General features: G+C 42.1%; 1 protein-coding gene across 1 annotated transcript; it reads right to left on the bottom strand.

Moving 5' to 3' along the window:
- Positions 1 to 21683: 21683 nt before the first annotated feature.
- Positions 21684 to 76027, bottom strand: KIT (KIT proto-oncogene, receptor tyrosine kinase). Its single transcript, XM_030492708.1, has 21 exons — positions 75900 to 76027; positions 57179 to 57418; positions 53550 to 53828; positions 50001 to 50137; positions 47246 to 47405; positions 44258 to 44447; positions 43472 to 43587; positions 39302 to 39416; positions 37910 to 38097; positions 36731 to 36837; positions 36512 to 36638; positions 36147 to 36251; positions 35950 to 36060; positions 34137 to 34287; positions 32266 to 32354; positions 31791 to 31918; positions 28471 to 28593; positions 25941 to 26052; positions 25744 to 25843; positions 24991 to 25096; positions 21684 to 23883 (listed from the first exon to the last, which is right to left on the bottom strand). The coding sequence occupies exons 1-21, from the start codon at positions 75967 to 75969 to the stop codon at positions 23758 to 23760; spliced, it is 2880 nt and encodes a 959-aa protein (XP_030348568.1). The 5' UTR covers positions 75970 to 76027; the 3' UTR covers positions 21684 to 23757.
- Positions 76028 to 143139: the final 67112 nt, after the last annotated feature.

Genomic DNA, 143139 nt, shown 5'->3' with positions numbered 1-143139 from the left:
GGTGGTGCATGTGAATCACCAGTTCACACTGCCAGAGAATCTGTGGAGGAGCCATATAAAAGTGGGATGCATTTGGGAAGCTGTGGGTCAAAGTGGCAGGCAGGGTAAGTTCAGCAAGAGTGGACGGAGAAGTGAGCTGTGCCAGGCTGGGTGGGACACAGGGAGGCTGGCAGAGGAGCCAGGCTCCTTTTCAGAAACAACTCAGGTGCAGGTCTTGTGGGGCAAAACAACCGCTTTCTTAGTGCAAAGTGAGGGTCATGGGGAGGGTGGCAGGGGAGTGAGCTTCAGGGGAGTTCACCCAGATTTGTGTCCTCTTTCGCCCCTGTCCACTGCTTTCACTTAGAGACCTGGAAAATGTTTGGCAGTGCTGTGTTCACCCTCGCCCAGCTCACCTGGAGAAGCCCAGGCAGCACAACCAAAATGCCTTCTGTAAATCCTCCCTAGCACCCTCCATGCCCATGCTTACTGCTTGGCGCTGCTCAGGCTGCCCGGGTGGCTTGCATGGTGGCTGGACCTTACCCAGGACGGTCAATCGCAGAGCAACTGGAGCCTGCCAGCCCTGCAGCAGTGGCTGCTGAGCTGGTGTAGCTGCAGTTAACAAAGACTGAACTCAGGAGCAAAAAGCATGTTTTCCAAGGAAATTCTATGGCAGTTAGTGGCTTGCCTTCCAGATGACAGTGTTAGTCATCGTAGCAGGGACTGTGTGTTAGCTGGCTTCAGGAAGAAGGTTCATCTTGCAGATAAAACCAGAAAAGGTGATCAGAAAGAAAGACTCTTCAAAACTTGTGTCTGGCTTGATGAACAAGCAGGTTTTTCTCTAGTAGTAGGCAATTATTCTGTGGAGTATAGGTGAGTTCAGGCTTTCCCTGGAAACAGCCCTCCGGGTCTTTATCCAGCCCAAATCCAGGCTGAGAAAGCACCCACATTAATCCATTTAAGAGGGTAGATCACAGCAAACACGTCATGACGGCAACTGACCTTACAAGAATGCCTCCCTCACCATGGCAGATTTCTCATAGGTGCCTGAACATGAAAAGTATTTGTTATTTTGAACTGCTGTGCTAGGACAAGAGTTCACAACATCCTTGGGATCCTCAAGCCTTGTTCTCTAAATGCTCTTCAATTCAATCTATTCAGAAGAATTCAAGTAAACGTTTTGCAGTATTCATTTTCAAATATGTGAGCCAACTTGGAAAAAGCAGGATCTTTTAAGCTCCACAGTAGTCATTTCTCGATGACAACAGAAGGGAATTACTTTTAAGGAAAAGAAATAATTGTTTTCAGCTGGTTAATAGTGAAAAGAAATTGCATGCAGGAGTTTGTGTTGTTAGATCCTTCTATTAGATATAAAGTGAGAAGGGTTGCAGAGCGTGACTCCAGGTTGGGACAGTGATACAGCGTTATCCCTGTTCCCCCTCTATTACAGCTTTAAAAATAATCTGCAAACTGCACCTCAAGACAGCTCAAGACAAAGGGTCTCATGGAGCCAGAGATAAGCACCATGTTTTATCACTGCAAATTTGTTCCGTCTCCTGCCTGACTCAAATAGATGTAATCTAGACAGGAGGCCTAATGTTCATGTAGCTTCTGATGTCTTTCTGTCTGTGTAAAGGGACCACAAATGGAGCATAAGTGTAATTTATACATGCTATAACCTCACTTTTTATTGCCCCAGTGGAAACTTGCTAACTGTGAGACTCAGGCCCAGAAAGTTCACATTAATTCAGGCATTTGTTGTTTCTTCAAAGTGTAAAATGGCAGTTGTACAGCTGAAGATCCCAGTGGCAACACCAAATCTTCACAAGAGGGGACAAATAAAGCCCTCAGTGTTCAGAAAACACCACAAGCGCCAGTCTCGATGAATCTGCTGATCTCCCCAACATCCATCAAGCAAAGTCTTCTCAGAAAAAAAGCATCTGTGTTTAAGAGTTCTCATACATGTGACAGCTCAGGAGGTGACTCACATGCTGGGGAGGGGGGGCTGGTGTAGTCAAGCTGGCCAACTGTGGCCAAAACCGGCTCAAAAACAGCAGAGAGACAAGGGGGAAGAAAAAGAAATGGCCCCATTGTTAACAGCCATGCCATGTGACCCAAGTCACACCGCTTGCTTTGCCTCCCTGCAGAAAACCTGGGCTTTGAGATGTTTTGACTTTCCTGACTGCGGAGCAGGCAGTGCCTTTGGGCTGCACAAACCTCTCAGTCCACACTACCAAGGAGGGATAAGTGCTGGGCAAAGGCAGGTGGTGGCTGCTTACACCCCACAAGCACTGTGCCAGGCAATGCTTTAGGGATCATGGCACTTGGTGATTTGGTGTCAGTAGAGCTATGATCTGTTTGCATTTGCTGTCCTCCAACCTGCGCTACCAGGAGCAGGGAGGAGGAGCTCCATGAGGAAGGGAGACCCCTGCGGTCAGCACAGAGTAAAGGAGCCTTCTGGGGACTGATACTGCTCCGCTTAAAGCATCCATCTCACACACCTTAGTCTTCTGCACCAAAAATGTTGTTCACAATTAAAAGTGGTTCTTAAAGGCATGCAGACTAACCCTGCTGTTTAACAATATATAGTAGCAATGCATAGATAACTTCTGTTTATTTTCTTAATCTTACATTAAGCTAAAAATGTGTGTTTACATTTAGGATTTTTAAGTATCATGCTTCTCATGTGTGCTTGATTCTTAATGATCTCCTGAATAATTCATTCTAAAAGCCTCTTTATTTTCTTTTCTCCAGTTTAATTAACCTCTTGGTGCAGTCAGTGAGATTTTACCATAAAAGCATAATATATTTTGTATTAGAGTGTAACTCATGCTGGAATAATCTGGGTCCAGCCACTAAAGAGTTAATAGCAGGTTCTGACTTCATGCCATTTTATTAAGGATGATGAATAGTAGCAAAATATTTTCCTTATGTGCCTGAGTGCTACCTTAGGATACTCAGGAAGGAGTACTCATCCTGTCCAGTGCCCCTGGCCAGATCTTGGCACATGGCTGCCACCTCACTCTAAGGCAAGGGCAGTATCCTGTGTTAGTTTTCTATGGAGTTCTCCCTACCCTTCCCAAAAGGCTAAAGAAGGCTCCCAAATCTATGCTGATCATCTGCCAGAACATCAGGTGACAAATGATATGTGACTGCAATGTCAGAAGGCTCTTGACTGATAAGTGGTTTTGGGTTCCCAGTAGAGCCCTTTTGGATTCCTACCAATGGACCCAATTGACCATCCCATCCAAAGACTTGGACTTCATCAGCAGAAAAGAGTATTTCTCTGCTAGAAGTTGGCAGTGATTATCAATAACTGTGAACTAAAGCTCTTTGTTCAAGGAGCTAGACTGCTTTCTGCAATGAGAAATACTTCTTTGTTTTGCAAATGGAAGTTGCTGTATGGTAGTGGACAAGTCTTTATGAATGCCTGTGTATAAGGCATCTTCTAATTTCCAACATATCTTCTGTTCCAGGGTTTCTAACTGCCCTGTGACTGCCTGCAAACTCACCTGCCTAATTTCACAAAGTCTGGGGATATTACTCGTTCTAATAGGAGATCTTAAGAGATTTCAAAGTTTAGGAAATGGTGATACAAAGAAGTTAAGAAATTCATCCTCAGTCCTGTCACCTGGGTGGGGACAGCAAAAGGAATCTTTGCTTGCTCACCCCACCATGGTGCTTTAACTACAAAGCTAGCTTTGCTGCAACACATCCCCTGTGCTCATACACACTCTTGGCTGGTGTAGGGACAGCTCACATCTGTAGCTGCTTCAGAGGCAGAAGACTCCTGATGCCTTCTGCCATTTATTCTGTCTCTGGGTAAGTTTCCATAGCTCTTTCTTGGTAGAGAGTTGTATATGACCAAGTCATGCTTGGGTCCCCTTAGTGCAATATATTCACAGCGGACCAGCAAGCATCACTTTGGTCCTGTGGTGAGGCCACATCAGGCTGTGCTAAGCCACGACCCAGAAGATGTGCAAGAGGTTGCAACAGCAAGGAGCCATGTTTTTCCCTGAGCTCATGAAAGATAACCCACCATTAGATAAAAGCCCATCCCCAAAGACTAGAGAATGAATCCTTAAATAGTCAAATGATTAAGCCTCAGCTGTTTTGGTCTGGACTAATTATGGCCAAGTCTTTGGCTGGGAAAAGAGACATGGGATTTAAATCAGCAGTGCACCGTTTCAGGAAACAGATTCTCTCGTGTTGTTTTATTTCCCCCATAACTATTGTCCAGGTTCAGCTTGTCAAAACACGCAGTGGCAGTTATTCGCTGTTAATTATTTGATCCTTTCCTAAGATCTTCTTGTGCAACCACTTCGTTATGCAATTAAACAGCGGCAGGTTGCCACACACCAGGCAGGGGACGAGGAAGCCAGCCGTACCTTAGATAAGCGGCGGGGGTTGACCCGGTGGCAGGGGCCGGGGCTCGGGGCTCGGGGAACGCAGGGAGGGCAGTGCTTCCTATGCACAAGCCACACCAGTGCCTCGGCTTCCTGAGCATCTGTGGCTCACGGGACGAGCAGGCCTCACAGCTTTCCCTGTAAAGGCCTTTTGCTTCCTTTCTGCTGAGACGAAAATATCATAAACCACTTACATTTTGCAACAAGGCTAAACTGAAACTGCCTGGGTCAAGCATTTGTCTTCTCCCTCTCTCCTCGTGTACACACGCGTGTAGGCACACAAATCCACTCTAAAGAGTGTAGGGTAGTGGTGCTTTTCTCAGTGGCAGTATATAATTGTGAGAAGAGATGGTTCAGTTACTATGTTATTTTTCACAGGATTCCCAGTTTGAAATCTTTTGTCATTTTCTTTACCAGACCTTTTAGACATTTATTCTTTCGTCTGTGTACAATGCAGCTTGAGCGTTAGTCAGAGAAGCAACAACTGTCTCCATGAGAGAAGCAATGACTGAATTATTTTGCTCCCAGTGGTTTCTGAAGACATTTCATAACAGCATGGAATCATAGAATGGTTTGGCTTAGAAAGGACCTTAAGATCATCCAGTTCCAACGCCCTGCCATGGGAGTTGGAAACCTGTCCTTTCCACAGGTTGCTCAAAGCCGCATCCAACCTGGCCTTGAACACTGGCAGGGATGGAGCATTCATGACTTCCTTGGGCAGCGTGCTCCTGATAGCAAAGAATTTCTTCCTTATATTTAACCTAAATTCCCCATTCAAGTTTGAACCTGTTACCCCTTTTCCTGTCACTACAGTCCCTGAGGAAGAGTCCTTCTCCGGCATCCTTGTAGGCCCCCTTCAGATACTGGAAGGCTGCTATGAGGTCTCCACACAGCTTCTCTTCTCCAGGCTGAGCAGCCCCAATTTTCTCAGCCTGTCATTATATGGCAGGTTTGAGTGGTTTGCATCCCAGCTTTCTCAAAACATGGATGAAAAGCCAACACTTTTGGAGTCTTTGTTATTGAAGACTGCAAAGTATCCCCTGCATGACCACTGGCGCTCAGAAAGGGACAGAAATGGCACTTGAGCAGCTCCATCTCTGTGATTTGAGGTTGCTCAGAGAGGGGACTACAGAAGCCAGGGCTGGGCTGCCTTTTGCTGCTCAGGCTCTCGACCTGAAGGGTCTTTCACCTTGCCCTGGGCAGCAGCTGTCAGCGGTACCACAGCTGGAGATGGGGAAAGCCTCACTGCTTTCTGTCATGTGCTCTCTTCTGGCATGTAAAGCCTGGTTTGCAGCTTATTTAAGGAGAAATTTGAAGGATGGGTTTTATCTGTCAAACCTGAAGTAATGCGGTCCCTAGGCACCAGTGCCTGTCTTGCTCCTCATAGGACACCATGGCCAGCCCAGGCACACCTGCTGGGAGCCACGTGTTTCACAGGGAGCATGCTGGAAGGTGGCATCTCCAATAGTCCTTAGCACCTGCTCATCATGAGAATCTGCCCTAGACTGAATTTGCGGCTCTCAGCCCCTATTTTTGTGGCTCTCTCCCTGGGGAGATAGGAGATCCCAGCATGCAGAGGGTTGTTTCTAGGCACGGGCATTTGTCCAAGTGTATAATGCCAAGGTTTAGTTTATTAGGCTGTATAAAAAGGCATTTTATTTTTAAGTATTTTAATACATACCTAAATGCTTCCAGCTCCTAAAATTTTTCTGAAGACTAGTTTAAAACTTTTTTTGCATTTTACATGAAGACCATCATACTGTTGCACAGAAGAGAACAAACTCACAAGGATGTTACAATAAGCTGTCTCTTGATGTTTCTCTTCAGCAATTTTTGGTAAGACCTTTTCTAATAATACACATAACTTCAAAAAATTAGTATCCTGTACCTGGAGCTTCAAAATTAAGAAAGCATTCAAAGACTGTTTGTCTCTGAGGGCTTCAGACTGGTCCCACGAAATAGCTCTCAGAGAAAGGAAACCATCAGTTCCTATTTTTAACATTTGAAATAATTTTAAAATTTAAGGAAGTTCAAAATTTAAGGGATAAACTTGTTTACTTAGATCGTTAAAAGCTGAAGTGTGTGTAGAAAAGGTTGGGGTTTTTTTAACACCCCCCCCCCCTTTGTAATCAAGTAAAGGTTATGCAGCCATAATTCAGGCTGTTTGTGGTTTTGTCTTGTAGTAAGATGCTATTTTTTTCCACAACATCCTATCATAACAAACGTGTTGCTTAAATTCTGGCTAATTTAGATTTTTTGATCTTGTTTGTTCCAAAGCTTCATTCTTAGTCAAGAACTAGATTTCTGTGTATTAGCAGATTATTATTATAATCTAGAATTATTTGCACTGAACGAAAACATATAGGAAATGCAGATAGCTTGTAGGCTTTACAGATCGCTACGCAGGAAATTCCTTCAACATATAATCTGTCTGTCCAGCTGTAACTTGCTATGTGCTGAAACCTTTATATACTAAACATATGGCATATGGTTTAAGTCTCCTTATGCACTGGACAGCACATCTTTGAAGGCATGACTTTAAAACGTTCGTTTGCTTGGGAGACCTACAAGCTGTAGGTGCAGCTTGCATTCTTTCCTTGGACACACTGAGCTGCCAGTCACTGAGTTTTTACCAACAAATGAGCTTTGGCGGTGACAGGCTCAAGCCCTGCGTTATCATGGTTTATGTGCTGCAGGGAAAGCCCTCTAGCCCCAGCAAGGATTGTTTCACAGAAAACCTCAAAAGCTGAGCAGAACTGGTGTTTACATACCAAAAGTGTGATTTTTCAATGGAAAAAAGGACACTCAGAAAGTTTCTGTTGCAGAAGAACAGATTTTCCTTACCAAGGCATATGCACCAGCACATAAAATGGTTTTCTAAATCATCCCAACATGAACCTGCTTGCTGAGTTTTCTAGCTGGGGATCAACTTTCCAAAATCTCTAACTACCCATACACCTCTTTATGAGATGATAGCATTGGGATGTTACAAGAAATGTCATCTAAAGAGCATAGCGTAATCGTCCACCATAAATTATGTTAGTCAGTCTTCTGGAAAGCTCAATTGCCAAGGGCAAAACACCACCTCTCTGTGTCTGTCAAACTGGGGTAACAATAATACTTACTTATATCACTAGGCTGCATTTAGGATTAATCACCCCTCTTCATGCCAAGGATAAATTTATCCCATGGTGTTTGGTACTGCCACCCATTAGTGCTAATTTGTATAATTATTGTGAGACCTGCCTGCCAGTATTTTCACACACACACACACGCACACACACTCTACATTAACTTCTTCCTAGCAGACTTTCTGGCACTAGCGGAAGTTTTGAGCAGACTTCTCCCAGCTAGGTCTTCCTCATGTTTTCTTTATCTTTAAAGCAATCTTTGACTGATGAGCCCCCAAGCAGTCTGGGCTATTTGTCCATAACTCACAAGTATTCCCTGATGGCATTTTCGGTACATTTTCAACCATTTTTTAGTAAAGGAAGCAGAGTAGGACCCAGAGAGATCCTGCCACAAAACCAGGCTATGAACCTTTCTTCCAACTGGTGGCATTAGATTATGGCATGCAGCTCAACGAGACGACTGTAGAGCTCAGTCACATCAAGGCTAAGGTAACACTTCCCAAAATTAATTGGAAACCTAGTTTCCATTTCCAGAAGTAATTTACAAACTGACCGAAACTGTTAATGATTAAAGGATTTACCTCCTATAGCTTCAGCAGTATAAATGTCAGCTTTGTAGGCTTGAGTGATTCATCCTGTCCCACGATAAGCATCCAAGATAGGTGAAACAGTCTCTCTGGTCCCTGCAAAAATAAACTGGGAGGGAGCTTGGCCAGGATGCCTGGCTTTCAGACAGCCAAAATTAACCTAAACTAATTCAACTGGAAGATACCTTTGAAGGTGGGAATTAGTTTGTAAAGTCACTGCAGTCCAGAACATCAAAGGTCGGTGAGCACCTTACTTGGGCTCTTTTCCCAGTTCTGAAAATGTTCTCTCCATGTCACATGAAACTCCGGTGCTCAGTGAAAAAGGCTTGCCCGGTTGTATATCTGAACTTGTGAATACAATGTCCTGTATATAGCACAGTGTACTATACTGTTTGCATTCATTAAATCCTTTTCCACTGGAAAGTTGGCTCTCTGTCTTGGGATATGCATGACACATAGGAAGGATGTCTGTAATCACTTACTTACACAAACGTCCATATCCTTCTGTTCTTCCTGCTCCCTCCTTACTGTCTCTCATGCTGAACCAAACTGCATCTTGAACTGGGAAATGACAAGCCATGAAGTATTTTCGATCAGTTAGAATTACATTTGGGTCTCAAGTATCGTAAAAGCCAGAAAAAATGCATTTACTAAAACCTTTTTCTCTGAAAATGTATTAATAATGTATGATCATACTTGTAGATGATGCAATAATTGCTTGCTTGATTATGTAGCCAAAATAATCATTTTCAGAGATGTTTCATTTTTGCCTGGTGACTACATTTTGTATCATTTTCAGGGCAACAGATGCTCATCTATTTGTTCTGGTTCAAAAAACAGCTCTAAATTGAAAGTGAATTACTGTAAACGTTCCACAGGCATCTAATTTTCCTTTAAAAATACATGCAGCCTAAATGGTCTTATACTCAGGAGGGGAAAATCCACACACAAAGTCCATGTTCAGACAATTCAGCACACTGCAGTTAGCATCACACCCTGCCAAAACAGACAGGTTACGCACCCAGAGAATACACATTCACACACACACATGCACAGAAACATGTGCTGACTTTCAAATCTGTTTTTTAAATGTTGATTCCACTTCTTTGCCCTGGCATGACAGTCTCTTATGTAAGTTTTTGAAGTGCATGCCTATTTCACAAAATAAATGCAAGTAAATAAATAAAAAAATGGAATAAGCAAATAAAAGAATAAATAAAGGTAAGTAAATAAATATAAGTTATAAATATAAGTAAATAAATTACTGTTTCCACCTAGTTCGGTACCAACATGACCACAGCTTGCTGAAAGCCCCAGTTTACAACCTTGTCCAGACCAGCTTAAGTACATAGGTGTGTTTTCACTGCTCAAATTCAAGGGCTAATCTCTTTGCAGCAGAGGCTTTCCCACCCCTGGTTTGATGTTGTGTAGCAAGAACACCATGGAGACCATGATGTCGGTGGGCAAAGCCCACTTGAAGAGGACATCCATCCTCAACTCAAGAGCTGGCATGACCGGTATGTCACCTGGTGAAGCTGAGCCTCCCACTATGGATATTTCTGCCCCAGGGAGGAGGCTGTTTGGAAGTAAAACTGCACCATACACTGTTGATTTTTTATCGAATTCTGCTTGGTTTTGCCAGCTAGGTTTTGGGGTTTGGTTTTTAACAACAGGTCAAAGTGCTTTATTTCTTGCATGGATATGCATACATTATTTTCTAGTTGTCTTCTCCCTTATTCAAGTGTATTTTCACCATGGCGTGAGGCAATTCAGGGCTTGGGAAGAGAGTTGTGGCCAGATGTAGCTGCAAGTGTAAATGGTCTCCCTTCTACTCAACCCCTTTTATTAGATCCTCAATCAGGGTGTTGCAATTAGATGAAGTAATGTCTGAGACTAAAAAGGGAGAGTGACCTTGTTCTAGAATTTTTTTTGTAACTAAAATATTGAAATGAAATCAAGGCAATGTTGCACTGGAGAGGAAAATGCAAGAAAGAAGTGGCCAATCTGGTTAGTGAGAGGCTACTTAGAATCTGTTTCTAAACAGGAACTTGGGGTCGAAAAGGAGAAGGAAACATCCCAAAAGGTATGGTTGGTCATGGCGTGCAGACAAAAGATAAGAGCATCAAAAAGAGAATCTGTGCACAGCAGGTGGAAGAGGTTGGTGCTCAGAAACGACCCCATACTTGGGTGGGAGGCAATGAGGATGCCCTGCTCCTGTGGGCATCTCTCCCAGCCTGACTGCACTGCGGTGCCTCCTCTTTGTGCTGCCTCTGCCAGGTCCCCTGAGACCGTGGAAAAGACTTCAATCAAAATGCTAGCTCCTGGGAGATAAGCTTAAAAATAAAAAAGAAAAAAAATAGAGTCAATCTGTGCAGTTATTAACCACCTGATATAAGCGGTGATTTTTGCAGTCATCACCTACCTGATTTCAAATTTTAGAATAAAATGAAATATGGTTAAAAAGATTCCTCAAATGATCCAGTCACAGCCACAGGTTGCTGAACAACAGGCAAACGTAGGTTAGGATACGAAGTGGGAGCCAAGAGCTACTTCTTGATTTCAGATGGTTCTTCATACCACACAACACAAAATCCTACCTGCTAAAGAACCAGATGCTAGTTTGTGTTGTGTCTAAGCAGGAATTGAAACCTTTAAACAAAATGTAATAGGAACTACCTCTGTTTCAATAAGGCCCTTAATGGAATGGTGCAGGCATCAGTATTAGGCCTGTTTTTATTTTATATATTTCATTATTCATGACCTAGAATTTTACAAAGGAGTCAATTAATTACAGTTGCAGAAAAAACAAAACTGGAAGGTACATTACTATGCTGTTGCCAGTAGTTAAAGTCAAGTCTTTCTTCTCCAGGAAGATTTTTTTCCTCCCAGTCAAAATTACCAGTGCAATTAACCCAAATTGCTCTGTCTCCTTGTCTGAGAGCAACTTCTTCAGGTGGTTGATCTGAGTGCTGTTGACCGTGCAGCGTGCCTCCCAAGGGGGTTGTATGTCTGATGGCGATGCCTGTGCCAGGTGGTCTCAGGAGCTGTGTGACTATTCCTTCAGCTTGCTTGTTCATTCTGTGCAGACAGAATAGTATAGAATCCATGCCTTCCAAGCCCTCAGCACATCTAACCTATCTACTTTTATCCTTTCTATATATACTTCTTCCCACATACTTCTGGGGCAGGCATGCAGGAGAAGGGGAGCAGATGCACAAGGGCTACAGGTGTGTGCTGGAGAGCACTGGTGGGGACGTAATGGAAAAGATGCTTTGGCAGGAGCTATCCTAGTAACAGTGAACATCCTCAGAGGTAACCTCTTAGTTTATTTAGCAAGTCGCATCTGCAAGTAGTTGGTAAAACAATTCTTTTGGCGGACTTCTCAAAAATAATCATGTTTTTTTCATGACAAAAGGCCTCTGGGCAGCAGGATGTAAAATGCTGCACAAAGGCTTTGTGGAAGAATAATGTGATTTCTGAAGTATTTCTTCTTCTTCTAAAGTCTCCACAGTAAGTCATGCATAGTCATGTCATACTATGCATAAGTCATGATGCATAAACTTAGAGCTGGCTGTCATAGCAGCCCTATACAGCCCAGCTTCTACACTTGGGGTAAAATGTTAAAATCTATTGCGAATGAATTATATGGAGTGTATCTGCTTGGAAGTGATAGACTTTCCAAAGCTGTACTGATGTTCAGGAATGGTCTTTTCAAGTTTAGCATGTACTTAGCTGGGAAAGAGGACTTGGACATTATTAGACAAAATGAACCATATTCATATGATGTTTATAAAATACATTTGGTTGTTATTTCCTACTGCAGCAGATGGTACCCAAAATAAGAAATGACCTGGAACCTCATTACCGACTGCATCAAGTCTGCACAAAACTGCTCAGGGAAGTAGGAAAATATTTGACTCGTTTTCTTGTGAAGAAGGCTTTGCCTACTTTCAGACTCTTGGAAAGGAAATTTCACAGAAGTTATTCATGACAACTACCCACTGTGACACTGGTCAGGATGGAAAACTTAGAAGGAATATCCATCCTCATGCTGCAGGATACCAACCGTCAGTCAATGCCTAGAGTTAAGAAAACACAACCCTGCCACAAGGCAAGTATTCCCAAGGTGCGTGTGATGGGTGACTTGTTTCCAGCCTCCCCCAAAGCAGCTGATGGGGCTGTTGCCCAAGACTGCAACACTAAATGCCAGCATTCATTTTCCAGGGAACCGGCTGTAGTCTCAGATGTCGCTAGAAAAGCATCCTGGTGTCATATGATGTGACCACCCCTCCTTCCCACCCACGAGGGCTCTTGAGGGATGCAGATAGGGGTAATTATCCAAAGATCTAACACTCAAGAGGGTGTCCATCTCTAACGCTTTCGTATTTTTGGTAGATTGCTGGAGTCAGCAGCCAAATGTGCAATCTCCCATTTGCATTAGTTTCTGCCACTGTCATGAGTTACAGAGGACAATCACGAAGCACAGGACTGCTGTGATGCCAAACCCAGTGCTAAGAGCAGTAGGATGCAGCCAGGGAAGGAACCTGAGCCCTTTCAGCAGCTCTCAAATCTGAAGCTCCTACTAACCATCTGCAGCTATGTTTGCCCATACAAATGTGGATCACAGCCTTGTCTGGTTTTGCTTCATTTGCTCTTGCTGTTTGACTCTTCATGGTGACCGCCCTGAAGGACATCAGCTGTGGTTGGTAGGTGTCAGTAGCACCCACGGCACAGGAGCCCTGACCTTCTCCCACATGCTGGGAAAGCCTTTACCCTTTCCTCCAAGTTTGCTCTTCCTCCTGTGATCGCTGTGATCTTCCTGTATAGATGACAAGCTTTGAGGCTGGATCTCCCCATGTTTTGAGTCTTTATTGGGTGTCTGACACCACAGACCATGCTCTCAGAATGGCTCTTAAAACCCAGCCTGATTGCAGCGTTCCTTCACTCATGCAAACCACTGCTGTGTTTGATTCCCTTTCCATGTGAGGTTACAAAAAGTCTGCCCCTACCTCCCCAGCTGGGTGGGAATGACTCAGCTACACTGAATTTCACGGGAGGCACAACCACCCCAGCACTGGCTGCTTGTCTGGCTGGCCAGCTGTCTGCATCTCAGCCCAGCCTAGCCGGTTGCCCCGATGTTGCCAAGTTTGTCTTTCCTCCCTCCTCTTCTTCCCACTTCTTGATGCGTTGCGCGATTTCGTATCTTGATACTAATTTGAGCCTAGACACATGTGTGCCAGTGTGTAATTCAAGTTTAATCTGCCTCGAGAAAAACTACTTTTTTCACTTTAAAATAACCATCTATCTGATGGTCAAGCTTTTTAGCAGTTATAACCGGAGAAAGAGCCATCCCAGAGAATAATAACACTTCAGTGTAGGAAAGCTCTTTTCAGCCTGTTTTCTAAGACTTCCACTGAGCCCAGAGGCTGGTTTTTTGTCACAGAGGAGAAACAGTTTTTTCTCGAGTTCCTTATGTAAAGGAGCAGAGATATTTCCTTCTCCAGCTGATATGTTGCAGATCAGCTTTAACCATATTTGCAGGTATTGTTGTGGTTAGGCTTGTATGTAACCACAGATTACAATTTGGGTGCCAAACAATCTAGACAGCTTGTCAGAGTACTGTAACGATCTCATGGCGCAACGCAAGTGAGGTCCATGTTTTTCTGTACCATCTTCTTCACTTTTGCACTGGCCACACGCAAGTATAAAACTGCAACTTCCTCCTCTCTGCTCTTCATTTGTAAGGAGAAGGCTTGGGTGGGCAAGCAAGGTACACTGATACTCGTCCACGGTCCTAATCTGTGCGTATCTGTGGACTCAGGTGAAAATTAGGCTCTGCTCTGGAGAGGCTTTTGGTATCAGAAGAAGAAATCCTGAAAAGATGATGAATCTGCATACACTCTCTGGGCTGGGTTTCTCTACAGGTCTTGCAGGCATCAGGCCAGAAAATACCTTTCATGATACTGTGATGTTATTTCTGAAGATATTTCTCTCGTAATATAAGTGGCTTAAGATATTTCTCATGTAATATAAGTGGCTCCTTGGACTGTCCAGATAATAGATGGTAAATGAATAGGTTGAAATTCTTACTTTCCAACTGGTTAAAAGGTATTTTCTTCATAATTTGTAATTAAATTACTAACTGCACTGTACAATGCAAAATACTTTGACCTTCTATCAGGACCCTAATTTTTCTCTCCCCAACTCTGAACTAAGGGTAAAGTGTGAGAAAGCAGGTGTGACGGATTTAGTCCTCACTAATTTTCTGCCATGAAAAAACATGACAAAACATGGTTCTTCTTCACCTTTCTCTCTCCCTTCCCTACCCTTCCCTTCAGGAACCGATGTTTTAAATGTTCTTTGCTTTGAATGGATGACAAGAGCAGGTCCAAAACACTGCTGCATGGTCATTTGCACAGCTGATAGCGCCAGTCTGATCCCAAGGAGGTAGATCCATCTTTTACATGTGATTAGAAAAGTGCTGGGGTGGTGATCGGCACACATGACCATCACATGGCCTGGGGGTCCTACGTAATTGCAACAATAGCTAAGGAAGAATATTAAAAGGAGGTTTGTTCCTAAAGTCATTTAAAGAGGAGGCCAGAGGGGCTTGTGTCAAACTGTGCTGCCCGCTGCAGCAGTGTGTTTGCCTGCAGGACAGTGCTTTCTGCAGCTGCCCTACGCTAACAAACACACACACATACACAACCCAAGGAGGGAGCCAGAGCCTCCCTGTTACTGGAAAAACACCTTGAGCAGTTTGCCTAAAACCAGGATCTTACCCAAAGTTGTACTGCTAGGCATTCATAGAAAAAACAAAAATGTTAAACACAGCAAGAGCCAAGGCTGGTGAAGCAACTTTAGTAAGTAGCAACATAAAAAAAGTTAAAAACCAAAGAAGCATTGAAGATCATAGAATATTTATTTTATTCCCAGCTGTTTGGGACAGAGGATGTAAGGAAGCAGGTAATATGGTTCCTGCTGGGATTAACTGGCAGAGTAACAGAGGCCACCTGGAGGCAAATCCTCTTGGTTAACTCCTACCACTCCTAGAGAAATTCCTGTCCCTTCTCAAGCGCTGGTGGCTTCTCTGCAAGGGACCAGTGAGATATAGTGCAGATGTTCTCTTTGACCCTTGACATGGTGTCTGTGGCCCCAAAGAAAAGTTGGCTGGTGAGCACAGGGCCAGCACTGCTGGGGATGCTCATCCCTGTGCTGAGATCCCATTATCCCGGCTGCCCTGGGTCCTGCTATGCATCCCTGCAAGGGCTGGGCAGCGGGGCGCAGGCAGTGCAGTTGCTGGAGGGATCTTGCAATAATGTTTTTATGAAAATAATATTGTTTTGATTTTCTGCTTGAGTGGCCAAAATCAGCTTGGCTCTTTTTGCTTCACAAGTGAAACCCAAACAACTGCTGCCATTCAAAGGAGCCTGAGAAATCCTAGGAAGTCTCTAATGAGCTGACAGTTGGTGGCCAGAGGAGATGCAGAAAGGCACCAGTCAGCTGTGCCTTGTGGGCTGCTGCTGGAGCTGTATCCCCGTAACCCAGGGCTCTACCTTAGCTCAGCAGCTCCCTGTTGCCAGGCTAAGGCACACCCTGGTAATGCTCCAGGCCTCTCAAATCCCCAGGGGCTTGACTATGAGCTTTTGCAAAGTAATTATAATTCTGAGATACTATTAATTTCCTTGGGGGGGGGGGGTTGGAGTGGGGGGAAGGTACCAGTACTCCTCATATTTTTATATTTTCTCCATGCCCCAAAATGCCAGAAGTTCTAAAAGAAGAGAATAAAACTTCCAAAATTAGATAACTAATTGTAGTGAAGCGATTCGACTTTATACTACTTACTTCGTTTCATCAAGATAGTTCATAGGATGCTGACAAATATGCTCTTCAAGCATTTACTTTCATTATTAAAAGAGAAGGTATTCTAAAACATCATTTCCCCCCCCCCCTTTTTAGTGTCTTAGTTATCTCAGAATGAATAGCTAAAATGTATTACATCAGAAGTTTCCCTCCCTTCCCTCAAAACAAAGCCACTTGCAAACTGGGATGAGCGAGGGCACCTTTGCAGGCCTGAGTTATGGAGGGATAAAGCTAATGTTTCTTCCTCCACTGCTGCCGGGCTTGACCACGTGCTCGTACCCAGCCTGAGAGGCTCATTGCGTTTCTGCTGCTCTTCTCAATGCAGGAACTCAAGGCTATCCTCAGGTCGGCTGGGGGCTGCTCTTGGTGGAGCAATTGCCACTTTTGATCTGTGGGCTCAGATGGACTTAGATTGGCAACATAAGGGTGAATTATTTTTAGCCTGGTGGGCCCATGACACCTCAGGCCATCAAGGCAGAGATGCAACATATAGATGGGCTCGTGATTGAGGGGTGGACTTCACAATGGACACTATTGCCCAGGTTATTCACGAATGTGAAACATGTGCTGCAATTAAGCAAGCCAAATGGTTAAAGCCTCTCTGGTATGGAGGATGATGGCTGAAGTACAAGTATGGGGAGGCCTGGCAGATTGACTATATCACACTCCCACCAACCCGCCAAGGCAAGCGCTATGTGCTTACCATGGTGGAAGCAACCACCGGCTGGCTGGAAACATACGCTGTGTCCCACGCCACTGCCCGGAACACTATCCTGGGCCTTGAGAAACAAGTTTTGTGGCGACACGGCACCCCAGAGAGAATTGAGTCAGACAATGGGACTCATTTCCGGAACAACCTTATAGACACTTGGGCTAAAGAGCATGGCATTGAGTGGGTATATCACATCCCCTACCATGCACCAGCCTCTGGGAAAATCGAACGGTACAATGGGCTGTTAAAAACTTGGGACTTTCAAACACTGGGATACACGTTTACCAAAAGCCACCTGGTTGGTCAACAGTAGGGGATCTGCCAACAGGGCTGGCCCAGCCCAATCAGAACTTTTACGTACTGTAGAGGGGGATAAAGTTCCTGTGGTGCACATAAAGAATTTGTTGGGGAAGACAGTCTGGGTTATTCCTGCTTCAGGTAAAGGCAAACCCACTTGTGGGGTTGCTTTTGCTCAGGGATCTGGATATACTTGGTGGGTAATGCGGGAAGATGGGGAAGTTCGATGTGTACCTCAAGGGGATTTAATTTTGGGGGAAAACAGCCAATGAACTCAATCGTATGCTGTTGCCTGCTCTATAACACTTTTATAGCCCACCAGCTAAATATCTTCAGGTCACCAGCAACCAACCCTGACTTCCCTCCGATCATCACCCCAACAAAGAATGAATTTTGAGGAAACCAGACGAGCTCAGCAATGACCAGATGAGTTTGGCGGTGTCATCAGCAGGCAACAACCCAACACTACACATCGTCCTTCCTGCCCTGAAAGACTATTACAAGAGATGGAGCCTGACATCATGGACTGGATGAATTCAGCTATTTTATAGGGATTGGTCCATGGACTAGGGAATGATATCTTTCTCTTTGTGTGTGGGTGTGGGTGTATATATACGTGTATATATGGGACAGGATCGATGGTGTGTTGAGAGATGTGGGATCTGAGCATGACGTGAATGGTATGGAATAAGGGGTGGATACTGTCCTGGGTTCAGCTATAGCAGTCATTTTTCTCCTTCTTAGTAGTTGGTGCAGTGCTGTGTTTTTTAACTTTCAGCCTGGGAACAACGCTGATAACACCGATGTTTTTAGTTGTTGCTAAGTAATGTTTACTCCGACCAAAGACTTTGTCAGTCTCATGCTTTGCCAGAGAGGAGGGGAAGCCGGGAGGAAGCAGAGACAGGACACCTGACCCAAACTAGCCAAAGGGGTATTCCATACCACAGCACATCATGCCCAGTGTATAAACTGGAGGGAATTACCCGGAAGATCCAGATCACTGCTCGGGTCGGGCTGGGTATCGGTCGGCGGGTGGTGAGCAATTGTATTCTCTCCTCTTGTTATTTCACTAATCATTATCATCATTGGTGGTAGCAGTAGTGGTTTTGTATTATACCTTAGTTGCGGGACTGCTCTTATCTCAACCCGTGGGAGTTGTTACATTCTTTTGATTCTCCTCCCCGTCCCTCCGGGAGCAGGGGGAGGAAGAAGGGGGAGAGTGAGCGAGCAGCTGCGTGGTTCTGAGTTACCAGCTGGGCTCAAACCACGACACTAGTCCAAGGAGAAGTCTTCCATTTGGTGCTTTAGTTCAGAGACATCCTGTCTACCAGGGTGAGTTGAAACCCAAAACGTTGCACAAAAACTCGGGAAATTTCCAAATAATACTAATTTCTAAAACAACATGACTAGCTAATATTTGGTCCCAGCAAAAGAATAAAAACTCAAATAGCTTTTAAATGAAAAATGACTGAAAGTGAACATAAAAAAATGTTTTCATCTCATACATGAGTTTGAATTGTTTTGCCATTTTAACTCAAAAGAGGAAATGCCACAAACAGCATCTGGGAGGTTGCTGTTGCCCTTTCAAAATTTTCTTTTAATGTACTGAATGGACCAGAGCCTTGAGGAATGCTTTTCACTGCTTTCATCCCCAACCCACCAGGCAGCTGCCCTGCTCAGCAGCCCTCCTCCCACCCCGAGCTGGCAAGTCAAATGTCACATTTATTTCAGTCGCCAAAAGTGAGTGCTCAGCTGTGCCACTAAGCGAACTTCTTTTTGCTGACCACACCAACCTTCCCCACAAACATATGTTAAGAGGAAGGGCCTCAGTCCAATAGTGATACTTGGACCAGTGAAAAGCACATGCACTAGAATTCATGGAAGTGCAACGAGCCACTGGTGCTGGTACTTGTCAAAATATGCAAGTCTGGGGGAAGCCAAGGCTGATTTTGCACTTTCTGCAGCTAGAGAAAGGACTTGTACTACACACTGATCTGTACTGATCTACAGGCAAGCTACAGACTGTGCCTTCCTACGTGGTGACCTAATGGTTGGATAGCGTTAAAACTGACACACAAACCCCTTATTAGTTGCTCCTCACAATGTTTAATGAGGAGCACATGCTTAAAGCCCAATGGGCCCTTTAGGGTCAGCTGTTTTCTACTGCCTGTTACAACCTAGCTAAAATGATTTCCAGGACATGGATGGAAAAATCAAGTCACTGGAGCTACCGCTGCTGGTAAATAATCTCTGGTACCTGGCTGGCAGCTGAGAGATAATAGTTCTCATGAAAAAGAGTGACTGATAATCAATTTATGAAATATGGACAATATTTCAGAAAACATAGCCTCAGAGCATTTTTTGGGCATAAACTTACTAGTTACGGCAGAATCTTTTAAGAAATTAGTGCTCAGGAAACATGGCAATTTAAGGTTATCTGTAACCATTATTCATAGTTACAGAAGTTTCTGGAAACCACGACAGAACTGTAGAGTAGGTTTGCGTATTTTTGTTACAACTTCAGTTCAAAACCAGGGGCTAAAATGTCTATGCAACTGCTCCTTGTCCTCTGTTGAGACTCAGACCTCCCCACAGGACGAGTAGGAATTTTCCTAATCCAGGTACAGGAAGGGGGAAATGTTTCATTCTCTCGGTTTCAGCCTACATCACAGTAGAAATAAGGATGCTGTTGTCCAACCTTTTCAGCGATCGCTGCAAACATTTTGGTCTAGGGTGTGACTGGTCACTCCATGGTGACTTGGCCACGAGCATCATGTCTCCATTGCATCTTTATGGCATACAGACAAGAACCAGAAACAAAAGATTCTGGTGGTGGTGATACGTATGATACCGGTCACTACCTCCATGTATACTGTAGTGTTTCCACAGTCTTTCTTTCCTATAGAGCTTACAAGTATTTTCTTCTCTAGCTAGTAAAGACAATGGAGGAAGAATCACTCTCCAGTGTCCAGTATAAGGGTGGGATTTTCTTTTCTGCTTCTTGCTAAATGAATGTTACAGCTGAGGTTCTCTGAAGTGCCCTTGCTGATCACAGAATTACAGAAGGGTTGAGATAGGCAGGCACCCCTGGAGGTCATCTGGTTCACCCTCCCTGCTTAAGCAGGGCACCTACAGCCAATTGCCCAGAACAATATCCAGATGACCTTTGAGTATCTCCAAGGATGGAGACTCCGCAACCTCTCTGGACAACCTGTGACAGTGTTCAGTCACCCTCACAGGAAAAAAATAGTGTTTCCTGATGTTCAGAGGGAACATCCCATGTTTCTGTTTGTGCTCACTGCCTCTGGTCCTGTCACTGGCCACTGCTGAAAAGAGCGCCCTGGATCAGTCTTCTTTGCAACCTCCCTTAGAATATTTGGTCCATGATGGTCCATGATGGTCTGTGGTCCTGATGGTCCATGCTGGTAGCATGGTGCTGTTTCTCTTTATATCTGGGTACAATAATGCTTTGAAAGGCAAACAAAATATGTACTAAATGCTTTCCTAATGTGCTTTTCCATGTAATCTGTTGCTTAGAAGTGGCTCAAGAAAATAATTCAGGGGGAAATGGTCTGTGTGAACATGAGCAGGGACGGAGGCAGTAATCACTGTGAGCCTTGAAGCAAGAAAATAGGAGTAAGATTTTTTCAGAAAGCAGAGAAGTCATATTCTAGCTTGCTTCAGAAGGGGAAACATTTCAGGAAAATAAAATTAATGATGTGATAACTGAATAAATGCATAGAATAGCTCCTTTGGTTATGCTAAGTAAGAATTCACTAATTATTTGTACCACTTCAGCTACTGGGATACCTCAGTATGAAGTCTACTTTGTTTGACTTGGGGGGGTGGATGAGACAGGAGAAAATATGGTTCAAAATCAGCCACAGTCTTGGTATCTTCTGAAGCCTTACTAGGAAACAATGACAGTGCTAATTGTCACAAAGCTGGCACCTCCTGGCTCCTGAGAAAATTAGTTTTTAATTTTCTTAATTAGTTTTAACAAACAGAGCCAAGACCTGGGTGGGAAAAAAAAAACCCAAGAAGCTGTTCTAAAAAGAAAACTCTGAAGGAGGGGAGCTCTTCAAAGAGGTTTGCTGACAGAACAGAAATGTTCAAGGACCAAACAGTTGAGGTCTGTCTCTCATATGAGTTTGTAGGGGGTTTTGGTAGGCTAGTTCTAGGAAATTTTGCTTATATGCTCTGTACCTACTATTAAACTACATACCAACTATGCCGATGCTAACCCTTACGCAGCAGAGGAGTAAGTGTGAGCAGGTAAATCACAGATTTCAAATCTGGAGCAATTAAAACAGTCTCCCAGTGAGATGCAGGATACCTGCTCAGCAAAGGAAGCATTACATTTTCTCTTTACGATTCCCCCAACTCAAGCAGCATGAAGTATCTCATCCTGCCTCCCTTCATCCTGACATATAGACTCCATCAAAAGTCTACAGGACCAACCTTTAGTTGAAATTTTTTCCAGAATAAAGCTGCATCCAAGTTTGAAAGCATTTGTCCTATATATTCACAGGTAAAGAACTTTCATTATAATTAACATTAAGGTTTTCTGTCACACAGTTGCAAAAATGTTTCAGAATGCCAAACTTGACCTGTGTGTGGCCAGACACTAAGATTTTGCTTCAACTCAAAAATTTATTGACTTACATGAAAATATTCCATCTTAACATAGTACACATTGGTAGCATTTGAATATGTATTTACAGATTTATTTGAACTTTTCTGAACTGCAATTCTACAACCGAGCAACATATCCATAAGTGTTTCATAAACTTTCAAACACTTACATGTTTATACATATAGTTTTTGCATATATATATATAAAAAAATATTTTTGAGACTCAAGGACTGAGAATAGTCAAAAGGACATTATTGCTACATTTCCATATTTACAAAAACAATGCATAAACCCATTCAAAACACCAAGCCATTGCAAAATAAGATTCAAAAATCCCCAAATTATAAAAATATAAATTTCAAGAACGAAAAACCCAAACCTCTTTCAGCTAAGTGTCTGTAAAGTACCGAGACATCTATAATTATAAGAACTAGCTTGTCTACAGTAGCTCTCAAAGCCAACACGTTACAAAAGAGCTTTTATAGCATTAAACTGAAAATGCTCAACAACAAGTATGCATAAGAGTGCCTCCAAACAACTGGCTAACTTTGGAAAGGTGCAACAGCCTAAGTATGTTCAGTGCAAATGGCTGATTTTTGATGTAACTCTGAAAGACAGCTTCCTGTAACAACAAACCAAATGCACAGTCATTGAAGGAGTGTGGTATTCAACTTAACCCAAAATATACTACCAGTGTGTGTATTTACAATTACCTTGCATTTGGGCAGTTAGTTACAGATTTAAATTGCATGTAAACTCAACCAAAATCCTGGTAAAGTATAAGTTACAGAGTGCTTAAGTGCATTGTAAATAAATAGGTACTCAACTAGGACTTTGTCTCTGAAAAATGCTTCTTTCAATGCGTTTACTAATTTCTAGGGGACGGAAACAAAAGAAGACAGTAACTAGCCCAATCCTAGGCTGAACTGATACTGATCCAAAGTCTCATGTCTGCCAAAAAAGACTGAAGGGATACTTTCTTTTATCCCTTCACAGCTAGGCTCTTCTTCATTATGATCTCTGGACTACAATAGAAAGACGAAACAACTCGGGATGGGGGGAAATAGCTCTTTCTAGTTAGCACTATCCAAGCCTGCCTGTGGGAAAGATTCACCTGGGTAGGACAAGATAAAGAAAGGGCCCCCAGGAGACACATTTTTGCCTCTGCTCTTGCTTAGATAAGATGACTCGTTAAACGGCCTTTCCTCCAGACACACAGTTTAATGGAAGCAGCCCTCCTCCTCTATTTTGACGAACTTGGCAGGGCCCACCTATTTTTGGTGAACACTTTTGGACATAAATATTAGCAAAACAAGCATCCAAGCCCTTGGGCTCCCAAGGCAGGGAGGTGTGGGAACAGTTCAGGCTCCGTGGTGGAGTGACACCCTGTGATGGGCAGCTCTGTCTACCCCTGGTGGGGAATGGGCCAGTAGGAAGTAGTGCATATATCCACAGAAACCTTGAGACCAGCCTGCAAGGCTGACAGTGTGGGTGGGAAATAAAGATGAAGATCCACGTTCTTCTGCCCTCCTCTAGTTCAAACCCCAGAGCTCCCAGGAGGGTTTGCTGCTGTGCAGACCAACTTTGGAAGGGTCTCGGTCCCTTCTTGTCTCTTGCCCAGACATATATACAGCACCCTTGCTGCCTCCAATCAATGATACTTGCCTGGGAAAGCTTCTCAGGCTTGGCTGGATGTGGAAAGGGGTTTGCAAAGCCATCAGCTTGATATTAGTTTATTTCTTAAATTTGCAAAACAAGATTAACTAGAAAATGACTGTAGGCCTTCCAGGCACAGATCAAGAGAAGGATCACTGCAGATTTGGTTTGATCTGCCATCATCTTGTTCCACACCCTGGCTCAGGATTTCTTTTGTTGGTTGGTTTTTTTTTCTTCAGATCTGGCTCTCTACTGCAAATACACACAATATAGCAAAATATATACAGCTTCAGTTAACATTGCAATGATGCGTGTAACCGTGCTCGGCAGATTAAGTTCATGTGTAACAGTGTGGTAAAGGACAGTATTACAACATTTCAGCTACACAGTGGTAGTAGTGAGTAAAAGTAAGAGAAATTATTGAAGTTGTCCCTCTCTGACCCCCTGCACAATACAGCTAATACATCTGAGCTCCTCTTCTTCCAGATGTCACTTAAACATCTTCGCGTACCAGGAGAGGCTGAGTAGATGAAGCACTACTACCCACCGAGTTAATCCTCACTGAGTGATCTGAAGCGTTTTCTTGACTGGAAGGTGGAGTTGAGAAGTTTGCATAAACCTGCAGACACCAAAGACCAGTGTCAATACTCTTCACGCATACTTGGAGAGCATTCCTTTGCCAGCCTTTACTCACTGTGTACTACACACGGCTGTGGAAAGGTTCCAGCTCAGGTGTTTCTTTGTAAATCTAAAGAGATTTTCAAAAGGTCTTGTGCTTAACTGCTCTTTAAAACAATCAAGAACCTCAATCTCAGTTATTAACAACACTATAGCTTTTAACTGCATGTCAAATTTCAACTAAGCTTGAAAAACACAGCTCAGGTCCTCAGAAACCTCACTAATACTTCCTTCACATTCTTGTTTTTGTTTTAGTAATGCCTGCACCTGCCAAAAATATGCTACAGGATGCAATTGAACACCAGCAGCTTTCAGTTTCCTCTTTTCTCAAATTGTCAGGAAGCCATGTATTCTGTGCCCAAACAAGGCATCCAGAAGGTAAAAAGAAACTTTATTTTTAAACCAGGTTTTAAACCTACTTTTTTAAACCCCAACAGCACACAATGTTATTGCAAGAAAAAAATCCAAGTTTCTGATGTGCCTCCAATTTTTCTTTGGACTGTTTTGTCCAGTTACCCTCCCACAAAAAGCTTTTACTAGGGAATGGTGGAAAAAGCAGTGAATACAGTTTGTCATGACATATCTCCAAGGTTATAAAAACAAAGCCAGGGGAAACAAGTGAGAAGAGGCAGAAGAGCACGGAAAGCTCAACCCCTCAGTCCACAAAGATTTCTAAAAAAAAAAAAAAATGCTAAGTATACTTCATTTCCGAGATGTTTCCCAGATCAATAACATTTTTCATAGTTTAAGACAAATTTACACAGTAAATCAAAACTGTTGTGCCAGGTCTATTTTGAGTGAGAAACAACCATACTAACAGTCTACACTGCTGGTACGTTTTAGGTACGGGCTTAGAAAGCTACTGTCTAGCAGCACAATTAAGCAGCAGTGAGTAGCTCAGATATCATTCCTACCACCCAAACTAACAGTGCAAAGCTACTTAAATAATACTGGAAAATTAATGAAGCGCCCACTCTTTTTGCTCCTCTCGAGTAAAGTCTTGCTTGAAACTGCTTTGACTCCTGAAATCTGATGATCCATAACTTACCCGGGGGGCATTATCTGAAAGCTGCTGCTCTATCAGCTGTACGATTTGTTTGAATGTGGGTCTCTGTAAAGGATCAGCATCCCAGCAACTCTTCATTATGTCATACCTGCAAAGATAACGAAATTAAGTACCTCTCATGAGGAAGTCTGTAAAGCTCCTATGTCATTTCCATCACTATTTCAAAGAAAAGTGTGACCCAGTCCCACCTTCTTTCAATGACTCTTAAGAATAGAAATAGTGCTGGTAACACCTGAGCTTGTGACAACAAAGGACTCAATATTCACTGGAGCCTCTGGACAGAGCTTTCTTTGACAGCTTGCTAAGTGCCAACCATTTACAAAACAGGGGATTAGGGATGGCTCATAAAGAAGATCAGTAGCCAGTCCTCTCACTGTCAGGAAGTACAGCACAAATGCAGATGACGTACACTCTGGTAATACATCTCTATCACTACTTTATCTGAACTAAGAATGTTTAATTATGTTCTGTGATCTGTCAATAATTCATTGACATGGAGCAGATGCCATGACAAAGTGATCAGATGGCACAAGGCATGAGTGTATTTCATTGCTTGTAACAACACAGGCATGTATTCTGCTACTTAGAGTACATGAATTATTTAAAACTTGAAAAGAACTTTAAAAAAAAAAGACAATGAGGCAGTGCAATGAGCTTTAAGGCAAGAATGGAAGCTTCCCTTCCTTTGTGCCACTGCTTATGTTTGGTGATTAGAAGTGCTGGTTTCTCACTTACATTTCAGGTGGTGCACACTCAGGGCTGAACATCCTGTATCCCTCCTTGATCATTTTATAGAACTTGGAGTCCACGGGCATCCCTGGATATGGGCTGCTTCCTGTTGAGAGAGCACATGAGCAACATGATTTCTGCATCTGCAGTAAACCGAAGAATAAACAGAAATCCCCTGAAGTACAGATCTTGATGGAGCTTACCTAAAGAAAAGAGCTCCCAAAGCAATATCCCATAAGACCAGACATCACTCTCAAACGTGTAGACACAATTGAAAATACTTTCAGGTGCCATCCACTTCACAGGAAGACGGGCCTTTCCAGGGAAAAGGGAATAAATTAAGACAATCGACATAAGGAATACAAAATTTACAATATAAAATTAAGCTTTTCTACTTCTTATGTGCTTTAAATGATCATTAAATCAAGAAATCCAACCAATCTCCAGTATCCAACCAAAAATTGAAATCTCAGCATTTTAGAGTCTCTAAGTGCTGCATGGTTATTGATCCATCTTTCTGTGGATCTACCAAACTTGTGCAGTTCCTTGCACTCTGATTTTCTGTATACTGTGTGATTCCTCCTGTCTTGATTATAAAAGATGGCAGGAAGCCAGAGCAAAATAATATATATGACCATAGCATGGTTCCTTATGCAAACATGGAAGTCTACTTCCATGGACTGGTTATCATAGGCACACAGATAAGATTAACATAGTCAAGATGCTTCAAGGCTTTAATCAACAGTTAAGACACCTGCTTTAGATCCTCAGTGTATCAGAATACCACAATAAATAAATATATATTGACATATATTTTGGGTGGGAGTGTTGATCTGCTAGAGGGAAGGAAAGTTCTCCAGAGACAGGACAGGCTGATCAATGGACCGAGGCCAATTGTATAAGGTTCAACAAGGCAAAGGGCTGGGTCCTGCACTTGGGTCACAACAACCCCATGCAATGCTACAGGCTTGGGAAAGAGTGGCTGAAAGCTGCTCGGTGGAAAAGGACCTGGGGGTGTTGGTCAACAGCTGCTGAACATGAGCCAGCTTGTGCCCAGGCAGCCAAGAAGGCCAGCGGCATCCTGGCCTGTATCAGCAATAGCGTGGCCAGCAGGGCCAGGGCAGTGATCATCCCCCTGTACTGGGCACTGGTGGGGCTGCACCTCAAATCCTGTGTTCAGTTCTGGTCCCCTCAGTGCAAGAGAGACATTGAGGTGCTGAAGCGGGTTCAGAAAAGGGCAACAGAGATGGTGAAAGGTCTGGAGCATAAGTCTGATGAGGAACGGCTGAGGGAATTGGGGGGGATTAGCTTGGGGAAAAGGAGGCTCAGAGAGGGCCTTATCACTCTCTACAACTACCTGAAAGAGGCTGTAGTGAGTGGGGGTCAGTCTCTTCTCCCAAGTAACAAGAGATACGACAGGAGGAAATGGCCTCAAGTTGTGCCCGGGGAGGTTTGGATTGGATATTAGGAAACATTTCTTTACTGACAAAAGGGTTGTCAAGCATTGGAACAGGCTGCCCTGGGAACTGGTGGAGTCACCGTCCCTGGAGGTGTTTAAAAGATGTGTAGATGTGGCACTTAGGTTAACGATTGGACTCAGTGATCTTAAAGATCTTTTCTAACCTAAAAAAATTTACGATTCTATGATTTTTCATAAGTTTGTGTGGGGACAGACATCCCTTGGGAATGCTAACTGGAGCAGAGGAAAGGGTGCGGAAAGCCTTTGGATTTGCTTTCACCTTCCTCTCCCTGCTTTGCCCTTTCCTTGTCTGACTGTAGGAACCAGTCAGGCTTCTGTCTTAAGCATTTGTCCTACTGTGGAAGAAACCTTTTAAGTGGTCTTGCAACAATGTGTCAAAAGTTATATTTCAGCCATACTATAGAGAAGCATTTGCCATGGGCTGGCTCACTAGAGAGACAACCAGAGTTGTTTATTTCCTGAACCACACAGACAGCAAACACTCTTCCTGGGCAAGCCCCCAGCTGCTGTCATCAGCACTGCTTCCCAGCAGTATCCACAGCCAGCAATGCCCCAGCACTCCTGATCTGCTTTAAGATCAGGCCAGATGCAACTAGATGCCTCCTGTAGCCACTGCTTCCTCTCTCCCTCGCCAGGCAGCTGCAGCCTATCCTCCTCTGACCCTTTCAGGCTATGAAATCAAAGAAAACCATGGCTTTTTGCCTCCCACTATGCCCTAATCAATAAATTCACACTTCAGAATCCAGTTTCCATTGTCTGAGTGATGCATTACAGCAAAGAAGAGGATGCAAGCCCCAGATTACATCGGTATTTTAAAAATAAACTATTTCAGTAACGCACAAATACAGCAATGCCAAGAGAAAACAAGTTTCAAAATATTTATATTTAAGATTGGGCTACCAGCATATTCCAATGTCAAAACTTGCAATTATTCACAGAGCTATAACTTTGAGTACATTCAGATGTAACAGAAAGACTTGGCATTATATTGGTGCAGCAAAACCATCTCCTCCACTACAACACACATTTAGACGCCAGCATGGTTTTTTTCCAGTAGAACAACACATATATACCAAGAGTTTTGTCAGCACACACATCTACATCAGGAATTGCCCCCCTAACGTTTCTGACCAGCATGGATATATACCAGAATTGGGAAATCTAGATTTCTGTCCAAGACTTTTCTTTGCATGTCAAGACAACAGGAACTCCCCAAACTTAAAACAGGTGGATAAAGTATCATATATACTTACGTTTCCTTTGACCACATAATTGGAGTCATTCCTTATGTCTCTTGCCAGGCCAAAGTCACAGATTTTTGTTATTCGACCATGAGTTAGAAGAATATTTCTTGCAGCCAGATCCCTGTGAATGCACTAAATAACAAACAGACAAACAAACAAAGCTACTTTATAATAATCTCAACAGGCTGTTGCTTGGTTACATGTATACTCAGCTATATAACTTACTGCATTATGCATTTTATGGCAAGCTGAAAGTCATAATGAAGCCATGTGTTAATAAGCTTACTCAGATGATTAAACATTCTAGTGTAGTATCTTTACTATCATGACATTGATTCACATAGCTAAGTTTGTCTACGCATTTATTTTAGAAAAGAGCATTTGCAGTCACTTTCAATTTTCTACTGTTTCACATTTGCAGCTAAAGTTTCATATACTTCTCTGACATTTTATCAAAAAAATCACTGCCTTGTTTCCTAACACAGGACAAATAAGGGTTTGTTTCTAAAATAATTCCAATCTTCCATTAATAACTATTGTAGTTGAGGGAAAAGTGCTGAAAAGCTGAAAATAGGGAAAATTATGGTAACAACTCAAAGCCAACAGCTTGGAAACTGAATCCCAGTTCAGAAATACTCCTCTGGAAGACCTGAGTTATTAAGTACCTATGAGATTTTTATAAGTAGACCTAAGTATTTGAAAATCCTATAAATTTTCACATGCCAGTATCTTTCAGTGTACAGTCACGCATTCAGTGACCTAGCTAGCTTATATTCCAATTTTCTGGAATACATTTCCCAAGCTCCAGATGGGTGCTTGAGTTTTCCATGAGTTGTGTTCCTCTGTATGCAGCTGTGGAAACCACGTGCATTTGTTAAGAGAACAGAGGCAGTTCCCTAACAAAATTATCTCTTTTTCCATCTAGAAAGGAGAGTGTTAAGCTCCTGCTTTACTGATGGTATATAGTGTGCAGGCCAAAGCTGTCTAAAGATGGTTCAATTTTTCTTTTTTCCTTGAAATATGAAACTTTAGGAATTCCCTACAAAAAAAAATACTTAAAATATCAAGAGTTAAGCAAATCAAACTCAGAAAATAACTGCAGGTTGCATAAGCACCTTAATCTCTGTCCCTTCTGCATGCTTACATGAGGAACTATTTTTAATGACAATTACTGTCTCAGGGGACTCTCATTCACCTCCCAGGCCAACACATTCTGCACTTTGCATTTGCAAAGGTGAGAGCATAACTGCACTGAAGCAGTAAAGTGAAGGAATGGTAAAGCATCCAGCATGTCTCTGCCTTGTTCCTCCAGAATCAGTGCAGTTTGCACTGAATAAAGACTTTGTCCATTGGAGGAAGCCCTGTCTTGTGATTAAGTCACCACATGTTTAATAAGGGAATTATTCTCCCAGGACAGACTCCTATCTTGACTCCTGCACAGAGGCACTTTTATGTGTCTGAGCCTTGATACACAAGCAAGTTGCAGAAAAGCAGCTGGGTACTCTGCAGTACTGACCTGCATGCACCCTCCTTCCCTGAGGGTGTGAGGCAATCTCAGGCATCTTATCTATCCAGCCACACTACTCTGCATTTACTAGCTGGAGCTACGAGCGCATATGTACGCTATGACTGAAGAGGTCCAAGCACAACAGTGTGTCAGCGCAGTGCAACTTAATTCTGTGATAAAGCTGTTTATTCTGCACTGCCAAAGTAATACTGCACATTACTTCCCAACCTCACGTTCAGGTGGTTTTACATTCATTATTGCCTTTGCTACTCAATGCCACAGTGTCTGTGTGTATCAATGGGAAAACCATAAAGAAAACAGTCCCCAGGAATGATGCATAGTGAATTCTGGGGCTACCCTATAGGAAGATAAGAAGAAATAAAGAATATGTGTGCTAAGCAGTAGATGTCCTGAATATTGAAGGATAGAGGAGCCTGATGAAAATCGTTAAAATCTGTAATACGTGTTTGCCCATAGGCCTGTTTTGAAGCTTTTGATAGATGAAAATTAAACTAAAGGGTTTGGAAGGAGGAACAGTGGGGAAAAAAACAAGTCCAAAAGCAAGTTTTAATATGGACTTCCTCTGGAGCAGAATTAGACCCACATTTTCCACTGTTAACACAGGATCCTAGAATTACATTATTTCTGTCAAACTGCATGTTTGGTTTTGGTTTTTATTGAAGGTGCACCTGTACTATCCTGTGTCTCTATTACTTACAATGTTTACACGCTGAAAGGCATTTTTCCAATATAATGTAAGAACCACCATAGGAATATCACAATTATGCTGTGCTTAAGACTTCTACTATAAATCCCTTTCTGTTATGCAATACCTCCCCTATGAAACCCAAAGAAATGCCTGTTATGCTCAGGGTAGCCTGCAAAGATTTTTTGCGGGTCTCTAGGCTGGTTTTATCCTTCCAGAAATTAAAAACCAAGATATATCCTGTGCATTTCACCATACTGCTAAAAAACCCCCAAAAAGCACACAGTGTGATACCTCTCCTGTTTAAGGAAGTATTCTGCATGAGAGAAGTAGCAAGTGCAGCGTTGTTTAGAACTAATGCAAATAGACAGTTGCAAAACTGTCTTCATAGCGTTGTTTATTTTGTAAATTCTCCAGCAGTGCCACAGAGAATGAATCTTAAACTCTCAAGATTTAATTGTTTTTCTGAAGGAGTCCACATGTTGGGTTTCCATTTTTATCCTGAATTCCCTTTAATTCCCATACACCAGAGAAGACTGAAGAAATAACTCCTCAAGGTTTCCATTCACTGCCTCCAAAACCATCAGGAGTTCTTTGTGCTCCAGGAAACAAGGAAGGACTGGAGATCAAACCCGTAAGAGGCACCAACCAAGCTCAGCAGGGTTCAGCTGTACCTGCCATCTCCCAGCACATGACATCATTAATCAGTGGAGCCTCAGGGTGCAGCAAACATACTTCGCTGCAATTCCTCCCTTCTGTCTTTTCTCCTGACATTTCCATGACTAGTTTCTGTTCATGAGCAAGGCCACTGATTGTACCAGCCTGAACTGTGGATGTGCAATAGGACTGCTTGATGTTGACTACTGTGCACCCTGTATTCTGTTTCATGGGATATACACGTCCACTTTTGGCCAATGAGCACAGTACAGAACTCCAACATTAGCCAAAGCTCCAGGTACAAGAAAGAGCATGTCAGTTTGCAGTGCTTGTTGAAAAGAACACAGAAATATTCAGCATTTAAACATACAGATCACATTAAAACACTGGAAGTGATGCTAGAGGACATCAGAAATCTACTGATTCAGTCCAGCTCCAAAAAATTCTTAACTTACTTACATTTTTGGAGGCAAGAAAGCTCATGCCCTTTGCCACCTGGTAAGAAAAGCTTAGTAAATCTTCAACATCTAGAGCAAGTTCATCATCTTCTGACACAGAGAGAGTAACATCCTGATCGGTGTAGGATCCTACACAATATAAACAACAGCTTTTGAGTGGAGCAAGTGTAATAATTTAGACACAGAGTTGTCTTAATGTTAAAATAAAACAGTGATCTAAATAAGTACCAGACTAGAGTCACATAAATAGCCCATCACCAAAAAGCAGAAAATAATCCTGATACTCCACTTAAGTGTGGAGAAATACAAGACACTGTAATTCAGCATACTGTTCTTTCTAAAGCCTTCTCATATCAATTAATGAGCTTCAATTGTCCCCATCCATGACAGAAAAGTATGATAAAACTGAAAAAATCCATGAAGCCCCTCTCTCTGCATTCCCAGAGGCAAACAGAATTCCTTATCAGCGTACTCACCAGACTTCACTGGTCTTTTTTTATCAGGTTTTGGTGGGACTGCATATGACACTCCTGGTTTCATGTCCATGTACTCATTGGCAACATCACTGTAGATGCAGTGGATGAAACGAAACAAAGTTTAGTGAAAAAGGTCTCAAAAGCCATCCAAACAAAAAGCCAAGGTTACTCCAACCTTCTGAATATAATGCTTTACAAATCATCAGTAGATTGGAAACGCATGGGTGTGTAAAAAGATGAGGAAAAGCCTGTATAGTTTGTCAGTACAGCTAATGATACATCTCAAAGTTTGGAGTTTGCCTCAGGTGAGCAAACAAAACCTTTCGTACGTACACTGTTTATACAGACTTCACTCTCTATAAATTAACATCCAGATGTTTTACAGGATTTGCTAGTGCTTCCTTCTTCTGCTTAGGCCAACTTCTACCAGAATATTTCAGCAACTCAAGTGGCAATTGAAATGCAGAAGATAAATGGTAAAAAATGTTAAATTCAGAGATTCCCAAGTACCATAGAGGATTCATATGTATTTCGAAGAATCAGCCAACGCTTGGGACAGCCATCTGCTACATTTTTTAAGTTGAAGTTTTCTTATTGCTATATATAATTCAAATGTACAGATTTTCATCCTATATGGTTTATAAATACACAGTTGGGCACCTTTAGAAATTATGGATGTACTCTGGCATTTTTCACTTCATTGCCATTAGAACTCATACACATAGCCCTTCCTTAGCCTGAAATATCTGTTTAGTTTATGAACAATAAATGCAGCCACAGAGCTACTATGGAAAAGAGTAATGAGATCACCAATAGCTTCAGTCACCATCAGAAACACATCTGATGCGTTTAGCAGCTGCAACTTTACAGTAAATACTAATATGAGAATTTGGTAAATACTCTGCCATTTATACTTCAACTTGCAAATTGTGCTCAGTGAGATTCCTTCACTGAAAAGAGGACACACTTCCAATTGGCAAATCACAGCTTTATATTCATCACCTCAATAGTCCCAACCTCTCTGGGCCATTACCAACCATCCACGGCACAAACAGCTCCACCAGTACTACAGCTTGATGGGACAAAGGACTCTACCACCTCCGAAGGGTCTGCCTGGTTCTTTTGTGTCTGCCAACACAAAGTAATGGTCCCACTGGGGCAATAAACAGACTAAAAATAAAAATGGGCAGGTACTGTAATAGCCCCTTGGTTTTGGCAAATTATGTCTCCCCTCACTTTGCAAAGGGAAGGAGAGAGCAGGAAATCTGCTTAGAAATGTACTTGGAAAGAGCTCTGGGCTGGTATCTAAAACAGAGTGTTAAAAATACACAGATGAAGTAAATGGAAAAAAAACCGAAGTACAAGAGCAATCTCGGAATTACAACACAGGCCGTGTCATCACAAAATCTAGCGAGCTGTATTGGTGGCAGCTTGCCTCTAATACTGTAATGCACTGGCTTGATTTTGTAAGCAGCCATTTCTGAAGGCAGGAACTTAGGAGAACTCAGAGTATTAACACCCCAACACTGGGGGAATTGTCATTCAAGCTGCTAAATGAGTGCTGCCAATGTTTAAAAGGAACGATAAACACAAATACGTACAAAGATTGGAGCCAAGGAGTTGCATGAAATAACTACAGGAAATTTGATAAAGTAAAACAGAGAGTGGGTACAATCAATCGCGCTCTGTTAGAATAAACCACCCACTGTAAAAATAGTCTCTTTAATTAAATTGTTTCCTTGCCCAGCAAAGACTCTTCAAAGCCAGCTGCATGGAAGGTTTCTCCACATCTCTTACCCCTAATAAACTTTGGTATCTCCTCCTTCCCAATCTTCTAAAAACCCAAGGACATTTCAGCAGATCATACTTACGCTGCAGGCTCTGCCTGATGCAAAAGGTTCTCGTAAACTGCTGTTTCTGCATGTTCTTCATGTTTTGGACAAATAAATGAATCTCGTTTCCGTCTCAGAAAATTTAAAAGATCGCCATAGCAGCAATATTCTGTGATGACTAGAGTGGGACCTGTAGATAGCAGGTGAGTATTGTTTTTAAATCAGAAAGCCTTACATAAAGATAGCATTCAGCCAAGCATGCAAGCTGGACTATTAAAAATCACACTGCCTAGCATTGTCTAGACTTGAAAAGTTATAGAAAAGTAACACAGCATCTTCTTCTTTCACAGATCGGCAACTATGGTCCAGCTAAAGCTGTGTTGCCCCCAATTAATTTCCTTCCACCCCCCTCAATAGCATTGCATTGTACAAAAATTAAACAAATAACGTCTTTTTCTCTTTCTTCATGTGATAATGTTTCTGGCCAGACACATCTGTTTGATTTTGCTCACTTCCTGAAGGAAGTTATTTGTTCCAAATGTTAGAGTAATTCAAGCTTCAAACATTAATCCTTTTGATTCACTTCTGTTTACAGTAGAGCTTCACACTCCTTCAGTAATGTTTTGGAAATGATGTAGAGTGTTATATTCTGCAGTATAATAGGAAAAATCATTCAAACAGAACAGCCTGCTGCAACAGAAAGCTACATTGCACAAGGTCTTAGAATATTAAAATGAAATCAGAAAGCAGAATCAAGTCATCTCCAGCACGGATGTTTATAGATCAAATATACGTTTTCTGAGTGAATGACTCCAGCTATGGCCCTTGAATGTCTAATGGCACTGCTTGTTATTTCATCTGTAAGGTTGTTCTGTACCACCGTTTCCTCACCTCACTAGTTTATTTCCATTTTTCTGCAGTTAAAAATTACAGCTTTCATAGTAGCAAAAGCAGTGTTTGTGATGGGATTTTCTTACAGACGCCACGTATTTTCATCTGAGACAGACGCACACTCAGGCCAGTGAGCCTCCTTTGTCGCCTGCTTAAACAAAATTGTTTCATCCTATTTTTAAATCATTAAATGTGAAAGTGAGAAATGTTTTGCCTCCGTCTAAATCTGTGAATTTTTACAAGCTCCTCTTCTTTGAAAAATGAAGCAAAAACTTAAAAAGCAAATATTTGTGTAAGAAGCAACACCATCTTTCATATTAAAATGCACATAAATTAAAAATACAGGACTGTATCACTCTGTATTGACACTTCAGCTGTTTTGTAGCTTTTACTATGTATGAAAACAAACTTTTAAAGTTAACGTTAAATGTGAAACCTTTGTGTTGTGCAATAGTTTCTTTGGAAAAGTCTCTTTCTCAACTTTCTGCTGCTTAAAATTTGTAATTTCAGTGGTGCCTTAACAGACACATTTACGGTTCAAACAGGAGGCTGGAAGACTATACAAGACAGGCCTGCTGACTTCACGTTGGATACCAACAAGAACCAGTTAACATATCTTTTCTCATCTGTGAGAAAAAGTGTGGTTGAGGAAAAAACTTATGCCATGCATTTTTGCATTTTCTTCTCTGAAGAAGAAAGCACACAGTGGCTCAAACGAAAGAGAATAACAGCAATCTTCCCATTTAGCTGCAGCTACAGTGGTCTCATTACTGCTTTTAGGATGAGCCTAAGATGTAGATTCACCAGTTCACAGGTGATAGTCATGATCTGCAACCTGCCTAAACAAGCAATGTATTTAAGATTTCTATACTTGGCAGCACTGGATTCTTCTTCACAGGGTTCCTCCTTCTGGTAACAAAAAAAGAAACAGAAATAATCAATAATCTGCTGATAACCCCACCTCCAATAGTGCAAGCTCCAAGCAGATTCACGATATTAATGTGGTTTCCAAGGTAACTCAGCACTTTAAGCTCTGACATCAAGGCTTCTCTTTCTGTTAAATGGGCACTTGCTGCAAGGCAAAGCATAATGTTCAGTATGTAACACACTGACTGGAAGGAAGTGAGAAAAACTGTACAGTATATTAAAGCAACTTACTTTTCAACATCTTTACTGCTACTGTCATAGCAGCATCAGATTTAAATAGACCATAAGCAGTGGCTTCCACAACTTTTCCAAAAGCTCCAGCACCAAGGGTTTTACCTAATAAAGAAAAAAACCCAAACAAACAGCTGTAACAACTTGGAGCACTTCTTCCTAAAGGGTTCGATATTTCATTTTGATATCAGTGAAGCTATTGTAGATATGCCTGCTTGCTTTCTGTCCCAAGGTAAGTATGAGCAATTATCACTATCTCCATTATTGCACGTCTTTTTGACAACACCCTCCTGTGTTTGACCAAAGTCTCATATGAAACCTGAAGGTTTCACCTTGCAGATGAAGTTAAATAAATCTAAACTAACCAAAACTCAATCGGTTTCTAGGAAATTCCCATTTGTGATCATAAGGAAGTTGCGTTGGGTCTATGTAAACATAGTTGTTTCCATTTATTTCTTCAACAACTTTCCACTGAACTTCATATTTAGGTTTCTGCAAAAGAAGGAGAACAGCTGTCACTCCCGAAGCCTCCACAGGCAGCTCGCACACTTTCCTAACTCAGGCAGAGGGGCTTCTGGTCTTACCTGTAAATATACGTACACCAGAATCATGACTATGATGCACATCAGTCCTGCAGCAACTCCAAATGCAATTAGCAAAGGGGTGAAAAGGGTATGGGTACGGATTTGTTCTGGAAAGAAAAAGAAAATTCTGCTTCAGTACTGAAAAACTGTATTAAAAAGATGCAGGTGAAAACCTTTCCTTGGTTCTTCCTTGTGAAACATGACTTGGGGTTTTGACTTTCCTGGATGTGCTCCAGATACACCAGAATAGCTTTCCTGAATGAGCTGTGGGGGACAGAGATCACACAGAAACCATCCGGTTAGTTGCCTAAGGAGTCTCAGCTTCATCAATCAGGAGGCATGATACAAAGATCAATTAACGCAACAGGCTTGCATGATCTCAGTCAAGTTAGGTTAAAGAAAGCTTTTTTCTGAAGTCCTAATTTCTTCTCTTTTGTCTCTCCCAAGTATGATCTCTACAGCACAGTCTTTGCAAGTAGAGGTTGTGACAAGTAGCGAAGGAATACCATTCCAGTAAAACCCATCTGCCCCAAATCTGGCTTATTTGTTTGTATGTTATATCTGGGTGTAACAGAGAAAAAAGAAGCAGAAGAACATTTGATTCTGCAAGGAACACAGATTTACAAGCACATTTCAAGTCATCTATGTTCTAGCGCTTTTTTTTTCCCCCACAAACCCACAAATGCTTCTACAAAACTCATAAGCCCTTTTGCAGTATGTTGTTACTTCTACGCAGCAGGGCTGTTCGGCTCCAGGGAAGTTCAGGACCACATTTTTCCTGAGACATTGTAAAAACATTAAAAAATCTGGTCTTCCTTGGAACAGAAGTCACGGCCTAAACAGTCAAAACAGACTACAACAGGAAGAGAGAGGGAAAGAGGGAAAGGCAATGTAATGCTGTAGGTGGTTTGTCCCTGTGCTGCACAGATAGAAGACAACCAGCTACCTACCGTGCTACATATCTGGAGCCGTAAAAAGATGACACCACAATATTCATTGAAAAACTTCAATTGAAAAAATAAATGCTTTGACAGGCAGAACATGCAGTGTAATACATCATCATATGCTCAGATATAGTACCATAAACTTCTTTATGGCAAAGGTAAAGAACTTAAAATCCTCTTACAGAAAGGGCTGAATGGCACTCATGTCTATGGTCTCATTCACTCCAGCCGTTACCTTTAATAGCAAAGTTGAAAAAAGCAGAGCTCTTGTCTCCATTGCTGGAGGCCTCGCAGCACACAGTGCCAGTGCTCCTGAACATGCTGGCGTTAACAGTGCTTTCAACCAGGATTCGTTCAAATGATGGCACTGATGAATTTGTATAACTGACATTCATGGGGGATATTGCTGGTGAATCAAAACACCTAGGAGAAACAATACGGACAGTTACCTGCCACGGAATGGATGACAGATCCTGCTGTTGAGGCTCTACAGTGCTCTACAAAGGGGTTCAGCTGACCATCTTACCTTCAAAACAGCCTACTCATGATGTCTCACTGTCTTCTATGTAGGTGACATACCCACAGGTGGGTGAAATGGATACATACATCAAGCCTGACCCAATTGACACCATGAGGTCTTTTGTGTTTGCTTTCGGCTAGATACCTACGGGTCTGTGAGTCCACTAACAGTTATGTACCATTCAACCTGCACATCTCCAACTTCAGCTCCAAGCAGTTGTGGTCTACTACCTACTCTTGAAAACTTTCCCCAAACATAATTTTATTACAGCACACAAAAAATATTCCATAACGTACATACAATACCATCAGGCTTATATGCAGCCAGAAAATAACCAGTTCTGTTCTCTCAAGATTTTGCCTCTCCTTCATATGTCACATACTTACTACATGCGCACACAGTTAAGACCAAAAAAAAAAAAAAAAGTACTATTTAAAAAAAAATCAAGGAAATAACTATTATTTTGGGCACAAATCTAATTACACAGGTGGGACTGTGCACTTGACTTGCTAGTACATCTACATCCACAGTGGAATTCAACCAAAACCTTAAAATGTGCTTCAGAAATGGTCACTTCACAATGAAACTCTACAGTCTTTTTAGAAGTGTGGTATCTAGACATCAGGTTATATTCATAATAACTCCACTCTTGTTTACTTGTCATATACTTCATGTGAATAGAAATCTAATTACTTTATGCCTTGAAAAATTATATCATTACACAATAAACAGAAGATAACAGCCATATTCACAAGTGATTCTTTGACTGTCATTCTGTGAAACCGCATACAGAACATGTGTCATCTGGGGCCAAACTGATGCAAATCTTAGCTAGCTTGCAACAGAGAGAAAGTTTGGCTTTTACTTTTCTGCAGCAGAAAATGTTGGTTATTCCCCTTTCAAGGATGGAATGCAAAGGAGAATAATGAAATGCACCCCTGTCTTCTCTCAAACGACTGCAAATAATACAATGCCAAAATGATGAAAAAAGTGATGTAACATTTGAACACAAGTGTTACCAAGTCATTTTATGTTCTTAATTTTTAATTTTAAATGGGTGAGTTGGATCTAGAATAACCTTTGGAGACTCTGCTTTACTTAACTCACCTTTGCTCAGTTCCTGGGCAAAAATACCAGTATATGGTCGGGGCTGGGAATCCAGCTGCTACGCACTGGAGAATACCATTGCTAAGCATATCCAGAGTGAGAATCTCAGGTTTTGCTGCAATAAACAAAAATGGGGGTCACACATTGGGGGTACACAGCACCTGCATTGCCATTTACATTTCACCCCAGCAACTTGTGTGCATCATTATCAATGGAATTACTTAGGTGAACAGAGCTTCAAATGTTCAAGTGTGTCCAGGTCTGAACCGGTGCCCTGGAAGCACTGACCATCCGTGAAAATATCAGATCTTACACTGAATGCTTGGGCTGGATTTTGGAAGAATACCTAACTCTACTGAGTGTTTGGTTTGATGAAAGATTCTAGACCAGCAAAGCCCAGAGCTTAAACAACCCAAAGAACAACAGTGCAGTTCCCATTCCTGCACACCATGACCTTACCCGCTTGTAAAAAAGACAGTTTCTTCACAGTTATAAGCATACTAAATCTGCCAAACCACATCTCTCTTACATCTGCCCTGTGAATTAAATATTACACCGCAACCAGAAAAGGAACTTCAGTGCAAGGCAACCAGTGCAGACCTTACAGTCCCCACAGAGGACATATGTCCCTCTAAGATACCGCTACCAAAGTGGCCGACTGCCTGACTCTCTGAAACACTGCACGCAGAGCAAGCTAATATTTGGCTGAACATATTAGCTTTACAAATGATAATTCAAGATTACTTTGGTAGTTTAGAAAGCAATCCAGCCAGCCAATGCTTCCTGCCACATCCTGCACCAGACCTAGTCCTGCACTTGGTTCAGAAGCTGCTGTTTCAAGTATGGCGGGAAACTAGAATGATCAAATGGACTTCAGAGTCATTAGTCCAATGTCATAGGCTTCAGCCAAGGGCACTATCAACACAGCAAGCTGTTTTTCTTGGTGAAACTTGAATTAAAAGCCTTATTTCCCACAGTATTACCTCAGCTTCCTTGCGAAATCACCCAAAAAGAAATTAATGGAGAAACCAGACTATATTGCAATGACACTGCTCACTTGACAGGTATAAGGTTACAAGTCCATTACCAGTTAATACAACTTTACAGGAATGTAGGATGAACTTCTAATATTCTAGAAAATAGTGAAGCTGTACAGACTACAGCGGGAAAACATGGGTTTATTTCTGATAAAATCCACGTACAAAGACTGCACGGCATTAGTTCTAATGAGTATTCTACTTGCTGATTAAATTAGAGGTAATAAAGCACACATATATTCTCAATCACATAGCATATCCTCATGAGTCATGTTACAGGAACCAAATGTTCTTTCATTTCTAAATCTGCACGTTGTGTTTTATGCAAACCACCAAGAACCAAACATTGTTGCAAAATGTTGAGACGGATTTTCAGCGTTACCCATTTGGTGAGGAACTTTCTGAGAGTGCACAGCATTTCACGCAGTCTCAGTGCTCTTGGAATACACATAATTCACATTTCTGAAACTCCTATCGAACTGGTTGGATTGTGAAATTGTAATTACATCATCTACTGCCCACATTCAATTTGTTTAGGGATATGCTATATTTTAGGCAATGCTGTAACACAATGTAACTCAAGAAACAAGAGAAATTAGAAGTCAAATATAAGAGGAATATGAACATTAAGCCCCGGAAAAAATACCGTGTGAGAGCTGGGCTCCCGCCTTCTGCCAGAGATCTACCAGCTTCTGACTTTGAGTGAGAGAAACAAAAATGCCCACGTTAGTCAGGCTTTTTCTGGTGTAAAAACCTAGTGCAATAAAAGCCGGTCTATGTGCCCATTAGTCCACGTGGACTTATTCTGCAGCAGCGGAGGGGGACGAGAAGCCATAAAGGGATAATGCCTCTGGCAGCCCAGGCAGAGCGGTCCAGCCCTGCAGGAGCCTGGTGAGAACAGCAGACCCAAGAGCAGCACTACAAGTGATGTGCCTGGTGAAACGCTGTCATGTGGTGATTAGCGTGATCAGTCTCTCCCCACCAGCACGGAGGTCTCCCAAGCTTCCCTGGCACAGAGAAATTAAGGGATGCACTGCACTCTTGGCAGCAAAGGGCACCTGCAGCCAGTACCCAAGGGGACTGAGGCAGCTGCTACTGCCGACCCCCTGGGCTGTGCCATTTGCCACCTCAGGCCACACACGTCACTGCACCTGCATCCCTTTCTGGCAGCCAGACCATCTTCCTCACCCACCAGCGTAGGTGCTCCAGGGGATGCTGGAGCAAAGATGGACTGGCTTTTGCAAACAGATGCCAAGCTGTCACCAAGCATCTTCTTTTTAAAAGAGATTTTACTGTGCTAGATTTTATGACTTTCACTGCCTCATTAACCCTGTATCAGACAGGCTCTTAATGACTAGACTTTGCTTACTGTTTTGGCTTTAACCCTTTAAACATTTAATGTTTCATTACATTGCTCGGTATATATTGCCATCCATAATCAGTCATTAGATGTCTTAAAACTTCTAATTTTACCAAGTTTATTAAGTGCTTTTCAGCTTTTATTAATGATTCTGAATGTATCAAACTTAACCTATAAAAGGCCACTCCTACTTTAATTCAGTGCTCTGTATGATAACGTTGTGCATTTAATTGCTTTCTATTACCAATTTCCTTTTCTTCATTGTTAACAAAGTGAATGGCTAAGAAGTAACACTGAATAGGTATTGTCTGTCACCACAGCCAAAGAGACAGGGCATTCCCCCTGCAGGTACATTTTCTGGATGGGAACAAATCTTTTTATATCATGGTGACTCCTTACTTGTTCAGTGCATAGCCCAGTGACAGGAAAAACCACTTAGCTTGGTTTCACATTATCTGTAACACCAGTTTTCTCTTTGCAGCATGAGCAACTGCATAGATAATATTTTGTTGACTATAATTAAGCCCAGATATTATTTTGCACTAAACTCAGATACTAGTTGGAAGATTCTTCTACCAATTGGTAGATGCACTGTACTTTGCCACTCTAGAGATATCTACAAATTCTTAATTGTAACTCCGTTCAGCATGCTGCTTGTCAAGCTGTAATTTTCCATTTGGCTCCTAATTTCAGAGCTCCTTCCTTCCTTACTTTATGTTACATTTACTACAAATTTCTAGACCCAAACTATGGCATTGCTAACAGTGACACTACAAGTGATGACCTTCAGAGATAAATGAGAAGAATTCAGAAACTAATATCTAGGATTTTGTGTGCTTGTGGAAGCTTCAACAGTCCTCTGCATAAACTTATGCCTGCAGAAGGACACATGGCTGCTAAAGCATACCAGCAACACAGAACTGTATTTGTTGCACATTCACTCACTTTCTACACAGTTCCTCATGCTGGGCTTGAAGGCATCATTGCCTACCTCGCCATAGTTTCTCCAGTTTGCATGCAGTCCCCTCCTGGTTTAATTTTCCTTAAGCCTGGCCTTTAGCAGCTGCCAATATCAGTCTGCTGAGAGCATTAAATGCTCTAACAGGATGGCTCTGCTAAGGACAGTGTTTCCTGAAGGTTTGATTGAATTAATTTTGATGTTTAGCTTCTGTCTTGAAGAACACTGTTTGGAACCGAGACCGATGCTCTTTTTTAACAAGCATGTCCCAAAGATGACAGCACACGCATTTGTAAAGTTATGCAGATTCTTCTAAAACAATGGTGATCTATATTATTACACAAAACTATTTAGGTGCCAAAAGGCACAAGCGAATAATTCTTTTGACAAGCATTCAAACTCTGCATCCAACTCAAGCAAATTAAAGACGAATAATAGCTTAACTGTGCTGCCAAAAATGCAAATTATAATCCCTGTATATCTTGCTCCACCTTAAATTATCAAAGGTTTATGATACATGCTTATTTTTGAGATCCTGTTTTCAGGTGCTGAAGTTTTTTTCCTGTATCTAGCTGCTCTCTTGTAACCTCTGGAATACGTTTGCTAGAATGTAAGGTCATGCTGGATAGTAGGTGGATTTGTGTAAGTACTCCGCACTTTTATATCTTGACATTTAAATAGTTTTCCAGCATGTGCTTCACTTCAGAAAGCCTTTCATATGCTGAACCACACTGTGACATCTTGTGCATACATTATGTTGTGTAAAATACAATGACTATGATAATGAAATATTTCAGACTGTTCACTTTACTTACTTTTCACATAGACATTAAATGTTACAGAGGAGCTGGCATCAGAATTGGACACCAAAAATGTGTAAATGCCTCCTTCTGTTCCCTTTAATCGGGTAAGGTGAAGTTCACTTGTATAACTGTGAAGAAAAAAACTAAGCATTACTGATGCTCACAACTTGCAGTGAACAGGCAATTGCTACACGGAAGCTGAGAAGTGAATCACTAGCACACAGTCTTCTGCAGACACTTTCCATGCAGACATTCTTACCTTGCATTACGACAGCTCTTGCACTACAGTGTCCAGAAGTTTTGCCACTCATAACACCCAGATTTGTACCTGGGTGACAGCTCAGCATCAGGCTCAGACCCCATGCACCCACCACAGCCTCCTCCTTTTCTCATTGAGGGGGGAACCCAGGTACACAACCCAGGCCATAGGTGCTAGGTGCTTCACTGGATTTTTGGAGGACCATGGCTCAGAAGACTACAGTGCCCAGCAGAATTAAAAGTATAAGCTTTTGTCTAGAGCACTGGGTTCTGCTGTGGTAGTGGACAAACAACTTTAAATTCTTGGTTTTGTTTATTGGGCAGGATGGCATCTTGTGGGTCCTCACATGGTGTGGTTAGCTCAATGCTATTCCAAGTCTAAGTTAGCAGACTTTGAACCAGTTACTGTGGTAAGTCATGCATACTACAACATTTTTATAATCACAATTTTCTCACTATCTCCACTTTCCTCTTTCCAGAGCAGACTCTAGGTTGCTGTTCTAAAGTGAAATCTATAGCACTTACAGTCACTCATGTTACCTGTTACTGCCCACAGTCTTGAACTTGACATAATGGTCTGATGAATTCTGTAATGTTTCATTCATGTACATCCAGAGTTCTTCCTTCGGTTTTGGATATGCCTCATATTCAACTGTTAAATTTCCATTTTGTCCTGCATTTATATCTATTGTGGTATTCATTGTTGCAAACAAACGGACAAATCCTTTAACTGATGGCCATAAGAAGAGAAGAAAAACATTTTTAGGACCGTTAGAGGATTGTCAGTACTCTAACAACACAGACTACTTCAAGATCAGAGATCAAACATCCAGATAACTGTGAAAGAGGAAACTTTATCTACAAAGCAGAACTTGAACCCTCACCTGCCCAAACCAAGGCCACTAGCTTTATATAGCAATGAGACACAGGACTTAAAGCAGTCTTGAGTGCCTTAACAGAAATAATTCCATCTTCTGGTGACAAATACCCCCTATTTGCTTCTGGAAAAAGGCAAGCACATGTTTGACTACTCAAATATTTATATTTTTCAAAAACTCAGAGTTGCTAACTGTCTGATATGAAAGAACCCTAAGAAAACAAGATAAATTGATCATTTATGACAATATACTAGAGTATTTAAGGTTTCTTTGTCAAGTGTAATTAAGAATGACATTAGAATGAAACTATTAAAAACTGTAATTAGACAAAAATGTGCTAAATCCACAGGCCTGGATGCAAATTGTCTTAAACTAAAGCATTTCTGTTCATCTACTGCTGGGTCTTAATCTCTTATTTGGCAGATATCATTTATCATTATGCAGTTCTGTTCCATAATATCATGTGGAACAGCATCCCTACTGCAGTGGTTTTAATTTCATTAATAAACTCATAAACTTCAGGATTATTCACTTTGAAAAGACACATTTTTCAGTCCCATTACACAAATTCATAAAGGAATTACCAGTTTGACAGGCAGACCGCAATTACAAGAAAATACATTTACTGAGAGAGCTTGAATTTAGATCAAAAGTCAATCTCAGATCGCTGCTTCTTCCCACTTTCTAGTAATCAAACTGCTGTGGCCAGCTGGGCACCTGAGCTCAGGAAAACCAGAGCCAGGGGGGCTTGGTGAAAGCATATGGAGCTGCCAGAGCACTTGACAGATGCTTTGGAGAAGAAACGATGAAGTAAACTCACAGCAGGCAGGTATGCTCTAAAACGCTCCCCATCATTAGGAAAAAGATTTATATCTGGAAACTGAAGATTTTTAGTTCATTCATTCAGTTTTCTTCTATTTTCTGTATAAACCTAGATTCTAAATTGCTAATAAAGTAAGTTTTATGATTGTGCTATCAGTCCCTGAAACAGGATTCTAGAAACTGTTTACAGTTAGGTAAATTAACTATTAAAAAAAGTAATTAGGAAATTTACCAAAAATATCCATTATTTCCTGTAAACCTTCTGGCAAATGTTAAAGCCACAGTGATTTAGGATCTGATACAATCTCAGGATCTCTCCAGAACATGCCATATACTTCCCAGAACCCTGGGAGCTGGCACAGTTCAGGTAAATACAGTCAGTTTGACAATAAATGGTGAAAAGCATCCAGGAGGTAGAGTTTATTTTATTTTAAGTCAAATTTGAGAGGGTGGGGAGAGAAAAGTACCTTGAAAAGGAAAGATTCCAGCTTTTCTCTGGCATTTTTTATTAAATACAAACTTTGCATTTTACTAAGTACCAACTTGTTTCTTTATTTTCTACTTTTATAATGCCGTACTTTATTTTAGTCCCCAGACCTTAAGTCAACCCTTTTTAAAGCCACATTTGCACACGCAGTCGTAGTCCTAATAATTTCTGTAGTGAAGAACTTCCCTCCTCTTATAATAAAAGCTTTCATATTGTTCCCCTTGGGGAAAAGATTTTGTTTCATACTTCATACTGTTTTCCTCTGTTACATACGAATTTAGTCTCTCCTGTGAAAAAATGAGGAAACATCCTCAACATTGAGCCTTACCCCCTTGAACGGCAGATCAAGGTTAAGGGCACTCAAACCACTGCTGCTCTGACACGCACAGGTCAAACACTTCTGTTTTCTTTAATTTACCAGGGAAAGCAAACCAAGCAACGCTGCACAAGTATCTGTGCAACGAAAAAACAGATTTGAAAAGGAAAAAGGATCCAAGACTTCCCTCAGTTACTACACCCTTGAATAGTAAGGAACTGAAACAGTTGTAGCCAAGTATGCAGACTTCTTCAGAATGATCTTATTAACTACACCAACATGTTCTTAATTATCCTTAATTTATCAAATAAATATGTTTTAGCAGCTTTAAAATCCAAAAGGCACTGCGTGTCACCGAAGTTAATATACAGCAGACTCTAACCGAGCCTGTTATTAAACAGGAGGAGAGAGGGAGTTTGCTCAGTGTTAAGGGACATGATCCAAAACCTGTGGAAATGATGGATAGTGGGTATGCTACAGGGGTGAGCACCGGAACAATTTCATGCTGCCTATGCACACTGCAACGTTCCTTACGGCATTATTTTAAATAGAAGTACATATAAAGCTTCTATGTAAAAAACAGTGACATGCTGATGTCAGTGAGATTTCCTGTGCTTGGAAGGCAGGTATTAAAGATACGCTTCATGCCTGCATTGCCAAATTACTTAAGTGTAGGGATAGCACAAGGCAAAGGTAAATGACTTGCTTCGTTAAGACTGGATTCAATTTAAAACTAAAGGAGGAAGAATGAGACAAACCAGAGAGATGGAAACACTGTTGGATGGTTGTTCTAATATCACATTCTAATAACATGCAAAGGGTTATAGAAATTAAAGTAGTCATCCACGCCACAACAATTCCTAAGCCATCCCATATGGTACCAGTTGGCAATAACCTTTTAATAAAGCAACTTTACTCATTGAGATTTGGAGGCAAGGAGAGAGATGGAAGGGATGGCTTCCCAATGTTCTCACTTTCCACCTCCTGCTCTCAGAAATGTAAAGATTTCTGCAAGAACTATTTACCTAGTGCTTTCAAGGTTACTGTGGCATTGGTTTTTCCGAACGGGTTTTCTGCTTGGCATGTGAATTCTCCAGAATCATTAACTCCCACTGAACGGATGTTCAATGTTAATTTCCTTTCGTATCCATAATCACCCAAATTTCTGCTTTTGCTTGTAACAATCTGTCGGTAAAAAACAATTAACATCTAAAACACTGTGTATGCAGCATCTTTCCTAGATAAATTAAAAATAGAAGTAATTATAACTTTGCTATATTAATATTCATAACTTTAAACTGGAATAATAAGCCAGCACGGCAAACCTGTCACTAGAATCTCTCCATGCAAAACAAGTGTGTGATCAGCTGTCTTTGGGAGATAATGTCCTCTCCTAAGTCCTATCCCTTCCCCTTATTCCTAATTTTTTTCCTACTCAAGCTCCAGTGTAAGGCAAGAACGTGTGTGCGTGTGTGCATGTGTGTGTGTGTAGAAAAGGGTGTTGTGCCCAAAGTCAGACCCAGCTCACTCAGTCTACATTTCTAATGCTGATGATGGTGAGGAACTGACAGGTTTTATTTGCACTAACAACGATTCTAGCTGTTGCAAAATGGCCACTGGCTCTTGACTTTCCTAATGCTCAGAAGCTGCAGCTATTGTAAAAAGTCACTGCAACTCTGAAGTGTGGTTTACCACTCAAGTTGTACCTAAAAATCAGTGAACTCTCCAATGGTTGCAATGCTTCTCAGTGAATTACAAGAGAGAATTTAAGGTGCTGGAGCTTCATTTTAAACTGGGTTGCTCTATGGCCTGAGGCCGCAGCGCCTCGTGGTCACAGACATACTGCAGAGAGACCTGCTGGCATCAAGCTTTACACACCATCCTTCCTCTGGTACCCACTCCGATTCTTGGTCCATAGCAATCTAAATTTCTTAATCTTACAGGCAAGTGGAAACTTCATTCTCTTTTCAAAGCATTAAGTATATCACGACTCTATGCTTATGTATGCATAGGAAAAAAGAAATGTCTTTAAGTCTTGACTTTAGTTTTCGTGAGAATGCTTGGTGTGGTTGGAAAGACTGATACATTTACATTGAACAATCCAAATTCAGACCTGGATTTGTTACAATTTTCTAATAGAATTATTTCAGTTCTTGAGGTTCCAAAAGCTTCTAGATAAATTTAATCTTCTCAACACAATTTTGATTCCTCCTGAGCTATAATACTCACAAATAAAGTTTGTTTTGTATGAATGTGTTTGCTTACAAGTCTCCTAATTTTCAGAAGTGGTGATAACTTCAGTCATACAAGGAAGAAGTGGTTTGGATTTTCCCACCTATTGAGGAGCAAATGTAGTTCTGCATCTATTTAAGCATGAATTTAATGTATTCTGTTTTAGTACAAAATTTTATTTGAAAGTCAATATTTAAAAGATAGCATCCCCTACTATTTACTAGAAAGGACAGAAAGGTCAAACTTATTTGGTCAAAAATATTTTCCTCATAGCTCTTACTCACAAAATGAAAAGTGAGAAAGCACAAAAACTTAAGAGAAGGCCCCAGTTTCATTGCAGCATAACAAAGAAAAGGGAGGGGAGTAAGGGAACAAATTAAGTTCTCAAATGAAGGACTTGCAGTTGACCCTGGCAAAGAACCAAAAGCCCCATCTGCATGTCCCATGACACCTTCATTTAGACCTCCCCAACCTTCAGAGCTGCGTGGTGGGATTTCTGGAGCAACAAGCACTTAGCGAGAGCAGTTTTGCCAGAGGCAGTGGATTAGCTAAGCATGGCATACCCAGCCCCAGGGAACAGGCCTCCTGTTCACTATCTGCCCGAGGAGATGTGATTTATCCAAACATCACAGCATCACTGAAGTCTTTTCTTCCATACACACATACACATGTGGACTGTGAATTACATATTCTGGTCACCACCATTAGCAGTTAAAGACCAGCCAATTAGCATGGGATCATGTATGGCAGCAGTCACTAACAGGTCTTCACTAGGGCTTTTAATTTATAGAAATTTCAGGGTATACCCAGAAGACCAAGAAGCGTCCTTAGAAACAACGCAGTGCCTGCTGCTCCTTTCAAAGGCAGAGCTGGCAGCACACTGGCTGACCAGGGGAGGGGATCTCTCTGTCCCTCGTCTGCAGAATAGCTATGCTGCCAGTAATCAACTCTCCTGGAGCACTTAGCCTGCCAATAATTCAATTTGGTGATGCAGGCAGTAACTTCATCTATCACTACAGACAGAAGCCAGTTCACTGGTTCATTTTTCAGAACTTCCCCAGTTAGTAAGGCACACCATGTAATTTAAATGAATTAATCATTCCTGCAAATGCATACTACTATTCCTGTCACACACAGTTCCATGCTAATTAGCACGTATTTCACTGTTAATGATAACGACTAGAATATGTAATTTGCAGTCCATGTGTTGATATTTGCAGCTCCCATTGATTGCAATGTGATGTGTAGGTACTCCATGCTTCCGTATTTAGGCAGCCCAACAGAGGTCACCTAAACTTTACATTGAAGTGCTTAATTTTAATTTCTGCTTGGGGGGAAAAGCCCGTGCAGATGCTTTTCCTCCCAGCCACCTGCATGGGCACAGGGCAGTTGTTGCTGGCCCTTCATCAGTCTGTGGGATGTGGGACCTTTGGAAATGCAACAAATCCAAACTGATACAGCATCAGGTATCCAAGACAAGTATGTGAATATCTACAGAGAGTTTGCGAACTGTGCTGAGGCATACATGATATAATTAAAGGAACTCACCGCACTTCTGTGAGAAATCCAGCTAGCTTGTACACTGCTATCCACATCCGTGATTATGCATGTAACTTCAAATTCTTCTCCTTCTTTGAGAAGCTCATGGCTTTTGGATAAGGTAATGACAGGAAGAGTTTTGTGAACTGGAAAACATTTTAGAAGTGTACATTTCATTAGCTTCAGAGCTTCCAAGGGGGGGGACAAAAACCAACAGTCATTAACTTTCCAATAGAATTTCAGGCCTCCGAGAAGCATCCAAATTTATTTAACATATTACACAGTTGTTCACTTACAACAAGCACATTTCTGCTTCAGTCCCCCTTCAATTACATTTGAAGTTAAATAATATGCAAAAACATAGCAACTTGCATGAAGAAACTCAAATGATGTTGAACCATCAACAAGATGATTCATTCCATGACAGTGATTAAAATGTTGCACTCTGGAACTGAAAACATGGTGAGGATTAGCCACTGAAGAACCGCAGGCTAGCATGAGCTGCAACTCTGAATTAGAAAATGCTACAGACAAAAAGTACTGTCTGACAGGTGCCTGAAAGCCCCTGATGGGACAGGCTAGGAACGACAGGTACAGCTCAAAGACGACAGCACACCCACCCCTGAAAGCACCACAACCTCTGCTCACAGTGATAGTTCAATGTGGCTGGAGACAAGGCTGCGGACAAGTTTGTCACCCAAGAGTAGGTGACATGGGCTAGCTGTACCCCTGTTCTGCTTCAAGGTGTCTTTTGTCAACAGTTAAAGTATATCTGAGGACTATGTGTCTCTTATCTCCACAAAGTTCTTCAGCTTTTCCTCTGCTCCCTCTGCAGTTTGTTTTTCTGTTTCCTTCAACCTTTTCTTCAAATTTTCCTCCTTTATGAGACTCCAGTGAACTTCCCACTAAGGGCTTTTATGCAGGAAGACTCACTCTCAAACTGTGAATACAACATGTACCAGATAAGGTCTTCCAGACTCTCTTCCTGCCTCTGACACAGGCTTTGTAGTTGTCTTAGGTAAATTATATGAAACCGAGGAAAACGCCACGCTTTTCTGCCATTCATACTTTAACAATAATGTTTTCCTCATGTTGCTGTAAGCAGCTACAGAAGAGAACAAAGAAACATGTTTGCTCTCTTCAGATATAAAGGCTGACATAAAAATCTCCTCCAGCATTCAGCAGTACCCAAGAGACAGGAGGAAGCCGGTGCAGAAGGCGTGCTGTGTTCTCACCCACCAGAAACATCTATAAACAACAACAAAAAAAAAGCCTTTAAGTCCATAAAGCCCCTCACTGTTTTGAGAAAGGCTGGACATAAATGCTCCCTGTGCTATTGTAGCAGGGCTGGCGTACGTCAGTACGCGTGTACAGCTCTCTCTTTCATGGATGCCTCTTCCGCCTTTCTGTGCCAGAAGCCTGGGGGTCTGAGTGCCAGTTAGGATTACAAAAACAACGCTCACCAAAGGGTCTCCAATGCATTTAAACCCTCACCCAAGCAGAAAGTGCGAGTTTTACCTGGTGAACTCAGTGAGGACTGAACACTACAGCAGCATAATTACGACACTGAGGATGGCAATGCTGTTCTGCTGCTGATGGCCTTCAACAGATGCTTCCACTTACTTCGTGCTTCCCCCCAAACAGAGAACACAGGCATAGTGCCCAGGTCCCACTGGCCACCTACGGCCCACCACCAGTGGGTGGCTGGCAATGGATGCCAGGTCAGCACCCCCCATCTGAAGTGACCGCTGTATTGAGCAGGTACAGATTTTATCCCATAAAAAATTGAAATATTTCAGTAGTACAACTTGCATTTTCGTATTTCAGAGAAACACTAACTGCTTGATTTCTTTGGCCATCACTGAAAAAAAACCCAGTTGAAAGAAAACCTTGTTACAGAACAAACAAGACAGACAGCAAGAACAGACTTGATTTTTGTCTCCAAAGGAGAATGCCAGAGATGGCTGTACTGACTCAACTTTTGTTCTTTTCTCATTAATTGAAATTTAGTATTCATTAAAATTCACTGCACCAGAGTTCCCAAATCACCAGGAAAAAGACTTCAATTTGCCACAGCAAATTCCACACTTGGGATGACCCCCGCTGCCCATCCCCTGCCCCACCACTGAGGAGCATGGCAGCACCAAGCTGGCCACACAGCTCCCCACTACGGAGCAAACACCAATGAGTGCTTCATTACACAATAGGGCAGCCCTCCTCCACCAGCACACACAGAGATGCTGGTGATTGCCTGGCCTCAGCACAGAGCAGGCAGTAGGGGAAGCACACCAGCCCAGTGGCCCAGTCGTGCACCCCATCCTCCAGCAGCAGCCCTGGCAGCACCACTGGGTCAGCATCGCTGATGCCTGGATGCCTCTGAAAGCACAAACCACCAACACAGCCCCTGCCCCTGCCCCACTGCTTTCAGCAACAGAAACCCAACGGGACACCTTGGCTGTGTGAACACAAGTGCCCTTGCAGCCAACAGAAGCTTCCAGTGCACAAACTACATGTGTGCACGGTCAGGGAATGCTCCCTCCCCAGACCTCACCTTAGCGGGCACATGCTCTTAGCTGCTCCCAGGGGTTACTTCATTCAAAAGCCCCAGAGCTACGTGGAGAACAACCTCATTTACTTGCCCCTGAGGAAATGCCGAGCCAGCCCGGCTTGCTGAACCGCTCCCTACACTTCCCTCCTGGGTATTTATACAGTGGATTAATGACACACGGGGTAACCGTAGGCTCCACACTGTCCAGACAAAACCGGCCTGTAACACTCTGCACAACCGGGCACTGGGCTTCTCCTTCCCAACCCACTTAACCAGCCAACCCTATGGCACAAGTATGTGTGAAGGTCAAAGGTACACCATCAGTTAAGTGTTGCATATGGCAGCTCAGCCACAACACACTCCTCATCAGGATCTGGGCACATGATTGCTGTTGTGACCATCCTCACAAAGATGGAGACAAGCAAGGGGCCTCTGCTCCTCCAAGCTCTGCCTCTCCACTGAATCATTCTTCTTCAGTGCCATCAATCAGTTCCTCTTGGTGTCACTTGTGGGCAACAGACATGTGAGTCAGGCATGTGATTCAGATCCAAATCTCCACATTGCCTGCAGAAACCTGTCCAAACCTCAGGGTTTCTGCTCAAAACAGCACAACCCAAATTACTTAGAATGGTGAAATAAACCACCTGGAAATCACCAGGAACAGAAAACAAACATGATGATGGCCAAAGCTGCTTAGCACAGCCACAAGCCAAGTGTCACACGATCAATCTGTACCCCAACACGACTTGCCCAGAACAAGCTTTCTAAGCCCCCACTTTCCTTTGGACAGCCGTCAGCAGCCACAGACATCAGAGTAATCCCCTGGTGCGCAAGCATCTCTGGCTTTGAGTAGGAGAAGGCTCCAAAAGCCCCCTACAGGAGACCACCACCTCCAGCCTCCCCATGACAAGGTCAGGACAAAGGCAAGGCTTCACAGCACTTCCTATCAGCTCCTGGAAAGCAAAGAGTAAAATCAGGTGCTCTACAAGAAGGCAACATTTTTGTGTTACCTGGCCTCACGTTCAGAAAAATGTGCTCGGATATCTTCTCAACTCCATTGTGCTTGGCCAAGCACTGGTAGCAGCCCTTAAACGACCTCTGCACGTTCTTTATAATGATGCCTTCCTGGGGATTGGGAATGAATGTCATATTTTTGGGAAGACGTCTGCCATCACATTTTCTCAGTGTGAAATTTGAAACATCTGGATCTGTTAGTGGGCACACTAGCAGGATGTCACTGTCTTCTTTCCCGTAGATGAGAGAATCAACAAGGAAGAGCACATTTGGATCTGTGAACAAACACAAGACCTGTCAGAGCAGCTGACATTGCATAGGGAACTTCTGATGACCCTAACTCTGCAGTTGGGCACTTATATCAAAGAAAGTTTTATATTCAGCCAGTAAAAACAACTATTACCCAATTCATGTTTACCAAGAGACATTAAATTTTGTCCTAGAAGAGCAGCACAACAGGAAATGTGCAGTAGCATTCAAGACACACTAAAGAATCATGTGCACTAAAAATAATCTTACTGCTTTTTTATTCAGAGATGGGAGATTTTTTTTTTTTGCTTTGTTTAGCTCCAAAACCTCCACCCTCCACCTCCAATAACAGTAAACAGATTTTCACAGACCATTAACAGTAATTTGCTTTTAGCTAGTGGCCGGGCTGTAAGGTTTCATGCCCACAGGAGGATCTTGAAGAAATTTACGAGCAAATGGAAGTTGAAAAGCATCTAAATTATGGTTTTCACTTCTGTAAAATACATAATCTAAAAGAACACACACTGCTACCAGAGGAAGCACCAAAGAACTTCTCTCTCTTTTTCCCCTCCCTGAAAACAGGGGTTATTTTTAGCCTCCTTAATAAAAATATATAAATAAAAAAAGGCATATAAACAGCATATCTGATTGAAAAATCATCATGTAATCTTCACAGGGTAACTTCTCTAAAGCATTTCATCAGCCAACTCCAGCACACAAACATACAGTACTTTAAATACTTTTACAACTAAAGTTAAAGCCCAAGATACATGATGACCTTGAAATGCTAAGAACCCGGCCAGAAATAAAAGATGGTGTGGTGACACTCTGTAAAAGCTTATTTCAGCTCCCATCTGCCCTCCCTACAGAGTACCATGAATTAGAAATACAGAAACAGAGGGAAAAGTTTTATTTTTTTTGCAAATTGGCTTCATACAACTTGAGTGATTAGAGATCAACAAACCATGACTTAACAAGGAAGACTGAGAGAATTTGGAAAAGAATATGGACAACATGCATTTGGTTTAAGACAAGCACTAGTCTGAAAATGAAGCACAGGACATTTGCAGAAGTAATTAGGAAATACTAAGTCAAAGGGTGCTCATCACTAAACAGAGAAGTTATTGGCTGGTTTCTAGCTTAGAGTGAGGGTGCAGTTTTAACCTCATTTGATACTGGCACCCAAGATACGCCCACAAACTAAAAGCTTTGAAGCATCAGTCTGGAACTAGAGGATGGAGACTACTAATAAATGAAATAAGTAGATGAAATAAATGAAATAGTAAAGAAGTAGAAATAATAAATGAAAAAGTAAAGCGTATCTGAACAGAACCAAAGTGTGACGTTTTGCACACGGAGATACTTAGAGAAATACCACAAATAGCTGTCACTCTTGGGGTGAGAGAGAATGGACTGGAAAAGCTCCTAAGTGTCTATCCCTGCTGATAGAGACTAAGTTGATTGGTTTCCTCTCAGTCCACTTTTTCTCCAATATGGACAGAGCCAAGATATCTTCACTATGAAGAAAGTATGGCTTCCCAAGGGAAAAAAGACCTGAGATCAAGATCAAAATCAAGAGATTTTTCTTGTATATGTAGATGTCCTTAACTAGCTTGATCTTCACTAAATCTGCTTGAATAGGGACACAAACTGCTTCTATAGATGCAACACCAACACTTTCTGCCAAAGCAGAGAGCTGAGAGAGGTATACACCTACTGTCTGTCAATACTGTGTCATCCTTGGTCACAGAAGCATGGAAAATTTGTTCTTAGTAGATCCAGATGGGCGTAAGGGATAAAGAGCTGCTATCACTTTATGTGCCACTTGGGACTAGCAGGATCAAGGTTCTTGGTTCTGTTCTCCATGCCCAGCTTTACAAGCAAAAAGTGTATGGGGTACTTGTGGCAGCATCACAAGCAGCTGAGCTCATGGTAGCATCTTCAGGGTGATGTAAGATGACATTACGCCAAAGACAATTGCAAAATGATGGCCAACCTCACAAACATACTTCATTTTCTTCCAGGAACTTGTCAAAGTGAAGGCTGCACATTTTTCACACAATTAAGACAAAGAAATTAACAACACATTGCATAAGGGCCACACAACTCTGATGCTTTGGTAATCATGCTCAGTGGGAGGGCTGCCTGTTATCCTGAGGTGAAGGAGTCATGTGATGGAAGGCACAAACACATCTATGATCACAGCTGTCTGGGATAATTACCATGACCTTCAGGAAAACAGTCATAGTAGATAAAGTCAACAATGTCACATTTAGGTAGAATACATGCCAGATTTCCTTTAGCCATAGTCTCAGAGAAACACAGGTGGTCAAAAAAACTCATCCATGGTAGCTGCCTGGCTATTTGGACAACTCCGGAGCAGTTAAAGGAGCATTCTTTAAACTGTGTGGTTATTATGTCAGATATCTTCCCTTGGGAAAATACCCTTCATTGTGCTGTGCTGGTATTTCCCTGTCTTGGAAAATAATCTTGCAGTTAAGTCTCAAAGGATTGGCAGGGCTCAGAGGAGGCTCTTTGAGACAACCACTGTTGGACAAAGACTGCTGTCTGCAAAAAGGTGGATGTTGTAGGACTTTTTTCCATCAACAGGGAAGAAAGATTACCAGAGCTATGTGAAAAGCAGGAAAATAACTTCCTTGGAAAGGAAAAGAGAATGCTAGGATTGGTACACTGTCAGCTTGAGGGCAGCTGACAAAGCCACAGACCAGGAGCCAACAAAAGATGAGAAAAAATCTGAAGACAACACTGAACAAAGAAACAGGGTAATAAAGGACTGCAAAAATGTGTCAGAGCAGAGGCACTCTTTTCCCAAGTGGGACACTTCTGATCAGTCACAAGGTAGATCAGAAGCTGGAGGCAGAGGAATCATTGCTGCCTGCTGGCTTAAGCCCTTAGCGCGCAGCCTCAAAAAGCCAAATCCTTTAGCTAACCATCTCAATAAATCAAGTGCTTGGGGCCAAACCTTACATGACTCCATACTAGTGAATAGCATGGAATTAGAAAAACATTTATATGTGCTGCTTGCTTCCTCACAGTACAACTGACTTGTACAACTGACTCATACAACTGAGCCAGGTCACTTGGCTACCTTCTAGAAAGGCAGCTCAGGTATATTTCACCACAAGAAACATGGATGTAAAGAGAAACTCATCCAGAACATTGCTCTCATGACAAAGGCCATGGCAAGCAAAGCTGTGAGTTTTCTTTCTACTGGCCAGGGAAGATGATTCCTTATATCAGACTCTGTTCTCCCTTTGTTCGTCAAATTCATTCCCTCCTCCAGCATTTACTGTCCTATTATTTTGAAAGTGGGAAAGAGAGGGAAAGCAAAAATAATGCCTTAATTGATATTTACCTTTAACAAAAACATAAAAAGAGTTGACAATACTCCCTTTGCTTTTGCACGTGTATCTCCCCGTGTCTCTGACTGTTGCATTTTTGGTGTACCACTCTTTCTCATTGGAACTCCTTGCTTTTGCCGATGGGTCCGAGTTCTGGAAATTCCAAGTCACAGGTCCATTCTCGTTGCACCTCAACCTTAATTCTTCCCCTTTATTCACAACCAGTGAAGCTTCTTCATAGGGCAGTGAACCACCTGGGGGAAAAAAAAAAGGCACAAAATACAATGCCTTTCAATACAACACTCCCCTTTTTTCTGCAGCAAAATTGTTATTTAGAGTTGTATATGTGCAGTGAATATTTTGGGAGTTATTTCTTTAAAACACTAAGCTGCAATGGCACTGTGCAATTCTACTGACACCTTATGGCTTGTAAGACTTTTGGCACAAACAGCAAGTAACCACTGAAGATAGAAACTGGCCTTTAAAAAACCATTTGAAACTCATTTCAGATGCACCCATTTCTGCAATGGTTTGGCTTTTGAATGGGAACAGACCCAAGCTATTTAAAAATTAAATTCAAGAACATATGAGCCTGATTCTACATGGCAGCACTTTTAATCATTCTTTGTCATTTACTCAATATGTTGCCAAGAACTAAAGTTTCCTTGCTTAACAGTTACCTTTTTTTAACTGTTCTCTCATGTATTCAGAAACTCCACTCACAGTCTTAGATTAGAAGTGTCCAGTTTAATGAAGGCATCCGTATATTCTTCCATACTTCCTTATTTCTTTAGTTGAAGTGCCAGTTCATCATTTCTTACCTCCCAATTTCATGCAAAATATTCTTCAAGCTTCCATCCAACTCTATCAAATTAGTTTCACCAAGACACCAATCTCGCAGTCACCAAAGCCGCTCTAAACAACCTCTTAGCTTCTTTTTCACTGACCATGTAATAACACAACTTCTAAAAAATTCTCAGAGAATAAAGCTGTATAAAATTAGCAGCTTCAATTCACAATTCCCAACTTATACTCGATACTTGGAGAAAGAAGCACATTCAGACTTCTCTGGCTCCACAAATAAGGTAAAAGTCAAACAGGGGATTGCCGAGTTAGCATAACCCTGATGTAAAGTCTTAGTGAACCTACAAAATGGAGCTCATAGCTGAAAATGCAGATAAATTCTTACTACTATGGACCTACTTGAACATCAGAAAAACATACGCAAATAGTGGGGTGGTCTTGCAGAAACAAATAATTCCCTTTTCAGAGTAGCTCTTCAGTCCTACAAGTAATCCTTAGCTTACAATAACAGTGCTGTTAGCCAATGTCCCTTTCATGCGAAGCCTAGTTGTACAAGATTGTACAACAGCCACATGTAGTAGTAGAGTCATGCCACTGAAAATACTACTTGCATTCAAAACTACACTGTGTCTCCATTCAGAGGCTGAATTTCCCTACTCACACAGATAACAACAGACGTTCAAGCAAAACAATCGGATAATTAGTTGGGATGAGGTTATATACTCCAGACTTAATTCATTCATCTCACAGCTTTAGTAGTTCTTAAGGTATATACTGGATTAAGACCAGGTTAGGTAACTGCTCCTCTTCCTCACAAATCCACCACAGAGCAGGAAGCAACAGACACTCAGACCACCTGCAGAGTCCAATTACTTGGTTTGTGTTCTGGGTTTTGGGGGGAGCCCTTGTTCTCTCCCCATGTCCCTCGGATGAACATTTATTTATCAGTGCTAAACCAAACAGGCAATCATTTTTCTAGCGCTATCAGAAATTTTTCATATGAGGTCCACTAACCCTGCATATACACTTCCATGACTGAACGCATAAACAACCATCCTAGAAATAATAATTGCCAGAAAAAGGCAGGAAAAGCCCCACTTTTAATTTCAAATCTGCTACCTCAAAGTGCAGGTGTGAACCTGAGCTATTATACAGCAGCTCAAACATGGAGAATTAAAGTCCTAGGTCTCAGGAGCACAGGTCCCAGCCAGCAGTGGCTCAGCAGGCAGAAGAGCTGGAAAAACCCTTTGCCCTGGACACAGAAGTGCCTCATGGCAAGTTAGAGGCAAGGAGACCTCTGATTCACAAACCCCTTGGATCAGAGCCAGCAACTTTTGGCACAGGAGAAGACAAAGACATCTGAGGTGGTCTCTTGGGAATGTCTTTGGCAGACTTGACTGCTGTTTCCCACAGACCACAGGGTACTTCAGTGACACATTACATGAGTGGCATAATACAGCAAGAGCGCAGTGTGGTATACCCACTCTGGCACTCGGTTCTCAGATGAGTCAGGGAAGGCTGCAAAAGGAGAAGATCAGGACATTCTTCTCTGGCAGCAAGTTCTCAGCCTGCGCCCTGCCAGGGAAGGTACTGTGTAGCCAGGCTGGGATGGACCCTGAAGCCCACCTTGTGCCACCACCAAGGAGCATGGCACCGGGTAGGTCACATAATCCCTACCATAGAGCAAACACCAGTGAGTGTTTCATTACACAATAGGGCAGCCCTCCTCCACCAGCACACACAGAGATGCTGGTGATGGCCTGGCCTCAGCACAGAGCAGGCAGTAGGGGAAGCACACCAGCCCAGTGGCCCAGTCGTGCACCCCATCCTCCAGCAGCAGCCCTGGCAGCACCACTGGGTCAGCATCGCTGATGCCTGGATGCCTCTGAAAGCACAAACCACCAACACAGCCCCTGCCCCTGCCCCACTGCTTTCAGCAACAGAAACCCAACGGGACACCTTGGCTGTGTGAACACAAGTGCCCTTGCAGCCAACAGAAGCTTCCAGTGCACAAACTACATGTGTGCACGGTCAGGGAATGCTCCCTCCCCAGACCTCACTGCAGCCTTTGTCTCACACACACACCTCAGCAGGGACATGCTCTTAGCTGCTCCCAGGGGTTACTTCATTCAAAAGCCCCAGAGCTACGTGGAGAACAACCTCATTTACTTGCCCCTGAGGAAATGCCGAGCCAGCCCGGCTTGCTGAACCGCTCCCTACGCTTCCCTCCTGGGTATTTATACAGTGGATTAATGACACACGGGGTAACTGTAGGCTCCAAACTGCCCAGACAAAACCGGCCTGTAACGCTCTGCGCAGCCGGGCACTGGGCTTCTCCTTCCCAACCCATTTAACCAGCCAACCCTATGGCACAAGGGTGTGTGAAGGTCAGAGGTAGGGCATCAGCAATAGGTTTGCAGAGGAAGGGGACACATTGGAGGTTCCAGAGCATAGATTAGTGTCGTAGTCAACCTACTAAATGAGTGTGGATCTGTCAAACTATCCATATCATTTTGATGTGTGCAAATACGGACAGGTGCTGCAGCAACAAACCCTTCCCCTTCTGAAGTCTGGCTCTTTAGTCCTACAAATAACCATCATCCATTCCCCTCTTATTCAGAGCATAGTATTGCACAGTTGGACTGGATGGATAATAGCAATGCCTGAGCCAGGGAAGGGGATATTTCTCAAAAGCCAACATCACTTGCATTCAAAAACACACTCTATGTCTCCATTCAGAGGCTGAATTTCCCTACTCACACAGATAACAACAGACGTTCAAGCAAAACAATCGGATAATTAGTTGGGATGAGGTTATATACTCCAGACTTAATTCATTCATCTCACAGCTTTAGTTGTTCTTAAGGTATATACTGGATTAAGACCAGGTTAGGTAACTGCTCCTCTTCCTGACAAATCCACCACAGAGCAGGAAGCAACAGACACTCAGACCACCTGCAGAGTCCAATTACTTGGTTTGTGTTCTGGGTTTTGGAGGGAGCCCTTGTTCTCTCCCCATGTCCCTTGGATGAACATCTATTTATCAGTACTAAACCAAAGAGGCAGTCCACCAGCATCTGCTTCTTCCAGCGTCACTGGATATTTTCCACATGAGGTCCACTAATCCTCTACACAAACTCATGTGACAACATATAAACAAGCATCCCGGAAATAATAATTGCTAGAGAGATTACGAAAAACATGATTTCACATTTTTTGCAATGTCTGTGACTTTCACCTGCTCTTTCCACTAGCACTTATTCAGGTTAGGAGCACAAAATTTTGCACCACTTACTATAAGTACTACCTAGCAAGTTCTTAGAAAGTCTTTAAAGGTGGTAAACAACACAGCAGAGCATGACTCCATCCATAGGCACAAGAAATATGCTACGTACCAGAGCAAAGAAAGGCAAAGGGAACAAGCACAGTGGCACTCTACAACAGAAGGCACAACACTCCAGTTGAAACCATACTCAGATTTCAAGACAATCTTGCTATGGTTCCTTTTATGCAGCCTACAAATTCTCAGCAAAACAATTTACAAACTGAACTGATGCCTTGTGCAAAGAATTCCCACAATGTAGAGGGTTGTTTGGTTGGGTTTGGTTTTTTTTTGCCTTCTGAAAATAATGTATCTTCAAGAAAAGTATGGCGGTACAAGGACAACAGGTTGTAAAAGCAAGGACTAACAGATGTGCGTGGTATTATGCACCTGAATATTGCTGCCTTTAAAAGTGAATTAAAATGGTGCCTAGAAAGATGGGAATGACTTTGTATTTTCCTTTTGAAGGAATAATTAACAGAAATCTGCGAGTTTAACCAACAACTTGTAATCCAGTGTACTAATCCCCATAGCATATGTCCATCTGCTATCTCTTGATCCTTCCTCAGAGAGCTAACGCCTCGCATCCGAGACTGCTCCATGCCTGAGGCATGATGGGGCTCTTCCAGGCCCACTGTTGGTCCTGTGCACTCCAGGAACACCAATCATAAGCACATAACCATAATCATGACACTAACACTAATAATTTGGGAATTGGTTCTGTTGGCAGGACGTATGCCAGGGATTGTAAGAGATACCCAAGTGCCAAACCCCACAGGATATGCCATCTGCTGTCTCCTCCCAGGGCTCCATGTTCACCTCAGGCAGGACTAGACTTTACCAGTCATCAATGGGATTGTAAATTCTCTGAGCCACAGGATGGAGGAACCTATTGTCACACCTCCACTGACGGTTTCCAGGTGTGAGTGTGCATCCTTACTCTGTTATCTGGGCATGCCCCACCCTCTACCTCCTTATACCTTGGAAAAGGAGGTGGACCTCAGTGAAGCCCACCCGACCACAGAGACCCCACAGGACAAGGGGAAGAGAGGAAACCCATCCTCTGCCACTGTGGCTCCTGCAGGCTAGTGGGGGCAGATGATCCCACTGTTGGTCACATGCTGTGGATCCCACTGCCAGTCAACACTCCCCATACACTGCGTAGACAGAGTACCACACTGGGGTTCTGGATGATCCTCTAGAGTTGACCGCTAGGGCAACTAGCAGGTACTTATATGCTAACAAAATATGTTGATAACGAAAAATACTTTATAATTAAAAATATTAAAAAAAACCCCAAACAAGCAAAATACCAACAACAACAACAAAAAACCCCAAACATTTGCAAAGTTCAGAGTTGGACAGCCCAAGATCCATTTTGGATGTCCGAAAAGAGTCACTTCCACTACCCTAGCTTCTCTCTGCAAGATAACAAATCTGAGCTAAAAACTACAATGCCAGGATCACTCGTGAACAAGACTAGGTAACTGAAAAAAAAAAAGAAGCAGAATGTATGAATATATTACAAGCAGCTTCCTAAGCCCTAAAAATGAAGGGAGATGGAGGAAAGAGGGGGAGCACAGCAGTTGTGACTTTTGCATGCAGCAGGAACATCTGGAAAACCAGGCTGGAGGAATTAGAAAATGAAACAGCTCTAGATAATACTGATAGGAAATGCAGGTCAAATTGCAGGGATATGATTAAGGACAGCAGAATGTTCCTGTAACAATTAAGGGATGTGCAAACAAAAAAAGCTTTGGCTAAGGAGTGCACTGTCCTGGGAAAAAAAATACAGTTTATGCTGGACCTTCTCAGCCTCAGCTACAACGCTGCTGTAGCACGGAAAAGCACATCAGGTGCAAGTCCACATCATGCTCACAAGCAACTGGAAACCATCTCCAGCTGCCAAGCAAACAAAGGATGTGGGACTGCCATGGAATAAGATGAAGAGTCAAGCTCTGTGGATTTTATTCCCAGCTCTGCCACAGATTTCCTGCACAACCATAGGCCAACAGGTTAGTCCCTCTGCGGTTGCTTCCTCTTTCAACTCTTATCTAAACATTAAAAGCAGCAAGAAGTTTGTGGCAGCTTTGAAACACAACAGATTGCTTTCTCTGCTTTCAGAGAAAAACACAGAACCCCTGCGTCTTATCCACACCCTTCTACACAAAACTTATCTCAAACATGGCCCAGGACAGAGGCACAGCACAGCTCCGAAGTGCAGCCACACCCTGCCCACATCTAGCACCAGCCTTTCTGCCCAGCCCAAGAGAGTGGCAGCCACCTAACAGCAGGTTCATTGCTACCCAGCAAGAGCAATCCCTCTCCCTGGCTCTCCCAGGGCCGGGACACACTGTAAGGGCATGGCAGGCTCTTCTCATCTTCTGCCTCCTCCCACTGTGGTTGTCCATAACCTTCATAGTCATCAGCAGTCCCCATGTAAGCTGTACAAACTGCACAATGAAAACAATGACCTGACTGTGACCTGATCCTGACCATGACTTCTAAACCAGTTAACGTCTTTCTGTGACAAATGCACCAAGAAGCTAAACTACAAGGGACAAAATGTCCACGACTTTCATTTAGATTGCGGTGATTGGATACAATTAGATTGCTTTCTTTTCAGAGCCTGTTCATTCTGGGCACTGGGATCATTTCAAGTGCTATCATGCAGACCTTGGTCACCGCATTTTTCAGTTTCTCATCTACAACAACATGAGAGAACAGAAACAAGAGATATGCTTTATCAGTTAAAGTAGTGGCACTGTTGTAGATGCAATGGTCTGGGGATATCTGCAAGACATGGCTTGCAGGGAGGTAATATCCTCTTTCAGCATACCCAATGCTGCTGGAAAAATGAACATGTTTTCAGACACACAAATCTCCCACAAGTCTGAAAGGAAAGCAGAAGCAAAACCGTCTCTTTCACACCAGTGCTAAAGTCCTAGCCAGAAGCCTGCCAGGTCTTCTTTACAGTATTAGTTGCTCTAATTGAAAGGTATTGCCCTTCCAACTCTGTCTCTTACTTGTTAAATCCACTATGACACTTGACATATGCTATGATGGAGATTAATTTCAGACCTTTTCAATTATATTTTCTTTGTCCTGACATTTCATGCCCTAAGGAAACAAATAAAGTGTCAAACTTTCATGTTAATCACACTGAAATTACTTTCATTTACTCTGATGAATAAAATCTCCCAGATTTTTCAAAGATGCTATCACATGCTTACTTGTTCTGTTCCACTTCACTAGCAGACACTCTCCCTTACACTAGATGAAAAGTTCTGCAATAGCAAATGTCAATTTTAAGTGATTCGATCCGAAAGCTACATCATATCCCATTTCAGCTAGGCTGCAGGGGAAAAGGCGGCCTGCAGTATAGCCTCTTACTTCACAAAAGAAACTAACCATTCCAACACCCATGCTAGTGTCTTCCTCAAAGAAATAGACCAAAAAAGAAAAAGGACGTGATTGTCCCTTGCAGCGCCACAGAGTCTTGTCATATGTAAATGCCACAAATCCTTGCTGAGAGGAAATACTGACCAGCTCCTTTGCCCCAACTTCATCTTGGCGACTGAAAAGTAACTTAACTGTCACTGGGCATGTATTACAGGGTCTAGACTGATTAGGCTTCCCTGCAGAACTAAGTGGTTTTTTTCTAACCCATCTAACAGAGTCAGTGCTATCTGCTAACCAACAAACTCTTTAAACACTGCATGTTTCCCAAGCAGAAATGCAGAGCTCCTGTGCTCGTGCTTGCTCTGAAGTTTTGGGTCCTCAAAGGCTGTGTGTTACTAAGCAGAAAACTAAGCAGGGAAGAGGATTTGTGGGGACTTTGACATTTACCCAGCTGCATGAGGGCAGCCACTGTCTTCTCGCCCAGCCTTCCCCTGACTTCCATACACTCTTCACCCTGAACGGGAAAGGGGCAGAGGAAGGGCACTGTGAAGGGCAAGAGGAGGGAGCTCACCAGCACAGCACTCAAAGGCACAGCCAAGCCAACTCCATCTGCAAGCAGCGTGAAGGAGAAACAGGCATCCCCCAATACAAAGAGCAAGTATGGAGCCAGCCAGCCAATTCCCATCCATGGCAAACTCAAGAGAGGAAGTGGAAGGAGACTGAAACAAAGGTTGTCTTTATCCTCTGTGGAGGCATGACTATGGGGAACCACACAGGCAGCTGGACAGTGGCTGTGGCTGAGACGCCCCTCTTTGCAGTGACACCCCATGGGAAGCTTTCAGCTCCATGGTTTGGGATTGCTCCACATGGACATACATCACTAAACACTCACGCCCTGGAACGGCACTCCACAGGACAAGTAAAAGGCACTTGTTGCTTACCCCTTGCAGGGAAAACAGGTCAGGTGTCTGAGGAGACAGCCAGCTACACCTAAAGAATGGTTATGCACCCCTCTGAAGGAGATGTGGTTAATCAGAAACAGCCAGCATCAGAAGCAGGTGGCAAGAAGACAAATCCAGCCAGCTTCCGGCCCCCGCACATCCCACTCTCCAAGAGAGACATTCACAGGATCTTCAGGCAGGACAAGCATGATCACCTGGGCTGATCCCCTGCCTGTGGGTGGAAGCCAGCAGATCCTCCTGCAGAGGGTATGAGCGCAGCAATTAGCAATGTAGCTAATTGTACTTCCTTATTTCAGAAAGAGGCTTAGCAGAGCAGATTCTGCTCCTGACTTCCAAAACAAACATGTGAGAGCTGCCCTACACATACCAGTGCAACCCTCCTTTAAGACAGGGGGCTAGGGGAAGTAACTGCACCTTCCAGAGACACAGACACTCCTTCCTCTTCCCCCAGCCACTCTGTTTTCCCTTGCTGGGGCAAGGAAACTCCAGCCATGCAAAGCCAAGCAGCTTGCCCTTTCTGACTGGCTACCTCACTCTGCAGCTAATAGAGGCATGTGTCAAAGGCAGACATGTAACAATATAATTCTAGTTTAGCACACGTGCTAAATGACCACAGCAAGATCAAACACCGTACTTCTTTCCATGGCTGGGTATGGTATCTTTCTGAATCCTCTTTTTCTGTCAAGTCACGGCTTCAGGGCTTTTTCTCTTCTTTTGGAGTTTCTTTTTTGAAGGAGCACTATATGGACTATAGCCTTCAAGACACTTATCTTGAAACAGTATGAGAAACAACCTGTTCTAGATGATTAATTCATTTTATTACAGCATGTTGACACACTATGGTCTCTTATACCCGAACTTCCCACCACAGAAGGAATTTACAAGCAATGTAAATTGCTTGTAAAACGAAACCAAACCCAAAGCATCACTGACCTATCAAAGTTTTTTTAAACTTAGAATGGTCTAAGCTTAAAACAACTACCTGCTAACTCTTACCAAAAAAAAAAAATACAGAGGACAGACAACTATATATGTACGTATACACACACAAATAGGATTTGCATAAAGATTGAAACTGTTTGCCACAACACTTGTCAGCACTGAGATTTATATATTTAGACTGATCCTTACGCCTACTGAATTATTGCCTTCTTCCCTCTAATTTCAAAAATTACTTATTAACCAGCTGTTCCCACAGTTAGTTTTATCAGCTCTTAGACACATAAATAAACAAATTATGAAGTAAGTATGGAGAATGATTAGCAGGAATGAAAAAGCACATTAATGCACAGTGTATTCAAATTCAGCTGTCATGCATCCAGTCTATTCCTTTAATGGCTTTTTCTCCTCACTTCTCTGCTGACATTTACATTAAAGGTGCAGTATCTTTCAACTTCCATTTTGAATGAATGTTCCTTGTAATGAGCAACATGGGCTTGAAAGTGTGTTTTCTGAAATGCAGCGAAAAGGTAGTTTTAATGAAGAGAAATGAGAAAACTACAGAACAGTGAATCGTTTTGCAATCTGAATTAATGCCTATTTGGAAAAGGCTCAACTGAGAAAGGAGATGTAAGACTTTTGGCAATGCGAATTCTAATTATTTCAAGTCTTGGCAGTAATTTTATCAAATAGTAGCAATTTCATTAAAAGGTGCACTGGTAATCATCTGCATAAGGTCTCCAGAGGGGAAAATATACCGATAATTGCATAATTATGTTATCATTGCTCTTATGATGGACCACATTAAATACCACAAAGAGAAGTGCTGGTTTTCACTTTCTCCAGATATTTAGTTCAGTATTTTTTCCTAGAAGATTACAGCAATAAACCAGATTTTCAGATTAATAAACATGGTCATCAAATTTTGCAGAAAAGACACAGCTATCTTTTATGTCCATACCACTTTGTATTCTCTTTTCCTTCACTGGAAGAACTGACAGACTCATGAGAAAAATGCTGGGTTTAGTAAAAAGATAGCTAAAGCATTTCTATAGCTCTGTTACTGAAATACAATTCATTGCATCCCATGTCATGCATCCACATGGCACACGGATCCATTTAAGAAGCAGTTTTGGGAATATTTCCATATTTGTCCATATAATGAACCCCATCTATTCAGTGATTTTCAATAAACCTGCAGTAAGTTAGATTTCCCTTGTCTAACTAGCTCACAAACTTTGCTACGAAGATGTTGGTAAAAAATTATTGTAAAAGCATGGCTTTACAGACAATACCAAATCTAATAAACATATTTTTAATGGGGGTGGGGGGCAGTATATACTTTGCACATGCCTTCTGAATCTATAACTAGGATAACTTCTGGAGGATTCATCAGCATGTTCTTTAGAACCTCCTTGGGTGAACAAATCTCACCTCAGGTAATTACACTAACACCTTGCAAGATCTGTCACTGATATTGTCTTGTAAGTGCCTTAAATACAGATATTCTGATGTATTTTTGAAAATCCAGTTTAATTTCCTCAGTCTTCTCACAAGGAGATACATAATTCAGCCACTGTACTTAATCTCCAACATCAGCAGAAGTCACAATTGTACATTTTGCTTGAAAATTGTAGTTTATTTCCTAGTTTATTAATAAGCCCTGTCACAAACTGCGTATACATGGCATACATACAGGTAGATGCTTATTGAAAAAGTGGTCTTTATTCCTACCCCTGAAGAGATATACAAGAGGGCATGGTGCTGTGAGCACAGCTTGCGTACCTGCCTAAGCATGGAATGCCATTTCGGCATCCCTTCTGATAGTATCTAGTTTATGTATGGAGACCAGACACAGAGGGTTTTCTTCTGCTTCTTCCATTTGACCTCTTTTATTGTGCTGCATACCTCAAATCCTAGGTATGATGATAATTAGCATTACTGCAGAGTCAGCAATTTTATGTATAATACCTGGAAGTCAGACGTGCTATGAAATAGGAAACTTCAACAGCTTGTGTTACAATGAACACTACTGGGAGGAAGCTTTTATTTTGTTGAAGATCACATAATTTCTTTTCAAAGTTAAAAAGTTATGTTCATTCAGGCATAGAAAGCACTTCTATGACATATAAAGCAAACAAAGAAGCAGCAAAAGTAAAGAAAAGAATCAGGCAGTCACTGAGCCGCAGAAAATGAATGCCTCAGTACCAGGTCCTAGTGCAGAAGAGCATCTAAGGCATACGAACAGAACCACTTCAGGTAAAAATACCCTATTAAACTGCATATTTAATATTACATTAAAAGTACTAATGTAGCATTTTTATAATGCACATTTTCCTTTTAAAAAGTAAAAATATTCAACAGTGATCTTGAAAATACAATTACATAAATTTAAACTTACAACTCCTCTAATCATTAAAAAAATTAAAGCCAAAAAAAGTTATTCAAGCCATACATTTGCTGCCAACATTTTAAAGACAATCAAACTACTGAATTCATGGAAGTCCGTAGCTGAGCACCTCTAGGCAGGTTGTGCTGCAGCAATAAACCAGCCTTTGGTATCTGGCACTTCCTAGCAGGTCCAGAGAAAACTATTTCTTTATTTCAGTTCATTCAGTATGACTCAATTAAGCAACTAGTCCATTCAAAGAGGAGCTACTGATCATGAGTTGAAAAAAAAACCATGAATGTTTTCTTTCCGTTGCCATTCTAAGAACAAAAAGAGGATGAGATGAACTAGTTCTAAAATTTTTAGAGCACAGTGATTAGAAACCACCAGTTTTGACTACAGATAGGCCTTTCAGTCATTAATTCTTTATTTCAAAACATTTCTCAACGAGCTTTTTTCTTCTGAATTGGCTGGCTTCTGTGTGGTGCTGTTTATCTAATGGAAGAACATTTCAGAATTCTTGTTTCCTTCATTGTAATCAATGCAAGTCATCAGTAAAAAAATGAATTATCTAATACAAGAAATGTCAACACTTTCTATTTTCATACTAAACATAAACATGAAGAATCAGAATAAGTGTATATATAACAACCTACATAATTGCTTAAATACAGGCACAGTGATTAATCAAAGTAAGTGTAACACTAACTGCAAAGTCTACAGTTAATTAAAACTCTGTCTCAGTGGTAATAAAGGAGGTTAAACCTTTCTTTACAAAATGATTAAGTACAAATGCAAAACAGTTAAAATGAGGCTTACTGTTGGCTGATTTAAATCATGATTAAAATCAGATTTACAATGCTTTGAATCAAATTGAAGCACACAGTACATGGGGAGGTAACTATTTTGTTAAACCTGGAAAACATTTCTTATCTGGATTCGGCCATCAATTTTACACATCATATCTGGAAGAAATGCAAACAAGTTGGAGAGGACTGAGAAGAACCAGAGGAGGAGGAGTTACAAAAGATACACCAAAGAAAAGGCTGAGAAAGGTTAATCATTGACAATTAATATAACATCTTTGAATTTTCTATGTGTAAAATGGTATTATAAAGAAGATGATAATCAGCAGTTCACTATATCCACCAGAGCAGGGAAAAAATAAAAGGATGGAATTAAGCAACCAGCAAAGCAGATTGGGTTAGGTATCAGGAGAAGTTTTTGACCTTTAACAACTACTTTTGTACTAAAAAAATGGGTGGTAGACTCTGCACCACAAGTCTGCCTTAGAGCAGATTAGAGCAGTTAGTCTGACGCGGGGGGATAGGAGGCAACAGACCAGATGAGCTCTCCAGGTCTCCTCCAGCCTTACTCTTACAGTTCTGTGGGAGCTTCCCAAGACTTGCTGTGTCTCTCAGAAACCCAGCTGCAGGAGGCAGGTGAATGTGTGAGAAAGTCACATTTCATTCAACAAAGAATAAAGTTTCCAGTCCTGAGGGCTGTGGACAAAACCTTCAACACATGATGTCAGTGCAGTCATTAACTCCTGAACAAAAAACAGATTAAGATAGCCAAGTGCAAGTTTTTAATCTCCTGATACCATTCAGCAGGAACCTAGTTACTTCTGAACGGCCTAGGTATGTGAATACCCAAAATACTTCTATTAAACAGCTCACTGGGACCTTTTCTCCCCCCGCCCCGAAACATGCAGGCTCTGAATGACAGCTTATAACCAGCAAGTGTGATTTCTTTTTCCTGTGTGGCTTTTGCACAAAGCCCTTCTTTAAAAGATGGACTTCTCTAAAAGACGGGCTCCACTCCATGTCATGAGGAGCACGTTCACCCAGCATGAGCAGAGGAGCACTACTCAGCTTAAACGACAATTCCTTATGGGAAAAGAAAGGAGATGTAGGACTAACCTAGCATTTGCCAGGTTTCCAAAGAACCTGTAAGAGATACATCTCTCTGATTTCCAAATTTCCCTGCCCCAGTTTTCATCTCTTCTTAACTTAAATCAGCCCATGCATCCTCTTTATCACCTAGATTTACAACCATCAGTGCCTAGTTGACCAGAGAATTCTTCTCCATGTTGGGTATTTAATGATTATGTTACATGATTACGGACTCAACTGTCAAGATGACATTTAAAATCGTAGACATTTAATGCTGTCAGCCCTCCGGTGACAAACCCCCCAGTAGCTGATAATGTTACTAAACGATGCTTCATTTTAGTTACAATTTCCAGGAAGGATCCATATGGAGCAACCCGGGAGCTGCATAGCATGCTAGCAACATTAGAAACTTTTCTGTTATTTACACGCCTGATTACTGTTAAAGATAATAAAGAGCCTTACGTGCTGTGCAAAAAAAATCTGTTGCAACATGAAAAAGATCATTAAAAATCCATTTAAAGATACATCTGAAAACCTATGTTTTCAGAATAAATCAGTATAATCCCCAAGAGTAAATCCATTGAGAGATTAACATTTACTGTGCTTTCAAATTGGTATACCCTAGAAAACAGGAGTCGTGTTTTCCCTTCAAACACAGATGTTTACATTCCCCTTATGCTTTTATCACTAACGGCAGCAATCTTGGCCGGTGGACAAACAATACTCTTCAGTTGTCATTAGGTCTGGCAACCAGCCAAGGAGACTGCTCACATGCCTAAAACTATGTTCATTTATGACTGTTTGCAGGATTAATTGTCAAAGAGGGTCCTTTCGGAAAAAGCCCTTCTAGTTTCCTAAAAGTCACTGAAAAAGCCAAGCATGGTACTTCAGTAAAATAATACAGAAGAGTAATAATGATTTTAAAAATCCTTTTATGCCAAGTCCTAGCAATTTGTATGTGCATTCTCTTCAGATTTTTTTTTTAATAAATGTCCAGAAAGATGTAACACACTGAATTCTGGATCACCACTTTCATTAAATGCCTTTAGCATCAGCACTCATCTTTCGCCTAAGATTACAATGAATACCTTAAGCTCTATTAAGGCTGAAGAGCCTCAACCATGGCAGATGTGTTTCTGAAGGACAGAAACAACTGCAAGCTCTTTCTTGTGCAGGAGAATATTCAGAAGACATTCAGAAATTTAAAAAAGACAAAGTTCTACACTTAAAGTGAGAGGGTACTTACAGTAAATGCAATGCATTAGGATATTAGACCTCATTTCCTCTAGCCATTCTCTGAACAGCTGAAAGAGACTTAAGGAAATGAGTCAAAATCCTGGAAGATGTTTGTACTAGATGAAAAAGAAAACAACATCTGTAAAATCATGTGTCACATACATAGAGCAAGACAATGTGCAAAGCTTGATCTCTGCAATGGCATTCATCTTCATGGGCAGAGAGAAAAAGCTGAAAACTGGCTTAACCTTGAGCAATTACTGCCTCTCTTCTACAAGATTGATATGACATTAGATCAGTTGTCATGTATTGTAGGTAAACGTTTATGTTGTTGAAACTCTCTGATGCTGTGTGGTTCTTGTTTTATTCAGAATTTGCTATTCCTTACCTTCAGATTACACCAGAGTGTTTACTAGAAGTTCAGGCTAGAAAGCAGCTTTCCTTCAAACTACAAATGCAAAGTATTTGGTATTTAATTTGACAGCTCTAGGTATGCCTTAAAAATCTCTCCAGTAGCTTGCACTAACAACAAATATAGTTTAGACTACCCAAATGATATAGAGGTATCATTAGAGTCTCGCACAACAGACCAGAGAGAGAGAAGGACAAGTTTCACAAGAACTCCTACCAACTGGAACATGACTCAGAAGTTCCTCCTAAGACCTGTCCTAGCTCATGCTTACGTGTGCTAAAGACATATCCTTTCTGATTCCACCTGTGTCCTGGTGCAACATGTCCCTTGTGGAGGTGACTCAGGATCCTTTGATGAATCCAGGCACCTGCACAGAAGCATTACTGTTTGGACAATCAACGATAGGTTTCAGGGAGGGCTGAAGCAAGGTGGAAAGCCCACAGGGAGCCAGTATAACCCAACGATACTACAGCTGCAGTCATCTGTTGACGAGAGGCTCTCTCTTGCAAAATGAGCACATGGGAATGCCTCCAGTCTCTGTGAATGGTACTTAAACAGGATGCAAATGGGAGTCTCACTTCTTGCCAAATGTATCACATTCTTTATTATAAAGCCTGTAGAAAAAAATCACACACTTGCTGGGAGAGGGTTCCCAGTTGTAAAGGAAGGAAAAAGAGTCAAGTATTGAGCAATCTTTGACACTTCCATTCTGCCCCGGCAGTGCCCTTGGGCCATGCTTCTGCACAGGAGAATCTGCCCTGGCATAAGGGAGGGAGGAAAGGAGGAGAGGGCAGAGACGGAAACAGGGGAGTAGGGAAGGCATGATACTCAGATGGTTTGAGGGGGTCAAGGCATCGACTGAGTGACAGCAATCAGAATCCTCATCAAGTTCAATCGTCCTTCTTCAAGCCTCCTCCCTTGTGGCTGACAGGTAGAAGGAAGCATCATGAAAACAGACAGTCTTCCCTCTGGGCACAGGGAGAGCCTCCTATTACTCTGCAGCTGATTGGAAAAAAAAAAAAGGCTGTACTGATGGATGCTGAAAGGAACCATGTCCAGTCTTCCATGACCACGAGATGGAAATGCCACCTACGCCCTGGCACAGTACTGGGGGTGGGGTGCAGGGCAAGCCTCTGGGGAAGACAGCAGAGGTACAGAGTAAAGATCGTTCCGGAATATCACATTAAATGAGGACTAAGGCAATACCCAAATGGAAGGAAAAGTGGAAACGTATGTTAGGGTGCAAGAAAAACAAAAAGCAGGAAGGGGCTGTGGACAGAAGAGATGCATGGTTTACCCTCTGAGAAGCTACATTAAGGTCTTTTTTCTACATCCTCCTTCCCTGTTTGCAACCAAAGAAAGAAGCTCTTGACTAAAGGCCAAAGAAGAACACTTAATATAAATCTGTATAATGATAGACAACAGGATTGGTCTCAATAGGGACTGTAGGAGATCATCCAGTCCCAGCAGCTGCACTGAGGCAAACCCAAAAGTAGCCCAGGGTCATGCTAGCTCCAGAGCAATCCACCACAGCAGATCAGCTCTGTCCTGCTCCTGTCACTTCTGATGTCCCCTGCGCCACTGCCAGGACATGAGCCATCACTCTGATACCTCCTCCAGCGCAAAACCAGCCTGGAATATTCCTATATCTGTGTGATACACAGATGATGCACACACATATCCGAAGACAGTTGTCATTTTATGCCTACTACACAGCGTATTTTTGTCTACACGTTTGTGTGATGTGCCCCTGAGGTGAAGTCTCCCACAGGTAAGTGTTGGAACCAAGAATCAGAGGAAGGTTCCCTCCTTACCTCTCCAGTACTCTGGAGCCTGCATCTCATGCCACCAGTCTGACCTGTTTCTCAATCTTCTCTTAAGGACAGTCTAATCATATGATGAAGAATAACTTTCAAGAGCAGGCAAGAAATACATGAACTAAAGACAGTTAGTGGGTATTAATAATTTCAACATGGGTTTTTCTATATATATATATATATTTTGAGGAATAACCTGTTGATAGAAGGCTTTCCCACCCCTGTGGCCACTGCACTAACATTTTGCAGGCATATGTGGGTATTTCTAAATAGGAAAGTGCCCACGTTGGCAGACATCACACTTAAGTTCAGATTATCAATAAACAAAAGGGACCAAACCCAGAAAGTTACCCAAACAAAACCATTAACAAAAATATTTATAAATCAACTACTGCCCCCTCTTACATCCCAAAGCGAAATGCTTAAAAGAAGCGTGAATTGTCACTACTGTTAGTTCCTGGTACGTTAGTTTTGTTTGCTCCCAGCAGCATGGGCAGTGGCTCGCAGAGCCCTCCCTGGCTGCTCTCTCCGTTGGTGGCAGCGGGTGTTAAACACCTCGCATTGTGCTTTGCTTTCTGGGATCCTCAGCTTGCTGTTAGTTAAGTAGCAAAATAACCTTTCGTGTTATTCACTTTCAGACTTCGGCGCCCAGGGCCAGATTCCTCCCTGGGTGCAGCTCCTCGAACACTAGTAGCGACCTCCTTAGAGCACCTTTCTCTGTAGACCTCTAAATGCCTCCTAAGCCTACAAACTGCACTACGAGCTGCACGGCGACTGCGAAAGCCATGTGCAAAGTTGCCCAGCCCTGCAGTCAGATGCTGTGTTTAAAATCACAATCCCTGTGCGCTAGGGCTGCAACGCTGGGCAAGGAAAGCCCCTTTTGTCAAGGAAGTGGAAGGGAACCTTCCAATTTATGTCCGACACACTAAAGTTTCAGCACTGATACACCTTCCTAAGGCCAGAGCGACACTGCTCGCCTTCCTCTTCAACGCGGAGCACCGGCAGTGCCGGAGCACAACGGCTCTGGTGCCCTGTCCCGCGGTGTGCCGTCTGCCCAGCCCCTCCGGACCGCTGGGCACCGACCCACCGCCGGGGCGCACCGAGGTACCGACCCACAGCCGGCGCGCAGCGGGTTACCGATCCGAACGCCCGGCCCCTCCCCGGGGAGGCTTCACCGCTGCTGGGTAGCGCTGGACACCTGACGGCGGCGGCTCGTTCCCTGCCTATTGTTCAACGAGCACTTAACGGCGAGGACTTTTTGTACTGATCACCAGATAATTTATTGTCAAAACAGCCCGGCCCGGGGAGGTGTGGGGGGGTTCCCTGCCGGCCCCTCTCCCAGCCCCGGATAACCGCGCACTGCAAACAAAGGACTTATTTCCCACCACCACCCCGGCGGGGCGTCCCGTGAAGGCAGCGCGGGGCGATGCCAGGGCACGGCGCGGAGCTGCCGCCGCGACCCCCGGCACGGCGCTGCCCCCGAAGTTTTCCCTGCAGCCGCCCGCGCCTGCCCCGGCCCAGCGGAGCTCCGCGCCCTCCCGCGCCCGCGGCTCCCACCTGCGAGGAAGAGGCTCAGCAGCAGCAGCACGGCGTGCGCCAGCTCCCAGGCGAGGTACGCGCCCTCCATCCCACCGCCGCCACCCCCCGAGCCCGGCGCGGCGCGGCTGCCGCTCGCACCGCCCGGCGCGCAGAGATGCCCGAGCCCCCGCGGGAGGGCTGCGGAGTACAGCCGGCTCCGCCTCCACCGCCCGCCCCGCGCCGTGCCGCGCTGCGCGGCCCCCCGTGGCGCCCTCCGCGCCCTCGCCCCGCCACCACGGGGATGGGCGCAGGTGGGGAGAAGCCCACCCCCACCCGCCCCATCCCCGCCTCCCTGGGGTGCGTCCTGATTTGCCCCTGTAGCGCTTACTATAAAGACCCCAAACACCACCCCCCTAAAATAAAATGGTTTAAAACATAAAAACCCCAGTGGCCGAATATGCACACAATGTTGTAGTGGGGGAGAGATCGCCCTCCTCTCGGGTCAGAGTACTGCCGTGGTGGGCACCGGCAAGTGCTGTGAGGAGGGGTCGGAGCTGTGGGGCTGGGGAAGACGGGGGGTGGGAGGGACAGAACCTTCTCTGATAGCTCCTTGAGGTGTCATAAGAAATTTTATGTGCACCAAAGGTAACGTTTCTGCCCTGGCTCTCAGCGCTGGGATCTCAGACTGTGTCCGCGCTGGGCTCTCATCTACTAACGGTCAGTCAGAGCACCAGAAGTGAGACTTAAAAGAATATGCTGTGACACAAGAGGAAGGATTGAAAGAACTGGCTGGTTTGGTGTGGAAAAGAGAAAGCTGACAGGGAGATTGAACATGGAAAAGGTTCTTGCAAAGAGGATTGTGAGCAATTGTTTCTCATGTCCCTCAAGGGCAAGATAAAAAGTAATCCATTTAGTTCCCAGGAAAAAAAAAAAAAAAAAGCTTAAATGTTAGAAAGCACTTGCAAAGAGTAAGGAGAATTTAGTCTACAAATGTATTGTGGAGATGAGGTTGTGGAATCCCACAGAGGGAGTTTTTTAAGCACCGATGAGACGACTGACAAGGAGGATCTGGGAGCACTTGCTTCTGTAGTTGCAGAGCTGCTCTTCAGGCAGAAATAATGCAAACTACAGAAATGTCTTAAACACAGCTATGTCAGTCAGTGTCACATGCTGCTGAGGTGCAAGAAATGTATATGGGTGACCCAAGCAAAGGTGTCATCCATGCATTCGCCAGCTGCCCTCTGCCCAGGTATCCACAGGCAGCACCCTAGCAGGCAGATGCACCAAGGACAAACTGAATGCCAGAAAACCCATACCTACACTTCTGCATGTGCAGGAAGAAGCAGAGGACACATGCCAAAACCTTCACCCGTGGAAAAGCATAAATGTAGACTTCTTGAAACGTGTCGGTACAGATCAGAAAAGTTATTGAAGGTAAATTATTCCTTTTTTTTTTTTTTTTACTTTCTTCATCTTCTCTTCTTTTACACTCCTGTCAGATTTTTTCCAGGGTTAATAACACTGTCCCGTATGGTCCAGCATGAGATGAAAGTCTTATGTGTTTAAAATGGCTCTCTCTCCATTTCTTTACTCTCTTTCATCTCTGACAGCCAGTCTCTTTTGATGGGTGAATCCTTCCTCTGCTGCAAAACGGCGTACGTTCTTGTTAGCACACCAACAATTTCAAAATCAAACATCATTTTAAAATCATATTTCTCAGTAGGTGCTAGCCTTATCAAATTAATTCTAGGTGGAGGGGAAAAAAAAAAACCAACAGTTTAATACTTAATTTTTTAGTGTACTCCGGATTTTCCAGGTATCTTTGGGTTTTGTTTTTGTAGGAGAAAAAAAGGGAGTTGGAATTTTTTCCTATAAATACATGGAGCGTTTACAGTTTAATTTCTTAAAGATGCAAAGGCAGAGCACAATATGCTATGAGAGGTTTCCACTGAAACATTATCAAGGAACATGTGATGTTGTTATTGTGACAGGTTTCTTCTCCCTGTTGTTCTTGATTAGTGCTCTTTCAGTTAGTGACCTGCCTTTATGTCCTGCACATCCCTGATCACATGAAGCCAAAGTCCGCATGGCCTTGCATCATGTGCCTTATTTCCACGAGAGTTAGCTGTATGTTAGACATCTCAAAATCAGAGTGGCAACAATATTCTCCATGTACTTTGCCTGATTATAAATAGCTACAGTAAGTGGGAAACAAAGGTGAATTGGTTTTAACCTTGCCACTTCATTTGTTTTTAATAATCATAACGATAAACACAGTTGCTCTTTCCACCTCTGCATTGCACTGAATGCTGTAAGTTCTCTCATCCTTATTCTGTTTGCATTATAGACGAAAAAGAAAGTTTCTTAAGCAGTGGGGATTCTCTTAGGTCTTTTTTTTGTCTTTGTCCAAAATAAGTGAGCTTAAGCCAGAAAGGGTCTTCTTTGTGTTTGCAGCCAGCCTTACATGCTCCTCTCTTCAGCTGTCACTCCGGTACAATGGCAAGTATATTAGGACAGGGAATGCCATCTTTCCTCGTCGTCTGATGGAACCAACTTGCAGTAGGTTGAGATTTTGTGGGAGAGACAAGAGGGAGATCTGCAGACTTTGGAGACAATGGATACAGATTTGGAAATAAGAATGATAAGCTTTGAGAATTATGGAAACCCTGCATTTGGAAGGTTCACTTCAGCTTGAAATCCTTGAAGTGATTTAACATTTATGGACCAGTTCCTTTGAATAGTCAATTCAAAAGATTGCTGTTACACATCCATGGGACTGCTTACTGGAGTAAACACTGAATAGGTCGATAATATTGGTAAGATTAAGCTGATGTCATTGAACAACTGGTGCCCTAATGAAGAACTTACATTATTTCTGTATCTGAATGGAAACACATTTTGAAATTAGCCGATTTGGTGGTTTCAAGCAGTTTATTTGTCAGGGCTATGAAAACCTTTTCATTCTAAATCTTTACAGCATAAATAATCTGTGGAAACTGTTATCTATGGCATGGCATATCTAATGAAAATAGAGGAAAATACCCTTCTGATACAGCCAATCAATGCCAGCTGGAATCCTTCCTGATAACCCTATGATAACAACTTCTTCTGTAAGGTTACACTTTCCTTTTTCTGAATTGCAGATTGATAGATCTTAGTCCGGGGCACTACTGTTCTCTATAAACTGGCAGCCCCAGCAAGCCAGACAGCTCGAGAATTAACTCCTCTGTGATTCCTGAATGCTTTGAGAAATTATGAGAGTTTGAAATGTGTATTAATCTACCAGTGTTGTTGTAATAGCTTTCTAATCATTGGCGTAAAAGTTTGTTAAGCTTTTTAGAAGTGAAAAGCAGTTAAATTTCTGCCTTGTGCATTCATCTAAACCAGCATTTCTGAAGAGTGTCTGTCAGTCATGTCATATGACCACTGTGCAAAAATATATACTCGGCACTCTGCTGTATCTTAATTTTAATTGACAAAACCATAGCTGTGAATTTTATGAGCCTCTTGTTTATTAATAAAAAAAAAAAAGGTGAAATCTGCTGGTCTAAACTGTTGGTACAACAAGGTATAATCTGGCTGGATCTGTTTTCTAAAAGCCTTGAGATTTTGGGACGTCCCATTGCATTAACTCATATTAATTTCCAGCCTTCTACATCCTCACACTGACATGTGTGAGGTCACACCTATAAGGTGGAGTGTAAGGTCACACCCATAAACACTTGTGATTACCCACCCATGAGGGTGGGTAAGTGGAGAGAACTGGTAGTATTTGATAGGCATATGTCTTTAAGGCTTCATCTGTAGGTGGTAGGATTATAATGTCTTCATGCAGTTTAACTGAAGAAACTTCTGCTATTTTTAGCAGGGACGACACTAAGACAAAAGCAGATAAAGTGGACACCTTTATCTCATTCCCTCTGGAATATGAGACTTCAAACTGAATCCATTCAGTCTTACTAAAGTAGGAGGTATCTCTTATTCCCTTTTAATCCAGTTTTGTAAAACACTCAAATCCCATTGTGCCCGTGATCGTAAATCATCATTGCCGTCCTAGTTAATTAAAGATTTTTCCAGCATTGAATGTCAAGAGCATAGATATAATCATCATTGAAGCTTGAAATGTGTGCTGTTTTTAAAGACATCTTGTATTATCACATGCATAGCACACTATTGTAAAAACTGCTTTATCAGTATAAGCTTAAGTGGAAAATAAAGGCTCTAATCTTCTTGATAGCATTTTTTGTTAGGTTATAGCCTGCAATCTTACTAAGAAATGAGATTTGTCTTTATGAACTGCCAAGTATGGTTCTTGCCTTTATCATTTGCTGCTTTATTTGCACAGGCCACTGTTGAGAGCTGACTCCATGCATCAACTTAGATCTTTTCAAGTCTTGGTTTGTCTTATTTCATTTTGTTGCCTTTTTTTTTTTTTTTTTTTAGAGTTTTAATATCAAAGTAATTGTGGAGAAACAACTGATGTGGCTTCCTCCAAAGCATTCTCCTTTCCCAGCTTGCTGCCCTTCCCATCCTTCCCTGGCCTTCCCACACATGGCAGCTTTGGGTTGCGGATCTGAAGAGCCTTGTCCTTGCCCTCTCTGCCTGCTCCCAACAGGATATTAGTGCCTTGGTTGCTGAAAACATATCCAGGCTCTGCATCTCGTGACAAGAACTAACTTTGCTTTGCAGTTCATAGAGAGTCCTTCTGTGTTTTCTCACAGTGCTTTTCCATATCTGAAATCTAAATAAATGGCTAGAGAGAGGTTTTGTCAGGCGTTTTTCTCTGAGGTGATTAAAGCCACATGAGATCCACTTGACTCCGTTGGCATTTTTGTTAAACTGCACTAAGTTGTGTATTAATTTAGGGATCAAATAAGAAGAAAACTTACCAAAAGCAAAAGAATCGCCTTGGTTGAGATTGCATATATGTCAAAAGTCTGATGTGGAGTACAGGGTGCTTGTCTTGCCTGTGCTCCCTGAGCAGATAAACTGAAAAGTTTGTTTTATCATGTCCTGTTTGTCTCATCATCTCTCAAATTATCTTTCTTTAACCTATTTTAATTTACCACCATTTAGGTGTGTCAAAAATTGCTTGGATCCTTTTTAGCCTTCCAATACATATTCAAAGTTCTTTAGGTCCCATTTTGTTTACATCTTTGTGTAGTTTGCAGAAAGGCATCGGTTCCCCTTTATTCAGCTTTAAAACTTCCTACTAACCTGGGTTGTACTTTGTGGGTGAGTGGCCTCTCTTGACTCCTTCTGCCAGTGCTTCTCTCACATGTCTGGCCTGGAGCACTCAGCCTTTGTCAGGGGAGCATCATATGAGCCTCCTGCTCCCTCCCGGTTCCATCCTCAGTGCCCGCTCTGCCCATCTCCTTGTACAGAGCAAGGCGGATTTGTCACAACCCTGCCATCTTGTCTGGAACAAGGATATCAGTGTCTGGCCTTAAAAATGACTGTTATTTATTAGACTCAGAGCATGTTAGAGAAGACGGTTCTTAAAATAGTAAACGGGCTGCACATGTGACCCATTTACTATTTTTCATAGAAAGACCAAGAAGCTGGTCTCCCTAGCTGCTTCTTGGCAAAGCTTGGCTCAGTTTCTGCTCAGTTTTGTTCAATTCCCATGATGGCCATAGGCAACTGATCTTCTTAATAAGCAAGGCACTCTTTAGTTGGCATCTCTGTCTCTGAGTGGGTAACTCACAGCTTTGGTAAAGCAAGGCTTGCAGTTTGCTGCAGGTGGGTTAAGTATCCACAGAGCTAACAGCTTCTCCATTGCCTCTCACTTCTGTCTCTGCAACTTTTTGAGTAACACCTACTAAACTAAAATGCTGTAGATTATGTTGCCCTTCTCTATAGGGTAGGTAACCCTTACCAAGGCAATGCTGCAGTGTCTTAGGGTACCGCACAGCAGGTATATACTTATTTACGTTTTCATTACAATCTATCTTCACAGTTCTTGCTAACCAAAAGTCTCTAAGAGATTATTTTCCTGTCAGTCTTATTCCAATTTCATATGGCTATCTTGTACTGCCAGAGGCCTTTGGGGCTTTTTTTTTCAGCTATGTGAATTTGCAAATGCAGTGTATATTATAATCCCGAAGCTCACAGTGCTGATAGACAGCTAGAAAAACATAAACACCACCGGGAGAGTAAAGGGTAGTTAAAGGTGCCTCCCCATTAGGAAGGTCATGACCATCACATTTATCATCCAATCGTCTATTTTGTTCACCTGTAGAAGTTTTTTTTCAGTCTTTTTGATAAGAGTTTTTAAACTGGGATGGTGCAGTCACCTTCGGAAATTTCTGTATGTAGCCTGTTACATAGTTTAAGTGAGCTTTTGAAGACACTTTCAACCACCTTCCCAGTGCATGCTGGCTGCCTGGGATCCTGGGAAGGCCTGGAACTGGAACTGCCCCTTGATTCATTTCATAGAATCATAGAATGGTTTGGGTTGGAAAGGACCTTAAGGTCATCTAGTTCCAACCCCCCTGCCATGGGCAGGGACACCTTCCCCTAGACCATGTCACTAAAGGCCCTGTCCAACCTAGCCTTGAAAAAAAATGTTTTTAATAATTCAATTATTAATTTTAATTTATTAAGAATTATTATTTTTCATAAGTCATCAAATGCAAATTTTGAAAGTTTGTCCAGGCTGGGTAGCCAGAAAGAAAAAATCAGTTTGTGAAGATGCCCAGGAGTAAATATGGTATTTTGTCCCTCTGAGACAGGTGTTGTAAAGTTGCTGATATTAATGAAAGCATCAAGCTTTAGAAAGCTTGTGAATTTGGATCTAAAGAGGCAACATTCTATCAAATAGAATATCTGCTTTTCCTTTTTTCTCCTGCTGTTCTGAGTTTTAGCAGATTTAGTAGGGCCATATCAGTTCAGTATGCTCAAATTCAGCCAAACGAGTTCCAGGATGTTTCCTGGGGCCCTTTTCCTATTCTATCTCAGTCCTTTTATGGAGCTGATATTGAAATGATGCACTGCCCAGGTGTGCAATGTTTATCTAGATATTTCTGCGCATTTTTCTGTACGTATCTGTCTGCTATGCAACATAAACAACTGCGTTAGTGTAAAAAAAATATATTTTAAAGATCATATCTGGTTTTGTCTTGATATGTTCAGACGGTTCCCTCGTGTGTTGTTTCTGCTTCCAAATTCAAGAGCATTGCTGGCAAACCCCTAATCACAGTTGCCGACCATGCAGACCAAAGCCAGTCTCCAGCTTGTGAACAGGTTCCCATGCTCAGAGGACTCTGCTGTTGCACCAGGGTGTGTTCTCAGAGCTCACCGTCTCTTTGCACCTTCAGTGGAGAAGCCCTGCCTTCACTTCAGCCTATTTTAAATCTTACAGACGTTTGTATCTCACAGTCTCTCTTCCCTGTCCTAGGTTCCTTAATTAACTGCCTATGGAGTCGTGCTGTCACCTGGCAGCACACAGGACCAGTTTGGGACTGGAAAGTGTCCAACTAAAACTGAGATTTGGGATTCTTTGGGGTTCACATAAGAAATTATGGAGCATCCCTTTGCCATCTGCTCCTTGTTGGAAATAATGCAAATGTAAATGTCAGCTTACGAGCCGTTACCCCTCTAGGCATACAGCCTTTCTTGCTGAGGGGATGTGCCTCCACTGGGACTAGGCTTTCACAGCTGATAGTTTCTGTGTCTGCCTCCATCCTGAACTACTTCTGTGTGTTTGTCACATTGGTTTGCAAGACACTGGCCATGAAATAGGCTTAGGACAGTCCTGACCCTTCTCTCCCTATTTCTGTCCCCTGCTGTGGCACTTTAACTTGCTAGCTCTTTGTTTTGCTGTCACAGCTATTTTGAGGAACCACAGGAAAGGTTATTTTTCACCCATAATCTAGACTGTGATCTGGTTTACTGTGTGGCTTTGCAAACAGGTCTACTGCCAAACCGAGGGAGAAAAAGCAATGAGAACGAGCAGTGAGAACTTAGGCTGGCTTGCTGCCAAAGCCAGCACCTCACAAAAGCAAACCCTTGTATTCTACAGGACCTGGCCTTTAAATGCCAAAGTAAATGCCATGATGCCTCTATCTGAAGCCAGGTGTGAAGGTACTTAGAGGTGATTTCCCCATTGTAGATGGACACCTAAATAGCCAGGGCAGTTTAAACAATGCAAGGCAGCAGCTGGCTCCTCCTAGGAGTGGATATCTTGGTTATCTTGGAGCTATTTCCCCTACCTCACGTCAGCTGGCCAATTGTTTTGTGCCCAATCCAGGCTGCTGCTGCCGTTGCCTTTATTTATCCTTATATTAAATGTTATACAAGATGCTGGTTATAGGTACAATCTGTTAAATGCGTGATCTCTGATGTGTTACCAGCCCTCTCTGTAGAGCCCACATATGGCCCACTATTAACACAATGTCAGACCAGAAACAGCTTGCTTATCTTGCTACACCTCGGAGAACGGGCAGCTTTTCCCCCCCAGCTTTTGCTCGAGTTCATGTGTCAGTAGCAGATCATTTGTTTGGGGCTTTGGGGATGAAATTAGTATAGCAATTAGGATGTGGCTGTGGCAAATGTCCACTCATTAGTCTATGTCAACGTGCACTGGATTTATGGCAGTGACAAGAAGTCAAAATAACACGGTAGGGTAGCTCCTTTCAAAGGCAAATTTAACAGGTGCTGTTTGCTGAATCTGAGTCAGAGTCTCAACCTGGGGTTAAATCTTGGGGTATTATTATCTGCAGAACCTCGATGCCATGTTAATAATTCTCACTACACAAACACTGTACAGCTGATAAACAGAAATATGCAGAAAATGTTGTAAATAATGTTTAGAATTCTTCTTTCATCTTCTTTCACAGATGATTTCTCAGTTTCTCTAGCACAATCATATGATGAAGCATGTGTCATTTTGACCCTTGAAAGCCTGGAAGAACATTAGCATCTCAAGTTCCTTTCCAAACATTTGGGAAATCCTTCTGCAAACAAACACTGCAGATATCCAGAAGTAGTAAGACATTGGAATTTGTCTGACACTATTAGCCACTGGTAAAATAGAGAACTACAGCCTATGTTCAACATGATAACAGGGTCCTGGATCAAATGTCCACTCATTTTGTATTCATGTCATATTGCTGTGTGGTCAGCTACATTGGGTAAAATGTTATTGATTGACAACTCATTGAATTTTGCTTTTCTCAGTTCTTTAATGAAGACAGGATCTCTATGGAAATGAGCCAGCTGAGGCTAAGATTTACCTGGTTCTAAGCTAGATGGCTAGGTGGTGTCTGTATCCAGTGCAGAAATGCAGGCGCCTCTGGTGTCACCCAGTCTGATGCAGGTGGGATGAATTATCTTCTGGAGATGTGTTTCTCCTCCTCAGAGGGAATCTAGACAACTGGTTTAGACAGATATCTCACAGATATCTCACTCTTATGTGGCTGATATTTGCATATGTTGCAAATATGTTTGCATATGCTGCTTAGTCTCAAAGGTTAACAGCCATTTCCTTTAGGTGCCTAAAAACCAGTAAGATGGACAATCAGTAAGTTTCCTCTATAAATAAGAAATCCAAAAGCAGAACTAACAAAATTTTTAGACAAGGAGACTGAGTCACAAGCACAGATGTGTCTAGATCTTGCACCACTACCAGCTACATTTCATATCACTTCACCGTCTCCAGATGGGAATGGCACAGACTTCTATAGGTCTGCAGGTCTTGCTCAGTGGGAAAAAAAAAAAGGACCCTGCAGCTGCCCTATGGCACTGGGATTTGGGAGCCCCCTTGCACTGCCCCACTGGAGAACTTCAGTGAAGTTTCTCTGTGCCACAGTGTCTCCAGCTATAAAGTGCACTGACTTCCTTTGCATAATGTGTTGTGCTCTGTGGCTAGTGAGGGCAAGGTAAGAGCTAGGTATTAGCATCTCAAAGCAGTTAGTGAGCATCTCTAGTGTGTGTCACATTCATTTGCAGTATGCCTGTGGGCCTGGTTAGCTGGCTGGTACATACACCTTCCTGAAGCTCCTCTCATTTCTTTGCATCAAAACCAACACAACAGAAAGGCTGAGGGTTGCAGATGCCCTCTCACTCAGTTTCCCACTAATATCTTGCCTGAATGGTAACCTGTCCATTAACAGTGATGTGGAGTGAAGAGTATTTCCTGATGGAGCCTGCAAGCCCAGCAACTGTATCTGTAGGTGAATTCCTCTACCGGTGCACACTGCCATGCTTGTTTCCCTAGGAGTGATTGTAACCCAGTGAGACAAGGTGTAGCTGAGTATGGGTAAGCTGGACTAGCAGCAGCACTGAAGTACCAGAGCTTTCTGCCTCCCCGCATTACTATGATGCTCCAGCACCTCATATTCTTAGAGTAGTTGTGCTGCCCTGTCTGTGATTTACTCATGCTTGGCTCTCTCCTTTGTGCTAGGCAAAGGTGTGAGTGGCCACGTCATGGATCCAGGCAGGGAACTAGCCTAGCTGAAGCATTGGTATAATACAAAAAAGAGAGGTGGAGAACAGGGTTGCTTAAATTAACACCACTGTCAATGAAGTGCATTGTGGTCTGCAGCCCATGCAGTTATTTTCTAGGTCTTTGTGGTCTCCTAGAGCTGACAACTTCTGTTCACTCCCTCTGATAAAGTTTTCAGTTCCTTCAGCTAGACTGTGGTTCCACATAGATTTTTTAATTTCCCTATACCAAAGCTGCATGAGATAAATTGCAGCTCCTTTTTCCCAGATGTACTAAAGGGGGTGCAGGGAACGCTCTTCTCAGCTCATCTGCACTGAATCTTTTGCTGGCAGATGCAGAGCATCCCCAAGCAGGATGCACTTTGGGACAAGAGCAGGGGAGGGGGTAGAGATGGCTCCTTAAGCAGGAAAAATACTACAGGATTACCTTTCCTACATCTGCAGCAAGGGTCTGGCCTCAGGAAGCTCCACACAACAGAGAGGCAGCATTATGTGTTTCAGAAAGGGATTTCCTCCTGGCACTAGCTCTTGAGTGTGCTCCAATGTACACCCAAAGCTGTCGCATCTGTATCAGCTCGCTGGCAGGCTGGGAGCAGAGCCTTGGTGCTACTTGTGGCTTGTCCTCATCATCCTCTTTGCAGGGGGCATTTCCAGCTGGTATCCTGGGTTGTATGACCTGTTTATGCTGCTGTTGTCACATTAAATAGCATCATCAGAAGTAAACCTGTCTTGGAAGGAAATGAACCATTTGCTTACAAATTGCTAGTAGACTTTAGTACATTCTCAGGTATGATGTTTCTGAAAAGGCTCCACTTGTTATGTTTTTCACAGACAACTTTAACTCATATTCATTCACAGCCTTCTTGGACTATTTGATTGATTGCAGCTGGATAAAAAGGAAGATGTTTGCTAACTCCTTTTTAGCCAAGTGTGCAACAGTATCTCAATTTTAACGGCAAGCATATCTTTAGAGGGCACCTTTTTGTTACGCAAATAATTATAGATATTGCCCAATCTATAAAAGAGCAGTTTCACTGTTCTTCTGATTCTCTTTTACTTTTATGATAATCTGAACATTTGTAAGACATCGTTTAGATGTTCAAAATAGAATCATATTTTTGGACCATGACATCAGTTTTTATGCCATTTCACTCTATTTGGAGTTATAATTAAAAGATCTTTTTTAAACAAACTGTATCTAATTTCTGTGCTAAATCAAACCAGGCAGCAGGGAATGCTTTTACTTTTAACTAGAATGTCATTAGAGTCAAGACATGCAAGTACAATGCGGAATTGTAAGACATCTCTGAAAAAAAATAGTGAATTGAATACAAAGTCTTTGTCTACACTAGAAGTGGGATTTTTTTGGTAGAGAAATGCCATTAAACTCTCATGAAGAACCACTGCTTGCACCAAAATAAAGTGATTTCCCACTAGAGCTTGTTCCAGTTTTCTGCACAGAAGCTGCAATACCAAGAACAATTTTGCCAGCCCAGCAGCATTTGCAAATATGACTGTGTTGCTAAGATCTGTGTATTGTCGACTCCCCCTTCACATCATTATTCCAGCAAAAATTTTGGACGCAGCTAATGCTGTGATTAGGAGCTTAAACCAACATAATTAATGCAGAAGTGATGTTCACTTTTCTGCATGGAAATAGTATGCAGAAAATATGCAACAAATATTTTTTTCCATTTAGAATATTCAGTTTGTTAATACATCAATGCACCAGTTATTTTTACCAAACTACATGCTGGGTCTAAATTCCTTTACAGTATGCCTTTAAAGGGCCACACATTGCATATAGATGTGTACTTTATGTACAACTTTGCTATGCTTTCGAAGATATCATTGTTGTCTGAGAATAAAGCCCATGGCGAAATACGAAGTTTTGAAAACCACTTGCTTTGGGTTTGCTGGACAAAGAAACAGAGTATGACTAGTATCTCTTGCCGTAACTAGTGCTGCAGTTTCCACACTCAGAGAGGTTAAACTGCATTTAGCTAAAATCCTCCAAATATTGTGTGCATTTCTTAGCCACTGATGACCCAGATCAAAACCTCAGCCCCTATGGAAGTATTGTCTTCAGCATGATGCTTAGTCCTCAGGGCCTCCCAAAAAAGTTAAGTGCTGAATTCCTCCCCCAGATGGTATTAAAGAACTGGAGCATTGCCTGTGACACAGGGGACGGCTGTAGTATCTGGGACTTTGATGTCTCTGGCACTAGTCAGTGTTGATTAAAGACTGGATATGAGCTAATTGAGAGGCACATGACTTTGCTTTCTTAGCTGTAGAAAAAGTAAAATATTCAAAGCCTAAAATTATAGTCTTAGATCTCTACCCTTAATATTACCCATGACTCACAGGGAGCTCAGAAGGTCACTCAGCAATCTCTTGTGTTACTCAGGGTCTCTGCTGCTCCTGCGTCTGCCTCGGAGAGCTGTGCTCTATGGTGGGGCAAGACCTGAGCTCAGCCTTGTGCATTACTGGTGGCTAGGACCTACCCATTCCTCTCCTCCACCTGCTGCCTCACTTTGCTGACATTTTTCTTGTTTCCAACCTCTCCTTTCTCATTCCCAGCCTCCCATCTACCTCTCCAGCCCCTTCTTCTGTCACATTGCCTCACTGACAGTAACTTTCAAAAGCTAAAAGTGGTGAGGACTTTTCCCAGGGTATTTCAACTCCTAATAAATATGAACATCTCTGCCAGCATTCAGGGTAGGATGCTGCTGTGAGCCGAATGTGGGAGACTGCTCCCCATCCTGACTTGGAGTTTAAATCCAAGTAGGAGAAAGTAAATTCCTCTATTCCCATCTCTGCTAACCCTAGGAAATCTCTCCCAGAAACACATGAATTGCCTTCTTTATTTGACCTGTTTCCTATCTATTAAGCAGAGGGGACTTCCCCCGTTTCTTTTTGGTCTCTTTCATCTTTTTTTTTTTTTTTTTGGCTTCTATGCTCCATTATAAATAAGAGTTATAAGAGTTTCCTAATTATTTCTGATCTAACCCTTTAAAAGTTTCACGTGATGGTGACACAGTAAGGAAATGAAAGAAGGAAGATATATTTGTGAATTGATCTGGTCACCCTCAGGCTTTGAAGTGGGAAAAATCTAGGTCTAGGCAATCCGTTTCTGATGTTAATGTTTCAGTCATATATCTGGAGCCCCCATTAGCGAAGGGGCAATCTGTCATAGGCTCTCCCTATACGAGATGCTTTGTGCCCTTGTTCTGTGAAGAAAGAGTTGTAAACACAGGAGGTGACTATTAAATTGAGGGTCTGAAAACACCACTAATAATGTTCATTAACAGCAAGAGAATTGCTTTTGGGTTTGGGTTTTTTTTTAACGTGAAAGGGAAACAGAGAGGTTTGGGTTTATTGATACCTGCAAGACAAAAAAACCCAGACAAACAGCTATTAAGTCTCCAGATAAATGTATTTTCTTGCAACGTGAGATGTGTAATTCCATGGAAACAAACACACAGACATAAACTGCAAAATGCTTGGGGGCGTTTTTAACTTATCAGCATAGGAAAAATGGAAAGTAAGTATAAATGTCACAGAAGCTATAACCAGAATTAAGTGAGCATGCATTGTGTTTAAATCTTACGGATAATGTGCTAAAGATTAAGTTGCATACTAATAACACACAGCACACATTTTAAAGTGGTAACACAGAAATCAGATGAAAAGAACAGAAAACAATTTAGTACCAAAATATAAATTATGATCATATTAATATGGATCTGTATCTGGTGCAATTCCTACTCACATTTTTAGGAAGCTGTTGATTAAGCAACTATGACATTAGTCCAATTCTTTTTCTTTTGCAAGCAAAACCCAAGGCCGCAGTTGTGTGTGAGAAGGATTTAACCTGTGCAAAATCCCACTGGGCACATTAGACAGACAAAGTTTACTAAAACTGATGTCAGATTATAGAAATAACTATTCTAGCAGCTATTCTTCTTGCTGATGCACTTTGGCAGCATTGTTTCATTGTTAGTATCATAGGATAGAGTTTCGGTAGCTTCCTCATGGGAATCCCACTGCAACCTCAAATATTAGCATAAACAGCTGAGTTACTGCCAGGTTTGGTGACCTGAAAAGAGCTGCTGCAAGCTCACTCGAGCTTGGAAAACAGTGCTCTCCTATAAATGACTTGCTGATCATTTGTCCTGGCCTTTCGTACCCCTGGTGCAAGGTTGGAATAAAGCAAGCTAATAATTACATCTTTTCCTCCAGATGTGATGGTGGAGCCTGTGGGCAGCCATATTACTTGAATCTCATTTGCCCAAATTGATTTGAATTTTATGGGGTCTTTTTAATGAGTAGGACTGGTTGCCTGCTGCCAGGAACATAGATGCGTACACGGAAAGGTGGCAGTAATTAGTTTTTATGCATGAATCACTCAGGGTCTTTCTTCATTTTTTTCTTAACTCTTGCACTAGGAAGACCATGTTTTGAAAGACTTTTCATAACTCTTAAATAGAAACTACTGAGGAGACACTCATTGCAAAAGCCCTTCTCAGAACACAGGTAGGTCCATGCTGGATGATGCTACACAAGGCTGGACTCTGGCCCTCTGAGTCTTGACAATAAGGCAGCAAGCCACAAGTCCAGCATTTGTTCCAACACACGATCTGAGAAAACCTTCGTTAGCTTCCAAATTCCTACATTTTTCTGCCTATGAAGCTGTCATACATCTGGAGCAGCTTGATTCTGCAGCATCTATTTCCTGCAGAAATTTTTGTAAAGAAATTTGGAGTTACTTTTCTCAGGCACTGAACTTCTGATTCAAACATGTCCAGCATCATAACGTGCTGGGAAAGATCCTCCAGGCATTCACAGGTTTTTCAGGCACTGTCTGTCATATTTGGATTCAGATATGCTGTAATTTATTAAATTTCCCTCTGCATATGTTGTGTGTCTCCAGCAAGCCTACTTTTGGAGGAAAACTTTATAATATGGATTTGCAGAATGAATTTTGCAGGCATCTCTAAAATAATAAGAGTTTCAATCAAAGGGAACTGATAACAAAGGAAAAGGTGGGAGAAGAGTGAAATTGCTGCAAAGTTCAAAATGTTTCCAGCAATTACTCAGTTTTCCAGTGCATCTAAGTGTTGCGGTATGAATTATGTCTTCAAGCAGTTCCTGAGCTTTCACAATACAGATTTTCAGATATATTTGTTTATGACTGAGGCTTACTGCATAATGCAAATAACGTAGCAATACAGCAAGCGTGAAGCATGACATAAAAAATACGATTAATGTCAAGCTCACAGATCCAGTGTCTGTGTGATATGCCCTCAAAGCGCCCTTTGCCTTGGAGTTACACATTTGATATCAGAAAGACATAGCCTAATTTTCATCATCTTTGGATGCTCAGCAGCGTTTAATAAGAATTAAAGTTATGCATGCATTTTCTCATAAAAATCAAATCCTGCCTGGGAAACTCGGTAGTTTTCTTCTTTGGCTTTTAATTCTTTCGGTAAATTAGCAACTGAAGAAAACATGGTAGCAGTAATTTGAATGAAAAACAGCAGCGTTTGATACAGTGCCTTACAAAGTCTTAATCTAAAAATTAATTCATTATAGTTAGGGCATAAAAATTCCTATGCAAATTGAAAACTGGAAGGCTTAAGCATAACCAATCTGGACATGTATAATGTTTTCACAACCAAAAAGCTTTATCTCCTCCATGGGAAAAACTTTCCAAAACACAGTAATTCTTTGTTTGTAGTGCTGTGGTCTGGACATGAGAACTCAAGACTCTTTAGAGAAGTTTATAGACTCTGTAACTGTTCCAGACACACAATCACAGCATGGTTTCCTATACTGATGAATTCAGCTAAATCAATATTGCCCAACCCCATAAGGAGTTCCAGATTTGCCAGGATTCTGGTTTTTGCAACACCTTCAGGTATCTGACAGATACACAGCTTATTCTCGTTCATTATTCTTCTTGTTTCAAAATCCTCTACATCAGATTCCTCTACTTGATACTTTGTGAAGGTAATAAATTATTGTTGATATCATTTATAATTAGCATAAATAAATAAACAAACAAACACATTTTATGCACAGAGTGCCAAGTCTTTAGACATACTCTTTTCTTGTCTGCATGCCTGAGGAGGAGCCCTAATTTTTGAAGACTCTTTGCAGCAACCCCCTTTGAAGTATGTAAAAATGCTTTAGAAATGCAGGTATTATTAATTACTATTTTGTCATTGGACTGCTGAGGATTTTCTGCACCTCCAGGGCCTGTGGCAATAAGGCTCATGTGTTCTTCCAGTAGCAAGTATACCTTCAGACATATGTATCTTTGCAGTTAAATAGACTTTATTATGAATATATATCAAATTGGATATGTATTTTCAGGTGTAGTAGTTTTGGACAGTGATACAATGCAAATAAAAGATATATTACTCACCTTTGAAATGTTTGCAGTAATACTCACTCCCTTCTGTAATGTAAACAAGACAGGAGGCTGTATGGATAGTCAACACTCCAACCTGATACACAGTACAACAGGACACATCTTCCCAATGCCAAAGAGCAGGTTTCTTCTAACAGAGTTCAATGATTGATGTTAACTGCTTTCAATTAAAGAGGCTTTACCTAGAAGAAAAGGCTAACTGCTTTGTCTGCAGGGATGAGAAAACAAACATTGTACTCCTAAACAAGTATCCTCCCAGAAAACAGAGAGGAAAGGAAGCTGTCAAGAGGGCAATAGTTTTGCCTTTTCATTGTAAGGCCCAGAGACCAAAGGGCTGAATTCTTCCTGAAACTGGGGACTGACTTTTTGACCTCCAGAGGCAGTTCAGTGTTTTAAGCTCATCCAAGGGCCAGTCACTCCTTTACAGAACAAGTTTGGTGGGGCTGGACATGGATCTGCATCTGCTCCTCTGCCCACCTGGAGACCTCACTGTGAGCCAGCTCAGGCTGCTGAGATTAGGGATGATGCTGAGGAACATCTCAGGGATTAGATATTTCTTGGAAAACAAGAGTTTGCTGTGACTAAGGGATTGTTGAATGTGGGCAGACATTTATTAGAACCCATATTTGAAGTTTGTTCATCAATGAGATCCCATGTGGAAAAGAACCAACTGTGAGGAAAGTTACCGGTATGTTTTTATCCCTGTTTTTATGGAGTCTGAGACTTGTTCAAATCAAAATCCCACAAATGTGCAGCCTTTGGTGCCTTCTATTCCAATTATCTTTGACACAAGGCTTGGAGGAAAGCTCTGAAGATGGATTTTTCCATGGCTCTAGCATTTATCAGAATGTAGTGATTACACGGATGCCCTTTGATGAAAATCTGTGGGCTTGCCAGCTTGGTGAGGGCAGTCACGCATTAGCTGTGTCTGCATCCAGAGCTGTCAGGACAGAACCAAGCTCAGCTACAGAGGTCATTCAGCCATCTGCCAGACTCTCACATGGACTAATTTGCTCTGGTGCAGTCCTGTCTATGCCTGTGGGGCTCAGCTAGTTCTATGGCTACAGGTGTGCGGCTCATGGGCTGCATGAGTGACGTGAGCCTGACTGGAGGAGAAGCTTTCTTCAGCAAGACATAGCAAGGCAAAATTATAAGATGCTTCTTCCCACAGCATCTTTGGTGGTGTTCATTTTTAGGTCTCTCTGTGAACACTTTCAGTCACACTCCACTGATGCCAGTTGATGGTTTTCAGCTCCATAATATACAGGCCTCTTTGATATATGTAGTTGAATGACCTGCAAAAGTGGACAAGGAATGCATTGCTGCTTTGTTGCAGGTGGCAAACATTACTTGATGTGGGATTTTTCCCTAGTCAGCATAGGGCAAACAACTTATTCACAGGAAATGCTCAATAATTGTCAGTCTCACCAGAATTCAGTTCTCAGACCCACAAATTTATGCGCTGCTGACCAGCAACACCTAAAGCCGGTTCTGTGCTGAAAAACTTTCCATCTAACACTTTAACTGCCACTTTCAAACACTGAATGAACACTTGACAGTGCTGGCTCTGCCTGAGTGTATTTCACTACCCAAGATATGGCAGAGGATACTACCTGAAAGACATTCATCCCTCCCATCCCAGCCAACACTTCAACCTTTGTGGCAGTCTCTCTCTGACCCAGAATTTCTATCCTGTCCCTGAACTATCTTCTTGCCCCATGTGTTTCCATGAAAATTTTCCATGTTTATGAATCCACATTTTCTCATGAGAAACTGTTTCACCAAAACATTCCCTATCAGCTGCAATTTTGTTTCACTTCAAAGACAAAAGCTCTGGCAAGACCTGCATGATAGGAAATTTTTAAGTCACATGTCTTGCCTCAAATGTTAAAAGGAGCCATTTTGAGGGGGTTTGTAGACAACACATAATGCCCAGCATTAAGTATTTGAGGTAGACCACATTAAACCAAAATAGAATCAAGGGTATGTAACATTTAGCGCTGCCTGAACTGTGACCCAGAGCTGTCTTTTTTTTTCTCATTATAAACTGTGGTGTCATCATTGTTGAGTGTCTATAATATATGGCTTAAACCCATATACTTCCTAAACTCCCCTTATCTGCTTGCAAAAAAACACCAGTGTGTGTATGTTGGGGATGGAGGCATGTTAGCTGTTGCCATGCTAGACTTTATGTGTGTTTGTCTGAGTAGGGGCAGTACAGAAGATGTTTGGCTCTGCCTAGAAGTCTGGATATGGCTCTTATTCTGGACACATGCTGACTCCCACAGTATGTGGGGCAGGGATCTGGCCGCTCTGACTGGAGAGGCAAAGACAGCCATGTGCCAGGTTACTCATGTCCTCACCATGTCTTGGAGGAAAATACACCTGCCAAGGCAAGTGGGAAGAGAAAGTGGAAGCACACCACCATCAAAAAGAGCACATGACAGTGAGGTACCCTCTCCATATCAAGACATTTGAAATTGTTCAGCTATGTCTGCTCAAAGTCACAGTTTTGCTGGTAGGTGGCTGGAGACTGTGCCAGAGGAGACAGACCTTTGTGTTGGGTACACTGGGGACATAGCTGTTACATGGCTCATCCTCATGGAAAGTACTATTTATGAAAGTGAAATACAAGCTAGATTTTGAGATGTATATATATGCTGTAGATCAGTGCACCAGCCCAATCTAAGCCCTCGGAAATAGTGCTAAGCCTTTTGTCTCTACACTGGGCTACCTCTGATAAGACCTTTTGGTCAAGTGTGTGTGCAATTTGTGCTACTTAAATCTGATGATATCACAGCTCCCTCTGCGGACTGTCATTCCAAGCATGGAGCTAGAAGATGTTAAACAGCAGCTACAAAGATTAAACATTTAAAATCAGCAGGTCTGGATAACCTGCACCTGTGATTTTTAAGGCAGCTAAGTGAAGAGAACTGAGGAGCAGAAATGGTGATATTCAGCATACTGGAGAACTTCTAGCAGTTCCCAGAAGACTGGAAGAAAGTCAATGGCATGTCAGCATTTTAGAAACCTGTAGCAGGAAGCTTGGATATTACAAGCATATCAGAACTATTTGGAAGCAAAACAAAATGTTGAATTGTGAGTATAGGATTTGATTTTAAGGATAGAAATACAAATGTTTCAAATCAAAATTGGTTTGTGGAAAACAAATCTTGTCATACTGAAATAATATGATTTTGTAATGAGACTAACCATTGCTGGAGATAAATTATTAAAGGGAGAAGATATTAAAGTAAAGGGAGAAGATGCACTACTATTTTTGCAGAAACTCTGAAACATCAGAAACTTCATGTTTAGACTGCGACTGAGAAAGATAAAGAAATATTTGAATTGCTTAGCCAAAACTTATAGAAATAACTCTTGGGTTCCAAAATGACTAAACACTTCTGACAAAAGCTTCTCTCCTTTGCTATCAATTTTGAAACATAGGAAAAGGCAAGATCCATATTGCTCACCCATGTAAATGTTATTTTGCATAAATGAGGCAAAAACTAATGATAGCAGGATAGTGATGGCTTTGATTGCTGCTGAGCAGCTTAGTTATGCAAATACGCAAATACTGTTTCAACAAATGAGTAAAGGGCAGTGGCAGGTAAGTTCACCGATAAGCCTTTGTTTGGGATGTTCTTTCTCATATATTCTCTCTAAAGTAGTGAGGCTGTGGCATTATGCTCCAAAACAAATACGTTAGTCATTTGCTGCACATCAGCAGTATACACCAGATGTTTGAACGATGTGAATACATTTAAAATGCCATTTTACAGTGTCTGATCATAAAATAGGATGAAAATTTGGGGCTTCATGCAGGAAGCTGCAATGACTGTCTTATCTATGAAGGATTCATTTAATTTGTGGCAGAATGGCTGCATTTCCCCACTGCCAGAGTAAGTGAAGGAAATTAGTATGGTCACATTCTTACTGAAGAGGATGGGAACAAGCCTGTGTGCATACATTTGTAGACATGTTTGTTTTACATTGATCTGAACTCACCAGACCTAGAAATTGAGAAAAGTGAATGAAACCTTGCTAAAATCCTATGTAGATATTGCCATGCAGAATGAAATTTGTCTTGTTGCATTATTCACTCGTGGGTGAAACAGTAGCCCTCCAGTCTCAGCTGAGAGTTTTCACTAGCTGATACCAGTGTTTCCCTTTGTGGATGATCCCATGAAATGCAGTCAAAGTCCAATGAACACAAAGGACCAAGTAATCACAATGTAAAATGTTGCTGCACCTTGGTTGAGAGTTGCCACCATGAAAGTGGGAGATGTGGAGTTTATTTCGCTTTTCACGGGCCCGGAAAGCCCAGGTTTACAGTTGTCACGTCTCCAACTCTGTCCACTGTGTGCCACCACCTAACACCAGCCACAGGGTGCATGTCTGAAATCTGCAAAGGTACTTGGGCAATTACCTCATATCAGCTTCCCATGGGTGTTGCTGGAGATGTAGCCAAGCACTGCTCACTGTGGAATGCTCCTTCCATGCATAAGAAAGGAGTCACTAACATAGTTGTACAGCCAGAACAGGTGTATTAGAGAACACTGGTAAGAAAATCACAGCTTATTTTGGAAGAATATAACTTTTGCCATGATAACTTAAATGAATAAAATGGCCTATATTTGCCACTGGACTCTACTGTGATTCCATTACTCCTATGTTGAGGAGTAACCCAAGAAAACTCAGGGTGCAGCTGTGCTAGTATTCCCATTCAGATCAGGAGGGTGCTGTTGAACTGCAGGTCCCGGTTCAGCGTGCTTTGTGAAGCAGCGTTGGAAAGCACAAACTGAGTTCTTCTGGGATCAGACTAAATCAGATGTTGTAGATCAGGAGCACGTCCATGGGGTTCCACCCACAAAAGGGGGAATGGACCAGACCAGAGCTAGTCTGAAGTAAAACCTCCATAAACTTGTATATAAGGAACATCAGGTCCTCTGCACCAGAATTTGTTTGCTTTGCAGTTCACTCTTAGTATGCTGCACTGCTGCTGCTGCAGATATTTTCCAGGGCCCCACACCAGCCTAGTGAGTTCATTGTGTCTAAATGTCTCTCTGTAAAACAAAATGGCATTATTGTCTTCTAGCTGTAACTGAAAGAGCTGCATACCCACACAAATTATTCTATAGGAAAAAATAAATCTTCTATTTGGGACAAAAAAAACCAAACAACAACAACACCCTTTTCAAATAAATCTTGAAATAAAATGAGGGAGATCTAGAGATACAGAAGAATGCAACAGCACACCACAAAGCATTCCTCAGAGAGAAGTCTTGAGTCCCGGTCCATGGAGCATTTTCTGCAATGGGCTTGCTTATTCTTCTCCAAAACCCTCAGTATCTCTGACTAAAGACAATAATTTTCTAATGTGCCTGAGGAACTGGGTAAGCAGGTGACAAGCATAACATCCAAATCTTTTTCATTGGGAAAATGGAGTTTTACATAGAATATTTTTTACAAAAGTGGCTGGCTTCCAACATTTTTGGAAGGCTGTAAGTTGGATTTTTCGGAAGTTTTCAGGCTATGATCAGTTTAGTGCTTAAAATCTAGGTGAAATTTTAATGAAAAAACCTAGCATGATTTTCTTTTTTCTTATGCATGAATCTTTCTGGGAACAGGATCCATGTTAAAAGAAAACACAGAAGGTCTTCTCTAAAGTGCTACAGTTTACTACAACTGCCACAAAGTAAATTTATGGAAATTTTTTAAGAGCAAATGAGAAATGTGTGAATTTAGATCCAGAGGTGAAACAGAAATGGAGGAGTATGCTGGCAATTCTTATTCCTCTTGGTAAAGTATAAAAGGGGTGATTTTTAATTCACATTTTTAACACGCCTAGTTTTTAAAAAACATATCCACTGAAAATGTGATGATCCACAAAATATTATGTGCTTCCAGTGCGATAGAGGTAACTGAAACCTAGATGCATAAATGCAGAAGCAGATGTAGAAATACTATACTATTTAGAAAAAACTAATAAGTATAAATCTATGAAAACAATTGAGTGATGTTTGCATTCACCTATATGTTATTAGTTAATAGATAAGTAATGAAATTTCAGATAAGAAGGCGGCACTAAAAATCCAAAGCTATCATTTCTGACACTGCTGTCTACCTTTTTAGCAGCCAGGATTTTGCACATGGACTGTTCCCTTGGCAGATAGAGAAATCCTTTTTGTTATATTTTCTCTCTTGCCTGCTTGCTGCTTCCTGTCTGCATGTGATGATGAGATGTCATTTCAGCACACGGTGTTGAGACGTCTGACAACAGCCACTACACCATCCCCGCCTGAGCTACTTTCAGTGCCAGAACCTGGACATCTTGAATATGGAAACATCCAATCCATGGTTTAACACAGAAAAATATTAGCGCAGATGCTGCAGGTGTGCGAAAGCACCGCATTTGGTCAGGAAAGGAACAGGCATCCAGCTGCCGGCTGATGTTGTCCACAAAGCTATGCTGATGACACCAAGCACGCAGGTGCTGAGGTCTCCGCAGCTGTGGAAAAAAAACCTGAGAGGTCATTTACACCACCCCACTGTCCTACGATACTTTTAGCTTTCTTTAAACAATTCATCGGAGAAGTTTGTCCAGGCTCATTTCTAGGGATCCCTTGCCTCCTTTAGCAATGTCTTCCAACATTTTGTCACTGAGAACACTTTCCTATTGCCTAATGTATATCACTCTTGCTGCTGTTTAAGCTCCTAAACTTTTTTCCCTGTCCACTGGGGATGAGAGGAAGAGTTTGCTCTGTCCTTCTTCCAGCTGCTTCTTATATATCTGAAGACTGTTATTATGTCTCCTTTCCATCTTGTCTTATTGAGGCAACCATGACAATAGCAATGTTCTTTAAGGTTTGCAATCAATAGACACAGAAAGAAAAATCAATCAGATTGACTTCTTGAGGGGAGCAAATTCTTTGGCCTACTTTGTAGCAATGAGATTTCCTGACTGACCAGAGTATTGCTCTGTGTGCGGGGAACAGGGAAGTGGGAATGGCTCTGGGCTGTGCGGATTGGGAGGGCAAGTGAACACTGGTGTGAAAATATCTATTTTCCTGGGAGAGATTTTTTATGGTACTTTTCTATGGCAACTGAAGAAAAAGTTTTCAGAGATACTTAGCCATGAAGTCTAAAAAGAAAGACAAATCCAACCTCAGAAAGGACTTAAAAGTGCTCCATCATCTTCAAAAGTCTCTCCCCACATGCTTTTATCAGGGACTGGAGCCTGGAGCTGGGAGTTCTTCTCATGCAGGACAATGTGTGAAGCAAAGGTATGGCGATGGCTTGTTTCAAAATATCAAATTCCCCTGAATGAAGCCAGCAAAGCAGACTCAGTGTCACCCAGGCCAAGCTGCTGGTGGAGTGGAGGTCCTCTGCAGTTCATACAGTGCATCCTGCCAGCACAGGCTCTGACACAGAGACTCTCAGAGGCAATTTTTCAACATGACCAAAGGAAAACCGGCACGAAGCAATTATTACGTAGTTCTAGTTCACATTCATCATCTGATGCTTAAAATAAAAGCTTAAACAGAAGAGGGTCAGACTGAATCAAAAGCCAGAGTGATAAGTGCCATGAAGGGCTACAGTAAAATTAGTGGTAGGTTGTACTTGATTCATAGTTTTATTGTAAGATCATTGATTAAAAAATGTTCAGACATTTTGCATTAATTAAAGCTTCAAAGCCTCTCTTCAGTACTGGTTTTATTTTTTAAGTCAGTCATTGATAAAATGGCATATGCTGCCATGTTAATCAATTTATTATTCCATGCAAATACCAGGAAAAAAATAAATATGATTGAATTATGTTAATACTAACACAGATACATGCACATCCATTAACTTGAAACAGGGTATAATCAAGTAATTAAAAAGAGCCTCTGGATATTGGGAGATTTTTAAAGAACACAAAGACGGTAAAATTCTGGGGACTGAGTGATGACTGTACAAGCTCACAAGTGCAACAGATCCATTATCAAAACAACCAGCTTTTCAACTTACTGTTGGCTAGAACCAGTGTATTTCTTAGCTGTAATGCAAGATAAGAACATGACAGTTATTAATTTCAATGACTCATTAAATAATAGAGAACAAGTACATATAGCTTTATCTCATCTCTATAACCATCATAATCAATGTTCCCACAACTTGAAGGAACACTCTGTTGTCATTGACTGTCAAAATAAGCTACAGCTGACAACTGGCTAGGTTTCTGATTAAAATAATCTGAGAAACTGAAGAAAATTAACCCCATAGGGAAAATGATGCAGTCACTTCAATGGGTAAAAGTGGCTTATTATGTCCAATACTCTGGCTAGTGCTTAGATAATATTCTGCAGAGCAATGCAAGGAGAAGGAAGGGTCACAATCTGTCACCTTCCTGATGCTTTGAGGAATTGCAGGGCATGTGGTTTTATTTGCTTTTGCACACATACATACACTCAGACAAATAATTTTGAAATAATCTATTTTAAAATTACTTTTACTGGATGCTATAATAATGTTTTCATTGGTTTCACTGAAAAATACAAATATGTCATAACACAACAAATTCTATTTGTGAAGCTTATGGCCTGCTGAAGCAATATGTTAGTGTGATTTGTCACAACAATAGCCTAATTTGCCTGGTTTAGGAAGGAAAACATAATCCTCTGGCAACATACAAAATATTTTATTTCCACTATGACATTAAGGCTGTATAATGAAGAAGAAATGTATAGCTATAACTAGGGCTCTAAACAGCCACAGCAGATTTGTACTGTTTCACCTTTGACAAGTTTTTCCTTAATCTTGCTGTATCTGTAAAATCGTCTCGTGTTTGGACTGTAGCTCTTCAAGGCAAGAGCTGTCTCTTTTTATGTGCAGTACTGCTAGCGTTAAGATATTTTCACGTCTCATGATATTTCAGGTTTTCCCCAGCTCTTGTCATTATGTGAGAATCTCAGCATTCATTTAAAAAAAAAAGTTCCAGTCCTAATAGCTGTAGATAAAAGCTCTAATATGAGCCATGCATATATTGTGAGCCTCAAAGAGCAGAAAAAGAGAGGATAACAAATAACAAGGACTCTATGTTTTTATAGCTACTGGTAGAGCAGTGTTTGTTTGTCCTTTCTTAGCTGATTATTTGTGAACCCTCAGTTTTGGGGTTGCTTCCTCAGTAGCTATATCACAGAAAACAAGGCCATTCTCACCATATGGGGCTGATGGAGTAGCTGGAGAAAACCCCATGGTGGGACCTCAATTCTGCCTTTGGACATGTGAGTACGGGAGCTAAGGCTGCTGGAGTCATTTTGGTTCCTCATGTCTCCACAGCACTTGCAAAAAGGCAACATTTGTCCTGTGTAGCCTAGAGCACTGTTAGTAAAAACATATGTCACTGCTTTGTTGGTGCAGGGAACTCAGAAATAACATCCTCTCAACACTTCTTCTTTTTCCTTATAGTAATTCTTTTTCTCTCTCTCTGTGGACATTGTTTTTGTGGTAAGATTTGGCACCATACGAACTGTCTGCAAGCACCTACTTCTGCTGCTGGTCCACCCCTGACAACTAAGTTGTGTTCAGCTGATAGGAGAGCTTTTTGCTCACCACTTCTCCTCTGAAGCAAAACTGTTATGCCAAGACTCCCTTGCAATTTTGCTCTTGTCCGGCATCTCCCTGGTCATAGCTGGCTTTGCTTTCAAGTGATGCCGTCCTACCTGTAGAAAAAAAGAACAGTTCCCTTTCTACACTTGGAGATTCAAGAGACAGTTCTCCAGTAGCACTGTCATGTTTTGAAAAAAAATGAGTTTTCAAAACTCATGTTTTGAAAAAAATGCCCTGAAATGTAGTAGAAATCCAGGGGGAAAGGGAAACAAGAAAGGAAAGAAAGGAAACAACATTCTTGCTAAAAGACAAGTATTTTTCATTACCTGCGGCATCTGTGAGAAATGAAAGAGAGGAAAAAATAGCACTTAGTTTTCTCTTAAGCATTGCTTCATTCACACTAGTAGCCTCCTTTTCCCTGTGACAAAAGTATGTACGTGTATGTAGCATTTGGACCCTTATTCAGCTATAGCCAGTATTTTTCAGTATGTATTTCTCTTGTAGTGAGTTACTTTTCCCGTTATGCCTCAGTGATGTTGGGTTTTGTCAGGGGATGTGTATTTCTTCCATTTGCTACATCCTCTACAGAAGAGCACTGCAAATCCCAGGCAGTTGCAATACCTGTGATACCTGCATTTTTGGACTGCAGTAAAACAGTAGACTGTGGTCCACTGAAGAGCATCACTATTTCTGTGATTTCTGCTGCGGAAAAATAATTTGGTCTTTTCCTGCAAGTCTTCTGGTATATTGGCACTGACACCACAACGGAGGAATATACTTCTGTGACTCCAGTGCAGTACTTCTCCATGCAGGACTCAAGCTGACATACTACAGAAATCACGTATTTAACTTCCATTTCCCTATCTGGAATTACACTTCATTTGCTGGTTTAAAGAAGAATGAGATTCTTTGAAAGAATGCACGAGACGTCTTAAAAGCAAAATACTGTTGATGTGTTTTTATTTTAAGCAGCATAAACTCCTTTTTGCTTTTCCTATGTTGTCTGGTTTTTTGCTCCAATGTAGATTTACATTACTACCTGGATGAAGGATAGGAAAGTTTGTTGGGTAGAATGCACTAATAAATTAGACCATGATACCTAATGACTTGTAGCACATCAGTCCCTTCGCGGGAAAAGCAGAAACAAGAAAAATCCCACAGAAGTCTTACAGTCTTATTGTCCATAAGGTAGATAGTGCAGGAGATACTGTTGAACAGCAATAACTCTTCTAGGTTTCCTGAACTGTCAATGAGCTGCAGACACCAAGGTAAGCTCATCTTATGTATCTTTCTATCTACAATACAGATGTGCTTCTCCCGGCTATCAGTTTAGGAACCCCTAAGAGTCAATAGGGAAAACCAGGGATTTTTAAGATGCAGTTAATCAGAAGAATTGTATACATCTGCTTGAGTGTTAAACGAATCATATTTAAAAAGCCCCCAGTGCTTCCTTTCTTCCAATGATTATGCTTAACAACCAGCTCAGATGCAGATGTCTTCACTGTAGCCATCTACATCTGATCATGCAAAGCCCACATCAGTGGATTCATCTCTAATCTGGAAGGTACTGTAGTCCCCACAGATGGGCCTTTCTACCCATAAGCTCCTTTCAAAATGGCCTTCCTATTAAATTCATTGCCTTCCCTAGAACTCATGCTTGGCGTTGCTTCAGATGGAAGGCAGCATCATTTCCATTTTATAATTACTGTCTTTATAATGGTAGGGTAAATAAGACATTATAAAAAACAGGTAGCAGCTATTCCTTTGAGATTTGCGCTTTGGGCTGCAGCTGTGGCCTGCATAGGTTACCGTTTACTGTGATTTATGGTGAAGAAACTTAAGCTTTTCTTCTTCATCGACATTTTTCAACCTTCACCATGTGTGCTGTTAACAAGTTACCAACTTGTTTTTGCGTCAGTGCAATCAGCTAGATCTGACTTTCCCTGCACTAGGGTTGGACTAGACTCCTCAGGCTCGCTCTAAATAAGATTCCTAGAAGCATTGCTGGACATTGTCCAAAGTATAGTAACATTTCCTTATTTTTTAAGAACCCAAACCTCTTGTGTTGTAAGAACATGGCAACAAAACAGCAGGAGCAAGGAAGGATGATAACAGGAAATCTTCTCAAACATATTTGCACTCCCAAGTATCTATCACTTGCAGTTCCAGGGAAACCGCCTTGGGATTTTAACAGAGATAGCATGCGGCCTCTGCATGCACAGGGTTTTTAAACAATGTGAATACTGTCAAAGTAAATGAGGCCAATGTTTGTGAGCAAATATCAGGCAGCAGGATTTAGAGATAGCTGTACGAGCAACCTCCTTATTGCTAGCGTCTTACAGTCAAGAACCTCCTCCTATTTCTTAGTTTAGTGACAACTTTCATCCCTGAAGTCCCAGACTTCCACAATGGCAGATGAAGCACTAGTACAACTTCTAAAATGACCAGTAGATCCTGATAATACAATATATTAAGTTCTTCATGGTTTTACATCGGTTCCTGTTTCAGCTACATGTGGCTTGGTAGTAGCATTTTGAGTAAAGGGACTGTGGTTCTTTCCCCACATTTGCAATTCTGCTCTCGTCAGAGTTAAATGATGCCTGGCTGGTCTCTGTGGTTTCCCATAACAGACTTTTCTCAGTCTTAATAACAAACCTCCTCTTTAAGTTGCATTAAGACCCAAACCCACAAACACAGGCTCAGGACAAGACTACTCAGAGATAGATGGACAGGAGGTTTTCATTGGGGGAGGAGTCATGCAAATGCAGGAAGTGGATGTTATTCTGATGGAGCTACATGTCTAGCACAGCAGGAGTGAAAATAATCAAGGAAGGCTTGCGAAGAAGCCCCACAGAGAGCACTTGCTGTGCAACTCCAGGAAAAGCATTGCGAGAGACCTCTGCACAGGCTGTAAGCAGGGTCGTAGCAGCCAGCACAGAAACTTTCTTCTGGTGCGTGGTTCCTCAACACACAGCTCCAGGAAATGGGAACTCTGTGTGATCTTCATGATAGGTACAGTCACAACAAGGAAATGCCATATTCCATGGTGAGCTTCTCCTTAGACTGGATTCACCTCTACAGACTCAGATTACTGACAGGTGACATGTATGAAAGGAGCTAATTCAGTCATTGCATGCTGTATGCTTACACCTCATGTCATCCCTGATGAAATGTCTGGTCACAGAGAAACAAACTTTCAGGGTAAAGAGGCCGAGGAAGATAAAGTCCTGGATATTTAGGCGATCAATGGGTGTGATGCAGCCAGTATTTCTTGTAGTTGGAGATGTGCTCATGCTGTTGTACAAGTGACTGTTAGGATCTGATCAACACCACTCTGTACAAGCCCATACTGAAAAATGTAAATTCCAGGGCGAAGAAGGGCAAAGAAGGGTCATTAAAAAGAGAAGAGAGGTGGAGCACTCATTCCACAAGAACAGAATGAAAGAGTGTGAGTGGCTTAGACTCGAATATAGAGTTATGATTGCTCTGTATGTATCTGTTGAATGGCTAATCACCAGGTAGTCATTAAAGAATTATTTAAGATGGCAACATTGGCACAAGCACAAATGAGAGGAAAGTGACAATTGGAGTGGGAATTAAAAAGCAAGTTCTCATCTTCAGGTACTCTAGAACAAATTTCCAGTTGCAGTAAGGAAGCAGGATGTGTAAGGTTTTTAAGATGGGCTTGTTGTGACTGACAGTAGACAGCTTCCCTGTGTATCCTGCATTTGCCTTTTAAAAGAATACACGCAAAAAGGAAAGCTCAGCATTTTGCTAACAAGAAGGTCTTTGCCAATGATGGAAAAACTAACCCAAAAGAACAGCCATGTATATTTAGGACCTCAAGATAGGGACACCCTTCTTCGTGTAGACCCCAAACACTTTATTTTTTTTTTTGTCTCAAAGGCCATTGAAGAATAGTTTGAAGCCAAACAGTTCCTTTCTAGCTTCTCACAGACACTCTTTGACATTTGTAAAATTTGCAGGAACCAATCTAAAGTGCCTAGTTGAGGGCAGGATTACCCAGAGTATATGAAGGCTTGTGCTGTGTTCAGCACAAGGAAGGGTTGTGAAGGGTTGTATGAAGGGTTGTATGAAGGGTTGTGTCTGGATAAAATCCTGGCTTCAGTAAAGTCAAGGTGAGTACTGTCCTTGATTTTAAGCCTTTTTTTCAGTGTTCTGACACTCAAGCATTCATGCTTGCTGTTAGTCACCATGTCTCAGAGAAAGAAGGAGAACCTGGTAGGATGGTCGAGGGATATTTATGCTCTAAACACCAGAAAACATGCCAGAAAAAAAATGATTGATAACCTTAGAATGGACCTCAAGGATTTTTTTTGTTTTCCTTAGAAAATGTTGTCTATCTGTCCATGACACTATAAATTCCCTGTGACATACCAAAATGTTCGGTGAGCAATGCTTGTTCTCAAATGTGGGTTTTTTACTTTGTAGTTCTTCAATCTTCATTTATGCCACTTCTCCTTCAAATATTCTGCTTGTGTTTTATTTATGGTTATTTTTTACCTTCCCCCCTCATCAAAAAGATGCCCCTGGACAGATGAAATATACAGGAAAGCACCTGGAAATTCAGATGAGTTTGAATAGTTCAATGTCCCTTCTAGTTTTAAATTCTTCAGTGTTTAGCCTCCTCCTTAGAAGACATTTCTGATTCACTTACCTGAGATTATGCAAATCGCTGCTGAACTCAAAGCAGCAAGAGTTATTTCCCTGAATAAAATTAGCAAACACTTAATAATAAAACACATTTACATTTGTGCAGCGCATTTTATCTCACTGGATCCCAAAGCACTGCTGAAATACAGTAGAATGTTGAAACTGAGAAACATTCTTGAGGCGTTAATTCTTCTCCATTTCTCACTAATTTAGCCCACTGACATTTGTGCAGTTATTACTTCCTACTTCATACCAGTGGAAATTAGAAGCAAACCAACCCTTAACTTCTTCCAATCATTTACCAGAATTATTTAATTCATCTTGGGCCAATTATTACCTGATCATGAAAGCTTCATGCATGTTTTCTCCAATTGTCTTCCCCCATATACATTTACAAAACCATACGATTAAGAAGTATTCAAAATGGGCTTTTTTCAAAGCCATGGCCATTTTGCATAGAGCTGGCAGGACATAACTGCCCATCCTGGACTTAGTTTGCAGGCCTCCTAAAGTGAGTCTATCAAAAGTCTATTTTTCCTACTATCTTTAAAGATTTTGAATGTCTGCTTATATGTTCATTTCTACGAAGTAGTTTTTCTCTTTTCTCTTTATTTATGCTTTAACAATAGCTGGGACCCTTATAATCCCAGCTCTTGTTTGGTAGATAGGCTTTTAATGGTCTTTGTGTGTTTAAAATCATTAATGAGAACTACTTTTCTGTTCTTTGAGTTCACTCAGTTTCGACCCTCTCCATTTATTCACTACTTGCATGAGCCCAGGCTTATCTGAACCTGTCCCCATCCTATCCTGATAGTTGATATTCCTGGGGTTTTTTTCACACTTCAAATTGTGCTGTAGAGAGGCTTATGGCAAACACACACATGTACATCTACTAGTTATACATTTGATCCCATCTTACATGTATTTTATGTACATGATTATGATACAGTGAACATATAATTCAAATCCATACTGAAAAAAAACACAACAGAAACATCAGAAGCTTTTGGGCACTTCCCAATGGAGATAAATACTTCCAGCAGGCTGAGAAGAAAATGTTGCATCTTGAATAAATATCACCATTTCTTAGTAAGATTCTTGCTTTTATTTTCTAGCACCTCATTTCAGACCAAGTGACAACACAGAAATTTTTCAAGTATTTGACTTTTCTTAAATGCAACAACATTATCCCCTAGCCCAGAAATAAGTAGTAATACCATCGTAGTGTCTAGAAAATTAACCTGGTTTTCAGTGATTTCAGGGAACAGGTTAAAATCTGTTGTGTTAAATATTCAGGTAAAAAGCTGGGTTATGGATATACCTCCCTCGTTTCATTAGGATGCTTCTCATGGTTGTCCCTGCATTTGCCTGAATCTGTGCATTAGGCTCAAAAAAACTGTCAGACAGCAAAGCTTTTTGATAAAGATGTAGGTCTTGAGCCCCAGCCAAATGTCAGCAGGGGCCTTTTTATGGACTCCAGTAAGAACTGGATCGTGCCTTACTGGAAAGAAAACCTAATGTATTACCCAGCAAAAGTGGAGCTCAGCTATTACAAGCCCTGATTGGAATAAACACCAAACGGGCTTTGTTCTGTGAATCGAATAATAATCTGGATGTATGGCCTTTGTTGTTAGTATGTTCATGAGAGACAACTAATTAGATTAGGAGGGCTTTAAATAAGGCAGTGGTAATCACTGGGGAGAGCCCCGTGCAGGCTGGCTTGCAGTGAGGAAAGGCAACATCCCTTACAGTTACCAAGACTATAAGGAGCTTTAGGTGGAACGGCTGGAATGGAAGAAAAACAAAGTGCAGAGTTTAGCACCAAGGTGGGAGCTGGTGCCTTGGAGTAATCAGCTTGTGTCAAGAAGTCTGTGTTCCTGCGTTAGGGGAAGCTCTCCTTCTGTACACACAGTGAGGCTGTCCTGGTGGCACTGGGGCCATGTAGGACGGATGGTGGGCATGAAGCAGAAGAAGCCTGTAACACTGGTGCCACTGGACAGGGAGCAAGAAGAGAGGAGAGCACATCGGAATAGTTTAAAGCACTATTTGTCATAAACACCCTTCATGTTCAGTCATTAAATGAGGCAGCAGATATGAGACAAGGAACTAGAAATGCTAATGCCATTTGTAAAGCATGAGAAAAACAAATACGCTGCTATTTGACTGCAGCTAAACATCAGCTCACACACGTCTAATTCATTAACATGGCAGTTAATTAACAAGACAGTTTTGATGTGCTGTAGCAAAGCTTTGAAATACAGTGGCTTGCTAAGTCATTTATTTCAGTGAAAATTAAAAGCAAGTATTTTTTTTACTGGCCCATTTGCGGAGCTCCATATTACCCTAATGGCACCAGTGAGGCACCCCACTCATCTGAATCCAGTCAGAATTAATCTGAGATTACAAAAGGTAAATAAAGGTTGATCGAGGTCAGGGATCACAAAAGCAGCGATGAGACATCCCCAGATAAGCTGGGTCCCTGGTAAAGCACAGCTGGCCTCTCACAGCCTCTCACTTGATGGGTTTGGTTATTTCCCTCTCAAATCAGAGCAAAACCAAACAAATGAACAACAAGGCCAAGAAGACCTTGAACTAGCTTTTGTTTTTTTCCCTCTGCAACGCATCATCTAACTTGGGATCGTGCATTTTAAAGGAAACACCACTAATGCAGCTGAAATCCTTTGATAGCCCAAGTTCCCAAGACCCTGCACAATAATGCTTGGGTGGCTAGAAAAGTACAGGAGGGACTTTGCTGATTGCAGCCCCAGGACAAGTCTATAGCAGCCATTAAAGTCCCCTTTCAGCAGTGAAGGTATCTTCCTCTCTAGGCACAGTCTTGGGCAGACCTGGTCTCCTGCAGACCTGGTCTCCTACAGACCTGGGCACTGGCACCCAAACGAGAGGAGGAGATGCACATCACCGTGGGATCTGTGAAGCATCCTAGTTTTGAGACAGATCCAGGGCAGGCCACAAAAAAAGTGGTTTAAAAAATACCTCTGCCATTTCAAGGGTTTTGTGTTGCACCCACCAGAAGCAGAGAACGGAAGCTCACCTTACATTTTAATCAGCCTTTCCCTCACCTAATTTTAATCTGACCCTGAGTAATGCCCCCTAAGAAGATTCATTTAGAAGCAGATTACAGCATCTAATTTGCTAATGATGAGACATCATCCTCAGAATCACAATCTTCCATCGGGACTTAGCAGATGCATCAGGAAATAAGATAAAAATGTCCTGCCCCCATTAGCACTGTCTTACAGCTGCAGTGCTCATCCTGGTGCTCCCCAGCCATGTCTCCAGCCCTACCTCAGGTGGGAAGGTCCATGTTTTCCCATACTGGACTGCAGGAAATAAGCAGGAAAAGCCTGGATAAGGGTATGTTTGGGTCAGAGACCTGTGGGGAGGAGCAGGGTGGTTCCTGTAGCTCAGTGGTCCAGGACCAGCAGACTCAGATCAGTGTGCAAGTGTGGGTACCAGTTGGCCCATGCAACTGGGAAATGTGTTACAGAGGAGAGACATGATTTCCTATGTACAGATGACAGATTAAATGCTCCCTGTTTATAGCCAGAGGGAAGGACAGCAGGTTTTTCATCAGGTTTCATGGTTAGGTGTATTTGCAGGATTGTCTGGGAAAAGCAAAGAGCAATCACGGAACACCACTGAAACACAGGGAAGCCTGGACCACTCGCTGTGGGGCAAGGAAGGGAGGGAAGGGGCTCCAGGGAGATCCTCATGTTTTGCTCATGAAAGATGCTTAGATAATAGAGGCGTCAGCAAATGTAGAGTATCCTCTATATTCTCTGGTTATAAAATGGTTCGTGATTGCAACTTAATTCTGCTTAAATTCAGTGGAAGACTTGAAAGTTTTTCAATTTCTAAAGGGTACTTTTGTGTAATGAAACTAACACTAACAGCTGAAGAGACAGAAGACATGAATGGAAAGAAATGCATTAGAGCCAAAGGTGCCATAATATCTTCAACTTTTATCCCAAGTAAAAGGAAATCTTTCAGGAAGGGCTGCAGACTAAGCAAACTGAGTCAGCATCTCAGAAGTCATGTAAAGAGTAGCAGAGAGCTCAGAAGTATTGCAAAAGCATTTGATCAGCAAAGAAATCTGTTCAATAAAAGGAGTATTGCCAAAAGTCAAGCTGATACAGACCCGCAAAGGATATTAAAAGACACAGCAAGATGTTCTCCACCTGCATGAGATGAAGTGGAACAGGTAAGGAAGAAAACTCTAACAGTAAAGCAAGGATCAAGAACTAGCTTCCCAAGATTGCGTGGATCACACCCTGCATGCCTATCGCACACGCAGCCAGAAGATGGTCAGGGAGTGAGAGTGGCTTTCCCATCTCATGGTGGCCCCAGGCCATGGGCCCCATCACCTGCCCAGGCTACTAGCCAGTCCCCCTGCCATGACACACAAGCGAATAGGGCACATAGCTTTAAGCAAAGGCTGAAAATCTGAATTGGGGAACTCCTACATACAAATACAAATGCTCAGACAGAAAAGCTCCATTTCCTGTGCACTACTGTAGTCCATAGCTCCTAAAGTCGTGGAAGGGATTTGGAAGGGCAATGTAGGCTATAAACTGAGGAACAGCAGAAAAGCTGTCTTGCACCTCTGCTCCAAGCTTTTGCTGGTCACTAAGAGGGCAGTAGCTGCTGCCAACCCTGCAGAACAAACTTCTTTTCTACCTTAGTTCCCGCATCCTCTCTCCTCCCTGTCTTCCTCTCTGAAACACCTTCCACTCCAGCAGTGCTCCCTCCAGGATGGACTCCCAGATATATCTGCCTCATGCCCCCTCCAGTATGGGGACTGGACACAGAAGGGTGGGAGAAGGGTTTTTGAATCCTCCTTTTCATCATAGAGGAGAGAGACACACAAACCCAGCAGTTTGCAAGGATACTCAGCATGGTGCCCTTGCCAGCAGCTACCCCCAGTGCAGCCCCAGGTGGTCAAGGACCACCAGGGAGTTTTCTGTGAGATTACCAGGATAAACCCATTTCTTAGGAGGAGTGAGGAAAGCCCAACTCTGAAGAGGGCAATGCTCCAGGAACTGGTATGTTCCTGCTATGCCATGGGTGAAAAAACTGTCTTCTGCAATCTCTTCTGCAGGGAAGGGCAGGATGTGGAGGGAACGGTTGTTCAGGGTTGTCCAGGAAAGGAGGGAAGTGGAGATCTGGCCCTACACAAGGAGGCCAGAGAGATTCCTCCATGACAATACTGATCGCTTTCTTTTGTATGCACTGATGACTCTGTTGCTTTCAGCACTGCAAGGTGGTGGATGGAGCTTCTGAACACAGCAGGGGCATCCTAATAGTGTTTCCTGTGCATCTTATCCATGCTGTATTGCGTCCATCTAGCCTGGGGGCTGGGAATTATGACACACAAACATCTCACTGTACACAACAGGCTGCCTCTCCAGCGCACCCCATCACTGGACAACCAACAGGAATTTGTTGATGTAAAATGTGCCTGCATGCCATTTTACCCCACATAGCAATATGGCATGATGCAGACTAGGTATTCTCTTAAACGCAATGTCTGGTTTGCAAATGTGACAGAGAAAGCCCAATTGCAGTAAAGAGTTGATGTCTGGCAGTCAGCAGCAAGTAAAATGTGTGTGGCTCTTGGTCCTTGTGCTGTAGCACATGCTATCAGCTGTCACAGGAACTTTCCAGGACTTACCTCCTAGAGGAACTTATGCTGCTGTAGTTCATACATGTACCTTGGACCAATGATGCACAAGTGTTCGATACATTTAAGTTCGTCCTCATGCCTCATTTCCTTCTCATGCTTTTGGCTTCCTTTAGTACATGTGCAGGAGTGGTAGGGGAGATGGGGGAGGGGGGAAGATACAGGGATCCTCTGCCCATTAGACCAGATTGCCTGGACATGGAATTGAATCTTTCCTGCCTCAGAGGTGTGCAGATGGCAGACAAAATCCTTCACCTTCATGTAAAAACAGAAAAAGGATAGAGGATTTGCTATGGATCTAAAAAGGTCACAACTGCACTGGTAAGAGTCAAGACTGAGTCACACCATGGAACTTTTTTTTTTTTTTCCCTGTGGTTCGTCTGGAAATTTTTGAGCAAAAATAGGAAATGGCCTTTTTTCTTTCAAATACCACATTACAAAATACTTAAGTGAAGAAATTAGGAATTGGAAAATTAAGAGTTCCTGTACAACCTTCATTCGACTCTCTTTATGCACATACTTTCTAGCTTGGTCTCTACAACACTTCCTTCTCACCCCACAGGACCAATTTCATTCACTGACGGTACTCGAAAAACATATCGTGAAGAAGACAGCGGTTTACAGGCAAAAAGGACACACAGTTGAGGCAGTTGAATGCTGCCCTAGAGGACTGGGGACTGAGTCTACAAAGGATTTAAGCCTTGTGCATGCCTCCACATCCCTCTCGAACCTGATGTTTCTGGCACCTTGGGGTTCACCCAGAGCCTTGCAGAACATCTCAGTGCCCCGTGCTAGGGCAGTGGGGGCAACACAGGGGCATCCATCCCAGGCAGAATCTCCTAGTTTGCCAGGACCAGGCACTTCAGCTTCCTCCTCTCTGCTGATTCGTTGCTGCCGCTGAGACACTGCACTCCACCATCGCCAGTTTCCCTGAGGGTCACCCGGTCTTTTAAGTGTAAGACACACTTTGGACCTAAGGCTAGGCTTTTAGGACTAATCATTTTAATATTAGAAACATAGAATACAGGATCAAATCAGAGCTAAATCACAGTACTGTTCTGCACTTAAAAACACTCTCTGGACCATTTCAGTGTGTGTCAACGCAAAGCCCTCCAACATGTCCAGGCTGCAGAGATGGGAAATGGGTCTTCCCACAGCCATCCATCTACTGTCCTTCCCTCTCCCTGCCCATCTCCTCTTGTCTGAATCATTCATCTCCATCCTAGCTCTTATATTGCAGTATTTTGTCTTCCAGCTCCTAATTTGCTTACACTGCAAATGTAAACTTAATGACTTGAACGTTATCATCCCCTTTTATTAGTACCCCTCTCTAGGGGATAAGATGACATAACACACCTTTTGGAACCTTTATTAAGTTGTGACAGCCTACAGCAAACATCTGTGAAGCATATTAAATGGACAAGCCTTCTGTTAGTCTATGAACTCCAGTGTATTCTCAGCGAGACCTATATGGACACAACGCAAGTACAGCATTGGGGTATTTTATCCACATTATCTGTCCTGATTTCACTTTAAAGATTTTGACATCACAGCTACCACAGTGAACTGGGAATGGAGGTATTCTTTTTAGGGAGAGGCACTGTAAAGTTGTATTAATTAGTATTCATTAGTAATTTTCCATGAGGAAATTAGTAATTTCATATTTGCTGTGGAGTCTGAAAGGTACACAGTAATTAAAAGATGGGAAGGTTTGCGTAAGTATCTACCTTTTAAGACTGAATGTGATGTGGGTTTTGTAGGAAAGTAAGGACTGTGTCAATACGCTTACTTGCAAGAAGACACATTTAAGACTGCCTGAGGCACCTTCTTTCAGTAATTTTCTGTTCTATATTTGATTACACAACGGTACCATTCCTGTAACTTAGAAGTAGGATTGAATGGATTCTAAAAGACTGATTTCCAAGAAGGGAACATTTAGAGAGATTCAGGTGCCTAAATATAAGAAGAGCTGTCTAATGTCATTTTAGATGCTCTGAGAAGCCCGTCTGGCTTGCAGCTGCTGCTCCAGCAGGGCACAAATCCTGCCATAAATCCTGTGTCAAAGCTGCCAACACATTTAGATGACTCCAGCAACTGCCGTCATCTCCAAAGGCATTATGTTTAGGTACCTATATTTCCCCATTTAAATTACATTTGAACATTGAAAACACAGAGTCATCAGATAAACTCAGATTTAACTTCAGCCAGGATTTCCTAGCCACAGTGCACGGTTACTCTCATTTCTGTGTTTCAGTCATTCCTGCTTAGTTTTGAGTTTATTGCCTCTCGGGGTCTCCAAGCAATTTTGGTGAAATGGCTGACAAATCAGAAGCATCTGCAGGAGCATAGTCCGAGGAAATGCTTGTCTGCATCAGAAACTGGCAGACGTGGCATTTCCACTCAGCCCACTAGTCCTCATGTAGCCGGGGTTAAAGCTATAAGTGTGCAAGTGCTGCTTCTTGTCACCCTGTTTGCTGGTTTATGCTGGTTTGGGATTTGGGTTTTGCCAGAAACTCATTCCTGAAGGAGGCATGACTTGCAGTGACAGAGAAGGGAAAATGCTTCTGCAATCTTAGCGCAGGAATGGGAAAAGGCAGAAAAGATAACAGGACTATGCTGAGGTTACACTGGTAGCTGTGATATTGTTCCCATCAGGCAAATCCAGTCTGTGAAGCTGTCTTTAACAGGATGCAAGAATCCTGGGTGGTTACTGCAAGAATATTGCACACTCAAAAAACATATGTTGTCAGAAGATGGAAGGTCTAATGAATTAAGTTTGTATATGTTCTGCATACTCTATTTTAACAGTGTTTTCTTGTTGGAAAAACAACCTTTGGCATGCCTTTTAGTTTCATTGCAGATACAAACTATGCTAAACAATCTTTCCACCTAATTTCAGCTTAAGTACCTAGTCATCTCTGCATTTGGCCTCCAAACCCTGTCTAGATTAGAAAATGTTTACTATTGTTTTATAACAGCAGTACATTTTCCTTGCTGTGCTTCAGCTTATGTTCAGAAAAGAGGTTTTGTGTCAGTCCAGGTAGTATTATTCAAGAAGGGGAAGGTGGAAGACCCGGGGAACTACAGACCAGTCAGTCTCACCTCTGTGCCTGGCAAAATCTTGGAACAGTTTCTCCTGGAAAGCATGCTAAGGCACATGAAAAACAATGAGGTGGTTGGTGACAGCCAACATGGCTTCACTAAGGGGAAATCCTGCCTGACCAATTTGGTGGCCTTCTATGATGGAGCCGCGGAACTGATAGACAGCGGCAGAGCAGTTGACGTCATCTACCTGGACTTGTGCAAAGCATTCGACACTGTCCCGCACGACATCCTTGTCTCTAAATTGGAGAGACATCAATTTGATAGATGGACCACTCGGTGGATAAAAAACTGGCTCGATGGCTGCACGCAAAGAGTTGTGGTAAATGGCTCGATGTCCAGTTGGAAACCTGTAACGAGTGGTGTCCCTCAGGGATCGGTGTTGGGACCGGTCCTGTTCAACATCTTTGTCGGCGACATGGACACTGGGATTGAGTGCGCCCTCAGCAAGTTTGCCGATGACACCAAGCTGTGTGGTTCGGTTGATACGCTGGAGGGAAGGGATGACATCCAGAAGGACCTTGACACGCTTGTGAGGTGGGCCGATGCCAACCTCATGAAGTTTAACCAAGCCAAGTGTAAGGTCCTACACCTGGGTTGGGGCAATCCCAGGCACTGCTACAGGCTGGGCAGAGAAGAGATTCAGAGCAGCCCTGCAGAAAAGGACTTGGGGGTGTTGGTTGATGAGAAGCTTAACATGAGCCAGCAGTGTGCGCTTGCAGCCCAGAAAGCCAACCGTATCCTGGGCTGCATCAAAAGAAGCGTGACCAGCAGGTCGAAGGAGGTGATCCTGCCCCTTTCCTCTGCTCTGGTGAGACCTCACTTGGAGTACTGTGTACAGTTCTGGTGTCCTCAACATAAAAAGGACATGGAGCTGTTGGAGCGAGTCCAGAGGAGGGCCACGAGGATGATAAGAGGGCTGGAGCACCTCCCATATGAAGACAGGCTGAGAGAGTTGGGGCTGTTCAGCCTGGAGAAGAGAAGGCTGCGTGGAGACCTCATAGCAGCCTTCCAGTATCTGAAGGGGGTCTACAAGGATGCTGGGGAGGGACTCTTCCTTAGGGACTGTAGTGGTAGAACAAGGGCTAATGGCTTCAAACTTAAACAGGGGAAGTTTAGACTAGATATAAGGAAGAAGTTCGTTATAGTGAGGGTGGTGAAGCACTGGAATGGGTTGCCCAGGGAGGTTGTGGATGCTCCATCCCTGGCGGTGTTCAAGGCCAGGTTGGACAGAGCCTTGAACCACGTGGTTTAAGGCAAGGTGTCCCTGCCCATGGCAGGGGGGTTGGAACTAGATGATCTTAAGGTCCTTTCCAACCCTTACGATTCTATGATTCTATGATTCTATTATTTTGAGAGTCAGAATAACTGTTCTAGCAAAAGGATTGTTCTAATGTGGGCTTATACCTACAACAGAGTTTTCAGCACTGGTCATAATTTAGGATGCAAGATTTTTTTCACATTACTGACATGCACACAGGCAACAGCTTGTAAGTGCAGCTTAGACCGAACAAGGTAAACTTTTTTCAGCTCACTAAAGTGTTAATACCATCAGTAGCAACAGGCATGAGAGAAATATATTCACCGCCAATAGACATCAGAAAGATGGTGAGACAGGCTGATCTATTCCAGGTACTCACTTGGAGGTACATTCAAGCTACTTTGACCACTGCTACCTTGTGAAAATCAGTTTTACTTAAGGTGTCTCTGTGTGGATACTCCAATGGAGAGACACCCCACCTGTCCAACCACTTTGTGAAACATGGGTCAAATATACCTTGGAACAAGAAATGCCATGAAGTGACATTTCACTGATTTAAAAAAGTTTTCTTTATAAATACACATATATGCTCTGAGTGACAATGATGCTTCTTCCTTCCATGTCCTGGTTGGCTTGTGCGTTTAGGCCATGAGATCATCACGGTAGGGTTGATATTCTTTGTTGTATTTCTTTGAGCGGAGTGACCTTTAAGTTTAGCTGTTGCTATTACACCCCAACATAAAACAAACTGCAGACAAGAATGTCTGGATAAACACGACAGACAATCCTGTGTAAAAGCTGTGATCTCCCCTTCCCTGTCTCAAAAGCACAGCTCATACCCCAGTGCCTGTAGGCACCAAAGCTGAAAAAGAGAAAAAATGCTCAGTTCCAAACTAGTTCCATTAAAAATTTTTATTTGTGGTTGCCATGGTAATTATAAACTTAACAAGGTAACCTCCTGAAAGTTACTCTGTGGATGAAAAAAGCAACATCCCAAGGTGACACAATATGGTGCCCAAAGAGATGGGTGTAAAGTTTTAATTCCTTTTCATTCCTTTGTTCTGTGGTATGTTCTTACACTAGCTATATACATTCTCCATGAAGAATATCAAACCATGCTATGTCTCCTTCCTTTGTCTGGCATTGTTGGGTTGCTTCTGGAGCTCAGAAATTAGGGGAAGGAGTGTGAAGCCCCATCAGTCTCGTTCCTGCTCCAGATGGCAAGAGGACAGCAGAAGTAGCTCTGCTCCTCTTGCCCTCACAGGACTTCCTGTGACTTCTGAGAAACCTTGTTTTGCTGCATGAAGCTTAGGTTATTCTGGGAAATTATATAAAAGATAATTTTTTTATATCTGTATATCAGAAAGTGTTATTTGTATATCTGTTATCTGGTGTGTTTTCCCCTGCTGCCCTGTGTCGGTCTTTCACACCACAAAAGAGGGAGCTGAAAAGAGGCTTTAAAGAAAGGAGAATATAGAGCCTCATAATTTAACAGAGAGTTTCAAAGGAGGTGAGAAGCCAACAAGCTTAAAATCTGTTTGTTTTAATCTCCCTACTGCTTTCATCACACAGGTCTTTAAATAACTGTAGGCTCAGTGACATTTTTATTCCAAGATAAGAGCCGGGATAGAAACCATTGCACCTAGTGTGACTGGAACCATCTTTCTCCTCATGTGATCATGAACCTTATGTGTCCTAACCTCAATATTTATAGTATTTCACCATATTTTTTCTTATTGCACCTACATCTCCTTTCTTTCAGGTCCCAAATTTCAAAGATCACAGCTATGTTTTCATAAGAAAAGCTTAAAGCCTGTAGCCTCCAGGACATGCCTCACCACATGACAAAATACAGCCCAGTGAACAGTAAGTGATGCCTCTTCTGGGCCTTCAGAAGAGAGCTAGCAAAAAGTGGCAGATGTATTTCAGGGGCCAAATCTGTCCATATTCTGTCCTTTTTTACTTCAGTCGTCCCTCACTGAAGGGGAACTTGAATTTTGCTTTATTATAACTGCTCTCCAAGAGCATTTCTTGTGTCATAATTCTGCTTTACCTACACTGTAAGCTCTTGGGAGCAAGGATCACTTTAGATCATACGCTCACACTGCATCCAGCCTGAGGGCTAGTGCACTATTGCTAAGGAAAAAATGAGTTAGGAAGTTAGAGGAAAAGCTTGCTAAAGCAGATATGGGATGGGAGGAGAGCAGAAGAGCCTGTTTTTATACGAAGGATGAAGTAAAGCAAAGCTTATAGTATCTATATTTGACCTATAAAAATAGAAAGAAAAAAAACCCAAGTCTGAGCTAGTTTGCATGAAGAATCAACACTGATGTAGAGCAAATGGTCTGTTAGAAAACAAGATTTGACCTCGGTCTGACACGCCATGGAGAAATTTGCAACGCTAACAGTCATTTAACTCTTATAACACACCATGCTGTGTTCACACAATCAGCCCAGATAAGAGGCAAGTCTCTCCCGTCCTATTTCTTCCCTTTAATTAATTCCTTTCATCTTATTTTTTGCAAACCTCTCTGGCATTCTTGCATATTCCACACTAAATGCTGTTCTAACTTTAATGAAAGGGGAAAGGGAGCTTCAAGAAACTGGGACTGGCCTGAAGATGCTGTTTCTGTTACACTCATTTAGTTTTTCTAGGACTGAATGGAATATTCCTATGGCAGTGTTGCCTTTAATCTGCATTAATTTCTTCAGTTATACAGTAACGGCTGATGCATTGTAGTAATCACTGACAAATAGACTTGGTTGGAATAGGCAAATTGGATCTGTAGCAGAAGGAGAAAAAAAATCTCAAATCCAAAGAAAATAAAAGCCTAATTCCTGTATATGCATTGACAGGATGAACCTGAGCTCAGATCAAAAGCATTTCTCTGAATAAGCCACTTTTGCAAGAACTCAGAGCTTGAGACAGCAAAGAGGGAACCAGCTGAGAAATGCTTCCAGAATGAAAAATTCCATAATTCCCAAGATTTTTTAAATGGAAAATAAAAATTCTCTGCTGAACTGGTCCTATATTGCCTGCTCAAGTATAGAACTGTACTGCTTGAACTGCTGCTGTCTGACCATCTCAGGTCCCTTCCTTCGATAGTTTACCATATTAAAGAGGAGGAAAATTGAGAACCAATTGAAATGGACTGCATGAAAATGTAAACCAAACAACATTTCCATTTTATTTGTCACTGCAAATGTTTCTCTTCATTTGGCTATCACAACTGCTTTTGAAAAAGTACCTGTATAATTGACATATTATTTTTCATGCGAATGAAGCCTAGATTTTCCTCAAAGCCACAGGGATCAGGCTTCCCAGATCCCATCAGACTGACCTAAAGTCATGAAGCATGCTTAAAATAACACATCTTGGATTCTTTTTATTTGCCTTTTAGATTTGATGTGATCTTCTAGGTGAAATTGCTTCATGTTTTACATTTTAAAAAAGCTGGAAATGTTATAGAATCTTCATTTCAAGAATGTAAGTTTTACGAAATGCATCAGAAATCATGAAACTTGAAATTAAAACATGAGACTTGGCAGCAGTGGTGAGCAGTAATTCACTCTTCCAAGCACTTCCTCACCATTTCAAATAGAAATTGCTAATCGTGAGAAAAAAAAAATCATAAACGCAAATTTGTAAAGCACAGATCAAGCCAGCAACATATAATTACTTCTTCTCTCTCTCTCTTTTTTTTTCTCCACATTTAAACCAAGTGTAACATTGATTTCACTCTTTTATCTCCAATTTTGTAGCACTGGTCTGCAAATACAAGTAGAGAACAAGCCCAGCTTAGTACCACAATGCCCTTGTCTTGACCAAATCTGTGTAAGTTCAGCAGCAACAGATCACCTAGCTGTTTGCATACAAATTGATCTAAGTCTATTGTCCTCTTTTTCTGTAGTTCTTTCCCATGTATTATGCAAAATTCAGTAGGCAGATATTATAATCAGCACATTAGTCACTGAGCAGACACCTTGAATTTCCTTGTAACCTCCCAAAGTCACATTCTGCTGCTGCCATTCTGAACCTCAGGTATTTCATGGAGTCAGCTTCTCGGTGAGGGTACAATGAACGAGGACATGCTATTGTGCCCCAATGGACGACTTCTGCTGATCCTCGGGTGCATGGGTGTTTATTTTGACCCATTGCCATCTGCATTAGATGGGAAATTTCAGGAGCGCAGTAAAGGTTGGAAGGATTGTTAATAGACAAACATTCTCTCATGGCCAGTGCAATTCAGCCTTTCTAATGTAATTCAGCCTTGTGATATAAAGTCTGGCTGCACCAAGTAGTGTCTCTTTCTTGCCCATATAGCCTGAGATTTGCTGGCAATGTGAAAATTCAGAGTCTACCTAGTTTTCACTGAAGAGTTTCATTCATTTCATTACCACACTTAGGAGTGGCAGCAGCTGAAGCTCCAGTGCTTTTTCTACTGCACGATGCCAGTGCAGCACTCACCAATGACTTCCCAAACACATGCTGCTTCAATAATTTCCTGAAGTAGCCAGGAGAACAGCAGGCTGGGAGAATAGGGTACCATGCTGCAAAGTCAGGGGCTGAGCACTCTGAAAATCCAGTAAAATCTCTTCCTGCCTTCTGGCATCAGCCACTGAGCCTTCTCATTGGCATGACAGAAAACTTCACCCCATCATCTGGTTCTGGTACCCACCCAGGGAAAGTCAGCCATTAGACCTACAGCCAGAGGTTTTGGCTGTCAGAAGAAAAATAACATCCCATGGTTGCCCTTACTTCTTGCATGAATTTAACTGCTCTTTCCTTTATGGAGGCACTCTCCAGATGTTATGGGAATGCAACTTCCCATGCCTTGGACGTGCTTTTCCACAACTCTATGAGCTTTCCTGCCAAAGAGAAAAGAAGAACAGAACACTCTACTCCTTTCTGCTTAAAGAAACATCCTGGGAAATGGTACCATATGCCAGAATTTAAAGGATTTGTCTCGAAGATCCTAGGAGTGTGACTAGGCCCCTCAGGGTGTCTAGAAAAACCTTGATTTTCTTTTAAATGTTGCAAAAGCTGCTGTACTTTGAGAGCTGTGCTCAAGGCGCACAGGTAGCCCGGGTTTGGGGTGTATCTCGTGCTGCCACAGTGATGCTCTATCTCTGGCTTGGGAGCCAGCAGCCCCCAGGCAGACCGGCTGATTACTCTGGCACACACTGTAATATCTCACTTTTCTCATTAACAGGAGAATATTATGTTCTGTTTAAGAAATTCAGTTGATGCATTATCTCAACACTGTTATGCAAAAGCAGGCATCTTAGGAAACGTTAGTAAAATAGCAACAAATGTACCCTTCATGCTGATTATTACAACAAAGAGGTTTTTCCAGTGGCCATTCTCCAATCTACAGCCCAATTCAAAACACTCCATTAAGTTTTAATGCTACAGGTTAAAGTTCTTATCTTTTAAGACAAGCTGAAATACTTATCTTAAGGTTAGCCACACTGATATGAAACTTCGAGCTTGAGAAATCTGTCTGGAAATCTCTTGCATTCAGACTTTATTTTTTATCCAGATTTCTGATGCTTCCTGGTCTGTTCTGAGCAAAATACCACCAAACCCACTTCTCTCAGTATGACTTTGACTTCCCTAGTCAAAACTGGGAAGTGTAGAAATGAGAAAATTGCAGTGTGGGGACAGCGAAAGGTGAAATTCTTCTGGGTATGTTCTCGTCGAAGGTTCAGATTTATTCCTGCATTTTGTTTTTTCAGTATTATTTACAAAATTGCAAGAACTTATCCTCAAGAAAACTTGTCCTCAAGAACAATCATATTCTATGTTAGAATGTTAGAATTAACTTCCTTACATCTTCTCTGTAAGCAAGTTAACTCCCAGCAACCTAAGGATGTGTGAGCCATTTCCAATCTGGTTTTCACTGAACTGCAATTACTACAAAACATTTTAGATGCTGATAAAGATTTACATATTTTCTTTTGACTTCTGCTATATTTTGATAGCCTAGATGGCAAAATGTTTCACTGTAGATAAATGTGATCTAATGATCATGAGTCAATAGGTCTCATGATACTTACAGCAGCTTTATAGATAAAGCAGTATTCTGATGCTTATCTCTGCAGAAAGATATAACAGTTAGAAAAGCTTAGTAAGGCTGACTGTCACCCAGTTGTGCACTGCTTAAGCTCATGGCAGGTCAGTTCAAAGCTAAATGAAAGTCCAGTTGCCAATATCTGCAATTCGTTCCATATTCTCTGCCAAAAAAAATCCTTTCTGAAATGTCCCATGCTACTGTCTCAGCAGACTAAATATTGTCTGCTAGCTTAATCCTAGGGAGAAGCAGGGGAGTACAAAATTAGGTTTTAAAAGTGTGTTCCCTTTCAATTTTCACTTTTTAGAGGCAAAATGTTAACTCTGGCAATCTGCAAAAATGAACTACTAAAGAACTACAAATGTGCTTTGTTTTATGGATTGCCATGAAGAGAATTATCTTTTAGCTGAGAGAATTTGAAGGGAGTTGGGAGGAGGAGGCATGGGCCATTAAGTAAACCTAAGCAGCTTATACTACCTTACATTTATTTAGGCATGGATGGGATTAACTGCGTGCTGATTAAAGGAGAGTGTAGAGAAGGAGGCAATGGGGGATGGTGTGGCATAAAGGAGGAGGTGCTGCAGGAGATCTAAGCAACACATTGCAGTGGCAAAAAGCCTGTGCATTAATAATCCTGCAATATTGTGTGGAAGTCCTGGACGTGAGGTTTAGACACTTGACACTTCTTGAGATTGGGGAATCGCAGTTTAGAGGCTTCTCCATGCAGAAAGGAGACCTCCAGGCTCACCTAGTGCATGGGCCAGTTGTGTGTGGGGAGTGACCTGGGCTTCCTTGGGCTTTCTTGAACAACATGAGGGCTAGGGCTGGGAAAAGAGCCTGGGCAGACAGCAGAAAGCTGGAGAGTTGGTGGTCTGAGCTGTGCCACCTTAAAACAACTCACAGAACAACCCCTAAAAAAATACATGTGCAGCAGTTACTCAAATCCCTTCTCTGCAATTAGTTCCCAAGGCTGCCAGCTTCCCACAGTATGGGGATTTGCATACAGCCCATTTTTTTCCCCAATAACTATGTATCTATTTATTATGCGAATCGGATATCCTGGAGCAAAGAGTACACAACTGCTGTTGTGGAGTTACAACTATTGTTATGACTCACGAAAGGAGTCATCTCTGCATCCAATGAAGTAACCCTGTTGCAGTATGAAGGCAAGATTTGATGGAAGCATCCGCAGCCGATTCAGAAGCAGCAGCTTGATGCCTAGCAGATCTGCAGAGCCAGAGCAGGGATAGTCCCACTTCTGCTGGACCAAACCACGAGTCTCCCGGGAAATTTGGAAGGAGTTTTTATTGCCAATCAGACCATATAAAAGTATTAAGGAGAAAAAAAAGCAATAAACTTTATTTCTGAGTTGACCAGAGAAAAAACTAGCTGGCTTTGAATTGAGAATTTTTATGAAATTTTACAAGCATTTACTGGAAACTCCTTATAGTTTGTTCTTTCTTGAAAATGGTGTTGTGTTGTTTATCTTAACTGCTTTATCTCAGCACTATTCAGAATGCTCAGACTGGAGAGCTAACAGGGATGTGCCGTGGTTTTCTTTTTCCTGAGTTGTCTCTTCTTAAAGAAATACAGTTGAAACACGTCAAACAAGAGAAAAGTGACTGGCAGCTGAGCTGTTGTGCATTGTCTGGGAGCTCTGGTAGTGGCTGTCAAAGAGAAATTCCTGTGAGCCAGAGAAAGTGGACAGAGGAGGGCTACCAGCCATTTCAGAAAGGAGATCTTTGGGCTTAGGAGGACACAAAGACAGCCTTTTCTCTTGTGATTTCTTTGGGTTCTGCTTTCTACAGGCTGGGCTTGTTTTGGTTAATTAAAGAGAGATAAGATTGGGTAGGACTGGGTTGTTTTTTGTCTAGAAATCCAGAGACATTTTCCTCTTGCACACCACACCTCAGTGCATTTCTGAGGAGCTTCAAAACCATCTCCTTCTAACCACATCTTTGGATGCAGAACGGTAGTTTTCTGTTGCTGATCCTGGTAAATTTCCCATTGGAAATGCAGATCCTTCAACAAGCGGAGCATGTCCAGATCAATACATTCCTCATACTAGCTAACTTTGCTCACTTTAGAAATATTTTATCAATATCTAGGGCTTCACAGACCAGAGCAAAAACCCACTGCCACAGAATAGATTCCTCAGCACAGAAACACGGTTGGTTTGGACAGACTGTGATTTTGGCCATGCTCATCCATACGTGTGCACCTGTGCCATCCCAGCACCACCATTTGCCACCATCTCCTCAAAACTCTCCTTCTGAAAAAGAGAAAACTGGTAACCTTTAACAGGCAGCGTGGGTGGGTTTTGAGGAGTGATTTGTTTCCCAAACACTAGATGGAGCTGGGTAATTGAGGTTCATTTCCAGCCTCCTTGGAGGCTGTGGGTTGCGGAGGAGCTGAGGGAGGTGGTGGGGTTGACAGTCATTCACCCTGCCACCTCCTTAGAAGCTCATTCCAGGGCTCTGTAATAGGGTTTGCTTTTTTTATTAGCAACAATAGCCTTATACAGCAAGGCTAGCCTCATCCTGACATTACATGAAATAGGTCAGTATTTGGATAGACAGATTTATTGTGCAGTTTGCATTTAGGCTTAACGGTTAAAATAAATAGTTCTTTTCTTCCCTTGGGAGCTGATGAGCCAGACTCACTTCCAAACAACTGAAGACTTCTGTACTTTTTGACAAACACAGTTCTCCAATTAAGAACAGTAAATAGGATTATACAGTCTGAAAAGGCTCTTTATTGCTAGAAAGTTTGCATGTGGGAAGTGGGGGGTTCTCTTTAGCATTCATTGTAATTCTTTTAAAATACAAACTAATGATTTTGTCACATCCAGAGTTCAGGGTTTTCAAAGGGAAAAGCTGCTTAGAGGCAGCCAGCCTTCTGAGGGGAGAAATCTACATCTGTATGATTAATTCTGTATAATATATGCAGAATTAATATATATTTTTAATCAAAGTCTTTGAGATGCACTCTTTGTTTTAAGCCATGCAAAGAAAAAAGTCATATTTATTTTTCTTTCAGGAGAGATTTTTATTATGTGAGGTTGATATATACATATATATGTATTTGTCTTTAAATCAAAGTGGAATAAATGACACAGGTCAGAAAAGTCCAAATAGCTTATCACATCAGGAACTCGGTGTGACAGGTGTCTGCCAGCTGCCTTAAAGATGCCACTAACTCAGAGCAGAGGAGATAGAAAATAACCTGTTAGTTAGAAAGAGAAGTTTGATCCAAAACTCCAGCAGTGAGTACCCGGGTGATATCATACAACATGAGGGCTTCCATCCTATATCACATGGCTGCAGATGTTCATATTATGCATACAATCGTCTAATCTCCCTTGACTCTAGAACATCTGTGACATAGATTAATTATGCATTGTGTAAAGACAAAGCGTGGTGATTTAATTAGTTTTCTGATTACTGATTTTCAGCTCCATTGGCTCTGTCTCTTGTCCTTGTAATATGAAATAGGATTTATCAGTTTGTTTTCCATATTTTTTTAGTTCCTCTACAACCCAGCTTTCTTACCAGGGCAGTTTTCCCTGTACTCTCCTCATTTTTGCCACTCTGCTCTGCCCCTTCCATTTCTGCTGTTTCTTTGGGATTAAGTGGCTAGAAATGTAAATATTAATCTAGGTGGAGGGAATACCATCTGTTTCCAGTTTGGTATCCTTGGCTTTTTTGCATTACAGATGCAGAATGATGACATGAATTGCAATATGCAGAGAATACAGTGATGATGATATTGTAAAACAGACAAATGATGCCCTGAACTTGCTACAATATAATTTACACTGATATAGATTCTCTTTATGTCCTTTCTATTGGTATCAGATATATCCTTTTTGTTTGTTTGTTTTCCTAAGAATTCCTGAAAAGCCAAGGCATTATCTGCAGATTTGTCATTTAGCTACAATTTTGGAAAATTTCTTTTATCCCCCAATTCTCTTTTTCTCCAGGGACAGGTACACCTCTTAGAACCTTTTACTAGCTGATTTTGCAGCCTCCCACACTTCTAATTTACAGCCAAATTTGAACTACTTTCTTCTGCTGGTGAGGTGCCTCAGGTCTGCTGGGCATTGAGATGGCATGGTAATTCCTATGTTTTCCTTACAGCTTGATGCTGAGCTGGCTTGTCTGCTCTCCTGCTCCCAATTTCTCCTCTCAAATTGTTTTGGGGACCATTGGTCTAGTCAAATGATGAGAAATAAAAAGTGAAAAATAAGGTTTAAAAAGAATTTGATGTCCAGTCACTGTTTAATTTTGGTATTCATGTAGTGCTCTGCTTTCTCTGCATGAACATGGAGGGATCTGATGAAAGATGCTCAGGTCTAAGTGCTTTCATGGCTCATCTCACTTGTGGGAATACATAGATTTTTCAGCACTGAGCGAAGAATCTGCATATGCTTTAAAGGGGATTTCATTAAGCATTTTTACTGTAATTCCCCAACTTGCTTGTACTTGAAACATGCCCTCTCTCTTAAATAAAAGGAAAACTGAGACAGCCATGGTAGCAAAGTGAAACTCAGTGTGGAGCAAGATACATTGCAGCTGCAGTTGCTGGAAATAGTCTTTTAACATCCTGGCTTCATGCCCCTGCTTTCTTGGTGCCCAAGGCAGTTTCACACATTTCCTAGCAATCCATCTGTGAAAGATAGAAATGCAGCAACAATGCTCAATGCACAAGCACCAGCGAAGACAGAGGAAGAGCCTTTACTCTCAATGGCTGAGCCCAGTAAGACACTGAGAAATTCATTCAGTTCGGCTGACACATGCCGCAGAGCAAAAGGCTGTTTAGGAAAAAAATCTTTACAACACACTATAGAACACACATCTGCAAGTGACTGTAATCACTAAGGTACCTCTGCACCAACACGAATGTGTAGAAAATGAAGATTTTGAAAGAAAGCTTGAAGAAAAAGTGGCTTTTGACTGTAGGACAGGTTTGTATTTGTAGATATCAGTTGGGGTTAGAAAATTACAGAACTGTGTTTTGGCACCATGAAAAGCCACTGCTACTCTCTTGGAAGGTGAAATTTCAATCAATATGTCCTCAGTGACTTTCAATTAGAGTATTTCAATTTTACCTAAAGTCTGTATGGTAAAATATTTATCACCACCCCCAGGAACATAGGATCTTGCTATTTTAAATAAATTAAAATGTGGTCTATTTGCTCAGCATCCAATACTTACTTTTATAGATAAGATATATCCTTTTCATCTATAATTAATCCCTCCAGTGCCTTTCAGTTTTGAGAAGCATCATCATCTGTAGAAGAACTGGATGTTTAGTTCACCTGGGGAATTTACATGGAAACAAGGGTTAGACTAACCAGTACAGGAATGATTTGAAACTGCATGTGTGGGCTACCTATATTTGAAAGCCAGCGTTTTGCTTCTTTCCTATATGTCCTAGAAGAGCTTGGTCTGTTCAAGCTCTACCTCAAAAGCCACTCAAGGTATACCTATCTGTTCAATGTTATTGACTATTCTTTGAATATTTGGTGTATTCTAGTAGATGCCTACTGAGGCTAAGATCTTGTGTGACAGGGTCAGTGGTTACATTCAGCCTTTTTGCCGTATGTGCCCTGACACAACATCCGAAATCCATTGGCTTCTGCTCCTAAAGGGAAAGCTTTGCTGGGAGAGGGTTTCTGCATGAATTATCAGGTCTGTTACTGTAAACAGCTGTATGGTATATCCTGCCCTACAGTATAGGAACCTCTGCAAAGAGGTTCCTTATGCTGCAGCTCAGAAAGGAGAGGATAAGCAGCTACTGAATCATTTCTCATGGTGCTTCCCCAGCCTTGTCAACCAGTGCAAAGCCCTGGACTCCCAGCCTAGCTGCCCTCCTTTGCAGGGTCTGGATCTGCAAGGGCACAGTGTTTTTCCTACCCAGGGACGCAGGAGGGCGGTTGCAAACAAGCAAAGGGACACCCTGCTGCAGAGCTGTGGGCACCACCAGCCCTCCTTGGCTCACATCGCTACTTACATCAAGTTAAGCAGGAATCTTAATGGAAAGAGCTCACACAATCAGACAAAAGGCAGAGAAGCAGCCCAGACAACCCAAAAGCAGGAGCATTTGCCATAAATCATGTGGCTGGTTTCTGGAACTGAAAAACAAACAAACAAACAATCAAAAACTTTTTGGCTGAAATAAGCCTGCTGCAATGCACTTCCATCTTCTGAGCCAAGTGGAAATGAATGCAAAGTGTCTCTCCCCAAAAGGATCTAGATACTGGCTCAAGATCAAAGTTAAGGTGGTATCTGAGATATGCTATTTGAGGAGAGTTAGGTGTTCTTCCAGGTAGGATTCAAGAAGTATCTGAATTTCATGCAGAAAATACAGTTACATACATGAAGCAGATTTCTGGATAGGCTTTTCAAGACTTTCATACTTCCATAAGCCCAAGGTAGACTCTTTTGTAGACAGAGCGCCAGATTCTCATTTGGGCTGCAGGTAGCCAAGGTGGACTTTGGTTATTTTAGTGCAGTTTGGCGAAGAGTCTTATTGGGAACAGGGCTAAGCTATACAATTCAATTCAATATCATTTGGAAAAGCCTACCCTTATTGATGCAAGGATCATGCTCCATAAACACCATGTTTCCAGATCCCAGAAATGTTTCAGTCTGGAAGCACACTGAGATGGACATGTACTCAAGGGTGTACTCTCACTCTTGCTACTTTTTCAAATATGAGCAATATTGATGCAGAGGCAAATCAGAAGACTGACATTGTCAGGAAAAAACACTCAAAATTCACAAATACTTAATCTGTTTTAATTAAACCAAAAGCTGATCTTCCAATACAGCTAAAAGCTTTGTGCTGAAAGAGTATAGCAGTTCAGCCAGGGTGGACAAAGTTTCTTATGCACTGTCCAACATGAAAACATGATCGAAACTTTGGAGCCATAAGTGAGAGGTAGTATTAATATTGGTGCATATAATGCATTTTAATCTTGCTTCACATCAAAGGGCCTTGGTTAGATATTTGCTATTTGACCATGAAGATCCAGGAATGAGCAGGACATTCAAGATTATTAACTCCAGTGAACCCTGAAATTAGAAGATATTACCTAGTTTACAATTTCTTTCTGAGATGGCAGCATGGCTTTCCCTTGTAACTCTTTCCTCTCCTTTTGAACTTCCTTTTCTCCCTTTTTTGCCACTTCAGATTTTCCTCATTGAAACAATTCCATTGTTTAAATTGCCAGTAATTAAAATTGTGCCAGTAATTAAAACTGTTCTTGACAAAGATATTTCCTTATTGATGTGGTATTACGGATTGTAAATCAGTCTGCATTCATATTTCTATACTTGCAGTGATAGGATGCTTTTGAGTAGAAGCTATAAAATTATTAATCTTACCACCTGGAGCTCCTGAAATATCCGTTTGTCTCCCAGTTCAAAAACTCTTTGCCCTCTGGGGAAGGGGGAGAAGGGAGGAACTTCTTTTTTCTCATTTGTATTTTTGATGGGCTAGAAAACCCAGTGGAGTTGTTATAATTACAATGCATTTAGCGTTTCACAGAACTGTGGCTAATGCTACAAAGGACAAAGCTTAAATTAGAGTTGTATAACTGGGTTTTGTATGCATCTCAGACCAGGAGTACATTTAGGTACAGAGACCCCATCAGAACTGCTAATAGTAAAACACTTTAAATTCAAAGTTAATTTGACTGTAAGGAGGAATATCGGACTATAGCGTATCGCATGGATTCCCTGAGCCTGTCTATGTGTTCTGAGTACGTGTGTTGTTGGCTATCATTACAGACAGATCTGCCAATGAAGTCAGAGCAGGATGCCAAACTAACAGCTAACACTGTCATTAACTTGAGCATTTGCTGTGATTTCTTCGTTGACAAACATGTTTGTTAGAACACATACCAGGCGGTGACATCCTAGGAGGGAAGCAAGAAGAGGGAAATTAAGACAGTTTGCTTGACATGCAAATTACCATCTCAGCTCTAACCAGCTTCTGAAAAAGATACACTTCATAAAAATGACACGCACAAGAGAATAGACAGCAGCAGCATTTTATTTTCAGGCAACTGCTGTTCCATTTTTTCGCAGTATTTAAGGTAAACCCCTCCTTTCCTAAGTATAATATTCTGGATTCTTTTTAAACATAGAAGCTTTTCTCTCCATGGCTGCTGCTGCAAGTTTCTGTCTTATTCACCTTTCTTGTCTTGGGCTGTAATTGAATCTGTAAGGCATACTTCTTACGGCACTGTAATCCGGTGTCATGGAAACTTTGGAGTCAGCCAAAAGAAAAACGATTCAGAGGCTGGCAGTCATTAAATAGCACAAAGGATATTTCCTGAAAACAAAGGTTCTGAAATTTGGGATTTACACAAATATATACAAACACATCTCTTTTAAGCAATGCCCAGCATATACACAAGCCCATATGCTGACATCTTCCCTCAGAGTTCTGCAGTGATGGAGACCTGGACCAAATGCTGCCAGCACTGGTAAAAGTGCTCCCATGAACTAAAAATTTCATATTATCTAACACTTAAACAACCAGGAATATCCAGGTTTAACAAAACTTAGTATGAAAAAATATTTGTTTGGGGCTAAACGCATCATTACTCAAAAAAAAAAAAAGCGTGGAAGTTGAATTTCTAAAGTAAATCTATACCTTTTCTGCAATGGAGCTGTGATAAAAATGCCATACGCGTGTATAAAAGCTATTGTTTCACAAAGAAAGTGATTTGCATTAATACAATGGATGAGACTACGGCAGAAGAAAGAAGTCACAAATCAGTGGCTATGCTTTTCAACAAATTGACTCTTCTATAGCAGCACTTTTCATACACACATATTATGTGTCGAGACTTCCATGTCAAGAAAGAAAACTGAACACAGAGAAGGAAAAATCCAATTCCTTTGCACTGTAATCTTAGTATTACATTGTTGCAATTGATTTGCACAAATAAAGCAACAAATATGTCCCTTTAAGAGTAGGAATAAGGAACACCAATTGAAAGTATGAAATTCCTATGAAAGTAACATATTTTGTGGTGAAAAAAGTCACTGCAAGTTATTGTGTCAAAGCTGCAAGACTGATTTACACTGAATAACATTTCAACTAAAGGCCTTTTATAGCTAGAAAAAACATTCTCAGTTTTCTGTGTTCTGGAGACACCTGGACCCAACAGCACAACTTGGAGACATATCTTAATGCAGGGTTTCAGATGCTGAACCCAAGGCAACTTAGCAAAAAGCCTTTTACCAGTCTCACACCAAGGTTGTCCAGCAGATGAGCAGAAGCTTACCTTATAATCATTTAGTATGATCAGAGCCAGCCCTGTCCAAACAAGGGTAGCACACCCAGATGGGAATGAGGAGCACTTTGGGGTTCTGGAAATCATCCCTAGATGTAAGAGCTCACTCTTACAACCTTCAAATTGCAATCATTACCTGTGGCCATGATTTTTGGATCCCATCCTTGCCTTAGTGACTTTGGTGTGAGTTGTAACCATATCTCAGTAGAAGCAACAGTCTTTACATGATGCTTTTGGCATTAGATAACACTCTAAAACTCCATCTCACATTTGGGTGTTTGCATTTAAAGTGTTGTCTTCTTGGTGATGATTTGACCTAAGTCCACTGCGAGCAAGAAGCGGGCACTGATGGGGTGTTTTTCACTTATAACTGTTGGAAAGAACTGTAGCATGCTATTGGGGATACCCTGTTTTGCTTTTGGCGTTTTAAGCAGAGAGGTGTAATTTTTACAGTCAGTGGTTATAACCCCGTGTGATTGATATAAGGTAACCATCAATCATCTGATGATACCCACATATCAGGCACTCAAGTAGCTAAATGGAATTAACTCTCCATTGCTTAATTGTGAACAGAACATTTATGCCTGCAACTTGTTTACCTGCAAATTCTGTGCAGGGTGTAGATTCTGGGACTTAAACATCTGGCATTTGGTCTTTGTCCTAATTTTTCTCCACTCAACTTGCATTTTTGCCTTTCTCTGCTCAGGCTCAGGAGTGTTTTCATAAGGGCAATACCGGCTTTGCAATCTTTACTCATTAGTCATTTCTGTGCAGCGTCCCATTTACTTGAGTAAGTATTACTTGCAGGTGCAAGGCTTTGCTGGTTTGGGCTCCTTTTCAACAGAAAAGAAGGTACCAGCCAGCAGTAACCTTTTCCCAGCACATTACAAGAACCAAGCACTGCCAGGAATAATGTGTTTACTTTGGATCACAAAAAACAACAAAATGAAATGAATAGGCATGAGGCATTCATGAGACAACAGCAGGCAAATGTATTTTTTCCCCCTTTTTCAAAACATAAAGATGACGTCCAGGAGAAACAAAACGATGATGCCAAATGCTCTCTCAGGAAGCCGAATTTGTCTGATGCTGTGGTCAGCACCAAGGATGATCTGCTACAGTAATGAGTTATGTTTTTTCCCACCAATGTTTTGTTATAAGCAGTCATGTAGAAGAAGAAAAAAGTAAGGGTTTACTTACTTACACTATTAACATTACTCCCTTTTTTCTGTGCAAGACACAGTCTTTCTTAGAAAAGCACAGTGTGCTTTATATTTTTGACATGGATTGAATGTAAATATTTTAACCAAATTGATGCAGGTGCATCACAGAGATATGCTCGGTAAGGTTACCTTGCTTGTCAGTGGATTCACAGCTTCTTTTAAATTCCTTTTCTGCTGCAGCACCACACACATCCTCTCTCGTTTCCCTGGCAAGCTAATCAGGGCCTTAGAGTTCTTAGGGATAGTCCTGGTCCGATGGAACCTGGGCTGACTTTCCTGTTCTTGTGTGCTGGCTTAAAGTCACTCTGATAATGTTACTGTGAAGAGATCCTGCCAGAAACAATGTCACTCTATCATTGCATTTGAAAGTTATTGTATTTGCCAAGGGAAGGCTCTGCAACAGGCAAGCTGAAGCATACTTTATTTAATATACTTTTTCTAATTACTCCGCATGGCCAAAACCCAGTTACAGATGCTGAAAAGTCTTAGTTCATTCCTGCAGTCCACACACAAACAAAACTAACCATTCACTGGTGAGGATGGAATTATTCAGTGCAAATAATTTTGCCATGGGGAACTAATTCCAGCCTAAATGAATGAATATCTTGCAAATGGATTCCCGGCTTTTCTTGAAGACATCCTGGCATGTGAGGATTTGCTGGGCACAGCTGCCGGGCTGGCAGGCAGCTCAGCCACAGACCCCTTCCACCACCTACCAGCTCTGTCAAGTCACCAGCACTGCTTCTCCTGGGGCCTGGTGGGATGGAGGAGGCAAGTCAAAGTGAGACCTGCAGTCAGCAAACCGCTCTCATCATCAGGAACCTGTAACCTGTCCCAAAGGATAAGTAGCTGCCTACTTTCCTTGAACTTCATGTTGTCCATGGCAATCTGTATCATGTAGGATAATGGCTTCATTGGAGGTAGGAAGGTTGCTGGAAACTCTGATGCAGAATGAATTTCTTCGTATTTTGTGTGTGCCTGGAGCAATGGCTGAGAAATAAGCGATGAGCAACAAACCCCCTACTCAAATCAACCTTTCTGGATGTATCCACCTAACTTTAAATAACGCAGTGTGGAACAAAAAAAGTAGTTATTCACCAAATACTGTTTCCAAGTGAGTGTCTCTGGTGTATCTGCTTTTTTGCATGAAAAATCACTTCTGACTTCTGTTTTTTGCATACAGTAAATCATTTGGGGTTTGTTAGGCAGTATTATTTTTACTAAAATGATATTTTGCATTCCACAGCTTCCCGTTTCCTGTAAAGGAAAACAGTCTTAAAATATATAGCCAAGCAGCAGGAACAGGCAGACAGGAACAAGCTAATACATAGACTGGCTCCACCTGTATAAGCCAGAATTTAAAAATAAAAAGAAACAGCAACAACAGCAAACAAATAAAAAGTTGTAAAGGTGAAGACAAAGCAGACAGCTCTCTTCTTAAACTTTGAAATTATATTCACTTCCAAGTGTCCCAAAGCACAAGATCATAGTCTGTGTAGGCTTTTGTGCTCACTCCTTGCTAGAAGTAGCCTTTTATTCCTTCCACAGGCTTCTTGACTCTGAAATAATTTCTCCTGGAAAAGTGGTGTCCGGCACAAGTGCATAGGGCCAAGGGAAGCTATAAATCACAGGGTACCAGACAGCTGCTCCAGGGAAGCAACACACAAGGATATAGGACTGACCTGGTCTGGCCAGCTTTGAATAAATACTGCTAGTAACCTTGCTTCGCCTCAGCTTTCACAGTGAGGTTGCTTTGCCTCTTCCACTGCTGCCACACATTTGTTACCTCCTCCCTGCATCACCAGCTTAGTGTGGGCACAGGCAGATAAGAAAGACAGAGAAAGACTTTTCACCAGGGTCTGTAGTGACAGGACAAGGGGGCAACAGTTTTAAACTAAAAGGGGGTGAGTTTAGATTAGACATAAGGAAGAACATTTTTACAATGAGAGCGGTGAGGCACTGGAACAGGTTGCCTAGAGAGGCTCTGGATGCCCCATGATTGGGAGTGTTCAAGGTCTGGTTGGATGGGGCTTTGAGATACCTGGTCTAATGGAAGGTGCCCCTAGTTAGACTAGATGATCTTGGAAGGACCCTTCCAACCCAATCTATTCATTTTCTAAGATTCTATGTAGGATGAAGAACAAATGGCCACTCTGACAGTGAAACCCGTGGAGATGGCTCTCACCATTCTAGCTGCGCTGGGAGGGCCCCATCTCTCAGCTGTATAGATACTCAGTGCAAAAAAAAAAGTGAGCAATCCTGCCTGAAATAAAAATTAAAGAAAATACTGCCACTGCAAGGCAATCTCTAATTTCCTGGAAAAGCTATGGACAAAGACACATCAACCCATAGAGGAGCTAGGCTGGCAAAGTGGCAAAGCCTTGGAAGCTCCCTCCTCTCTGAGAGCCAGGCTGCAACTTCTGACACTCGACAGAAGCTGGAGGACATGCATTAGGTGGTGGTGGCACCTCCAAGCCTTTCCCTGCCGTGTTGGGAGCAGTATCGTGGTCAGGAATTGTCACCAACTCCTGCTGTCGGTGGAGCAGTTACTGCTGGCACATGAACTGCATCTGAAAAATCACTTCTGACTTCTGTTGGTGCTGGGATTCGTTAGTCTTGAATTGAAGGTGCTTAAAAGGCTGGGACTGGAGTACCTCAGACATCTCCTCCCCGTCTGTGATAACTGAGCTCATCAGCACTGTGAGAGGTAACTAGGAGGGTGGTATTTTCAGTGCTGGAGTGTAGGCAAGGAGAAGTCCTATTAGAGAACCTAGCAGAGAGGCCAGCAGAAGTAATAAAAACCTGAGAACAAGCATATCCTAGAACACAGGAGTCTGCTTTTGCCTCATGCCTTCAACTTTGCGCATCTTCTGCCTTTGTTGATTACGGAATCAGCCTCTTGATTTTTCTGACATTTAGATGTTGTTTTCTTTGTTTGCAGCTTCTTACACATGGTTTCCAGTTCCGAATTTGTTGAGCCAAGCATCTTGGAAATCTTTGTTAATGTCAGTTGCAATTCTTACTTTGCTAGCAATTCTCTTCTGGGTTTCCTTACTCACTTTTTGCCCATGCCCCAGAATGACAAAAATCTACAGTGTCCCTGTTTCCTATCTCTCAGATATTCATTTATAAGGGATCTTTTTGATTGGAAACAACATTTTTCTCATAAGAACAAGATAAAAATGTAGCAGAATGTTTTCGGAAAGCAGGGAATGCAGTAAAAAAGCTTCCATATGAACGGAATGTACAGGCTGGTAAACCCCATGAAGTCTCCAAGCTTTTCAGTGTGATGGCAGTTACCTTCGTAACTGCTGTGTTGGGACTGCAGGTTGCCTGAGGGATGAGGAGAATGACCGAATTCCCTAAAGAGACATGAAACGTAGAAAGTGAGTGGTCCTGCAACTCTGTTTATCCAGTGTCCTCCAAAGTCAGTGGGGGCTCTGCAAGATCAGCTGGCTTTGGATCAAGCCCCTAGTATCTTCCCACTGGTATGTAAGAAACAAGAAGAGCGAAGTTGGCTACACGAAATCTATTCTTCATGGCGGGGTCTAGATACAAGAAGCAGAGTTGCACACAGGTATGTCTGTGTGTGTGAAAGAACTGTTCTGCAATGGGAAGTTAGCTTCAACTGGCTTTTTTTAACAGAATTAAATCCAGAAGGTTTTTCCAACTTCAAATATTTATATGAACAGGAGTACTGTACTATATCAATCAAACACTCATGGACTGAAGACACGTTGAAATCCCTCGAAGAGAGCTCTGTGAGCTGCTTGGAGATAGTTTATGTTAAAAAAAAAAAAAAAAAAACTAGCCCAAATGACAGTACCAGAGCTTGTTAGTTCTCTGTTTACACTGTGTGAACTTAAGTTACCAGCAAGACAGGAGAGGATGTATATTTTAGATAACACAATCTGGTTTCTATCTTTTGTATTTTTAGATTTTAATCCTATCAGTCCTTCAGCCAAGCAATTGAGTATCAGGTTTAACTATTGTTGCATAGAAGGAAAAAATCCCAGCTTATCTTAAAAAAACAATAAGTTTGAGCATAAAAAAAGTTAAACCTAATAATTCCACTTGGAACCTGAGTCAAATTGCTCAAGCTCCTCTTTCAGTTAGTGAACCTAAGAGTAATAAAATAAAAGGAAATGGATTTGCAGAAATTTTGGTTCTGCTGCTTGCCTTTTTGTCTCTCATGAACAGAAATAGACTCTGAGAACTGCCTTCTAGAGGCATTATTTCTCAGCGATTTCCATAACATTTCAAATAAAACATCCACTTTTCCTCTGCCTGCCCTGTAAACACCAATCTGAGAGTCAAGCCAGATCCTCCTTCTCTTTCAGTGCAGTCTCAGAGCCCAGCCCAGCGTCATGCCCAGAGCAGCTCCAGGGGCTGTGGGACCTTCTGGGAGCATCTGCGCTGCACGAACAGGCCATCTTCATTTTCTGCCTCACTTACTGCTGCCTCACTTCATCCTCCTGATCTCTGAAATAACATTTAAAGCTAATAAGTCTACTTCTGGTCCAGTGAGAAAATTTTGGGGCCTTGGAAGATTGATTAGATGGGCAATGGTGCTGTAGTTGAAAACTCCGTTGGGGGAGTAGGGTGGGATGCAAAAATCTGACTGCTCTTGGCAAGCAGCAGACAGAGATCATGGAGCTAATTACCTGTGGAAACCCACTGGTACCATATGGCAGTAATTATGTTCTGAAACCCTTTGGTACCAAACAGGGAAATAAGGTATCAGCAAAGCACCGTCTTCAGTTGGGACAATCTTGCATATTCCCAAGGAAAGGTGTATCACTACATGAAACTAAGGCCACCTCTGCACTCTTAAAAGCGATCCTGATGTCCCAGGAGAATGGGCAGGTCCTCAAAATGCCCTTACCCAGCTGTGCCCAAGGTTCAGGAGCTGGCTGTGGCCAGGTGGTTTGCCTGAGCCCTCCCTCACTGCTACTTCCATATCTCTGGTGATTACCACTTCCTGTGCTGGGCGAGCAAGGATAACTTGGTTAAAGAAGGTTAGTGTCACACTGTATGTGCAGGTCAGGATATTATGCAAGTTGATTTCCATGAAAGCAAGCAAAACCAGGACACAGCAGGAGTCAAGTGCCTGGTTAAAATAAATGGGAATTTTGCCTGAGTAAGGTTTGTAGCTCAGACCTTTAATACAAACCAAGTCAAGAAAAATATGTTTGACTCAGCACTAGGTTAGCTATTCTAAAAGCTTTGAACGACACCTCTGATGTGACTGACCTTGAAGAAATGTGTTATTTATGGTGCCATCAGCCAAAAGGGTTTGAATTCCTACCGAGGCTTTTCAGAGTGGTTTCCTAGGAAATTTACAGCAGTGGTAGCAAAAGCAGCAAAAGCAATTCAGATAAGCAAATAAGTAGATCCAGACCTGCATTTTTCAGAGAAAGCAGAAAAAAAAATCTGGTTTACATAAAGGAAAGTACTTATTAATAGATAACATATCATTAACACATGCTTATTTTCTGAGGGACAATAGATGGCTCATGGCTATAGTGTGTAACAACCATAGCAGCTTTTACCAATGGGCTTCAACTTGCCGGGAGGACAGACTAGGTATCTGAGTGCTGTGCCATCTCTCCCTCTGCCAGCACATTCCTCAAGTAGGCTTTCTCCACTTCCTACAGTGATGCACGCTGCTGCCATCCCTCCTGGACACCACAGCCACCCATGCTCCTCCCCAGCTGCACCACCCATCCCACCAGAGTTCAGGCTTCTCCGCTCCTGCTTCTCGTCCCTCACCTCACGGCTCTGTTAATAAAGACCCTGATATAGCATCCTTCATCCACTTAACAACCCTTTCAAAATGGTGTGTTAAACATACCTTTGGGTAAAGATCAAAGAAATGTTTGGGATTGGTTCCACCTCCAAAGCAATTTTGGAATAAATATCTAGAAACACTGGCAGGGTCTCCCTCATTACCACCCTTACACATTACCACCAAGGTATTTATTCCTGTTACTCCTGCACAAGCCTGTCAAATTTTAGTAATGCCTTAGAAACCACAGGAAGATTTCTGAAAGTTTGCTTGTCCCCTGACTTCCTCCTCTTCCTCCTGCAGCTGCCCCTGGCACACCACAAGCCCCAGCACCCATGGCACCACCACCAGCGCTGACTGATGGACTGGTAGGCAGTGCAGGAAGCCCTGAGGGAGGTTGAACTCATACTGATTCTGAGGCTTCTGGGCACTTCAGATAACCTCACCAAGTCCAAGCTGACTTGCTTTGGTGGTGGCAGTGCTCTGCCATCCCCATCGCCCAGCTGTTTTCAGCCCTGTTACTGAATCTTCAGGGTGATTTATGATCTTTGCTCTATTCAGCATGAGGAGCACTACTGATAAAAGGACAAGGGGAAGGGTCTTTTAAAGAGACAGATGATTACAGCCTTGTGACAAAAGTCTAGAGACTTTTGGAGACTTCTCTCGAGAAAAAATGAGGCATCATATCATCCTAGGAACACACTGACCTACTCATTTCAAGATACACTCTCAAAGAAAACAAGTACCAGTGCTCATACAACACTGTAAATACTTCATATTTGTGTTTCGATAGTTTTGTGTTTTCCCGTAACTGCATATACTTATACCTCCTCAGCAACAATAAATACAGTACTTGTTGCATCCACAGCTACAGGACCTCAAAGCATTATCCAAGACTGATGTTTTTATTGATCTTCAGAATCCTCTAGATACAGGGTCTGTCTGTGACATCCTTTAGTTTAATGTGTCAAATGTGAGGTAAGAGGCAGAAGCACTGACTGGAAGCTGGAAGCACAAGTATCTGTGAGTCCCATTCCCCTTTCGGCGTTTAAACACCTCGTTTTCTGCTGAAGTTTAGGCATTCCTACATTACCTCACTGCAAAACCTGAACACAGCAGCATGCCTGCAATGGGACAGCGTGTTGATAGGGCCATCTGCTTGGGAAGCTCAGCTCATGCTCTGTAACAGGGGAGCAAAGGGGCTCCTCTATGATAATGTTAATATTTCTTATGACAGCCTTTTTGTGCGGTGCTTTCAATGGGTACCACGGCCTCTCCCGCAACTGCAGCAGGGCCCGAGGGCCAGCACATCCTTGACACTGTGATCAGGGAGGTGCCCAAAGCCAGCCTGCGCACATCTAAGCACAGGTATACCCAAGCCATGGGATGGAGAAAGCCAGGGAAAATACCTGAGACAAGGCAGATTGAAAACCAGCAGCAGAGAACGGTTAGAAGAGGAGGAGAGCAAGAAAGATGAATCATTAAATGAACAGCAGCACACTGTCTCTCTTTTCATACCCCACTTATAAAAGGATGCGATTTTCTGATGAGAGATCACGGGACAGATCAGAAGCTAGCCAACAAGAGACTTGCATAATAAGCTTACACTAAAGGATGTGATGCCAAAACACTCTGTAACAAGGATACTGGAGAACAGTTTTAATAACATATTCCAAACTTCCTGAGGTTGTTTATACCTTACTTCAGACTGATGTAAAGCTTTTTCTTACTTGTGGACTAGTGTGAAATACCTTTCAGCTAGTGCTAAAAGGTTTGGGGGTAGACCACAGCACACACTTTCTCAGCTAAAGACAGAAGAGTTGCTTATGCACCTCAAGGAGAAAAAAAAAAAAAAGTCACATAGTTACAATATTTGGGGTTTATTCCACAGCCTTTCATTCTACAAATTAACATCTCAAACAGGAGATTAGCTGTTATTTTTAGAGTAGTTTTATGGTGTAGATGTTATCCTGCAGCTCTTTCTTTCTTAGACATTAGAAGTGCTCTGGGGTTCAATGAAGAGCTGTGAAATATCACGTGAAAATCCTTAATCTGACCAGAAAGAGGGCCAGATTCACTTCTGCACCCCAGATACATCCTCATGCAAACCCCATTGACAGTGGCACAAAACTCCAGAGTTACAACCATGAATCAGACCCAAAGTCATTACAGATTGAAACTAGTTACTAATGATTGGCTTGTTTGGTGAGCCATATGAAAAAAGATGGTGTTTTCAGTACAGATCCTAGAAGACAGATGTCCACATTTCAGAAATTACTTCCAAACTGGCACTACTTGGCACTCTCAGAAGAGAGAAAAAATGATTTGAAAGAACGCTTTTCATCTAAGAACGTATTTGTGTCTGAACTATATTTACCCACTATGGCCTGTGAGGTTTTGAAGTAAAGACTCAGTTCTGCAATTGTGTTGTTGATTGTGGCAGTCTCTAGACCTCAGAAAAATTTTAATGCACCTCACCTGAATTGAAGAAAGCTACTTCTAGTTCATCTTCTACCAGGTATTGCATTCCTTTACCCAAGAATCTCCTCCACTTGTTTCCAGCTCTTCTGATTTACTGAAATCACCCAAAGTTGCCAGGTGAGGGCCCTAGTACAAAGGATTTAAAATCTATCCTGCAGGCTCAGGCTTCTTGAACACTTTTTATGCTCCTTTCCATAGCTCAGAGACCAGAGAAGTTTCCACACCAGAAGTGGAACCCCACAGAGCTGCAGGCTCAGCACATATTCAGGGTGAAGGAAATCCCTGTTCTCCCTGATTCCCTCTGTACAAGGAGATTTATATCTTAATCCCTTCCCCAAGGGACTGTTTTAGCTTTGCAAGCTGTTGTGCAGCACTGAAAGTCTTCTGCAGTCTCTCCCCTTGACGTGGTCTCACTTTGCGCGTTACATTTGAACATGGATTGCTCCAGAGGGAGCATTACAGTGCAGTGATTAGGGCACCCCCGTGGGAGCTGGGGCACGCGGGACCATCAGCACTAGTAAATATTTAATCTTTGTATGCAAAGCATAACAGCTTCAGCAAGAAAGACTCTGCACCTGCCAGCCCCACTCAACCCAGAGCCTGCTCAACCAGGGACTGCAGGAAAATGAGGCTTCGAGCAGATGACGGAATTGAACCTGGATCTTCCAAACCATAGGTATGTGTTTTAGTTAATCTGCACATTCAGCCCAATTAGTGAATAGTGCCAGATTCACCAAAGCCACGTTTTTCTCGTGCTAAACGACTGATCAAAACAAACCCAGGCCCACCAGTTAGTCTTGCTGCTGATCACGGTCCCACAGGCAGTGCCAGTGTTTCACAACAGTCACTTTCTTCAGCTGTCAGCGTGCATCCTTTAGACACCAGCAGGAAATAGAACACGAAACTGGAGACAGAAAATTGTTTAATGACAGAAATTGGCAAAGACAGGTGTAATCCTCAAGCTACTTTTAATTCAATTTAGGAAATAAGCAGGTATTATTTTGACAGCATGCCTTTAGCAAAGAAAGGTAGAGATTCCCATGGTAAGATGTGGTCTTCTTAGAAGACCCAGTCCTCATTCTATTGGTAAACAGAGAGTACCAGCTTTGTCATAGCTGGGATGGGAGTTTTTGTGAAATCAGTTTAGAAAAGTACATTTTTAATTCAGCTTTTGGTGCCATTT

This window comes from Strigops habroptila, chromosome 7 (genome assembly GCF_004027225.2).
Source record: "Strigops habroptila isolate Jane chromosome 7, bStrHab1.2.pri, whole genome shotgun sequence".
Lineage (NCBI taxonomy): Eukaryota > Metazoa > Chordata > Aves > Psittaciformes > Psittacidae > Strigops > Strigops habroptila.
The sequence above is the reverse complement of the archived record's forward strand: the minus strand, read 5'-3'. Positions and strand labels throughout refer to the sequence as shown.

Coding starts and splice junctions, on each gene's coding strand:
- KIT (XM_030492708.1), bottom strand. CDS start 75,969: ATGGAGGGCGCGTACCTCGCCTGGGAGCTGGCGCACGCCGTGCTGCTG. Junction 32,355..34,136: donor CATCAGGCAGAGCCTGCAGC/GTAAGTATGATC, acceptor CTGCATCTACAG/TGATGTTGCCAATGAGTACA. Junction 25,844..25,940: donor TTGGGAGCTCTTTTCTTTAG/GTAAGCTCCATC, acceptor CTCTCTCAACAG/GAAGCAGCCCATATCCAGGG.